Source organism: Arvicola amphibius, chromosome 3, assembly GCF_903992535.2.
Source record: "Arvicola amphibius chromosome 3, mArvAmp1.2, whole genome shotgun sequence".
NCBI classification, from domain to species: domain Eukaryota; kingdom Metazoa; phylum Chordata; class Mammalia; order Rodentia; family Cricetidae; genus Arvicola; species Arvicola amphibius.
The window spans coordinates 48,802,087-48,946,265 of NC_052049.1; the positions used below are offsets into that span (position 1 = coordinate 48,802,087).

General features: G+C 39.5%; 2 protein-coding genes across 3 annotated transcripts in view; both read left to right on the forward strand.

The window, feature by feature from the left end:
• Positions 1-7,893: 7,893 nt before the first annotated feature.
• Fcho2 (FCH and mu domain containing endocytic adaptor 2) lies at positions 7,894-104,014 on the forward strand. 2 transcript variants are annotated; one of them, XM_038321269.1, is made up of 26 exons: positions 7,894-8,048; positions 17,726-17,817; positions 24,217-24,291; positions 27,858-27,999; positions 28,085-28,237; positions 30,983-31,087; positions 44,720-44,818; positions 46,204-46,300; positions 54,437-54,481; positions 55,488-55,560; positions 56,205-56,229; positions 62,594-62,651; positions 62,922-63,097; positions 66,745-66,756; positions 67,137-67,161; positions 68,690-68,732; positions 70,217-70,308; positions 72,412-72,515; positions 77,204-77,333; positions 90,515-90,626; positions 94,090-94,245; positions 94,575-94,707; positions 96,915-97,114; positions 97,790-97,854; positions 101,239-101,403; positions 101,686-104,014. In XM_038321269.1, the coding sequence occupies exons 1-26, from the start codon at positions 8,016-8,018 to the stop codon at positions 101,706-101,708; spliced, it is 2,433 nt and encodes an 810-aa protein (XP_038177197.1). In that variant the 5' UTR covers positions 7,894-8,015; the 3' UTR covers positions 101,709-104,014. The 2 variants fall into 2 exon arrangements, with proteins under 2 accessions (XP_038177197.1, XP_038177196.1); XM_038321268.1 differs by having other exon boundaries at positions 7,898-8,048; positions 72,439-72,515.
• A 32,067-nt stretch (positions 104,015-136,081) lies between these two features.
• Tmem171 (transmembrane protein 171) overlaps positions 136,082-144,179 on the forward strand; it is an 8,127-nt gene continuing 29 nt past the window's right edge. Inside the window, exons 1-4 of the mRNA XM_038324222.1 lie at positions 136,082-136,189; positions 138,246-138,965; positions 142,004-142,139; positions 144,010-144,179. The exon at positions 144,010-144,179 is cut by the window's right edge and continues 29 nt beyond it. Coding sequence (XP_038180150.1) covers positions 138,326-138,965; positions 142,004-142,139; positions 144,010-144,179 — 946 coding nt within the window. The 5' untranslated portion in view covers positions 136,082-136,189; positions 138,246-138,325. The remainder of the gene's footprint in view (positions 136,190-138,245; positions 138,966-142,003; positions 142,140-144,009) is intronic.

Sequence of the window (144,179 nt, forward strand, 5' to 3'; positions counted from 1 at the left end):
CCACTTTAGAGCCAACAGTAAGGAGACAAAAGCTTTTTAAACAGGATGTTGTAAACAAATGCTTTTAAATTTTTATGGGATCCTTTTTAGCATTCATAGCCACATCATATTACCTAGATTTAGGGATAATAAAATTCAGAAATTAAAGTCCTGGATACATGTTTAGTTTTCTCCCAATGCTCCCTTTTTCAGCCTGTTTTGGTGTTCAAGGTCTCACTTCCCTGAGTAATACTTCCCCACTAACACTTTGCTTATGACTCTTTGTGTGTTCCTGTTGGGGAAGTGGGGTGGGAGTAGAGCACAGGTCATCCTTGGGTGTCCTTCCTTGGGCTGCTCCGGTGTTGGGCTTATAAACACAGAGCATCATACACGGCTCTTTTTATGTGGGTTCTGGGGATCAAACTGTGGTTTATGTTTTGACAGCAAGCATTCACTGACTGAGCCGCCTTCCCAGCCCCTGCACCAGTCCTTCCTCACCCCCATTTACTTGTCATGAAATCTTAGGCAACTCTTAATTTCCTGCAGCATATTTCTCACTACAGGAAGCATATGAAGCGACACACCAATATGAATTCTTGCCTCTTCCAAGGAAGGAAATACATTTAAAGATGCCTCCAGAAAGGAGCACACATTTATAGATAGTATTCTAATGGTGTTTACTTCAAGAAAAATCATTAAAGACAAATACACTTAATTTTCATACTGAAGCTCAAGTTGCATGCCCAAATGTCTTTTTCTTTGGCGACTCACAGTGTAAGGGTTGTGAGTAGAAATGTGGGCTATAAGACCGAGGAAAATGGGTCTGTGGAGGTAAAGGCAAAGAAACTCCAGGAGAGCGAGGGAGAAAGAGAGCACGCATAGGTTCACGTGCCTGCATCTAAACCAATTTTCTTCCTAAACTCTTTGCTTCCTAATTCAAAAGGCCAGACAGAATTAAATAAAGGAAAACAGGACGTCTGTACCTCCACTTCTAAGGCTTGGGGGTCACTGAAGAAGCAGGGCTGGAAGTAATGTAAGAGCCTGAGGCTGGGGATGAGGGCTGGGAAATGCAGTCTTCTGGTCACAGAACAGTGAACCCTCAAGCAGCGGTGGTTGTCTGCAGTGGGACACGAGACCAGGCCTTCCAGCACTCGGGAGGCAGAGGCAGGTGAACCTCTGTGAGTTCAAGGCCAACCTGGTCTACAGAGTGAGTTCCAGGACAGCCAGGGCTACACAAAGACCCCACCCCACCCCGTCTAGAAAAAAAAACAAAAAACAAAGAAACAAACAAACAAGGTCCCACCCTTCCCACTGAAAGAATAGCAAAAAAGATTCTAGGGAAGGGGAAGTCATTGTTTTTGGCTGTGTATCCACTGAGGACTCTAGGGACAGCAGGGACCTCACAGAATTCATCTAGATTTAATGAAGGATGGTTTTAATATGCAGAATTAAGATAGAACAGAAAGCCGCCTTTCTCTGACTAATTATCAAGACCCTGAGATGCCAGGGGAGAGTTTCAAACCCATGATCCTGGCTAAACTCAGTGGATTAAAAAAAAAAAAAAAAGACTTGAATCTGAATCTGGAAAAGGAACTTTGGGGGGTGGTATAGGAGCAAGGAGATATTAGAAAGGATGGAGTTACAGTAATCATAATGTACTTTATGCGTGTATGGAGTTATCAAAGAATAAATTCAATAAAAATGTTTTACAAAGAAAAACAGAAAACAAAGAAAAAGATCTGGGTATGGGTAGTGCACACCTACAATCCTAGCACGTGGGAGGCTGAGACAGAGGACTGCAAATCTGAGCCCAGTTTGGGTTACACGGAAAGACCAAGGAAGAGCCTGGTGGTGGTGCACACCTTGATCCCAGCACCCAGGAGACAGAAGCAGGTGCATCTCAGTGAGTTTGAGGACAGCCTGGTCTACAGAGTGAGTTCCAGGACAGCTAAGGCTACACAGAGAAACCCTGTCTCAAACAAAACAAAACAAAACACCCCAGAGAGACAGGGAGAGCAAGGAAGGAGAAGAAGGAAGGGTGAGAAGGAGGGAGGGATAGAGGGAGGCAGGGAGGGCAGGCGGACCATATTTATAGCTTCTATCACAAGCCCTTGCGGAAGCAAGCTGGAGGAAGAAGGGTTTACAGAAAATCTGAGTGGGAGAAAGGAAAAGGAATGAAGCTAAAACAGTTCCCAGAAGCTGGCAGGAGAGAGAGAGAAAATGAGCGCACGGGCGAGCAAGCATCCATGTGCTTCCCGCTGGTTAATTAGGGTTGCTTGAATGAACAGGAGTTGGGGGCTGTTTTGGAGCAAGGGCAACCTACTAGTGGCTACACCACTGAGGAAAACAAATCTCCTTCCCTTAGCCACCACTCAGCCAACAGTTCCCCAGGAGAAGATGGAGACCCATGAGCCTTTCTCCCATCCATTATGGAATGTGGACAGGCTCCATCTCATGCCGGTAACTAGAGTGGCTGTGTGTTCATGACTGCATGATCCTGCTTGAACTCATTCTCTAGCGCTCCTCCCCATCCTCCGGATCTTCCTTCTTCTCACGCCCTGGTCCTTGATGCTTCCTGAGCTGTGCAGGGAGTGATATTTCTTGTAGGATTGAGCTTTCAACAGTCACTTGTTCTCAGCACTTTGACCAGTTAGGAATCTCTTCAATACCCATTGCTCACTACAAACCAGAGTTCTGGTCAAGGCCAAGAGAAGCTCTAGTCCACGGGAATAAATATAAAAGACAGTTGACACCTTGTTCATTTAACAAAACAATGGGAGGGTTCTCTCCCATTCCCACCCAGGCTTCACTCTCCCTAGCCAAGGGCTTTTGCCGAGGTTTGCAGTATCAAGAACGGACTTCTTCCTGTGGAGCAGGCCTCACAACCAGTCAAGCCTAGATTTCTGGATATTGAAGCACGCGGTACAGGCAGCTGCTCCAATTAGTGAGGGCGTCCGGGTAGAAGGCACCCCAGTGATGGGGCGCAAAGGAATAGTAAGCAGTATTTGAGGAAGGGTTCACAGAGATGCCTGCCTGGCTCCTTTATAACATTCCTCTTTTTGTATGAACTAATCCAGTCCCATGAGACCTGCATTAATCCCTTCCAAGGGTAGTGCCCCATGGCCTAATTATTTCCACGAGGCCCACTTCTTAAGGGTCAAGTGTCTTGACATCACCATACTGGAGACTGAGCCTTCAGACATGAACTCATGGGGCAGGAACTGTATCTAAGCCATAACAGCCAGACTCAGATCCCTGTCCAGGCTCCAGAGGATCTATAAGGACTTCTAAGTCTACTTCCCCATTCATCATAGTTGAGCCAGTGGTGCCTCTGGCTCGGGCTGTCCCAGCGTAAGTCCTAGCGCTCTTCACTCAGCCAGGGAGCTAGCCCTGGAAGTCACTCTGGCTTCCACTCTTTACGGATCCCCAGTCCTGTGCTAATGGAGGACAACCTTAGTGAATTGGGGACAGTTGCTTGTCACTCCTTTATGAAAGACAGTAAGAGGCGGAAAGACTGAGGAGTTTGCACACATGCACTGTTCCCAGCCTTGTGCCAAGCACAGCTCCACATACCTTAGTGCAGCCCTTCCACAGTCTCCACCACATCGGATGGTGACTTTCTCTTATTGTACAAATGCTGAACTATAAACTTCATTTATGTGGCTGCTGCCTACATAAATGAAGGAAAGGAAAGAGCCAGTGAAAGACACTAAAGAACATTAGGCCAAGTTACATTAAACAAAGAACAAGAATAGTTCTTTACCCTGTCTCGAAAAACCAAAAAAAAAAAAAAAAAAAAAGAATAGTTCTTTACTTTGGATATTGTCATTATATCAAACAAAAATTAAGTATTTAGCAATTATTAGTCAAAATGTTTTTTCATTTGTCTATCTTATTCTTATTTTTGTCCCTTTTGTGAATATTTTTGTGTATTTGTAAGTTTAATTTGCTTACCGTGCCATCTTCTGCCATTCTGACAGAATGATGACACTTGTGGACGTCTTTAGGTCTTTATCGCCTTTGTGACTCTCTGATTTCCCCCTTAGTTGTGAAAGTTCTGTTGGGTTCTCTGTGGTCACTAAGCGTGTAAACCCGAGTCTGTCGAGTGTTTACGCTTCTTCCACAGACAGCAAGGTGAGAGATCCCTTGGGGAGAATAATCTCATTCTAGAGAGAGGGAAGGTGCTGCATCCAATGGCTGCCAGTCTCAAGTGCCCCTGAGAAATGTGCCTGGCTGTATTTTCAGAACAGAGGCGGCTCTGCAGAGGGTTGCACAGAATTCTCTTCTGCCATTGGATCAGCTTGTTTCTACCTCTCAGCCCTCATGGTGCAGCCTGCCTGGCTACCATCTGCTAAATCTTTGTTTTTTCTGTTTTGCATAAAGCTTCTGCTTTCAATATGCTTGTTTTGAGTAGGAAAAGAGACATAGAGAGAGAATTCCAAATCTTGGAGATCTGTCTTTTTCTCCCCTGTAGCGGGCTTAGCTCTTTTCCTTCTTGTTATTATTGAGTATGATATTGAGAAGGATTCCTGCACCTGCCACAGGACACTGCCACGTGGGGGGAACAGCAGAGGACAGGTCCACATGAGCCTTTCCTGTACCACTCTTTGAGGAAAATTACAGAGAGAACAAATGGGGAAGTGTTGCTTTACTTTATGGCTACTCCTCTGAAATGAAACTAGTTTTCAACATGGTTATAAGGAAATAGACTTTGCAACTGAATGTTGACTAACGTTCATGGAGCTGTAAGACGGATGGGAAGGTCATATTCATACCAAGGAATGCAAAAGTGGACATGTTCTATTGCCTAATGGGTCAGGCCTCTGAACTTGGACATCAGCCATATTTTATAAACCCAAGTAGCTAGACTTATTTTATGTGAATCTTCCCATCTCTCATTTGCTACTCCTCATTAAGTTATGATTTAGCAGCCCAGGAATGCTTTGGGATATGTCTATGCTTGGGTAAGAATTTAATGGAGAACAACAGCCCCTTCCCAGAAACCAGCATGGCAGGTGCAATGAAAAATCTCAAGTGGAAGATAAAGCTGCTGAGGATACCTCAAAATGGGGGCTCAAAGCTCAAGCCCCTTCCCCAAAGGAGACCGCCTGATAAAGCATAGCTTGAATACTTTTTTCAATTTTAACTTAGTTTTACTAAAACTGGTACTTAATAAGGAGGATGATCAAGCCTGTAAGAATTTGTTTGGAAATATTTGCTTGGTGAAAAGTTCAACCAAGCAGAACTTCATATTTTTTATAAGCTATAGGATTAACATCAATTAAAGAGCAAGTGTAAAAGAATGGAGTTACTGCATAGCCAAGGACTCAGCCACCTTGACGTGTTTATGACAGGCTTAATGATCCATTTAGTCACCAAACATTAACTGAGTAACTGTCAGGTGACTGGGGTTAGGTGGCAGAAAGAGTTGCATATTGTTAGACATGTCGGCTTTTAATAATTTCAAAATCTATCTGGAATAGAAAAAGCTAAGTTTGTAGTTCAATAATACTTTAAGGCATACTACCTACTCAGGGCCTTAACTTTGCTCTGCTAGAGTATCTGTGCATCCCTGGGAACATCACTGAAAGGACAGAAGGTGACTGATGCCACCCACATTCTTCTTATATTATGCCATCTGCACTGAAATTCTGCCACCTTAATCATTGTTTATAAAGTTCTACAACTTAAATACCAGGTCATTACAAAACAATGACCCCTATGAACTTGAAACACACCGAGGAGCATTTGCCTTCACGGCAGACATCCTTAAGAACAAAATGGTGGCCGGTGGAGCAACTACAGCTATCAGAACACTCTGCTAAACAGTCTGTGTTGTAACCACAAATTAGAACCTTAAGAGAAGGCAAATCTGCACTTGACGCTACCGGGAAACAACACTTTTTGTTATGCAAGAACCCACTGCATTCAAGCTGAGAGGAAGGATTTGACAAGTTAACCTCAGCTCTGAAAGCCTTTCAGCTGCTCAGATCAGCCTGCACTCCCAAGCTGCCTGCTGCTGGTGTGGGCAGCCATCCCCACCTCTCAGGGCATTTGCAGTTTACCTTTGGAGGATAGAGGGGAGAAGACAGTTCTGTTGGGACCTGTGTAGTGTTGGTCACGGGAGGGGAAGATTTATGGTTAGGGTTCAGCGTTAAACATTAGATCACTATTAACAGTCACTGTGTAGGTTTCCTTTTGAAAGGACGTGTGGGTGTGGGTGACAGAGATACAGAAAGAGGAACACACACACACACATACACACACAGATGTATGGTCATTTAACACCTAGAATTCAGGAGCCCTTCTAGCATCTAAGGAATTGGATGTCACCCTCTTTTGTGGGGTACACTTTCTTACTCCTTTCAGCAGGACTTTCTTACATTTTCAGCATCAAAGATCATCCAACTAGACTGACGATTTACAGAACTGAAGCAAATATTTATTTTAAAGAAACAGAAGAGTTAACATACAACTTTTTTTTTTTTTCCAGAGATGGCTCAGTGGTTGGGAGCATGACTGCTCTTGCAGAGGGCTCAGATTCAATTCCAACACCCACACGGTGGCTCACAACTGTATCTTCAGTTCCAGAGGATTCCACACCCTCTCCTGGCCTCATTGGGCACCAGGCACTCACATGGAGTACAAGTACAACAGGCAGACAAAACACTCTTACACATCAATCGTTTAAAGTAGTATACCAAACCGGCATTTTGCCACCATCCAATCCCAGATATCAACTCATGGCCAATCTCGTTTCATCTGTACCCTAGCCTTTTGTGGCACTCCTACGAAAGACTGAGCAGATCACAGATGTCTTATCCTTACGTGAATATTTATGAAGGATTATAAACGTATAACCGTCATCTAGTTATCTTTTACATTTCATCCATATGAAAGACAATGCAAGGTTTTTACTTTCCAGGAGGAAAATAATTTCCCATGAAGAAAGTGTTATCTTGTTCATGTTTGAAAACAAGATCTTTGTTTTTTTTGTTTGTTTTTTGAGACAGGGTTTCTCTGTGTAAGTCATGGCTGTGCTGGGACTCACTTTGTAGACCAGGCTGGCCTCGAACTCAGAGGCCCACCTGCCTCTGCTTCCCAAGTGTTGGGATAAAAGGCATGCACCACCACGGCTCGTCTGAAAATACGATTTTAGGGAGGTGTGGTGTGCTTATTGTAGCTAAAACTACACTAAATTATTTGTGGAGCTTGATTTCAAACTTGTAGATTTTTGACCTGGCTTAATGAACTTGAGATCTCTATGCTTTTTTAAGCTTTTAGAAAGTAAGGCATGCAAAGGGATTTAGTTTCTCCATTAGGCCGAGGCATGTTAAAACTTGTGTCTTTTCCCTGAGTGTACAAGTCGGTAAGATTACCGTGGGTTTTGTGAGCGGCCTGGAAGGGCTGCCTTTCGGGTCACGCCTGCTCTCTGCAGGAGGTCGGGGCTGGCTGGCTCCCTAGTGACCCGCAGCAGGGCCTGAGTCTTGCAGGCGACACTGGGCGTTTCCTCCCTTTCCGGCCTTGGACAGTTTTGTTTTGGATCTTACTTCCCAGTCAAGGAAAGGCTCCCTGTTGACCAAAGGTTTCCCAGTCTCCTCGGGGTGGCCAGCGGCCAAGTTTCCTTACTCCCAGCCTGCCAAGCCCTGGGTCTGTTGGAGATCCTCGAAGGCCCAGCCGGACGCTGGACTCACGAGGAGGAGAGAGTGGGCGGGGCCTTATTAGCTCCGCCCCCCGGCCGGCCGAGCGCCCCGCTCCCGCCAGCCTGGGCGACTCAGCTCTGCCCGATTCCCTGCTAACGCTCGGACCCCGCCAGGCCGCGCGCACGCGCACTCGGGGCGCGGCGCCCAAGAGCCTGGCCCGCGGCGGCCGCTAGGTGGCGCATGCGCCTTGGAGGGGTGCGGGCGGTCTCTGGGAAGAAGGCGGCGGCGGCGGCGAGAGAGGCGGGGGCGCGGTGGAGGCCGGTCCGTGTTTACACAGCGGCGGGCGGGTGCGGACGCGGAACCCGGCGCGGCGGCGGCGGTGGCGGCGGCACGATGGTCATGGCGCATTTCGTGGAGAATTTCTGGGTGAGCGGAGGCTGTCGGGAACGCCGCGGGCTTCGGCTTCTTCCCGCGGCCTGCGTGCTCGGCGGGCGGCGGCTCTCGAGGCGTCCGAGCGAGAGTCCGCGGGGCCCGGGGCTGCCCGGCCGAGCTCCCCGCAGGGGCCGAGGCTCTCCGGCCATCGATTCCTCGGGGCTGGCAGCTGCGCTGGGCGCCGGGGCTGGCAGCGCGGCCCGGGAGTCGCGGCGAGGACTCCCAAGGGCCCGCGGCGCCGGGCGGGGGGGGGGGACAAAGCGCCGACGGGGCGTGCGCGGCGTCGGGCGCGGGGAGCCGGGCGCCCTGCGGGGGTCTGCTTCCCGCGACTCAGGCCCGGGACCCCGCGCAGACTCGGTGCGCGGCCGGGCGGGCTGGGCACTTCCTCCCGGGAGCGCGACTGGGCTCGTGGGGCTGCGCCCAGGACTTTGCCTCCAGGCCTGCTCACAAAGCCTATGCAAGTCGCCTTGCTCGGACCTTCCTCATTCTCCCCACACCCCTCTCGCCTGCCCCGCGGTGTGCTTGCGTGCAGTCGCTGTGTGCCGGTAATGGCAAGGTCGCTTCAGCCCTCCCGTACCGGAAAAGTAACGCGTTTCCTCAGGTAGCTTGGCCGAACTTGGGTTTTATGGCCCGACACTTGCAAATCCCGCGGTTTCATTTTGGTAAGGTGTGGAAGTGTCGAAAGGAGTCAGCTTCCAGTCACGCCAGCCACTGCTGCTTCAGAGCCTTAATTCTGTCTCAAGCACGGGCTTGCTCCATAATACAATCACTTCATAGTGACTTGTTTCGAAGGTTACTCCTCGTTTCCCACAAACATCTGGACGCCCGCCGTGGTGTTTTTAAAAGAGCGGTTTTTTTTTTTTTAACCAAGGTTCCCTTTCCATGTATACAGTGTATGCATGTACACTGCATACTGTGAAGAGTTCCTCATTGTTTTGTGCAGACATCACCACAGTCAGTTTTAGAACAATTTCATAACCTCAGGAAGAATCCTGTGCGGGTCAGCAGTCACTCCCAGTTTGCCCCTTGCCTCTGCCCCTGGGCAACTGATCTCTAAGCTTCTACAGATCTGGCTTTTCCGGACCCAGCATATAAATGGAACTCTTATGACAGGCTTGTTTAACTTACCATAATATTTTCCAAGGTAATTCACGAGATAGTAATGTTAACACTTAATTCCTTTTTATGGTCAAATAATATTCCAGTTCACGTTTTACGTACCCATTCATTGGTGACGCGTGTTTGGTGCCCATCCTAACTATTCTTTGTTTATTATGAGTAATACGGCTATGGACACTTTTATACGCGATAGTCAGAGCATGTGTTTTCTTTTGGGAATGGAATTTATAGGGTCATACGGTTAACTATATTTGCATTTGATTAGCCAAAGGGCCAAGAAGCAGAAACTAACTGTATTACTAGTTAGGTCAACTGCTAGCCTGTTCCTCAGAGAGGTAACAGCATTGTGTAAATGCTCTACAGCGTCTCTGGATATGCTCACCAACACTTGTTATCTCTTGTGGTATAGTATTATGATGGTGGACATGAAGTAGCATTTTGTGGTTTTGATTTGCATTTTTCTGTGGCTAATGATGTTGAACTTTTTTTCTTGTTCCTATTGCCCATTTTAAGTATTTTCCTTTGGGTAACTGTAGATCTATTGCCAGTTTTAAAATTGAATTATCTTTATTGACTTTTTGCTGTTATTGAATTCTTTTTTATATTCTGGATTACTCCCACTCCCTCTTTGTGCTCACTTTTTAAAGACAGCTTCCTGGTTTTCTGATCCTCCTGTCTCTGCCTACCAAACGCTGGAAATATAGGTGTGTGCCATTTCTGTCAGTCCTGGGTGCACATTTCTTTTTTGTTTTTTTGTTTTTTGTTTTTGAGATGGGGCCTATTTACATAGCTTTGGGTGTCCTAGAACTCACTATATAGAGCAGGTTGGTCTTGATTCAGATTGCCTGCCTCTGCTTTCCAGGCAACGAGATTAAAGGCATTTATTACCATTTCTGGCCCATTTCTCCTTCCTCCCTCCCTCTCTCCCTCTCTCCTTTTCTTTCTTAAGGATGCTTTATTTAATAAAAGCAACAGGTAAATAAAACAGACATCAAGAAAAAAAAGACAAGAAAATTTATGTTTAACAACTTAAAATAACCTACTTGCAGTTGCCTTTAACTGAACTCTTGCTGTGAAGAATACAGCTCATGTACAGGTATATATAAATAGGTACATTTTTCAAATATTCACTAAAAGCTGCCTTATGTGCTCATATACATTAAATTTGAAAGAGATTTGATTCCCCCGGTACTTCATTTTTGTTTGTTTTTTGAAGAAGTTGTCTAAAGAGAAGAATATGTGGTTCGTGAGTCATGTAATGAACCCGGTCTAGACTCTGGACACCCAGGCTCCTCCACTCCTCTTCAGACCTCAGATGAGTTTTTGATACTTTCTTGGAGAATTCTCTGAGTAGCATAGTAGCTTGTCAAAGTACTTGCCCAAGTAGTAAGTCTGCTTGTAGGCCATTCTGCCATTGAGCAGAGGAGAAAACCAGGAGCTCCTTGGCCGCCTAAGGCTGTTGCAACAATGCACAAGTAGACTCACAGATACATGGTTTGGAAATAGCTTTTCCATTCTAAGGGGAATGTCTTTTTATTTTATTAACAGCATCTTTTGTAGTCCAGTTTCTCACTTTGATGAAATCTTTGTGTCCGTTTCCCCACTTCTATGCCACTCTTAAGAGTGTGTAATCTAACTTACTCCTATTTTCTTATAAGATCATGGCTTAAGCTCTTTAATTCCTTCTGTGAGCCATTTGAACTTAATCCTGGATGTTCAAAGAAAGGGTATAGCTTCTTTCTTTGCAGGTATATGTTTATTTTGTTCTAGCATTTTTTTAAGAGTCTTCTTCCCTCCTTGTGCTTTAGTGACACTTTTTTCTGGTATCACTTGACCATGAGTGTATGGAGTTTATTCTTGGATTCTCAGTTTTATTCTATTGTCTACTTTATACCAGCTGCTACTATTCTGTTTCATACAGCTTTATATAATGAGTCAGGAAGCAGGAATTAAGCGAATCATACAAGTTTTTTCTTTTTTAAAAAAGATTTTGATCATTCTGGGGTCTTCCATTTCCATATGAATTTAGTGCATACACTTTAGACTTAAGTGGAAACTTACTAGAGGAGCAATAATATTTTGAATATCTTAAATCTATGTTTCAGTCTTTGCCTTCATTTCCACTATTAAGGAACAGATAGTAAAATAGATTAAAAATAGATTGAATTTATTTCCCGGTATTGAGTTGGGGCTGAAAGTTCTAAATTAGAGCATGAAAGGCTCCCAGAGGAGGCAAAAGGACCTAGGAGAGCCTAGGAATTAACTAAGCAGCCAGCTTATAAGGGTTTCAGTGTTCTGTGTTAAACATCTTGCAATTTTACATAGTTCAGGTCTATTTGTGAAATAATTCCTTAAAGTAGAGAATTTAATATTTATTCCCTCCAGTGTTCAGAGTGGTAAGAAAATAAAACTTGTTAAAGTTCAAAACATATTGTATGTGGTAAACACACACACACACACACACACACACACACACACAAAGTAAGCGAAGTAATGGAAAACTAAAGTTTAAGTTTCTAAGCAAACAGCCTATGAATGGTTTCTCCCTACCTTTGTAAAGACAGACCTTATTGTGGCGTTCTGCTAGAGGAAAGCTTGAGTCATTGAGACACCTTTCAGGTTCTTTTGAAAGCAGCACATCCTCCTCCCCTTTTCTTTATAATTTTTCCTAACTGAAACTGCTTAAATAAAAATTCCTTAATACTGTACTTTAAAGAAAAAAACATGCTCAAGACTTCCTACATAACAGATGTTTTGTTGCTGATAAGTCTGTTGCCATAAAGCGTAATGCTATTGATGATCAAGATGAAAATATTTTTCCTGTTAAAAATAATCCACACCATTACTCTTAATATGTAAAAACAAATGTTAGCTTTCTGACAGGTTACATAACTTTAAAAGGGTACTGTTCAGTATTTTATTGTCTCTTAGGCTGCATATTGCTCAGAGGAAGAGTTAAGTACTAGTTTATGATACTGAGATTATCTGTAAAAACACTGCACTGTAATAATTAAAATGGCTATTTTTGTATAAACCTAGATTATTCATCAGTAAAAACATTAAAGGAAATAACTCCACAGATAATAATTACTTAAAGGGGAAATAAGCACGGCAGACTTGTGCTTAGTATTTTACAGATGTCATTTTACACAGTAAACATAATCTGTATACCATGCCATGTATTCCTTAGTGTGTGCCACTTTACAGTGAACTGGTGCTTTGAGTTAGGAAACTTTCTGAAGAGGGTATCTCAGTCAATAGCAACAGTTAGCAAATAAGTGATGGTAGGTATTTTGATCCCGAAGCTGTTCCTTTTAATCTTACTGTTTAACCTGGGAAGTCTCATCTCATTTACTGCTTCATGGGCACCATCATACTTTAGTTTATGTTGGAGCATTTGGTTATCCAATCCGATCTATAGTTAATATGGATAAATATGGGAGGATTTAAAATGCTTTTAGAAAATCTGTATTAGTCTATCAATAGGACTTTGGAGTGTAAACCATTATTATCTTTTGGAGTGTAAACCATTATTTTCTTTTTGTCAAATTTAAATCTAGTATCTTAGGTGAGTGATTAGTACATTTTGGGTTTTTTAAATTCAGATTAAAATTTAAAAAATATGTATCTTTAGAAAAGTATTTGATATGACTGTGGAACCCAAACTAGAGGCTTGTCTTTTCATTACTTCAAAGTTATAAATATTGTAATTTGGTATTCTTGCTTAGAATATGATCCCATCAGATGATATACTAGAATTAAATATTTGTATACATATGTGGATGTGGATATTGAAATACGTAGGGATTTTTTTTTAAACTGGGGGCCTACCACTCAGCTTCCAAATAAATATATGGAGATTTATTCTTACTTATGGATGTCTGGTATTAGCTTGGCTTGTTTCTAGCCAGCTTTTTAACTTAAATTATCCTGATTCTTTTTTTTAAAGATTTATTTATTTATTTATTTATTTATTCTTTTTTTTTTTTTTTTTTTTTTTTGGTTTTTCGAGACAGGGTTTCTCTGTGGCTTTGGAGCCTGTCCTGGAACTAGCTCTTGTAGACCAGGCTGGTCTCGAACTCACAGAGATCCGCCTGCCTCTGCCTCCCGAGTGCTGGGATTAAAGGCGTGCGCCACCACCGCCCGGCCGAGATTTATTTATTATGTATACAATATTCTGCCTCCATGTATGCCCGCACGCCAGAAGAAGGCACCAGATCTCATTACAGATGGTTGTGAGCCACCATGTGGTTGCTGGGAATTGAATTCAGGACCTCTGGAAGAGCAGCCAGTGCTCTTAACCACTGGGCCATCTCTCCAGCCCCTCCTGATTCTTTTTAACTATGTTTGCCTCAGGCCTTTTTTACCTTTTTCTGTTTTACTTATCTTTCTTCTTGCTCTGTGGCTCCATGTGTAACTGGGTGGCTGGCCCCTGGCATCCTCCTATCCTTCTTTACTCCCTCCTTGCTCTCTCATTGAGATTTCTTCTGTTTATTTTCTCTGCCCACCAGCCCCATCTGTTTCCCTCTCCTGCTGTTGGCTGTTCATCTCTTTATTAGACCAATCAGATGTTTAAAGCAGGCAAAGTGACACAGCTTTATAAAGTTAAACAAATGCAACAAGAGAGAATTCAACATATCTTTGCATCATTAAACAGATATTCCACAAATTGATGATGATATGCCTGTGTATTTACTAAACTGTCATTTCTTACCAGGCCAGAACAGGAACTTTGTTTATTGAGACAGGGTTTCTTTTGTTTTTTTGAGACGGGTCTCTCTGTGGCCCTGGCTATGCTGGAACTCTTCTGTAGACCAAGCTGGCCCCAAGCTCAGGATCTGTCTGCCTCTACCTCCTAAGTACTGGGATTAAATGCATGTGCCACCATGCCCAGCTGTGCAGTAACTTTTTGGTAGCATGAAAAGAAAACCTGTGTGTTGTTAGACATCTCAACTTTGAAAAGTGTGCTTGCATATATATATGTATATCCTGTACATAGAGACCCATTTAAACTATTTACAATTTTGTTTAGTTTCTAACAAAGTGACAGTTCATGGCCAATAAATACTGTATTAATAGTTTTGTGGAATTAAAATGGTTGGTCTGAAATTCACTGGGCTGGCCTCGAACTTGCAGAGATGTATCTTTCTCTGCCTTCCCAGTGTGTACGTGTGCCACTATATCTAACACCACATTTTTTTTGCAAACTACAATAAAATTTGATATTTTTATTTTTTATTTCTAAATAATTTTTATTGTTTTTTATTGAGCTATACATTTTTTTTGTTCCTTTCCCTTCCTCCCCTTTCCCCTTGTAGCCTCTCCCACGTCACCCATGCTCCCAATTTATTCAGGAGAGCTTGTCTTTTTCACCTTCCTGTGTAGATCCATGTATGTCTCTCCTTGTTGTCTAGTTTCTCTGGGGTTATGAACTGTAGGCTGGTTTTTCTTTGCTTTATTTCTAAAAGCCACTTAAGAGTGAATGTATATTATATTTATCTTTCTGGGTCTGGGGTTATGTACATGTGCAGCCATTCTGACTTTTTGAATGGGTGTTGGAGATTCAAAGTTAGGCTGTGCAGAGCAAACACTCTTATTCTGGCCCACTTCAGGGACTTTTCATTTGGAACATAGATTCTGAATGTAACTCAGAAGCCTTTTATTTTATTTGCTTATTTTCTAAAAAATATTTTATTTATTTATTTATTTATTTATTTATTTATTTATTTATTTATTTATTATGTATACAACATTCCTTCCATGTATGCTTGCATGCCAGAAGAGGGCACCAGATCTCATTATAGATGGCTGTGAGCCACCATGTGGTTGCTGGGAATTGAACTCAGGACCTCTGGAAGAACAGTCAGTGCTCTTAACCTCTGAGCCATCTCTCCAGCCCCTTATTTGCTTATTTTTGAGACAGAGTTTCATTATAGAGCCCAGGTTTTCTTTGGCTTAGAGAGCCTTCTGCTCCAGCGTCTCCACTAGTAGGAATGCATGCCATCACCATCACATCTGGGTCAGTTTTTTGTTTTTGTGACAAGTAGATCAAATTCCAGGACTTTATACATATTAGGGAAAAACTCTAATACCATGAGCATTGTCTTGATTAATGTTTAGGTGCTGTGTTGTTTAGGGGCTTAGCTTACTAGATGGTCTTCAAGTTCTTGTTCCCTTTACAACATGAGAGGTTTTTGTTATTTTCCTTGTGAGTCTAGTAAATATTTATCATAATAATTTGTGTTTGTTAGGTAGTAGCCCTTTGCTTCCAACTCTGATTTCTCTTTCAAATTTGTGCACACAGACTCACAATTTGGAGTGGGGTACTAGGAATTGAACCAAGGATCTTATACCCTCCACTGAGCTTACATCTCCTGGCTACCTTTTAAATATTTATAATGCACATTGAGGACTGGGTAACCTGTCTTATGTACGAATAAGAACCTTGGGGCATGAGGTTCTCAGACTTGGGTTTTTGTGATTTTGTATTTCAGTAGTTTTGTTTCTGTTTATTTAAAGGTTTCTAACTCAGCTGTAAGCTGGTAGGTAGCTTTGTCAAGCACATGTAGTTTGTGTCAAGTGATGGAATCCCTTGGAAGATTTAGATCCTTTGCTTTTGTCTGTTGCTTCTAAATCTTGATGCTGATATGTTTTTGCTTTTTGCAGGCTACTAACAATGATTAGCTGAAATATTCTCATTTTGACTAGAAAGATTGTTTGAAAACAGCATAAGTTTAAAAACCCCCACAAAAATCTAAAATTAGTTAATAACATTCTTAAATATGAAAACCTGTTGAACCAGTGGAAATGTTGTATTCATAAACGGCAATGATGTTTTATTTTTCTTCATAGATAAAAATGGATATTCAAAATATAAAGATAGTATTTTGCGTAACATTTCATTTGTTGTATGTGTGGCAAAGTACTTGATGTTTATAAGCTAAGAGCTTATTAGAGATTACTTCAGCTTGATTTGAAGTTCCTGTTTCCTGTTTTTGGTGAGCTGTTGAAAATAGATTTCCGATCCTGTGATACTTGCTAATAGTATTACTTTTATATCCAACAAATATATTTAATTCTTCATTTAATTTTTATTCAAGGAAATTAACTTAAGCTATAAATGTGGGAATTGTTAGGCTTAGTTTATTGGTCTTTAATTTACATGTTAAATAGACATTTTTGGAATTTCCTTTGTGATAATTTAATAATGTAGAATTTACAGGGTTATATAGCATAAAGATTTTCAAGACTTAAATATTTGCGGAATTCTATTAACATTCTATCCTATGGAGATAAAGCCAATAGCCTATTTCTTATCTTTTCTTTAAGTTTTTATATATGGAAATAAAAATCTTGGGGTTGGAGCTATGACTCAGCAGATAAGAGCACTGATTGCTTCTTGAGACCTGGGTTCAATTCCCTGCACCTACATGGCAGCTCACAACCATCTGTCTGTAACTCCAGTTCCAGGGGATCTGATGCCCTCACACAGACATACATTCAAGCAAAACACCAATACATAAAAATAAGTCATTGATTTTTTTCAAGTTTATTGAAAAATTTGAATAGGAATTACAAAATATTTTGTAGCTACAAATATTCTTTATTCCGCTGGTCCCTCTGTACTGGTTTCTCTCCACCCACCAGGTCCCACTCACTAGCTCCTGCAGCCGCTTATACAATAACCACTCTGAGGCTTAATATTAATTACATCCTCTTTGGCCTATTAGCTCAAGATTCTTATTAGCTAACTCTAACATCTTAAATTAACCCATTTCTATTATTTTATATTTTACCACAAGGCCCGTGGCCTCTTACCTCACATCTTGCTTCTCTGGTGGCTGCTGGCAGCTGCCTTCTTTCTCCCTATACTCAGTTTTCCTGCCTGACTTTATTCTGCCCTGCCCTAAGCCAAAGCAGCTTCTTTATTAACCAATGGTAATAAAATATATTCACAGCATACAGATGGCAATCCTACATCAATATTTCATGATGTTCAGAGCTTATATCATTAGTTGTATGCGGTTTTGACTCAAAAGTCAGGAATTATTTTACTTAAAGAATTTTTTTTTGTTTGTTTTGGCAAGGTCTCACTGAAGCTGGCTAGCCTAGAACTTTATACATAGACCAGTCTGGCCTTGAACTTGCAGAGATCTTGCTTCGTCTACCTTCTAGTGCAGGGATTAAAGGTGGGCATCACTATGCTGAGCTAGGATTTAGTTACTTTAAAGCATAAACTTTTGAGTTAAATAACCCAGAATCTCTTGATAGATATAATGGAGTTTTGTAATGTATTTTACTATGGTGTATGTTTCTTACAGTTTCATACTTAATTTCATTGATTGTACACTTTTGCATATTTATAGAATGTGTGTATAGTAAATTATAAATGTTACCAAAGGTATATTGCTTTGCTAGTATGTAATCATTTAACAGTTGTTAGCTTAAGAAAAAATGGCTTACCAGAGCATAAGAGTTGTATAGTAATTAATGTAGCATTATTGTGCTTTCACATTTTTAATGTCTGGTTTTGTTTATCTCTTGAATTTCAGGGGGAGAAGAACAATGGCTTTGATGTTCTCTACCATAATATGAAACATGGACAGATATCAACTAAAGAACTAGCAGATTTTGTTAGAGAAAGGTATGTATTTTTATAAGTGGTTTAAGAACTTACCAATTTAAACTTTAGAGTATAGGTAATTGTCAAAATTTTAGTTGGATTTAAATAATCAAAGTTCACTTTTTTAAAAAACAATTCTATTTTAAAGGCGTGTTTTACAAACTTTTATCATTTCTACATTGAGGATTGCTAAAATGGCTCAAAGTGGCATTGTCGAATCCCTAGTTTGCAAATTACTGTTTTATAATATTTATACATTTTTGCATTAAATGTATTAGCAAAATAACATAATAAAACAAGAATTTCATGGATTGAAACATTGCCATTTCTTTAAGCAAATATGCTAAAAAATTTTGGAAAGATTCCTCTAAACACATTAAAATATTTACTGAAAAGTTTTGTGGCTTTATTTTTTAACATTTATTTATTTATTTATCTATTTATTTATTTATTATGTATACAATATTCTGTCTGTGTGTATGACTGCAGGCCAGAAGAGGGCACCAGACCTCATTACAGATGGTTGTGAGCCACCATGTGGTTGCTGGGAACTGAACTCAGGACCTTTGGAAGAGCAGGCAATGCTCTTAACCTCTGAGCCATCTCTCCAGCCCCCAGTTTTGTGGTTTTTAAATGCTATAAATTTAATTTATAAAATGTGATTTTCATTACACCTTTAGGATATAATCTACTTAAAAATTATTAGACATTAATATAATTTGATAGTGACAAAGCTACTTTTGTACTTGGGCTTTCTGCCCCACTTCTACTTTTACTTAATTCATTCATTCATTCATTTATTTAAAACAGATTCTCACTATCTATGTCTGGCTAGCCCAGAACTCACTGTGTAGACCAGGTTGGCTTGGAACTCTGTTTTGCTTGTCCTTGCTGCCTGAATGCTGGAATTTAAGACCTTTGAAAGTTAAGACCCTGTGTGCCCCTCCTCTCCCCCAGCAAAGTCAGGTTGGCCTTGAATTCCCTTGGTAGTTAAAGATGACTTTGGTCCTCCTGCTTCAGCCATCCCAGTACTCAACTGCAGGTATATGCCACCACATCTGCTTGTTTATGCTGCTTCTTAGCACTGTTTTGTGACTAGTTCTATTTCGTTGTTTTTTGTTTTTGTTTTTGTTATTTGTTTAGTTTTTTGTATGAACACTTTTAAACTCTTTAGATCATATAGGAACTTTTGGCCTTAAATATTATGTTCATTTATTCTTTACAACCTAGCTATCTCATGTCTCTTTATTAAAGCATTTGGCACTGAGTAAGGATTCATTATCTTGATTCTGTTTATTTGTATTTTTGCCTGAATGCCAGCAGTTGCTTCTAACTAGTTTATCTGCATTGACTCTTTTTCTTTTTGATTTTTCAAGACAGGGTTTCTCTATAGCTTTGGAGCCTGGAACTAGCTCTTGTAGACCAACCAGGCTGTCCCCGAACTCACAGAGATCCGCCTGCCTCTGCCTCCAGAGTGCTGAGATCAAAGGTGTGCCGCCACCATCTGGCTTGATTCTTTTTCTTTAAACCATTCCCTGTTGTTATAGCTAGAGGATTTTGTTTGTTTGTTTGTTTGTATTTATTTATTTTTGAACTACAGACCAGCTTGTTGATTTCTTAAACCATTTCATGGGTTTAAACCTGAGTTGTTTTAGCTCACACTAGGTTCCTTCTTAATTTCCATCCCGAGATAACAGTCTTGAATAGGTTTCCTCCACTCTAGGCATTTCATTTGCCTGTTCCTCTCTGCATTATTTTTCTGAGTTTTACAGTGTACCCACTTATCCTGCCTTTCTTGGTCTCTGTGACTAGGGTAAAACACACCTATTGTAATCTCTTATGGTGTTTATAACATCTTTTAGTTACTCATTTGTATTTGTTTCTGTGGCTTTGTTTTACTTATGAAACAGTGTCCTATTGAACCTCAGCACTTAGCACTTTGTTATTGTCTGATATAAGTGCTATTTATTGTCTCTCTTTACTGAATAAAGCCCACAATGCAGGGTGCTTGGTTTGTCCTGTCATCTTTCTGAATGTTTTGTTTTTTTCCATTCTATCATCTGCATTTATTTTCCAGTAGAGCTATGATTTGTCAATCTCAGTATTATTTTGCTTCTTTTTTTCTTCAATTTGTTGTCTGCTTTGGCTTTTGTAAAAATCTGTTTTCTTTTATTAGTTTAGAAGTAATGCCTGCTTTATATTTTTCATTAGTTATTATCCTAAGTATTACAACATAAATTCCCTGCCCTATTAATATATGATGGCAGTTGTTACTTTTAGTGCTTTCTTGGTGTTATCTGAGGTTTCTGTTCTGCCCAGTGCCTAATCGTTAAGTCCCAAAGAAATCACACAGAGGTCTACATTAGTTATAAACTGATTGGCCCATTAGCTCAGGCTTCTTATTAACTCTTATAACTTATATTAGCCCATTATTCTTCTCTATGCTAGCCATGTGGCTCAGTATCTTATTCAGGTGAAGCAGTCACATCTTGCTTCTTCTGTGGCAGGCTCACAACAGCATCCTTTTCCCAGAATTCTCCTGTTCTCCTTGATCTGCCTCTACTTCCTGTCTGGTTGTCCTGCCTATACTTCCTGCCTAGCTACTGGCCAACCAGCGTTTATTTAAAATATAATTGACAGTATACAGACCATGGTCCCACACCACCCTGGAAATGTGCAGACCTCAGAACATCACATTCTCCTGAGTTTTTGGAGGTCAGAAGACAACTTACAGGACTGCTCTATCCTTTCATGTTCCGTGTGTCTGAGATCACACAAAGGTTGTTAGCGTTGGTGGCTATCTTATTGGCCCCTTTCTTTAAAATATTTTTTTCTTGAGTCATGGTTTTGGCCGTATAAGTTCTGACTGTCCTGGTCCTCACTATGTAGCTGAGGCTGGCCTTGAACCCATGGTATTCCTCTTCCTTTGGCCTCCTAATTGTAGGATTACAGATAAGTGCTACCACACCTGCCTGTTCTTTTACTTTTCAAAAACTTCTTTATGGAGATACACATTTCATATTATTTTTGCTGTGCTTTTTTTCTTACTATTTTTAAAATGGTTTAATGCTTTTGTTGCATGTACATCTGCATCACATACCTGTTGGTATCTGATGAGGCTCCAGAAAAAGGCATTGGATCCCCTGGGAGTGAAATTATAGTATGGTGGCTTTAAGCTGCTATACGGGTGCTGGAAATCAAACCTGGGTTCTGGAAGAGCAGCCAGAGCTCTTAACTATTAAGCCATCTCTCCAGTCCTTTATCTTTTCTATTTTTTTGTTTGTTTTGAGACAAGGTCTTACTATGTAGCTCTGGCTATTCTGGAACTCACAGTGTAGACCAGGTTGGCCTCTGCAACAGAGATCTGCCTGCCTCTGCCTCCCCAGTGCTTTACAAACCAACATCCTTTATTTGTTTGTTTGTTTGTTTGTTTATTTTCAAGGCAGGGTTTCTCTGTGTACCCCTGCCTGTCCTGGAACTCTCTGTAGACCAGACTGGCCTGGAATTCTCTCTGTACACCAGACTGGCCTCGAATACAGAGGTGCACCTGCCTCTTCTCTTGAGTGCTGGGTTTAAAGGTGTGTGCCACCACAACTGGTCCTAGATTCTTATAAAGCCAATATTAGATTAACAGATGTTGCATTTTCTTCATTAAGAATGAGGTCACTCATGTTTTCCTTAACTCTTTATAAGTTTTGTTCATGAAAAACCCTCTTTTACTTCTCAGTTTTTTAGCTGCTTTACTTAGGTATCCTATAGGAGAAAGCTGCACCTGATATACCTGATGGGCTTCTCAGGATACCCTTACTGTTTGCTTGTTAGTTCCTTGATGCTCTTTTTTCATAGGTATCCTCACCCCATGCGCTCCTCCCACCCACACCCCAAGCTACTTCCTAATTCCAAGCTTTTCTAATTTTCCTCGACAGACATTTTGGTGTCTAATTCATAGATATTTCAGTATTTTTCTTTCTTTTTTACATTTATCGTTTTTATGTGTATGGATTTTTTGCCTGTATGTACCATGGACTTGCAATGCCCATTAGGGCCAAAAGGGAGCAACAGATTCCCAGAACTGGAGTTAGAGATGGTTGTGAGCCGCTATGTAGGTATTGGGAATTGAACCCAGATCCTCTGGAAGAGCATCCAGTGCTCTTAAGTGTCGAACCATCTCTTCAGTCCTGTGTTTTTCTAGTTAAACTTAAACCATTTTACTAAAATAAGCAACAATAAAAACATACCTCGCCTTGTGGTTGATGGCACATGTCTTTAATCCTAGCACTCAGGAGGGAAGGCAGCTGGATCTCTGTGTTCCAGAGAGAGTTCCAGGACAACCAGGACTACACAGAGAAACCCTATCTCGAAAAACCAAACAAACAAAAGCTAGTATTTCTTTCTGTATTAACTTTTTAAAGACGATAAAAAGTTCTATTTATAGCATTATTTAAAAATACAGAATAATGACTTTTTTGTTATTGTCTGTTTGTATGAGGTTGTCTTGCTGTGTTTCCCAAGCTGACTTTAATTTGTGATCTGCCTCAGCATACTGACATACTGAATAGATAGGTGTGCTCATGGGTGGTGGATAAAGGAGAAAGGAGAACATCGCAGTAAGGGGGTATTTTTGTTAGTATTTTCTGGGCAGTTGGGGGTTTTGTTTTTGTTTTGTTTTTCGAGATAGGGTTTCTCTGTAGCTTTGGAGCCCATCCTGGAACTTGCTCTGTAAGCCAGCCTGGCTTTGAACTCACAGAGATCCACCTGCTGGGCAGTTGTGTTTGTGTGTGTGTGCGCGCACACCTAGGAAGAAATTGAAGATGAGTGTGGAAAGTTGAGGTGATGTAGATGTCTAAGTGTAGTTAGACTGGAAAAGCAGTGTGGAACCGTCAGACTAAACACAGCAGGGACAGTGTAGACTATTCTACTATTAAAGTAAGCACACGATTGAGAAGGGCAGGGGAATTATAGAAAAGGTAAAGGTGTAGCATTTAGAGGTTACGTGTATAGGACAGTTTGTGGGTTTTTTCCTCATACCTGCATTTATTTTATATGTAGTAATACTAATTTGTGTGTGTGTTTTAATTTTTGAATTTAACCACTTTGATTGGTTTCTTAGCCTAAAATCTTCACGCTGTTGGTAGCTAATACTTTTTAGTGTAAAATACTTAAATGTTTTAGATCTATTTTTAAAGTAAATTAAACTTTTTTTTTTTTGCTCAGACTTGATACAGGAGTAAATTAAACTCCTAAGGTTCAGGACCTCAGAAATGCCAGTGTTTCAGTTTTGTGTAAATGATTGTCATAAGGCTCATTATTAAATTGTTTTAATTGCATCTGTGTGTGCATGGTGTGTATATTTGTTGGGGTTGAGGTTAGAGGACATTGTTGGATTTAATTCTCTCCTTCTACCAAGTGGATTCCAGGGGTTAATTCAGGTTGTCACGCTTGGTGACTGATATATTTAGCCATTAGCCATCTCACCAGTCCAGGTTCATTATTTTAAATATGCATCACAGTCTTGAACAATAATAAAACTCTATTAAGTGTGTTAAGTACAGTGACTCTTCTTACAGCTCAGGCTGGGATTATTAAACTCGTGTCCTGGTCTTGAATTTGTGATTTTCCTGCTTCAGCTTCCTCAGTGTAGAGATTATATAGTAGGTATGTGTTACTATGCTTGGCCTTGCTGTTTTTATTGTTGTTGTATTTTATTATCTGTCATTGTTAATCTCTTAGTGTACCTAATTTATAGATTAAAATTTTATCATTGACGTATGTATCAGGGCAGATTATAAATCATAATTGCCATCGCTATGACAAAATACTTGAGAAAGACAGTGTAAGAAAAGATGTGTTTTGGCTCACTGTTTCAGAGCTGTTAGCCATGGTCAGCCATTTGTATTGCTTTGAGCCTGAGGCACAGACATTTATTTATCTCAGCAGTGAGAGACTCTAGTAGGGACTGCTTACCTTATGTTGGCCAGGAAGCACAGAGCTAGATTAAAAAAAAAAGAGGCTTAAGAGTGAGGTCTATCTTCCTAGGATACATAATTCCTCCAAGTAGACTCTACCACTTATTTTTTTACCACCTCCCAATATCACCAGATTATGAATCCACTACAAGCTAATTAATTCATTACTTAGGGCAGAGGGCTCATAACCTCATGCCCTCTCAGTGACTGGAATAACCAGCTGGAGACTGAACATTCAACATGGGTGCTGTTTTTGGGACACTACATATCCAAACCATAACCATAGAGCTTCACACTATCCATGATTTCAGACATCCACTGGGGCCCCCTGCTGCTCTTTACCATGTATTTTGAGGCATGCTCTCATTTTTTCATTTTAATCATATTTTTGTAACTTTACTATGTTTGGATTGCTAAACAGTAGGTATTATAATACTACAATTTGATTTAACAGAGCTACAATAGAAGAGGCATATTCCAGATCAATGACAAAGCTAGCGAAATCTGCAAGCAATTATTCTCAACTCGGGTGAGTTCATTTCTGACTGTTTTCAAATGTTTATCTATTATTACGTTTTTCTTTTTTTTTTCTTTTTTTTTTTTTTTTTTTTTTTTTTTTTTGGTTTTTCGAGACAGGGTTTCTCTGTGGCTTTGGAGCCTGTCCTGGAACTAGCTCTTGTAGACCAGGCTGGTCTCGAACTCACAGAGATCCACCTGCCTCTGCCTCCCGAGTGCTGGGATTAAATTCTTTTTTTTTTTTTTTTTTCTGAGACAAGGTTTCACTGTGTTGTGTAGCCCAGGTTGTCGTGGATCTCACTCTGTAGACCAGGCTGGCCTCAAACTCAGAGATCTGCCTTCTTCTGCTTCCCAAGTGCTAGGATTAAAGGCGTGCGTTACCACTGCCCAGCTGAAATTTCTTAAGTAAATCTGTAAAAAGTCATGTTCTTTCTTATTTGGAAATTAAATTAAATAAAGCGGGCATGTGTGTGTGTGCGTGCGTGCGTGTGTGTAAACAGATACACTCATGCATAAACAATAACATGTAGAAAAGAGAAAAGAAAGAATAAATAGAAGGAGAATGGTGAAAGGACCAGCTGCAAACACAAATTGTTAAAGAGGGTATAAAGCTAATAATTTTTCTGACTCTTAACTGTGTCATGGATTTTTTGGTTTTCATGGAAGATAAGTGCATAAAAACATTCAATAGTGAAAGTACGACCTTTAGTGTGAAGCTTTATGGCTTCCATTCCAGTGGCTGCTCTAACTGCATGGAAATTACACTGGGCTGTGTCTTTTCGGTCTGGTTAATTTTGTGAGTGATTTTTTTTTTCTTTAATTTGCAACTTTCTTATAATATAGTTTAAAGTAAAATTTAAAATATATTAACTTTTTTTTTAATTTGTGGAATTGGAGAGATGATTTGGTAGTTAAGAACTATTGGGCTAGACAGATGGCTCAGAGATTAAGAGCATTGCCTGCTCTTCCAAAGGTCCTGAGTTCAATTCCCAACCACATGGTGGCTCACAACCATCTGTAATGGGGTCTGGTGACCTCTTCTGGCCTGCAGGCATACACACAGACAGAGTATTGTATACATAATATATATATATATATATATATTATATATATAACTCTTGCTTCTCTTCTAGAGGACTCATGTTCAATTCTTAGCACCCACATTGGGGCTAACAATCATCTGTAACTCCAGTTCCGGGGGACTCAGTGCCTCTGGCCTCCTTGGGCACTAAACACTCACACAGTATGCGGATCTGCACATAGGTATGCCGACATACACATAGGCAAAGCACCCACACACATAAAATAGCAACAATTGTCTTGTGTAGACTGGTAGGAAGGTAGGGCAGAGGGTGCCTTTGTGGACTCAGTGCTCATCTTTCTATCTTTGCATGGGTTCTAAGAACTGACCCCAGGTATTGGGTTTGCATACCAAGTGCCTTTGCCTGATAAGCCATTTTCTTGGCCTTAAGAAACCTATTTTTAGAGAAATCTTGTATTGAATCCCCTTTTGGTGTAAAAAATGCATTGGTAGGGCTGGAGAGATGGCTCAGAGGTTAAGAGCATTGCCTGCTCTTCCAAAGGTCCTGAGTTCAATTCCCAGCAACCGCGTGGTGGCTCACAACCATCTGTAATGAGGTCTGGTGCCCTCTTCTGGCCTGCAGTCATACACAGAGACAGAATATTGTATACATAATAAACAAACAAACAAATAAAAGAATACATTGGTAACTGGGCAATGGTGGTGCACACCTTTAATCCCAGCACTCGGAAGGCAGAGGCAGGTGGATCAGAACAGTCCTAGTCTAAGGAGTTTAATTAACTTCTTTGAACTTCTTTATAATTGCGTATCATGATTGTTGCAGCTAATTTTTCTACTGGTTAGGAATTATAGCAGTTGGCAGTAAGTCATTCTGTTCTCTGCCCTCTTGCCTTAGTGGCTGTTGTTGCTATTTGTTTTTTCTATTAGAAGCTTTATTTGTAGAGACTTTTAAAGCAAATACTTGAGCACAGAATTCTCTATCTTTAGAATATTCTACACTGGCCAGGTAGTTGTAGAGCACCCAGCATTCAGGAGCCAGAGTCAGGTGGGTCTCTGAGTTCGAGGCCAGCCTGGTCTTAAAGAGTGAGTTCCAGGACAGCCAGGACTGTTACATAGAGAAACTCTGTCTCGAAAAACAAAAACAAAATTTTAAAAAGGGGGCTAGGGAGATGGCTCAGCAGCTAAGAGCATTGGCTACTCTTCCAAAGGTCCTGAGTTCAATTCTCAGCAATCACATGGTGGTTCACAGCCATCTGTAATAAGATTGGTGCCCTCTTCTGGCCTACAGGCATACATGCAGGCAGAACACTATATACTTAATAAATAAATCTTTAAAGAAACAAAGAATATTCTACACAGACTAGACTGTTTTAAACTAACCATAGAAATTTTATTATTATCCAAGGGATGGTAAGTTTAGAAGTCCTTGAATGTATTTGAGCCTGCTGAATATTTTAAGTCTTTACTATTGAGAAGAAGTGGGAGGAAAATATGTTACACATTTCATACACTGTGTTAGAAAGGTGATAGTAAGGTGTTTAAGGACACAGGTACAATTACAAAGCTCAGATAAAGGTTTCAGATTGCTGCTGTTAAATAATTTGTGTGAACTTATAGAAGGCACAAATAAATCACATGTAAAAATTGATTTTTGTTTATTTAAATTTAGACGAGAAGGTTTTATTGTTGTTACCTTTATAATTGTTGTGTTGGGAATCAAACCCAGGATCTCTTACATGTGAGGCAAGCACTCAGTGGAGCTATGTCTCCAACCCCAGAGAAACTTTATTATTATTCTTTTTTATTTATTTTATTTCATGTGCATTCGTGTTTTTCCTGTGTCTAGTCTGTGTGAGGGTTTTGGAACCCCTAGAACTGGAGTTACAGGCAGTCTTGAGCTGCCATTTGGGTACTGGGAATTAAACCCGTGTCTTGGAAAAGCAGCCAGTGCTCTTAACCACTGAGCCATCTCTCCAGCCCTGAGAAACTTTATTTTTGATGAAGCATCTTTAATGGGATACTCACAGTTTGAAAGTTTGATAAGTTAATTTTTAACACTAGTTGATCATAGAAAGGCTTATGATGTGCCTGAATACAATTAAATGGCAGGAACTATGAAGACTTGTGACATAAGATTAACCAAGTTTAATTGGTCCCTATGGTTCAAAGATATTTTAAATTATTAACCAAGGACAGACATACACAATCTATGGGTCATTTCATTATTTTAATTTCATCTTTTACTTTTTCTGAATATAGCATTATTGATTCCATTTGGTTTAATTTAGAACCTTAAACTTTACTTTTTATTACGGTATGTGATGATATGTATGCATGTGACTGGACACATCTGGGCCATGGCACACATAAGCAGCAGATTAGAAGACAGCTTTGGAAGTCAGTTCTCTCTGTGGTGGGCTCTGGGGATTGAACATGGGTCTTCGGGTTTAATGACAAGCATGTTTTTCCTTATTGAGTCATCTCACTGGCTCCTTTTTATCTTAATGCATTATCGCCATACTGTGCTTTTCCCTTAGAACATTTGCACCAGTGTGGGATGTGTTCAAAACATCTACAGAGAAATTAGCAAATTGTCATTTGGATCTTGTTAGAAAATTACAGGAATTAATAAAGGAAGTTCAGAAATATGGAGAGGAGCAAGTAAAGTCTCATAAAAAGGTAACTTTTTTCTTGTTAAAGAATTGAGTGGTTATATGGTAAGTGCTTTATAACTCATTTTATTGAACCACTTCTTATCAAACAGACTAAAGAAGAAGTTGCAGGGACTCTGGAAGCAGTCCAAGCCATTCAAAATATAACTCAGGCCCTCCAGAAATCTAAGGAAAATTACAATGCCAAATGTGTAGAACAGGAACGTCTAAAAAAGGAAGGAGCTACACAGAGAGAAATAGAAAAGGTAATTATATAAAAATACCTCTATACTTCCAAATTCCTTTCTTCTTTGTATATGTAATGTGTGTGTGGTGTATGTAGAGCAGATGCATACACTTGTGGAGGACAGAGGTTACTCTATCCTCCTCTGTGGTTCTCCCTTATCTTTTGAGGTAGGTCCTCTTACTGAACCTGGAAATAACTGAGCTAGACTGACTAGGAGGCCATTGAGTCCCTACTCCAAGAGTTTCTACTTTCTTCAGTACCAGGCTTACAGAAGTATACCACCATGCCTGGCTTTTATATAGATGCTGGGGACCTGAACGCAAGTCTTTATGCTTCCATGGCGTGAACTTTACTGACCCCCCCCCCACCTCCCAGATACTTACATAGTAAATTAATTGGTGAAATAATTTAGTGTATTAGAAACACATAGCAAATTAAAGATAAGCTTTAAGTGTATGTTGTTGCTGACCAGCCAAATTTATGTTACATTGCAGTGGACTATAACTTTTTCCCTATTCTATTTAAACTGAAAGTAGGTCTTTTTTTCTTTTGTTTTTGTTGAGAAAAAAAAAAAACAAAACACAGACTTGGCTAATCTGGAACAGGCTGGCCTCAAAGTCAGAGACACCTGCCTCTGCCTCCTGCATGCACCACCACACCCAGTCTTTCCCTTCCTCCTAAAACAGTTCAGCCATTCGTTTCTTTGACATGTATCTCATTTAAAACTACTTTTGGAATCTTAGTAAAATATTTAATATATCTAGTTAGAAAAACAAATGTATACTTTCATATAGAAGTTAGTTGAGAAAAAAATAAAAGCATTAATGGGATTTGGAGTAATAAGTCCTTTAAAGTTTATATAATGAGTAAAAATTGGGAGGCAAGAAAAAGATGAGGTACAATTAAATTTGTAGTTTGAAACTTTCTGTTTCGAACACAGCAATTATAAATAAACTATGAACAGAAAAGCCAAGAATGAATTCAAAGGAAGAGGATTGTTTTTGGGGGTCAGCAGCCAAGATGACATGAAAAGATTGTAATCAAAATTTGTTGGGCTCAAGTTCCTAAGGTAGGTGGAATTTGACTCTTACATGACAAAGGAGAGCAGAAGTTCCCATTTCTGATAAGCCATAAAGAACTTGGCTCACAGCTGAAAGCCGTGTAAGTGAAACAGCCATCTAAGTCCACAGACTCTGGGAGATTGGGGTCTTGGAGATGTAAACTATAGGTGCATAATCCTGATCTTGAGTCAGTTTATAGAACCTGTCCCTAATATTCTAAAAGGAGAGTAGTTAAAACTGTATTTTAAAAACACGTTAGATTAGATCTTGGAGAGTTGGCAGTGGATAATCTGAAAACTTAGTGGTTGAGCATGTGAATAATAAAGTAATGTGTGAAGGTGTGAAGTGAGTGTACTTCACATCTCATGCGAAGGAAAAACCCAGAAACCTCCCATTTGGAATGAGCAAACAGGTAAGATTCTAGAACACATTTAAGAGATCTAATATTGAGACAGGGTGCTAATGCATTTAATAACTGGAATAAGAAATCTCATTGGATGAAATTTAAATTAAAAAGCATCACAACAAAAATGTGTTAGGTTCTGCAAAGAAATAAGTGAATATGAATCATACTAGAGAGGATTAAGAAATTAATGAAGGCTTCATGAAACAAGATTTACTCAATAAAACCCAGCTAATTTTAAAATATGAAAATGAAAAAATAAATACTAAAAACATTATTTTTAAAGCAACAGAGCTAAAGAAGTTAATAGTTTAAAAAAAATTTGGAAGATAGGTTACTTTGAATATTTACTCTTTATCCAAAATACTTGGAGCAGGAACTTTGTCATTTTTTGGATCTTTTTCAGATTTTTAATTATTATCAATAGTATTTATTATTATTTTTATTTATTTATTTATTTTTTTTTGGTTTTTCGAGACAAGGTTTCCCTGTAGTTTCTAGAGCCTGTCCTGGAACTAGCTCTTGTAGATCAGGCTGGCCTCGAACTCAGAGATCCACCTGCCTCTGCCTCCCAAGTACTGGGATTAAAGGCGTGCGCCACCACTGCCCGGCTCTAGTATTTATTATTTTTTGAGACTGTTTCACTATGTATTCCTGGATGACCTAGAACTCACTATGTAGACCAGGCTGGCTTTGAATTTAAGAGATCCACTTGCCTGTGCCTCACAATACTGGGTTTAATGACTTACGCCAGCATGCCTAACTGGATTTGTAGTAGTTGAATATGTATAATAGGATAGTAGTAGGACCCAGGTGTTTATACAAGGTACATTGCTTTGTTTGGACTAGAGAGATGGACTGACTGCTCTTCCAGAGGTCCTGAGTTCAGTACCCAACAACTACTTGGTTGCTCACAAGCATCTGTAATGAGATCTGGCGCCCTCTTCTGGCCTGCAGGCATACATGCAGACAGAACACTGTATACATAATAAATAAATCTTTAATAAATAAAGAAATAGCTTTGTTTATATTTTATATTTATATACTTTTGAGGAGTGGGCTGGAAAGATGACTCAGCAGTTAAGAGCACTGGGTGGTCTTGCAGATGACCCAGGTCTGATTCCCATCACTCATATGGTGGCTCACAACCATTGTAACTCTGATTCTGGAGATCTGATGTCTTCTTCTGCCCTCTGAGGGCACTAGAAATGCACATCATTCACAGACATACATGAAGACAAACACTTGTACATATAAAATTAAAATAAATACATTCTTAAATGCTTTTGTTTTGTTACAGGCAACTGTTAAATCTAAGAAAGCTACAGATACTTATAAACTCTATGTGGAAAAGTATGCATTAACAAAAGCTGATTTTGAACAGAAGATGACAGAAACAGCTCAGGTTGGTATTTTCAAGGCTTTAAGTTGAAGACAGAATGATTATATTTATACGGAATAAATAATAGAATGTTTTTGTTTATTTTTTTAGTATTAGAAAAATTTAAATGAACCGTTTCAGTGCTGTAATAATTTATATTGTCTTCTTGTTTTGGAGATAAAGAGCTAACATGCCAGAGTGTTAATGCTTCTCATACACCTGAGGAAAAGGGCTGGATATACCTTGGCTCGTGGTTTACCTGTAGTCCGTCATGATAGAGAAGAAAGAATATAATGTTATGTTCTTACATCTTAGAGGATCAGGAAACAAAGTTTGGTCTAGAACTAGAGCTAGATTAGACTCCTCAGGTCATGGCCCTGTCTTCTACATCGACCAGCTAGGCACATTTGTCCAAAGGATCCCATGCTCCCTCAGAACAGTTCAACAGCTGGGGAACAAGTGTCCTGTGATGGACATTTCATATACAGACTGTAACAGTGGAGGAAGGTAGGCAATGGCAATGTTTGTGTTCTTTTAACTTGGATAAATTATATGTAATTTGGTGTTCTTTCAGTCCTAGTTGAAGGCTTGTTTTAAGATAGGTGCATTTTATGAATCCTACCTTATAACATTTTTGCTCCCACTCTTGTTTTATGTTTTTAGCACCTAGTACCATTTAATATGTCAGGAATTTAATTTCATCTAGTAGATAGTGAGGACTCTCCAGTTCGCAGTGGCGGTTTACCATGTCATGCTGCATATCCTTCTTGGGGTGCTGCAGCTCTGGACCTGAGGCTAATGAGGAGACTGGAATGTTTTAGTCGTCATTTTTGAGGGGCCACACCACTGGTGCCTTCACTCCTATTTGTTGTGTCTTTTCCCATGAAATGTAAATTATATGAGGATAAGGATTGGATGCTTTGTGTATTCTTACTTTCTCAGCAGTTTGGTGGGCATATATTAGATACGAAAAAAGTCTTGCTAAATCTGAAACTTTGATTGCTAGTTTTTTTTTGTCTCCTCTCAAGAAAATGAATGACTTAACATTTCACAACCCAGAAGGTGTAGGTACTCACTTTCATGTTTACCTATTATGTCAACGGTACTGTGCTAGATGCAGGGTGCATTCATGTGACAGTACAGAGGATGGAGGTGGCCATGGACCACATGCTTATAAAATAGCACATTTTTATAAATGTTACACAGGGAAGGACTAGGCTTTCAGGGGATAAAATAATAGGAGTGACTTAATTTAAAACAGGAGGTCAAGAGACTTCTTTTGGAGAAGTTACATTCAAAATAGACTTGGGGCTGGCAAGATGGCTCAGCAAGGAAAGGCAGTTGCTGCCAAGCCTAACATCCATAGTTCAATCTGTAGTGATGTGGCGAGCAGGCCTGCTCTTCGTCCCGCCCGGCTCCTGTATGGCTAGCTTAGGCGCCAATTGTAGTAAAAGGAGTGGTGGGCTGCGTTCCCGCCCCGATCCCGGCTAGCTTACCCCCGAAATAACAACACACAAATTGTATTCATTTAAACACTGCCTGGTCCATTAGCTCTAGCCTCTTATTGGCTAATTCTCACATCTTGATTAACCCATTTCCATTAAATCTGTGTAGCACCACGAGGCTGTGGCTTACCAGGAAGATTTTAACTTATGTCCATCTTGGGCTGGAGCTTCATGGCGTCTGCCTGAACTCTGCTTTCTTTCTCCCACAATCCTGTTCTGTCTTCCCTGCCTTCCTATGTTCTGAACTATCATATCAGGTCAAGCAGTTTTCTTTATTAATTAACCAATGAAAGCAACAGTAGATAGAAGATCCTCCTACATCATCAATCCCTGAAGTCCATTTGGTAGAAGGAGAGAATCTGTTCCTGCAAGTAGTCCTTTGACCTCTACATGAGTCATGGCACCCCTGCCTCTATTTATTAAATAAACAAACAAACAAACAAATAAATAAATGTAAAACATAAAAATAAGGAAAAATGAGACTTGAAAAATGAGTAGAACAGCAGGGTAGAAGTGTCCTAGGTTTGGGGGCCCAAAGGATAAAATAGATGCTATATTCTAGAAAGAAAATAAAACTGAGAAAAATCAAAAGTATAGAAATAGTTAAATGAGGTTAAAAAGATAGGTGGAGGCTGGACTACACCAGTGATTAATCTTCTCCTGTGAGCAGCTGGCAGCCTGGTAGTTGCATATGTTTGCTTGTAACATGATTGGGTCTGTATTTTAAAAGTTAGTTCTGGCAGTTTTATGAAGAATGAATTTTTCCAGCTGCAAAGCTGGAAAAGTTTCGAAGTCAGCATCCTTCAGGTGAGAAAAGCGAGGGCCTGGTGCATTTTAGATGAGAGTTGCAAATGCTGTGGAAGTCGCAGGGGTTAGGGAGGGAGAGAAATTCTTAGAGATTTTCACTGTCAAGTGCATTGGTAAAGAAGAATGGGAGAAACTTAATGAAGCTCTTTGTTGACCCGTGGAGATGTTCAGATGTTCAGTTAGTATGTTGATTTTGATATACCAGGTGTGTAGTGGGGAGCAGTGGGCCAGCTTCCCGCCACCCGGCTCCCGGCCACCTGGCTAGCTTATGCCCCGAAATAACAACACACAAATTGTATTCTTTTAAATACTGCCTGACCCATTAATTTCAGCCTCTTACTCACATCTTGCTTTAACCCATATCTAATAATCTGTGTAACACCACGAATGGTGTCTTACCAGGAAAGATTCAGCATGTCTGACCTGGCGGCTGGCTTCATCGCATCTGTCTCTCTGAGGAGAGGCACAGCAGTCTGCCCCAGAGAGCAGAGGCATGGCAATTTATTAACTTCCTTTCCCAGCATTCTGTTCTGTCTACTCCGCCCACCTAAGGGCTGGCCAATTAAATGGGCCAGGCAGTTTCTTTATTAGCCAATGAGAGTCCTCCATCACAGGTGCTGTTACAGTGCCAGATGTAATTTGTTGTCATAGCCACAATTTTGAATCCTCAAAGTTCTCTAAACTCAGAATTGTTTTTATTGTAGCTCTTTGACAGCAATACGTGACCTGAATCTGTGGGAAGTTGTTTATAATTTTGATTATTTTAGACTGAATGTATATGCTTACCAGTGTGATTGATAAGCACCAAATTGTGCTGATAGTACTTTTATAGTACCACTTCTCTATTTTAAAAATGAAAAAAATGAATTCTAAACATACCTGGCCCTAAAGATTTTGGGTAAGAAACTATAAGCCGAGCCTTTTTAAGATGGTATGAGTTCACAAAGCCATGATGACTTCATGTTTGATTTACATGGGTCACTGAGAACTTGCATGAAGAGAAGCTCAGACCCAAGTAAATGCCAGAGTAAAAGAAAACCGGGTCGTGCTGTGTCAGTGCAGCCACAGGTAATGACTGCAGAATGGCTCTATCATTTGTGGTACATGGAAAAGATGATGCTTCCACAAGAAGGCTTTAGTTGTATTCAGTGAGATTCTCTAAAAATAGTCAAATTTCTGTTGCAAAGAAGACTGCCACAGACTGCAGCAAATGGTGTTTGACATCTAAATCATTAAGAATGTGCATTTATCCTCGTGGCAGTGGTGGCACACGTTTTTAATCCCAGCAATTGGGAGGCAGAGGCAGGCAGATCTCTGAGTTTGAGGCCAGCCTGGTCTACAGAGCCAGTTCCAGAACAGCCAGGACAGAGAAACCTATCTTGAAAAAACAATAAAAAATGAACATGTTACTTGATTTGTTAATTTTACTTTTCTGCTGATTAAAATACTTGAAGTTAATCATTTAATTTAGAATATGAATTATAATTTGCTGTTCAGTAATTTTCTTTATTGATGTTACTTAACATTTTAAATTAAATATGGGAGTTTTGCCTGAAGAGGGCATCAGACCCCTGGGACTATAGTTACCAAGTTACCAATAGTTGTAAGCATTTATGTGGGTGCTGAGAATTGAACATGGGTCCTCTGGAATAGCAGCTAGTGCTCTTAACTGCTGAGACATCTCTTGACCTCCTAAATTTTTTAAAAAAAATTATGTTTGTGCAGGGCAGGGAACAGCTCTGGAGTGGAATCTCTCCTGCCACTTTGTGTGATCTAGGATCCAACTCAAACCTATAATTTTATAAATACACACAAACAAGTTGTTTTATTTGTTTGTGTATTTGTTTTTTAGATTCTGTGTGGACCAAGCTGGTCTCCAGCTTGCGTTCTTGCCTTAGTATCTTGAATACTGGAATTACTTGTAGGAGCCACCATGTCTGGTCTTGACTGCATTTTTCCCCCTGAGATGGAGTCTTACTATGTAGCCCTGACTCTGTTGAAACTCACTGTATAGACCAGGCTGGTATTGAGCTCACAGAACTCCACCTGCCTCTGCTTCCCAAGTGCTAGGATTAATAGTGTATGTCAGCACATCCAGCTTTGCAAATATTTTTTTTAAGATTTATTCATTTATTATGTATATAGTATTCTTAGTATTCTGCACATATGCCTGCAGGCCAGAAGAGGGCACCAGATCTCGTTACAGATGGTTGTGAGCCATCATGTGGTTGCTGGGAATTGAACTCAGGATCTTTGGAAGAGCAAGCAGCGCTCTTAACCACTGAGCCATCTCTCCAGCCCTGCAAATATTTTTAATAGTATTATTTTGAAAGTATTTTTCTGGGCTGGAGAGATGGCTCAGAGGTTCAGAGTACTGGCTGTTCTTCTAGAGGTCCTGAGTTCAATTCTCAGCATCCACATGGTGACTCAAAACCATCTGTAAAGAGATTTGTTGACCTCTTCTGACCTGCAGGGATACATGCAGGCAGAACACTGTATGCATAAATGTATTTTTTTTTTTTAAGTAGGGAAGTTGTGGCACACACCTTTAAGCCCAGTACTTGGGAGGCAGATGCAGACAGATCTCTTGTGAATTCAAGACTGGCCTGGTTTACAGATTGAGTTCCAGGACAGCTAGGGACTACGCAGAGAAAGCTGTGTCTCAGAAAACTGGGGGTGGGGAGGGGGCATTTTCCAGCATCATAGTTCCATTTCCTTATCTTTTTCTTCGTTCTCATTGCATTTTCTTCAAAATAGCATTTTAATTATTTACTCTGACATTTGCAAATGAATATTAATTTACTTGAACAGATGTGAACCACACTACTTGTGAAGAGAGAGATAAGTTTGTCCTGATTTAAATAATCCTTGCTAGTGTGTATATTTTCTCTTAATGGTTTTCTTTGTCTTTCTTTCTGATAGCTCATGTAATGTGCACTTGTATGTAGGCACACACAACGGCCTAGTATTTTTTTTAAGATTTAGTTTTTAAAATTATGTAATGTGTCCCCACAGAGACCAGAAGTGAACATTGGATCCCCTGAAACTGGAGTTAGAGACAGTTATAAGCCATTGGGTTCTTTGCGGGAGCAGTACATGGTTTTAATTGCTGAGCCGTCTGTCCATTTCCTGTTATGTTTTCAAACAGGATTTCCATTGGTAGCCCAAACTGGCCTCAAACTCATGACCTTTTTGCTTTACCCTTCTGGCTCTAATAGTAGCTGTAAGCTGCTATATACCAATGAAACTGATTCCTGCTATTTTTTTCTTTCCCTTTTTTCCTAAAGAAACCTCTATTTTTATTTGTGTGTGTGTGTGTGTGTGTGTGTGTGTGTTCATATGTACCTACACTTGGTGAGTGTGCCATGAGTGTAGGTGTCTGGAAGAAGCCAGAAGAGGGTTTTAGATCCCCTAAATCTGGAGTTACAGGTGGTTGTGAGCTGTATGGTTTGTGCTTACTCAAAGTGTGTGTGATTTAAGTTTTCTCATTTGGATAGAGAGTAAGAATGGCTGAAATTGTAACCTCTGCGAGAGTAGAATGGTAGCTGTCAGCGGCCTGGAGATGGGGAAGAGAAGTTCAGTGAGTACTAAGTTAGAGTTAGATGGGGCAAGAAATCGTATGTTCAAAGTCTCTAACATAAAGAATTGATAAATGTTTGAGGAGATAATGCTCTTCCTGATGTAAACATTATGAAATATATGTGGATCAAAATATTACATAGTACCCCACTAATATGTATAGCCTCTATGTTTTTATATGTCAGTTTAAAATGTAACTTCGCTTTACGTTCTTGCCTCTTTTCTTAAAAATTAGAAACATAATATGAAAATTTTGTTTACTCAGATGCAATGATATTGCTCTCTGTGGAAATAGATTCTGAACAAGATGTTGCTTTTGGGTATCTTTGGTGGCTGACGAGATTATGATTTTTAAATGTAATAGTGAATGTGAGCATTATAAGGGGGGAAAGTTCAAGAAGGGTCATTCGTTGGGTTGGGGAGATGGCTTAGTGATAAAGTGCTTGACACCCAGGAGTGATGACTGGCTCTCAGAGCCCCAGACCCCACATAGTTGCCACACTCAGTCAGTGTGTTTATGTAGTCCAATGCTCCTATGCAGTTTGGGTGGAGACAACCTTGGAAACTCATGGGACCCCTGGCCTGTATATGCTAGCTGGGTAGTAAGAGACTGTTTCAAGTCAAAGGCGAGGACTGACACCTTAGGTCGTCCTCTGACTGCATACCCTCTGCAGCATGCATGTGCTGGCACCCAACACATTAATATGCACACAGGTATGCAACCACCTTTAACTTCAGCTTCAGTGCATCTAAAACCCGCTTCTGGCTTCCTCCAGATACTTACACACATGCACATTCATCAAGTGTACATACATGCATACTTACATACATACACACACACAAAAAAATTTTAAGCACTTTTTTTTAAGTTTAAGAAAAATGTTTTCATTTATCCTTAAACACATAAGACAATATTCATATCCTACTGTTGAATTACCCTGAATAAGTAGTAGTTACTAGTTTAGAGTAATAATGTTAGTTAGCAGTGTGCTTTTTTTTTTCCCTGCAGCATGAATAATAGAAACCCAGAGACAGATACTGGGGTTCAACATGAAGATCAGAAAAGCAAAACAGCCAACCATTAGAGAGACCTTTTACTTCTACCAAATCTGTAGACCGAAGGGGAGAGAGCCTGTCTCCACAAATCCTCAGGCTCCACACTCCTGAGTTGCTGTCTCTTCCCCTTTATATTCCTGTCTCTGCCCAGCCATATTGCTCCTGTTTCCACCTCACTAGTGCTGGAACTAAAAGTGTATGACTCCCAAACACAGAGATTAAAGATGTGAACCACCACCACTTGGATCTGTTTCTGGATCGATTTTGTGTATCCCAGGGTATCCTTGAACTCATAGAAATCCATCTGACTCTGTCTTTTGAGTCATGGGATTAAAGGTGTGTGCTGCCACTTCCTGGCCTGTATGGCTGATTAGTATGGCTGCTTTGCCCTCTAATCTTCAGGCAAGCTTTATTTATCAAAACACAAATAATATACCATGATATTTCTTTTTTTTTTTTATCTAAAATGAAGGGTATAACAAATAGAACAACTACATACAATAAGTACAATAACTATATACAATATATACAGGCAATAAATACATCAACAATGCCTAGTCCATTTGAATTTGACAAATTCAAAGAAAATACTCCATTATCTATCCTATCTTGCTGAGTTCAAAGTGTTATACCTAATTCACTTTCTATTATAACTTGCTTTCTGTGTCCGGTAAACAAGGAAAACTATAACTATCTAGTCTTCAACTCCCTCAAGACCCAAGAAGGAAATATTAACGAAGTATGCAGGAAGTTCAAGCAAGCAACTTCCAAAACAAGTGAGAAATGACAAAAACAGCTGGCTACCTGGACTGTCACCCAAAGTTTGTCTGCAAAGTTGGGCGTCTACCTTCAGCCTACAGGCCTAACATATCCGACAGACTTTTCTGTAAAGCAGGGTATTCTAAAGAGCTGTCCATCTTACCTTGATGATGTTTTACAGTCACTCTCTTTTGTGTCCTGCATGTCCGATTAGGACAGCATGCTGTCAGCAGTCGAGGCAAGGGCATTTTCTTGCCCAGTGGCTTAGTTTTTGCCACAAAGTAATCTCCATGTGGATGGAGTTTCTTCAAGTCCATTATCTTCTCTGAAGTAGATTGGTGCTTCCAGGAGCAGGCATGTCTCATTGTCATAAAAAAAAGAACCTATGTTATTAAAACATCTTAAATCCCTTGCTGTAGATCTGAAGTATTTTATGATGGCATGTCTATCTAAAATATCTTTATTTGACCTTGAAAGCATACCTAATGTGACTACAAGTTTTATTTTAATAGGTGATTAATAATAATTTCCTTATTATCCTAAACAGTTGGTAATAATAACTTTCAAGAACTAGTAATTTGGGAAAGTTTATGTCATGTTCTTAAATTTACTTCCTCCTGTCTGGGTGTGACGACCTCTTTAGGGAATCCTGAAAAGAAAAATTTGGGTTAATTGTCAAGTCCTGGAAGAGATAGCTATATCATTTGTTGACCAGTCTCTGCATAATGGGAAAGTGCAGGGCTTGTCTCAAGTCCTGGTAGTCTGTGAGGCTGGATCATCTCAGCTAGCCACCTCAAAATTGTTCTGAGCAGTTTCTGGTTGAAAGCCAATCTTTAGGTGGTGTTTTTCAGCTTAGTGGTGTTATAGTCCTGGATAAATTGTCACTGTGGGGCCCTATCCTCTTTTCGGAGACTTCAAAGGTCACTGTAAGGTGTGCTCATGGTTCACTGCAGAAAACTGATAGAGACTCAAACCCAAAAGCATGTACAGGAAGGCAGATGAAACCTTTTTCTAAAATTAGTACTCTATATGACCATTAATATGACAAAAGTTTAGAATATATTAAACTTGTAAATTTTACAATTTAAGAAAAACTGCTAAAGAGACAATATAAAACCAATGGATTATGAGATTAGTGGCAATAAAATAGTCCTTAATTGTTTTTATTCTGTCATATCAGGTGGCTTTAGTGACATGAGACAAATTTTGGATTTTAATTTAATAAGCACGTGTGGGTTTATAGACGAAAAGAGCCATACCCCAACTCCAAAACCAGCTTTAATTTTTAATTAGACTGTCTACAAAAAGACCATTTGCATTATACGTCTGTAGAGAATAGCAGAAACAAACATTTGGGGATATTTATGGAATTTTATCCTGTTGGAAATGTGATATACCATTAGGCCAGTTTTTTATTGGGACAGTTTTTTCTGGATGATTTGTCCTTTTTCTTCAGCTATATCATTTGTCCAGTGGTCTTCAGATTCCTTAGCTGGATTCTTTTATTCTCATGAAAAGACAGAAAAAGAATCCTTCCCCAGCCCTAATTTTGGGGAGATTCTCTTTTGGCAAGTTATATCTGATCAAATGTAAAGTATTTGTTGGTTTTATAGGTTAGTTTAGATTAAATGCCATACTGTTCGGTGAACTATCATCTCTTCTAATTGAGAGGTGTCTCTTGTTTAAATCAAATCTTTATCTTTTTATGGTAGTCATAACTTTTCTTCTGTTGAAACAAAAGCAAAACCTTTTCCCCAACATAACACATGTCCTGGTTTCCATTCTGAGGTTAGTACAACTTTAAAGTATATTGACAGATTTAATTTTGTAGTTTTTTCAGCTATCCAATGTCTATCCATAGCTGTTGTATCTTTCTCATTAGCATTAAAAAAATTCAAGTTAACAAAGCATTATGCAGTCTGTTTCTGCGGGGTCTTTGTTATCCTGTTCTTTTTGCTTAGCATATCCTTTCAAGTTCAGTGTGATTTTTCTATAACTGCCTGGCCTGTAGAATTGTGTGGTATACCTGTAATATAATATTTATATATTTATTATAAGTAAAAAGCTGTTTCATTTTCTTAGAGACATAATGCTGGACCACTGTCCGTCTTTATTTGTACAGGTATACCCACAATGACCATAACTTCCAGGAAATGTGTAATTACTGAATCAGCTTTTTCCAAACTCAAAGCAGTTGCCCATTGAAAACCTGCATAAATATCAATGGTGGTGTACATATTTTAGTTTTCCAAATGCTACAAAATGGAACACACCCATCTGCCAGATTTCATTCCTTTGAGTACCCTGAAGGAAGTGGTGTTTAGTTGTGTAGAGAACAAGTAGAACATTTCCTTATAATTTTCTTGGCTTGTTGCCACTTAATGAAAAAATAATTTTTAAGCTTTTGCTGTTGACAGTTTTTTTTTTTTTTAAAAAAAAATCAAATTCTGAGGCCTTCAGCACGTTTTTGATCAATAATTGATCAATTTCTGTATTACCTTGTGCTAGAGGACCTGGCAGACCTGTATGGGATCAGATGCGTGTTATGTATATGGGATGATTCCTATTCCTGATTGTATCTTGTAATTGAATAAATAATAAAATTAATTCTGTATCATTTGGCATAAATTCAGCCGTTTCAATATACAAACCAACTCTGTATACTGTGAATCAGTAATTATGTTGAGAGGTTCTTTAAAATCTCTTAGTACTATGAGAATAGCATATAATTCTGACTCTTGGACAGAATAATAAGGACTTTGAACCACTTAAATTTTCTGATTTGTAACCTTCCTTTCCATATTTATTTGCATCAGTATGGAAAATAGGGCTCCAATGCTAGGAAGGATCCAGTTAGTTCTCTGTATAAGTTGAATTCTCTTGCTTTTGGGATAGTTGTTGTTAATCTCTCCCAACAAATTACTATAAGCTCTTTGCCAGGGTTCACTTTCTTCCCATAATTTATCAATTTCATCGTTATTAAAAGGTGCTATAATTTCTGCTGTGTCTATTCCTGCTAATTGATGAAGTTTCAATTTTCATTTTAGAATTAACTCAGAGACCTTTTCCACATAAGTTTTTAATTTTTTTACTCGGTTTATGTGGTTAAAAGAGCCGTTCTAAGATAATATATTCTTTCTGTATTAAAATTCCTGTAAGAGAATGTTTGGAGGGTAATATGACCAGAATGTAGTTAAGATTTGGATCTACATAATCAATCCATATGTGTCTTCTGTAATTTCTCTTTAATCAAAATCTATTCTCTCATCTTCATCTGATAATTTCCTGGGACTATTTAAGTCCTTGTTTCCATAAGGCTTTTCAGTTCATCAGGTTTTATCCCAGTAGTGCACCATAGATGGGAAAGGTCTACTAGTAATCTTTGGAAGTCATTAAGAGTCTGCAGTCAGTCCCTTCTAATTTGCGCCTTTTGTGGTCTAATTGTCTGTAAACCTATTTTATAGGCTAAATAATTAATAGAGTCTCCTTTGTATTTTTTGAGATAAACTTGTAATCCCCAACAAGGCAAAATTTTCTTTACTTCTTCAAACATTCTTTCTAAAGCAGCTACATTTGAATCAGATAGTAAAATGCCATCCATGAATGGTAAACTACAGATTCAGGAAATTGCTTAAGTATTATTCCCAGTTGCTAACTTACAAAATATTGGTACAGGGGTGGGGCTATTTAACCTTCCATGTGGAGAACCTATTGATATCTCTTAGCAGGCTGAGAATTATTATAAGTAGGCACTGGGAAGGCAAATTTTTCTCTTTTTCTTGTAAAGATATAGTGAAGAAACAATCTTTTAAATCAGTAGCTATAAGTGACCATCCTTTAGGCAGTAGAGAAGGCAGAGGAATGACAGACTGTAGAGAGCCCATTGGCTGAATCACATTATTAACAGCTCTTAGATTTGTTACCGTTCTCCCTTTTCCAGATTTCTTTTTAACAGCAAATACCGGAGAATTCTAAGGGCTAGTTGATTCTTCAGTATGCTGAGCATCTAGTTGCTCCTGTACCAGCTGTTCTAAAGCCTGTATTTTCTCTCTTGTTAAAGGCCATTGTGCAACCCATGCAGGTTTGTGTGTCAATCATTTTAAAGGTAGGGCTGTTGGTGTCTTTGGAAGATCAGCAGCTGTGCTACCTTGTTCTTTATAATAGTTTTATTTTTCCCAGAAACATATGCTAATTTATGGTTTGTGTCTAAATTTAAGGGAATGTTAATCTGAGTATTCATTGCTGTAACAAATCATGTTCCCACAAATTCATTGCTGTGTTAGCCACATATTGTTTTGATACATTTTACTGTCGTCCTGACCCTATTCATTTGATTGATCTCATGCTCTGCTTTACCTGAAATATAGTTCCAGTTCCTAAAAACACTTTAATCTATTCTATCCAGTCTTTAGGGCTAATTCTCTTACAGACTGACCATGAGTTTAACATTTGCTTCACAAAAGGTGAATGCATTCCATATGAGACTTGCTTCTTTGAGTCTCCTTAACTCTAACTTTGGCTCAGGAGTCCATTCAGCTCTTACTCTGTCATTAGGCAATCCCTGTAAGGTTACTGGATATATTAACGTTGGTTGTTTGAAAACCTTAGACTGTTTTCTCTCTATTCTTATAATGCAACACAGAAATTGGTTTTCTGTTAAATTCCTCTGTTTGTATTTGAATGTCTCTGTGATCTGTTTTATTAAGTTTTTCTTAGGCCTGCCTCTTTGTACTCAGATTAACCAACTTTTTTAGTGATAACAGCATAAATGATGAAACTGATAATGTTTACAGTTGACATTACTTAAGTCCCATCTAAGTTATCCTCTCATTTAATGTTCCATTTTCAAACTGCCTAGCATATTATCATACAGAGACCCAAATCTCTTCATTGTAATGGTTTTTCACATTCTTTTCTATCCTAAAAAAAAAAATCTTTCCATGTCAGAATTGTATTTGAATTATTTGTGAATTTATGCTTCAAGATACTTCTAAGTAGGGGCCAGGAGAAACGGTTCAGTGGTTAAGAGCACTGGCTGCTTCCGAGGTCCTGGATTGAAGTCTTAGCACCCATCCCCATGGCAGCTCACAGCTATCTGTAACTTCTGTTCCGGGGTCTGACATCCTGTTCTGGCCTCTTCAGGCACAGCAGGCATGTGGTGCACAGATAAACATGCAGGCAAAACACTCATACACATAAAACTTTATTGTGGTTCGTTCAAAATATACCTTATTTGGTAAAGCTCTTAAAAGGGAATGAAGACACACTTTCCTTAGAAAATGGTGGGGTAAGCCAAGTGACACAGGTTCCATTATTTTGCTAATTCTAGAGTTTTTGATCATGAGTTTTGCAATGCAGGAGCTAGCAGTGTTATTCTCTGGGAAAAGATGTTATCATAACTGGGAAAGTTTCCTTCCCTGCAGCATTCCCATCTTCCTACCCCAGACAACACCCTCAGCTGGTCAAGTGCATTCCTCCCTCTGTAGAAAACTGCTGAGACAGTCCCTCAGGCTTCCCCAAGGTTCTCTGACCACAGACTCTGCTAACTTTTCAAAAGTTAGGCATGTTAGGAATCTTAGACCAGATTGTAAGCTTAAGAATCAAATGGTAAAGCTTTGCTCTGCTAGCATCAGGTTTTAGTTTTGGAAATCTCTCTGGCTTTTATAATGCTCTTATCTTCTGGCTCTCCTAATTTTTTAAAATCCTGATTTTAGAGTTTAACTTCTAGTAGCTTCAGACTCTGAAAAAATTTATACTTGCCCAAAAGAATGGGATAACAAAAAGTTAAATTATTAGGTTTTTGTCTAGAAGCATTTTAAACATAGTGCTAAGTTATTTAATTTAGTTGTCTATGTTAAAATAGTTTCTAAAACTTCTTATAATTCTAAAGTATATATTTGTTTGTATATATGTATTTTTTATAATCAAAACTTCTATATTTTAAATCCAGAAATTTCAAGATATTGAAGAAACTCATCTCATTCACATAAAGGAAATTATAGGATCCTTGTCAAATGCTATAAAGGAAATTCATTTACAAATAGGCCAGGTAAAGTTTTTGCTTTAAGTCTTTTATTAAGTTGTTTATCAAGTCTTTTATCATATTATTTGGAAATCATACATATGATAATTATTTCAGATGAATATGTATTTATATGTATTTTATTGATCACCAAGTATGATAACTTTTTATGATTGTTGTTGTTATTATTTGCTTTTTGAGACGGGGTTTCTTTGTGTAACCTCGGCTATCCATGAGCTCACTCTGTGGACCAGCCTGGCCTTGAACTCATAGATACCCTTCTGCTTCTGCAACCCAAGTTCAGGGATTAAAGGCATACACCACCAGTATTTTAAAAATTTATTTTTTTTAAAGTTTACTTCTGATGTTTTTTAAATTATGTGTGGGTATGTACATATGACAGAAGGTGCTTGAAGGTCAGAATTGCCATCTTGCCCTGGAAGTGGAGCTACTGGTGTCTGTGAGCCTCTTCAGTGGGTGGTGGCGATTGAATTTGGGTCCTCTGGACAAACAGCCACTAAACCATCTCTCCAGCCCCAATTTAAATTGTTTTATAGTAACTAAGTTGTAGAATTATATAGTTACTATATAACTATACTTATCAGTATTACTGTGAAATTAACCATATACTTATATATATTAAACTGGTTATTTTAAATAGTTACATACTTCTAAGAATTAACTATATAGTACTCTTCATACAAATTGGATGTTACCAACTTCTGATTATTTTTCTTTTCAAGTTTTACTATTTTAAGTTTAAAGCAGCAATTTCAGTAATTAGAAAATATACATGTGAAAGTTTTCAGTGATAACCTGGGGTGTATTGAAGTAAGGAGAGAAAGGAAAAGTCTTCCTTTGCTACTTAAAATGCAAATATTAGGTAGGCAGTGGTGACCCACACCTTTAATCCCAGCACTTGGGAAGCAGAGGCAGGCAGATCTCTGCGAGTTTAAGGCCAGCCTGGTCTACAAAGAAAGTTCCAGGGTAGTTGAGACTTACAGAGAAACCCTGTCTTGAAAAATCATAAAAAGGAAGAAAAAAAAAGAATTCTGTCTCTAAAATAATCAAAGTAGCAATAATAAATTGCCTGTAAAGTAATATCTTAGTGGAGAAGGTAGGCAGATGGTCTCTAGAAATCTGCCAACATAGGAAACAACACAGGAGATTTAAAAAAAAAATCTGGTGTAATTTTTGTTTTGTTTTTGGAGACAGGGTTTCTTTTTGTAATTCTGAAACTCTCTCTGTAGACTAGGCTGTCCTCGAACTCACAGGGATCGTCCTGCCTTTGCCACCTAAGTGCTGGGATTAAAGGCGTGTGCCTGGCTTTGTGTAACTTTTTAAATTGCTTTGTAAAGTAAGAATGTTAGTTAAAAAGAAATATAAAGTAAAAAACTTTATTTTTTTAATAGGTTCATGAAGAATTTATAAATAATATGGCTAATACTACAATTGAAAGTTTGATACAAAAATTTGCTGAGTCAAAGGGCACAGGGAAAGAAAGACCTGGTAAGATGAAACAAGTACTTCCCTTATTATTGTTATTTTTTAAATTGTGACTTTATATCACATATCCTGAACAACATTTTTAAACTGTAAAATGGAGTGAATCATAAAAAATGAGTCATGTATGTTTGTTTATTGTATATTTATGAGTGTTTTGCCTACATGTCTGTATGTGTACTAGTCTCATGCCTGGGGCTGGAAGAGGCTAGAAGAGGGTGTCACATTCTCTGAAATTGGAGTTATGAATGACTAAGCTACCATGTGAGTGCTGGGAATTGAAGGTAGGTTCTCTGCAAGAGCAGCAAGTGTTCTAAACCACTTAGCCATTTCTCCAGCCCCTAAACTAAGGCTTTTGTTACAGCCTGTAGTAGTTAATAATTTACTTAAAATGGTCATTTAACTTTTACAAAATGAAACTATTTGTGGCTTGTTTGCATTTCTGAAAGGAAATTTAGCTATAGATACAGAAGACCTATTTAATGAAGGAAGATGAGGAAATACTGACCCTTCAGCACTGAGACTAATATAGGACCTTTCTTAAAATTTAATGGCTTTCTTTTTTCATGCACATAATTTCTAGGGAGTGTTTTTTATTGAGTGCCAACTGTACAAAGCATTAAGAATACACAAGTGAATGAATGTAGGAGTCTTGCTTTCTAGAACTCAGCACGTAGACCATGCTAACCTTAAACTTAGAGAGCTCCTCCTACTTTTGCCTCTTGAGTGCTGGGATTAAAGGCAGTGTGCTACCATGCCTGGCCTCCACATTCTACTTCTTTCACAAGGTGTATTTTATGTTTTATGTTCTAATTTTTTTTTTTTTTTTTTTTAAAGACAGGGGTTCTCTGTAATATAACTGTAACTGTCCTGGAACTCTATGTAGACCAGGTTGATCTTGAACTCACAGTGATCCACTGCCTCTGCCTCTCAAGTGCTAGACTAAAGGTATGTGCAGCTATGCCTGGTCCCATATTCTACTTTTATTTATTTTTTTTTTAATTATAAACTGGTTGACCTATTAGCTCAGGCTTCTTATTAATTCTTTTTTTCTTTTCTTTTTTTGTTTTTTTGAGACAGGGTTTCTCTGTGGCTTTGGAGCCTGTCCTGGAACTAGCTCTTGTAGACCAGGCTGGCCTCGAACTCACAGAGATCCGCCTGCCTCTGCCTCCCAAGTTTTTTTTTTTAACTAATTATTATATCTTACAGTAACCCATAATTCTTGTCTGTGTTAGCCACGTGGCTTGGAACCTTTTATCAGCGAGGCAGTCTCATTTTGCTTCCTCTTTGTCTGGATGACGACTGCAAGCTAACCTTTCCTCTTTCTGGAATCCCATATTCTACTTTTAATGAGCCTGTTATGACACTGAGTGTAGTAAGTAGCCATTGTCACTTTTTATTCATACCTAATACTTCCTTCCAGCTTCTTGACTTTGTTCCTTACTATAGTGTATAAGAAATATATTTTATTCCACAGGTAAAAATAATTCAGTCAACTTAATTAAACTGTGGTATGGAATTTAGAAAAATAGATAAGCAATTAAAAGAAAAGTTTAAGAGTCAGTTTTCTTCAGTATATCACAAAAGCAAGACTTGAAACCTGGGGCATCTTAAAGTTTCTTTTCTTCCCAAATCTCATTAATTTTTAAATGTTAGTAATTGAATTATATTGGTATTTCTCCCTCAGACTTTTTTTTTTCTATCTGGCTGATTAATTTGCAGTTTTTTTGCACTGATATAATAGATATTTCTTACTAGGTCCCTTTAAAACATTATAGCCACATATGTGTTTGACTATGCAATTAAGAACTTAAAATTATGGTGCTTACCAATCTTTGAATTTTTATTATAGACAGAATATAAGTTAAAGTCTGTACTTGAGGGGCTGGAGAGATGACTCAGTGGTTAAGAGCACTGGCTGCCCTTTCAGAGTACCCAAGTTTAATTCTCAGCACCCACGTGACGGCTCACAACTATCTGTAACTCTCATTACCGGGTATCCGACACCCTCATACAGCATATATACAGTCAGAACACAAGTGCCCATTAAGTAAATAAACAGCTAAATAAATAAGTTTTTTTTTTTTTTATCTGTACTTGAATTTGAAGCCCTTGGAGATGTGTGATTCAGTGCTCTCACTTTGGCCAGCTTGGTCTGCTTGCAAGTTCCTCCACAGACCTTTCTTTGTCTTGGACACTTTAGTTGTGTTATAGCCTACTCTAGAGAGTAGTGCGTTCCACATCTTTCCATTTATTTAAGAAGTAAATGCACTCTTAAAAAGCCAGGTCACATATTGACTCCTTTCATCAAAAATGTCCCTGAACTTCATACTTCTCCTTTGTGTACTTGTGGAAACATCCCCTTCTCTGTTCATTTTTTATTTCTGTGTTTATAAATGGTGTGCTGAATAGTTTTATTATTTACTTACAAGTAGTTTATAAATAAAATGATGAATAAGATTAGACTGAAGTGGATGAATTTACTTTCAGAAAAATCTTCATTATGTGGACACAAATCATTATACTTAATACTTAGTGAACACTAGATTCTGTGTACTGAACTGTTAGTCACTTTGCAGACACACTTTGGTTTCTGAAGTAGGTACTATATTTCAGTTTTATAATTGAAGTGAGAAGCTAAAGATAAGGGGCTGGAGAGATGGCTCAGAGGTTTAGAGCATTGATTATTCTTCCAGAGATCCTGAGTTCAATTCCCAGCAACCACATGGTGGTTCACAACTGTCTGTAAAGAAATCTGGTGTCCTCTTCTGGCCTGCAGGCACAGATACAGTACAGAACACTGTAAACAAAATAAATAAATCTTTAAAAAAAAAAAAGCTAAAGATAACCCTAAGTTAGTATATGTTAAACTTGGGATATTAATTCCATGATATCCCCCCACACATACACATATACCCATACAGTTTTCTGTTCTTTCTTTCTGCCTGCCTGCCTGCCTGCCTGCCTGCCTGCCTGCCTGCCTGCCTGCCTGTCTGTCTGTCTGTCTAGCTCTCTCTATCTATCTAATCTATCTATTCTATCTATCTATCTTCTATATAATAGCCATGACTGTCCTGAACTCACTTTGTATACCAACCAAGCTGGCCTCAAACTCACAGAGATCCACCTGCCTCAGCCTCCCTCGTGCTGGAATTAAAGGTGTGTGCTACTGCCTAGCTTCAGTTCCAGGATTCTTGATCCCAACGTCAATTGGAGAAAATGGGGACAGACCAAGTTAAAGACAGAATGAAGATGATGTGATGTCTAAGTAAAGAAGAGATTTTATCTTTATTCTGGTCATGTCAAGCTATAGTTTTCCAAATGTTATCATTGTTGGAAATTGGGCAAGATGTTCCAGAGACCTTTTGTTACTTTTTATAACGTGTGTATCTACAATCATCTAAAAATACTCTGAAAAATTAATTGAAGCCAGTATACTTGAATTGAAATCTGAACCTTAATTTATTAAGCAATACTTTCTTTTAAGTCACAGGTGATCCAGAGTATTATGTAAAAAACCAAAGAATCCAAAGAATGAGCTTCAAGTGTCTTCTTCAAATATAAAATCAGAGAATAATTGGAACATTAAAATGTTATGCTGATCTGTCTCAGCCTCTGGAGTGGAGCCTCTAGGAGCCTCCACCATTCTTAGCTTTGATTGGCATTTTTGATAGCTTTTTTTTGTGTGTGTGTGGGGGGTTGAGATAGTGTTTCACTGTATATAGACAGTCTACTGGTGATACTATGCTGGCCCTGATGTAATGTTTTTTTTTTAACTCTTCTTGGACTTCTTTGCTGCTTGTTTGTATATGTGCCAGTGTCATTTCCAAAAACTCAGTCAAGGGCTGACATGTGTGTGGCATGTGTATTATGCTTTTAAGATAGGAGAAAAAAATTAAGGAAATTTTTTTTGTAATTTTTTTCTTTATCTGTCCTTTTTTATTTTTATTTTTATTTTTTTATTTTTTTGCGGGTGGGGATGGTGGTTGAGGCAGGGTTTCACTGTGTAGCCCTGACTGTCCTAGAACTCACTCTGTAGACCATGCTGGCCTTCCGAGTGCCAGGATTAAAGGTACCTGGTAATGTTTTTATGTACCTAAGGCAGATTTTACAGCCAGCCAAGCTGCCGGCCTGCTTTCCTAGTTTCTCTCCCTCCCTTCTCCCCTCAGTTCTCTTGCCTCAGCTTCCTAAGTGCTGTTATTTCATGCCTGCTTCACCAGTAAAGCTTAGTGTCATATTGAAGTATTTGTTTAGTATGTGGTGGCCCATACATTTAAGCTCAGCACTTGGGAGGCAGATGCAGGTGAATTTCTGAGTTCAAGGCCAGCCTGGTCTACAGAGTGAGTTCCAGGATAGCCAGGGTTATGTAGAGAAACCCTGTCTTGAAAAACCAGACAACTAGAAAAGCTCCCAGTGGTCATAGCTAGAATGACTTGAGCAAATATTAAGTAATGAATAGATTGCATTGTAACTCAAAGAAGAAAATCAGTTTATTGGAGTTCATACAGGTATTGAAAATGTTTGGATAAATAATTTAAAACTTTTTTGAAAATAAAGATGTATAAATCTTGTAATTTTACATTCATTTATTGTGTATGTATGTACAACTTGAGGGAGTTGATTTTCTGCTTCTGTCTTGTGATCCTGGGAATTTAACTCAGATTGTCAGGCTTGGCAGCAAGCCCTTTACCTGCCTAGCCATTTCACTCACTAGCCATTATTATTTCTAATTTTTATTTTATTCTATTTTGAGACAAGGTTTAGTTATATAGCCCTGACTAGCCTGGTGTTTTCCTTGCTGAGCAGGCTGGACTCCCATTTAGAGATCTGCATGCCTCTGCATCTAGAGTCTTGGGGTTAGAGGGCTTTGCCACCTCAGCTCTATTAATTTTACTTTCAGTTAACTTTTGAGATAGGCTTTTACTGTATACAGCCCAGGCTGGCCTCAAATTACAGATAATTCTTCCTCAGCTTTCTTAAGTGGTTAAGACTACAAGTATGTGCCACTATACCTAAAAATAATGGTGTTTTGTTTTGTCTGTTCTCTTTTTGAGGCACTATGTAGCTTTGGCTGGGCTGGGATTCCATTATGTAGACCTGGCTGGCCTCAAACTCAAGAGATCTGCCTGTCTCTGCCTCTAAATGCTGGGGTTAAAGGCATGTGCCTCCATGCCTGGTCCAAAATACATAATTTTAACAGCCAAAACAACAATAACAAAAAATTTAAATATTTGGGTACTTCAAAGAAAATAGGTGAATGCCAAAAAATAAATAAGTAAAAGTCACAGAACTTTGTTAATTATGAAGGATGCTCAAATTAAGATTATAATATTTTTTTTTAATTACAAATGTGGGGGGCTGGAGATATGGATGGCTTGGCGGTTAAGAATACTGACTGCTTTTCCAGAGGTCCTGAGTTCAGTTCCCAGCAACCACATTGTAACTCACAACCACCTGTAATGAGATATGGTGCCCTTTTCTGGCCTGCAGGTGTACATGCAGGCAGAACACTGTGTACATAATAAATAAATAATATCTTAAAAATAGAGAGCTCCATTTAAGAAAAAAAATTACAAATGTGTCACCTTAGAAATTTTGTTTTTACTGCTCTAGTTTGGTGACTATTTTTTAATTCATTTTATTTTAGTTAATGTTCCTCATTTAGCTTTCATTGACTATTGAGAAACTGTAGCATTAAATTATATGCATTCAGATGTACTGGAATTGGAATAATAGGGATTGTGAGTCACCATGAGGGTGGTAGGCTTCTCTCCAGCCCCTTAAGGCAGTTTATAATGTGACAGTTGTAAATTTGCTGTTGATGACTTGAGATTTAGGATTAATTTCAGGATAGTGTGAATTGTTAGTTACATACTTTATATTCAGCCACATTTAACAAAATATTTTGGTGGTTCAAAATTAATGAGTTTGTTTTTCCTTTTGTAATATTTCTTAAAGATTCTGATCCAGATTGGTTTGGGTGAATTCATTGGATTGATAGATTTTCTCTTTGTAATTTATAGGCCAAAAAAGCTGATTATTTGATGGGCATACTTTAGTTCCTTACCTTTATTGATCTTTCTGTCTGTTTTCATCTCATCGTAATGTTAGCAGATCTCTAAACGATTCTAAGGACAAGCCCTAAGTCCTTTTATTAAGTGATTGCCCAGTTTCCAGGTCTGTAGTGTGCGTTTATATAATCTTCTTAATTTCTTTGACCTTTTAAGGCTATTTTGAGTATAAGTGATAAAACTTTTCTTAGTCACATATTATAGAATATTTATGTAGAAATGAAGATGTTAATAGTTAATTGGTTAGGACCTTATCAGCTCTTTTTGTGAACTATTTTAATTATTTTGGGAATAAGCATTGGTAATCTGATTTGAAGAAAAACAAGAACTAAAGAAAAAGAAACTTTAGATTTGTGATAAGGGGGAGGGAACATTGAGTCTGTTTTTAGAGAAATATTTTGTATTAAGTCATTAACAAGAACTCTGGTCATCAATTAGCACATAGTTAAGTGTAACATCTCAGAAGAACAAGGAAGGAAACCTATCATTGTCTCTTTAAGTCACTCCCTATTTATAAATTTCTTAATAATGAAGGTTGTATCGGTTGCCACTCATACATTATTTCATAAAATACACTGGACTTTTATAATCTTAAATATTACAAATGACTGCTAACATAGGGAGAGAGATAATTTTTAGTGTGACATTTAACTGAAGTATTTTAGAAAGAGAATAAGTCAGGCCATTTATTGCTTTTACTATCACTTAAATCGTTTGTTACTTCATATATGAAACATTTCTTAATCTATGACATGTAAAGCTAGTCCTGCAGCTCTGTTATTTTAGGGCTATTTTAATTAATTACTTTCTGTCTGAGTTTGCTTTATCATTTCTTATTCTGCAACATATCCATCCTTGTTAGTAGCACTAAATTAATTTTTCTATCATACCACCTTGCCAGGTTATGTGTATGAATGTCCTTTTCACATTAAAAATATTTCCATTAGGTGAGATATGGTGGTGCACACCTTTAATCCCATCATTTGATAGGCAGAAGCCAGGCTGGTCTATATAGTGAGTTTCAGCTCAGCCAGAGCTACATAGTTAAGACCCTGTCTCAAACAAACAAGTCTTTCCATTGCCTGTAAACTGCACTTAAAATCTTGGCCTTCTAATACAATTAGAGATTGGGATTTTTGGTCCTAGGGTGACCACCTTAATGAGGGTGTAATTATTTATGTAACTGAAGACAGTGTTTTCTAAGCATAATTCTAGAAATTGATAGAATAAAGAATGGGACAGATAAGGTGCCAATCTTGTCTTCTAGTACTATGTTCTGTGTTTTTCTCCTTTCCCATGAACATAGCCAAGGATTCAGTGCCTGCCTCTTACTACTTATTTTCTCCAGTAACGATGCTGCAAGGTCCTTGAAAGCAGAAACTACGTGTGTTCTGTGGTATAACTTAGAGTTTCTAGTAAAGTACTGTATTAGTAGTTTCAGTTTTTAATTTACAATCATTTATTGGGGGGAGGGCATGCACCTCATGGTGTACTTGTGGAGGTAAGAGAAAAACTTATAGAAGTCAGTTCTCCTTCCCCGTCTCTCTCTCTCTCTCTCTCTCCCTCCCTCCGTCCCTCTCTCCCTCCCTCCGTCCCTCCCTCCCCCCTCCCTCCCCCCCCTCCCTCCCCCCCCCCCCCTCCCTCCCTCCCTCCCTCCCTCCCTCCCTCCCTCCCTCCCTCCCTCCCTCCCTCCCTCCCTCTCTCTCTCTCTCTCTCTCTCTCTCTCTCTCTCTCCCTCGTATCTTGTCAGGCTGGTGAGATGACTTAGCAGCTAGAAGCACTTGCAGCTCAAGCCTGACAACCTGAATAGAAAGCTTATGCAGTGGTGTGCATTAGTATTTATTCTCTCAAGCCAACCTGGAGTACAAAGTACAGAAGATATATGGAGGCCCTTCCGCAGCAAAATGGAAAGAACAAACCCTTGACTTCCACATGTGTACTTGCACTCACATATCAGAAAGACACATATAGTCCATAAATAAAAAATTAGGCATTTCCAATTAAATTATCAAAGTTAAAATAGTTTATTTAGTAATTATTTTTTAAAGCAAGTTTTTCTTTTTCTACCTAGGCCTTATTGAATTTGAAGAGTGTGACCCTGCTAGTGCAGTTGAAGGTAAGTTGACTGCTTGTAATATACTAACTATATGGGAACTAGTATCTGCTGCTTGTTAAGCAGATAGAAAGGGACTGCTTTTTATTGATGTTATAGCACAGTGCTAAAACAGATATTTAATGGTCTCAGATACTGAACCCAGGATCTAGCTTGTACTCTACTAGTGAGCCACCCATGTAACCTAACATAATACTTTTAAAAATACATGCAATGAATTACTTACTTTTTTTACCCCTGTATAACAGCTTTGCTGGCCTGGAACTCACTCTGTAGACCAGGCTGGTTTCAAACTCAGAGATCCACCTGCCTCTGCCTCCCAAGTGCTGGGATTAAAGTGTGTACCAATTTTTTTTTTTGAGTTTTACCTGAAGTTACTGAGGGAATATTTACCAGAAGAAGAGAATTTCTTTTTTCTTTTTTTTTTTTTTTTTTTAAGATTTATTTATTACATACAACATTCCTTCCATGTATGCTTGCATGCCAGAAGAGGGCACCAGATCTCATTATAGATGGCTGTGAGCCACCATGTGGTTGCTGGGAATTGAACTCAGGACCTCTGGAAGAGCAGTCAGTGCTCTTAACCTCTGAGCCATCTCTCCAGCCCCCAGAAGAGAATTTCTTTAAGTGAATATTCTATAATCCTTTAATGAACCATACTGCATTACATAAAAGTTGAAACAGACTCTAAATATAAGTTGAAGGCTTTATTAATTGATGCTTTTATGTCATTTGTTTGCTCATTGATTCATCCACCTATTCATTCATTTATTAGGATTTTGGGGATAAAAGAGTTTTGCCATGTATCCTAGGCTACCAACAAACTTAAAACCCTCCTGCTCCAGCTTCCAGAGGGCTAGGATTAAAGGTGTACACCACCACTCCTGAAGATGCTTTTATTTCTTTCATCCAAAGTTTGCTTGTCATGAAAAATTTGTCTGAGTTTTTGTGCTTTATATCCTTATCAAGAACAATTACATTTCTATTACAATGTGTATTTATGTTAAAGGCATAAAACCAAGGAAAAGAAAGACTTTTGCTTTGCCTGGAATAATTAAGAAGGAAAAGGATGCAGAGTCTGTGTAAGTATTTTAAATATTGCCCAAATCCTTTTCATTGTTTCTGAGTGACTACGAATTGCTTTGATTTTTGAAAAGAAAAGGTCCTTTTGAAAGTATTCAAAATGTATGTCTAAACTGGAAGAAGAAAAAAACCCTTTTAAATGACTAGATTTACCAATTTCTCTGGTTTTAGTTCATGATAACTTTTTCTCATTTACTATGTTAAAATTTGAAGACAAAAGCTGATGTGCCCAGGACCCTCATGTAGAAAAACGGAAGCCAGTTCTGCAGGTTATCCTATGTTCTCTCACCTTCAACAAAGTTTTAAAAATATCTATTGCTAGACAGCCCTGTAGAACAGACAGCTTTGTTATCACACTGAGTATGTTCCTAGAAAAGAAGTACACCTACAAGCATTTTAGATTATGTGTGAGCTGTTCATGTTTAACAGCTATTTTTTGAGATGAGAATGTCCACTTTTGAATTTTAAAATAAATTGATACTATTTTAATCTTCATGACTTCGTTTCTCAAAATATTTTTGTAAAATTCAAACAAAAGCTATATTTAACTATTAAAATACCCTAAATATGATCTAATTAGCAGATAGTTTTAATAATTGAATCTTGCAATACTTCATTTTTTTTTGTCTTTTTATTAAAACAGGGAATGTCCTGATGCAGATTCACTTGTAAGTAATTTTAATTTTATTATAGACAATTTAAAGTATTTTCATTAGAAAAAACATATTTGACTTTTTTATCAATCTTCAAAGAAAAATACCCCATAATAATTTGCTGCCCAAATAATTATAAAGGTATATTTCAGTTTTATATTATAGTATACCTTTCTGCTAAACTGAAAACACTTCTCACTGTGAGAAATGGATTTTAAAATTTGTGTGGCACCATGTCATCCCTCACAAATGAGAAACCTTTATTAACTTAGGTTTTGTATTTGTTTTTTTTTTTTAAGGTAGTCTCTTTTTTCTTTCTTTCTTTCTTCTTCTTCTTCTTCTTCTTCTGCTTCTGCTGCTGCTGCTGCTGCTGCTGCTGCTGCTTCTGCTGCTTCTTCTTTTTCTGCTTCTTCTGCTGCTGCTTCTGCTTCTTCTTCTTCTTCTTCTGCTTCTACTTCTGCTTTTTTTCCTCCCAGACAAGGTTTCTCTGTGTAGCTCTGGCTGTCCTGGGACTAACTCTCTGTAGACTAGGCTGGTCTCGAACTCACAGAGATCCGCCTGCCTCTGCCTCCCGAGTGCTGGGATTAAAGGCGTGCGCCACCACCTCCCGGCTACCACTGCCCATCTTAAAAGATAGTTTTACCTGTTATGTATCTGGTTTAAGACATCATTTTAGAAACTAGCAACAACAATTATGGTCACTTTTTTATTGTATGTGTGTGTGTAATATTTGTTTCTATTTCTTGGTTATATGTGCTTTTTATAACTAATTAAAGTAGTTAACAAGTTAAGCTCCCAGTGGGCTTAATGCACGAGTAGATTTGTGAAATGCTGTAGGAAATGTGTAATAGATGTAGTTATTATTAGACAATGATTGTGTTGATTAGTGCAGGAGTTTGAGTATTCTGTGTGTTTTGGTTTCTTTATATGCTTCAAAACACTTTAATCTTGATGTAGTGTAACAAAGAAATGAAAGTATTTTGATAAGAGTCTCTAATGTAGATAAACTAGTATTTTCTATTTCAGCTTTTAAGTAAGAAAGCTGTGGTTTATTAATAGCCTTATTTGAAAATTGATGTTGGAGATACAATATAGCTTAGTGGTTCAGAGCATGTACTGCTCTCGCAAAAAACCTGCATTTGGTTCCTAGCTCCGAATTCAGATAACTTCACAACTGTCTGAAACTCCAGTTCTAGGGTATCCTGTGCCCTCAGGCCTCCTTTTATCTGCACACACATGGTACACATAAACTCATGCAGGCACACTGACATACACAAATAAAACAAACAAATATTTTAGAAATGTATGTTAAAATTAAAGAGTGAAAAATGACCAGAGAAGCTTAACCAATTAATGAAGTTAGCAGGTGTGTTTGATATTTACTATAGCTTTAATCATGTATTTATTTTGAAGTTACTTATACTGTTTGATGGTTACAAATTTTAATTAGACCTTTTGCTATCTTAAACATCATATTGAGTGAGGTAATCCAGACCCAAAAAGACAATTATCATATGTACTCACTCATAAGTAGTTTTTAAACATAAAGCTAAGAAAACCAGCCTACAAATCACAATCCCAGAAAACCTAGACAACAATGAGGACCCTAAGAGAGACATATATGGATCTAATCTACATGGGAAGTAGAAAAAGACAAGATCTCCTGAGTAAATTGGGAGCATGGGGACCATGGGAGCAGATAGAAGGGGAGGAGAGAGGAAGGGAGGAGAGCAGAGAAAAATGTAGAGCTCAATAAGTTTTATACACACACACACACACACACACACACACATATTCTCTTAACTTTTTAATTGTTTCAGCTAGGTGACACAAAGATCATTATCCAATTTTATAGTATAATTATTAATTTTTAAGAAAAGTCTAAAGAGAATATGATGTTCTAATACCATGGAAGAAGAGATTGGTAAATTTGATTGTAGAAATAAAAAATTTGTTAAGTTAGAAGAAAGTACCATAAAGGGTTTTGTATCACCATATTGACAGTGCATATTAAAGGATACTAACAACAAAGGAACTTCAATTTTTTTTTGTATAAATCAGTTTGCTAACTAAGCAATTGTTTCTCAGGACAAGTATATAGGTAGAAGCAAAGCAGTTTTCTTTAAGTAGTGAATACCATAATGAATATTATTTAGAGATGATGCAAAATTAAACAGGCAATTTTCATAATATCGTTAGAAATGTTTATATACACGTCATTGTATATGTATTTTATTTATATATATATATGTATATATGTGTATTAGATATAAATTGTGGCAGTCTGTTTTTTGGATAATTTGGCAGTATCTCTCCAAATAAGAATTATATGTTATTTTTAAGCTAATAGCTTTCTGCTCAGTATTTACTATTACGACTGTATTTATATAAAATCTGTAAATATCTACAGTATATGCACATCCTCTTGATTGAAGTACATATGCATTATAGAAACTGAAGAGGGGGTAGATATGTTTTTATTTTTCAGAGTTTATGTTAAGAAAACAGTAGCAAAATACTCAACAAGAACTGGTTAAGTAAATTTTTATATAGGCAGAGTTTAAAAAGAATTAGGTTGATCTATATATCTTTTCATATGGAAAGAATTTATTAAAACTAAGTGTGATATCAAATCTAAGTGATATCAAAAATAAAACCTGTCAAAAAGCAACTGTAGTTGGTTATTTGGACAGAATAACTACCTGATTACAGGCAGGAAAGGATACTTATCATTTTTTTGCTTCATTTGTTTATGGCCAGTTGTTGTTATTTACATATGAGCTCTTCATGGCCTTATCTTCTAGTTATTTTAGGTCTCTGTACATAGCTCTAGCTGTTCTGAAATTTACTTTGTAGATCAGACTGGCCTCAAACTCACAGAGATAAACCTGTCTTTGCCTTCCAAGTGCTGGGATTAAAGGCGTGTGCCTGGCTCTTCTATTTATTTTTTAAAAACATCAATAAGCTGTTTTGTAGGTAAAATATTGTTCATTTCCTGTTTCTTTTTACAATACAGGAGTATAGATTACTTTCTTGGGGCCATGGTCCCCAAGCAGAGATTATGAAACTTTGCGTTGACTCTTAAGCTCCCCCATAGTATATTTACCTTGTTTGATTGGTTGGTTGGTTGAATTCACAGTTTTGCCTCATATTCCCTAGTGTAAGGTTACAGATATGTGCAATGTTTTTTTTGTTTTGTTTTGTTTTGTTTTGTTCCCCCTCCGCTCAGACAGTGTTTCTCTTTATAACTCTGGCTGTCCTGGAACTCTCCGGAGATCAGGCTGGCCTTGAACTCAGAGATCTGACTTCATGGATGCTGGAATCAAAGGTGTGGGCTTTCACACCTGGCCACACTGCTCTTTTAGAAACCATTACTACCACAACTATATTTTAAAGTGTTCTGTTCTTCCATATTGTTATTGACAAAATACTTCATTCCAGTAGTGAGAGCCTAAGTATAGAAACCATGGGTTGAATGAAGATATGTCATGTTATCTGTATGTTTTTATTAGCATTAACATTCTGAGTATTTCCAGCATTTGTAAAACTTAAGTAACTAACTCAGTTTTGTTGTTGTCTTTTAAGTGTGTGTGTATTTGTCTGGGTTTGCCTTATGTATGTAGATACTTTAGCAGCAGTCAGAACAGGGTCTCTGATGCCCTGCTGGAGTTGCAGAAGGTAGTGACCCACTGGACACTAAACTTGGGTTCTCTGGAAGAGCAGGAGATGCTCTTAGCCACTGACCCATTTCTCCAACACAATGCCTTTTTTAAAAAAAGAACCTATCCAATACAGTTCTATAAAAGGGATTACATTAAGTAACCTTTGCAGATTGGTTTTTCACTTTACCTAGTTCTCAGAGGGTTCGCCCAGGTTGTAGGCATAATAAATTCATTTCTTTTTGTTGCTTAGTAATACCACAATTTCTTTATATGTTATTTTGTTTTGTTTTTTGTTTTGTTTTGTACTGTTAGAAATAAGCTTTCTAGCCAGGCAGTGGTGGCACATGCCTTTAATCCCACCATTTGGGAGGCAGAGCAGGCAGATCTCTGGGTTCGAGGTCTGCCTGGTCTACAAAGTGATCTCCACTGCTACACAGAGAAACCCTGTCTCAGAAAAGAAAAAAAAGAAGAAAGAAAAAAGAAATAAACTTCCTGTGAACAATGTGAACAGGTTTTTATATAGACGACTATTATTGGTTGATAATTTTATTTCTGAAATCCAATATTAAGATAGCCACTTTAGCCGGGCGGTGGTGGCGCACGCCTTTAATCCCAGCACTCGGGAGGCAGAGGCAGGCGGATCTCTGAGTTCGAGGCCAGCCTGGTCTACAAGAGCTAGTTCCAGGACAGGCTCTAGAAACTACAGGGAAACCCTGTCTCGAAAAACCAAAAAAAAAAAAAAGATAGCCACTTTAGCCTTTCTTATTTTTGTTTGTATGTTGTATTATTTTTCTATCCTTTTCTTTCAATCTATTCAAATTTGCATTGACCTTATAAACATTGGATCATTGAATCAAGTATATTTCATTTGTTCTGCCAGTCTCTTTAATTAATTATAGTAGTAAATATTTTTCATTTATTAGTTAAAACTATTTCATTAAAATTTTTGAAATATATTGTTTTTAGTTGGTAAAATAATCATACATATTTTAAGATATCATTTGATAATTTTAGTATGTATATATAGAGTCTAAGAGCAGATCAGAATCATTGGCTTAGGCCAGTGAATTATTTCTCAAATATTATTTCTTTAGCTTCTACACATTAAATCAAAATATGAAATATTTGTCTTTCTATGTCTGATAAATCATTTAGCATAATTTCCTTCGACTTGTTCCCTGTAGCTGCACATGATAAGATTTATTGTTTTTAAGTCTGTTGCTGAATGCTATTCCACCGTGTCTGTGTATTGTATTTTATTTACCCATCCTTCTGCTGATGGGTACCATGCTTAATTCCATGTCTGTCTATTGAAAATAGCACTGCAGTAAACCTAGGAGTACAAATGTCTTTTTAATTTTTTTTTTGAAATTGAAATTGGATGAATCATTTAGAGCTTTTTAATGCTTGCCCTGAGTTACTCTTCACTACCTTCAGATAGTTTTATATGTTTTCACCACACTTTATAGTTACTCTCTGCAGGTAGATCCAGAAGCCACCTTTTAGAAAATAACTTTTTAGCCTATGTGTAGTTTTATTATTGTCTTCTAATGCTTTATTGCAATTTGAGTTTTTTGGGATGTCTAGTCTGTCTTCATGAGCAATGCTGTCTCTGTCTCCTGCTCTCCCTCTGTTTAAGTTTCTAGTTATTTGCTGAAGAGACTAAGTGGTTTGTAGTTTCCTATAGCCTGGATTTTGCTGCCTGTATCACCATAGTGAATTGTTTCACTTCTCTGTGCTATATAAATTGCCACTTAGTTCTGTAGTCTTGATCAGACTTAGAGTCAATGGGTTTTGTTTTATCTCCCCTGGATGCACATGGTGATTTTTTTAATTTTTTAATACTGATTCAATATATTAGGTTGTTCATTGGCTAGCCAAGACTTTAATCTGCTCTAAAGAAGCACTGTGTCTTGTATTTTTATATAGCTTCTTATGGTATTGAGAGACTATTTAGCCTGACCATAGGTTTTTAAATGTCAGTTATTCCTTATTTTAACAGAAATGTCAATCTTGAGTATTCTGAATGAGCTTTCACCTTGACTCTTTCTCTTTTTTTAAACATTCATTTTAAAAATTAATTTTGTGTGTGGGGGGTGCATATATATCTATCTATATGGAATTTATGCATGTATATGCCCTCAGATGTGAGACTGGGGTGTCAGATCCTCTTGAGCTGGAGTTAGTGGAAGTTGTAAACTGCCTGATGTGGATGTTGGGAACCAGATTGAGGTCCTCTAGCCAAACAGTATTTGCTCTTAACCATTGAATCATGTCTTGTACCCCACCTTGGCAGTTTCTTGCTCTGAAATTATGAATTGTGACTCCTATTGCATGTTGCAGGTTTTTCTTCAGATTTTTGAGGCATGGATTATGATTTGAAGCTAATTAATAACTGAAGAGTTGTATTTCTTGGTATTTGATTAAATGATTTAGTTTTCTTTCTTTCTTTCTTCTTCTTTTTTTTTTTTTTTTTTTTGGTGGTGGTGTTGTTTTTGAAGAAGCTCTGTCCTGGAACTTACTCTGTAGACCATGCTGGCCTGGAACTCAGAGATTTGTCCCCCTCTGCTTCCTAAGACCAGGATTAATAGGATTAAAGGTGTGCACACCACACCTGGGCTCTCAAGCAATATCTTAGACTATAATTGTTTGTTAATCTTTAGTGTCTGAATATTGGCATTGTCATTATATTAACTCTTTACAATTTTTTTTCCTAGAATATTCCTGATGTAGATGAAGAAGGTTATAGTATTAAACCAGAAACAAATCAGAATGATATCCTTTTATGATCTGGGTGTTGTTAGTGGATTTGTTGATAGAATAGCTATAGAATTAGTGTACTACTTAAAGCCTTTTCTGTTCTAATTTACTGAAAGATGACTGTTCTTCATTTTATATGCTTTATTACTTAAAGCTAGTAGTTTTATTCTTGTCTCTGTATGTTATTCTTGTAAGGCTCTCTTCTTTTTTGTACATATGTGGAAAACCAGCTATCTATCCATGATAAGTTAGTAGGTTAAACTAAATTCTTTAATTCATACCCACATACCAAAGAGAACCACTTCTACTCATCCAGTGATTCTGACTCTGAAGATGAAGAACCAAAGAGGTACCGGATAGAGATCAAGCCTGTGCACCCAAATAACCTGCACCACACCATGGCTTCTTTGGATGAACTAAAAGTCTCCATAGGGAATATAACACTTTCTCCAGCAGTGTCTGTAAGTATCTGAACACAAGCTACTTTGTCCTATACATCAAAGCCTCGTTTATCTTTCCTCATCTACCTATAGCCGGTTACTTTTCTAAAAATATTTTTTTATTTCTGTGTACTTGTGTATGTGTATGATGTATGTAGAGGGGACTGTGTACATGAGCCACAGGGTGTATGTGGTAGTCGGGACAACTTTGTTGAGTCAGTTCTTTCACTTTATCTTATCATGGATTCTGGGGATCAGACTCAGGTTGTCATGCTATGTGTGTGACAGGTACTTTTTTTTTTTTTAACCTGCTGAGATACCACACCATCCATGGTTAATTTTAAGAATAGTAAATAAGTTAAAAAAAAAAAAAAAGAGCCGGGCGGTGGTGGCGCACGCCTTTAATCCCAGCACTCAGGAGGCAGAGGCAGGCGGATCTCTGTGAGTTCGAGACCAGCCTGGTCTACAAGGGCTAGCTCCAGGACAGGCTCTAAAGCTGCAGAGAAACCCTGTCTCGAAAAAACAAAAAAACAAAAAAAAAAGGAAAAACCAAAACATTGAGCAACAGTACATTGGTTGGGGAATTATTTTTTGATTTTTATTTTTCAAATAATCATTGTCTGTATCTATCTATCTATCTGTCTATTTATCTTTCTTTCGATCGATCTATCAGTTTTTTTAGATAGGGTTTCTTTGTGTAGCCCTGGCTGTCCTTGAACTCTGTATAGATCATGCTGGCCTTGAACTCACAGAGATCCCTCTGCCTCTGCCTCCTGATTGCTGGGATTAAAGGTGTGTAATACTACTATCTGCCTATTTTGTGCTTTTTTTAAATTTTGTGTATGTAAATTTTATTTTGTTGTCCGTGTGGTATGTGTGTCTGGTTTCCCTCCCACCCTATACCCCTAGAGCCAAGGACTAAACCCAGGGCTTTGTGCTTGCTAGGCAAGTGCTGTACCACTGAATTCCCAATAATTGCCCCCCCCCTTTATTTTTTTATTTCCCAAAGCTGTTAGGTGTGTGGCTATTTGCTTGCATATATGTCTGTGTACTATGTATATGAAGTGTGCAAAGAAGGCAGAAGGGGAGTTAGATGCCCTGGAACTGGAGTTACAGACAGTTGTGAGCTGTCATGTGCATGCTAAGAACTCAATCTGGATCTTCTAGAAAAGTACCAGTGCTTGCAGCTGTTGAGCCTTCTCACCAGCTCAGTTTATAATTTTTATATAGACAAATGAGGTCACTGATTGGGCTTAGTTGTACTCGTGAAAACATTTTTAAGAAAGTGAAAATGTATTAGCTGGAGACATGATTCAGTGCTTACGGAGCACTGGCTGCTCTTCAGAGGACCCAGGTTCAGTCCCAGTACCCACTTGACAGCTCATAAGTGTCAGTAATGTAGTTCCAGGGCATCTAGCACTCTCACACAGACACACATGCAGACAAAACACCAATACACATAAAAAGTTTTTTTTGTGTGTGTGTGTTTGAAAATGAAGAACTTTTTGTTATTTGTTACATCTATAAATACTGCTGTGTGTCTCTGGTAAAAGATTGTGAAAAGTTAATTGTTTTCCTCATCTAATTTCAAAGGTTTTGCTCTTGTGTTTTCAACTTTAATGTAAAAAGATGTCATGAAAATCAGCTTAAATAATTGACCCCCTTCCCCTCATTGCTGGAGATCGAATCCAAGCCCTGACTTATGCTGTGCAAATACTTTACCACTGAGTGACATTCCTGGCTCTTCTTTGCATTTTTATTTTCTTGTCTTTCACCGGAAGATTTGCGTTTGAGGAAGAAATAAAGTAATGATGTAGCCATTGCGATGTCTCAGCTGTTAAGAACACCTGCTGTGTGAGCTCAAGTCCAGGAGTGAACTGACTTTCCAAAGTTGTCTTCTGGTTTCCACCCACACGTGTGCCTGCATCCATACACACGTGCATCCTACACACACAGTAGTGATGAAATTTAAAAAAAAACTAAAGTCATAAATACACTGATAATATATATTATGAATTCAGAAGTATTACCAAAGGGAAAATCATGTTTTAGAATGAGATGTGTGTGTGTATGCATATTGCCATTGTTTAAAAGTTGGTTTTCTTTGAAATTTTTTTTAAAGATTTATTTAGTATGTACACAGTGATCAGCCTCCATGTATGCTTGCAGGCCAGAAGAGGGCGCCAGATCTCATTACAGATGGTTGTGAACCACCATGTAGGTTGCTGGGAATTGAACTCAGGACCTCTGGAAGAGTAGTCAGTGCTCTTAACCTCTGGGCCATCTCTCCAGACCCCCAAAAGTTGGTTTTCTTAATAATGAAGTTCTTGCCATTTTATGATATCTAATTTGTATGCGTGTTTTAATTTATTTTTTTATATTTTAATTTATTTTTGAGACAGACTGACCTGGTATATGACATGTAGACCATGCTGGCCTTGAATTCACAGAGATCTGCCTGTGTCTTCCTCCTGAATGCTACGATTAAAAGGCATATGCCACCACCCCTGACCTTAAGTATATGCTCTGTATAATATATAGTAGTCTATATATACATATGTTTTGAAGGTGAAAGTTTTTCTCTTACACATGTACTCATATTCTTGCGTATCAAATCATGGGTAGAACATCTGCCAGGCAAACACTATGCCCTTAGTTTGATACCCAGTAACACAGGAAGGGGAGGGAAGGAGGAAATAATTTTTGATGAAGGAAAATGGTTCTATAATTTAATTCTCAAGGGCATGCCTCAAAGATTTTAATAGTGGGATTTTAGTCTGTTACTACTATTTTAACATTGACTGTTATGTAGTTATAAAGAGACTTATATATGTGAAGTAGAGAATCGTGAGCGATTGACAGTTTTTAATTGTATAACAGCACAACTAATTAATATAGTGATATATTATTTGTGTTTTAATAAATAAAGCTCGCCTGAAATTCCATGGGCAAAGCTCTATACAGACCAGGAAGTGGTGGTACATACCTTTTAATTTCAGGACTCAGGAGACAGAGGCAGGATCAAAGCCCCCCTGGGCTACACAAGATTGATTCTGTCTAAAAGAGAAATAGAGTTTACACAGAGGTGATCCCAGCAGATGGGATCACACACCTTTAACCCCAGCACTGGGAAGGTGGAGACAGGAGTGATATGGTTGGGCAGTGAGAGAAATATAAGGGAGAAGAGACAGCAACTTAGTGGACTGTGGAGTGTAAGGATTCGTGGAGACAGGATCTCGCCCCTTCGGTCTGAAGACTTGGTAGAGGTAAAAGGTCTCTCTGGTGGTTGGCTGCTTTGCTTTTCTGATGTTCATGTTGAACCCCAATATCTGTCTACAAATTAACAATACAGGTGAGCCAAAGCTTAGAGGGATGGATATGTATTAAAATGTTACAGATCTCTTTAACCAGTTGAGGTCTTTTATAATGAATATGTATTACTTCATACTCAGAGAAAAATTTTAGTAGTCAATGTTGTATTTGGGAAGATTATCTTTGCATTTGTTTTGTTGCCCATTTGGTTAACTTGCATAATTTCTCCTAACCATGTGTTTTAAGATGTATTTATTTTAAGTGGTATTTAGAAGGAAGAGATAAATTATTAAGTGCGAAGAGAATTGAATTCTATACTGAACACTGTCTTTCTCTTTCTTTCCATGCACTGCTAGAGGCACAGTCCAGTAAGTGTCAGATTTTATATTTCACCGATTAACTTTTAAAGAATTAGTGTAATTGAACATTTGATTTTAAAAATTTTGTTAAATTTGGATTACTAGTAAATTTTGTGGTATTTTGCATTAGATACTGTCTTAACATTTTAAGCACATTTATTAAGTACATGTATACTATATTCTAAATTCAATTACTATACTATTGAAATCATGCTTATATTTAGAGGTACAATTACAACTACAGAGTTTTCATAAATGCAATTTACTGTTAAGTAGTTATAATAAAGACAACATAAAACTAGGTTCTTATTAGCAACATTTTGGCAAATATTTTGTTACAAGTTAAATTATTTGTTTAGTAATACTTAGTTTTTGCATTTCTGTTTTAGGTGCAGATGAATCGGAATTCATCTAGTAAGTTTGACATAGGGATTGGTTATTTTATGTCTGTAAGAACACAGGCAGCTTGTTAGTCTCAGTCTTGTGTAATATTCTTTTCATTTTACCAGTCTAACTGGTTGGCTAGAAGGGTATTTTATACAGGCAGAAAAATTACCTGTAGTATTTCTGGTTGTATTAAGAGACATTTCTTAACCTTTCATGCAGCTTATAGAATTTCTTAGAATATCAATAAAGCCAGATACTAACTTCTGATTAAGAATATGAAAATGGACTGGGGATATGGCTCAGTTGTTAACATAACCTAATATGAACACAACCCTTGGGTTCAAACCTCAGTACTTTGGCAGAGGGGATTATGAAAATGTTTTATAAAATAGTAATCTTGAACTTTACTTATTTCAAAGTCATATTACAATTGTAGTTTCTATTTTATATCTTCAAAATAGCAAGTTTATAACCAAAAATTTTAGGATGGCAACAATATTTTTGCAGAATTATGTGCTATAAATCAGACTTAATAGGAAGCTTTTGTAATTTTGTAAACAGAATGCTAAATAAGAATCGGTCTTGATTAAAAGTTTAGCAAAATTGATAACACCGATTAAATTAATGATAAATACCAAAATTAAGGATTTTACCCTTAAAACGAAATATTTGATGATAGAGGTTGTAGAGAAAACTAGGCTAAGTGGAGTTGCTGTCAGGTGGAAGGTAATGCAGCAAACACATTGAGACAGAAGAGCAAACATCCAGAATAAGCTAAGTGAAAACTAGTGCAAATAGCATAGCGTACAGAGTGCTAACTCCTCTGTAATGTGCTGCAGGCAGGACCCACTTTGAGTCACTGCGGTCATTCTTGTTGCTTAGCGATATAGAACATTTAAAGTGTGGGAAAGTTTGTATTCACTGACATGATCTTTCATTCCATGCTGTTCTTGTCAGTTGCTTATGAAATAAGACATGGCACAAATACAAAATGCAGCAGAAAAGAGTAGGACCTCCTTCAGTAGCTCACCATTACTGATGATTATATAATAGTCACTAGTAGTATTCTGAGAACTTGAAAACTGATTACAGAATTCATGAATTAAAATTCTTAAGTAGAATGCACACAAGTACTTAAATGTTTCTTCTAATTATTCTTATCACTAATTTATTTTTTTCAAGGTAAGATCTCTCTATGTAATCCTAGAACTCACTGTGTGGACCAGGCTGCCCTTGAACTCACAGAGATCCACCTACCTCTGCCTCCTGAGTGCTGAGACTATATACAGACCTGAACCATCATGCCCAGCTCTTAAACTTTTTAAAGTTAACAGTCTATGTTTTGTTCTAAAAGTTAATGAAAGAAATCAAGAATCAACAGAAATTCAGTGTGTTTATTTTTTTCCCCCACAATCATTTGTATTTAATTTTCCTGTTATAAAATTTATAAGTTGTTCTTAGTACTGGAATATATAAGTATATAGAGGATCTTTTAATTAAAATATTTTTCTTTTAGGATTATTAGTTTTTCATAATATTTTAATTTTTTAATTAGATGAAGAGTTAACAAAATCAAAACCATCTTCTCTACCCAATGAGTAAGTTTGCTGTTTATTTCTTTTAATAGACTTTATTATTTCAAACAATTTTAGGTTAAGATCAAAACTGGGTGAAAGGTACAGAGATTGCCCTTATAGATTCCTACCCTTACATATGCCAAGCCTTCTCCTCAAGTCCCTTACCAGATTAGTGCATTTGTTACATCTTGACACTTGTCATCCAAAATACATAGTCTAGAGGGGACACTTTTAATCTTGTGCATTCTGTGGGTGTGGGTAACTCTTCTGTCCCTCTTCTGGCCATTCTTAAGGACTGATATTGTAGTATCATAATCAGTATTTATATTGCATGGAAATCTCATGCTTTGCTTAATCACTCCTTTTAAAACCACATTTATATTTTTTTGTATTTTCCTTGTCCTCTTTTTCTAGAGTTAAACAGTTAAGTTTTAGTTGTGTTGTTTTCTGAACTGTAAAATTCATGTTGGGGCTTTAAGATATTTAATAATTTCTTTTCACATGAAACGTCTTTTTATGATGGTTTTTCTTAACTCCATTTGACTTTGGGAGCCTTACTACCGCTTCTTAATGGATGCTGATATCTTAGGTTTATACACATTTGTTTTCAGGTTTTTTTAAATGAAAGTTTTCTCATTTCTGTGTTTCATTTTTCCCTTCACTTTGGATTGTGACTTATAAAATGGACCATATGTCATGAGCTTCAAGATGAAGTACCTCAATTAAGATGGAAAGGCTAGAAGCCAGTCATCTTTGTTGCTCTTAAAAAAGAAGGGAAATAAAGAAAATTGTTAAGCCAGTGTTCCATGAGTCCCTTTTCACTTCTCTACCACCAAAAGTACTTTCTTTGAGTTAATGTTTTAACATGAGTAAAAGTTTAGCTGAATGAAGTTAATAGTTAAAGATTATTCGTTACCTGTGAGGTACAAAATAAATATAGTGGTGCTGTTACGGTTTTAGAGATAAGTTGTTTAAAGCTTAGTCTTTGGATGTCACTTAACGTAGTTATAACAGGTTTTATTGTACAAGGTAGAACACATTTGCATTGCTGCATGTTGAAATACTAAATATGTGATTTTTAGGTCATGGTAATAATTTTAGCAGAGTAGACTTACATTCTACTCAAAAAATTTCATACATATTGCACTTGGTTTGAATTTTATTCTAGACTACGCTAGAACTCAGACTGTTAGAAACTATTGGGTAGCTCATTTAGACTGCTGCCTGTCTTCACTTGTAAATCTGAAATCACTGTATTTTGTATTCATTTGAGTCTAGCAAGGTATGATCAAAGGAGACCAATCTTTATGACTTTCCTTGCTAACAATACAGTTAATATTGTAGATTCTGCTTATGCCCTTGGCTAAGTCTGCTGACTAGATTTCTCCATGTGCCCATCTATTTAATCACAGTTATTGAACTGGTAGAATTCTGTGGAATAGAAATAAATGATTTAATGCTAATTAAATAATTTGCTAACCCGTTTTTTTAACATGGTGTGCTAGGAAAGGAGCCAGTGATTTCCTTGCTTGGGACCCCTTGTTTGCATCACCTCTTGACTCAACTTCTTCAGCTTCGCTAGCTTCATCATCGTCAGGTAAAGGAAACAAAACAAAAATGACAAAATGTATATGAGAAAGATATCTTATTTTTGGGAATATAGTAGCTGCATTTTTCCCTTGATTGATTCCATTTTTTATTGTGTTTAATCATATAAAGTTCTCTTTTTAAGTTTGTCTTCCAATAATAATGAGTTCTATCACTACCACCACCAGTAAAAGAACACTAAAACACTTAAGGATTATATAATAATTATAATCACCTCCTTCAGCAGCTTCTACAAGCACTATCTAAGGGATGCAGATATAGTATTCATTTTTAAATACTTGTGTAAATAAGTATTGTTATTAGTTTTCCTTATAAAATAATTCTGATTATTGGAAAGAATTGATTTCACACTTTTACTGGGCTAGACTTAAATCCATTTAGAATGACACTTGGACAGGCCTTCTGATCAGTAATTCCTGTATCAGTGCCTATGCTGTGTTAAACTCATCCACAGCTTGAAATACCAAGTTCAGTTCAGTGCTGGTTTCACTTACATGACCATATCTTTACAATAGCCACTAATAGCACAGGGAAGTGCTGTAATTATTCAGGTTGGCACACGTTTCTTTTGAGTATGGGTAGCATGAAAAAACAGTTATCATTTAAAGGAGGCAGCAGTATCTTCCAGCTTTTGGCTGCCTTTCTGGAGCATGCACACATACTTTCATGTGACGTGCTTTCTAATGGTAATTCCTTATTGCGAGTTTATTTTCCATCCTCTGCTGCCCTTTTCCCTCCTACTGCTTCCTGTCATGCCTCCACTCCTTATTGATGACCAAGGAGTTTTAGCTTTGTATTTTATTTTCTCATGTGTTTACATAGGCTGGTTTATGTTTTTTTAATTTTGCGCATCTGTGAATGTGGAGAACTTGGCAAATATAGTTTTCCTACCCGCAGTTCTTTTCAATGTTTGACTTATAGCACATATTTTTGAGTGGACCAGAGGTTTTGAAAATCATCCTATTTGGAGATAATTTAAGGGCCAGTGATATGACTCAGCAGGTGGTATTGTGGCCAAGCCTAATGACCTGAGTTTGATCCCCAGAGCCCATATGGTAGAAAAGAACTGATTTCTGTAGTTGTCCTCTGACCTTCATGCACATGCTCACATATGCACAAAAATAAATTAGTGATTTTATAATGATAATTCAAATATCTGCCTCTGTAATTCATCCCTACCTTGATTTTATACACACACACACACACACACACACTCTTATATGTTTGATTGTTTATACTTGAATTTCATTTAATATGATAAAAGTTTGTAAATTAGGGATACTGATTTTTTTAAAGTTATAAAAATATTGCAAATGGCATTGAAACAGTGATCACTATTCATATAGAATTCAAGAAGAATTAAGATATTATGAACATTTTAAAAATGAGTTGTACTGGTTTGGTGCTATTTTTAAAAAATTAAAAACATTTGTAATGGCCGGGCGGTGGTGGCGCATGCCTTTAATCCTAGCACTCAGGAGGCAGAGGCAGGCGGATCTCTGTGAGTTCGAGACCAGCCTGGTCTACAAGAGCTAGTTCCAGGACAGGCTCCAAAGCCACAGAGAAACCCTGTCTCGAAAAACCAAAAAAAAAAATTTGTAATGCTTTTCATTATTTGAAGAATATTACAATGTGGTTCTATTTAAGTCAGATTGCAAAGTTTAATTAAGGTTAAGTGTGCTTTGACATTCACATTATTTTGAAGGCAGAGCTGGAAAGCCTTGCATTCATATTAGTTAGTCTCTGTGAATTAGATGTGTTGTAGTAAATGACCTTTGAATTTGAATTGGTTTTTTAATCAAATTAAACCAGATTTAATTTTTATATGTATAAAATAATTGAAACAAGAACAAAATTTCTTTGTGTGTCAGTTTTATTGGAAAGTTTAATGATTGTTTTCAGTAATATTGTGAATATTAGCAGTAACTGATAAAAGGATACCTGATGGGTAGATTTTTCACTGTTCAGCAGATCCCCTTAATTATAGTAACACAATTGAAGAATGGTCTTTGGATTCTAATAGCTCTTTTGTCTTTATCCAGGATTGCTACATACTAATGATTTTCTTCAAGTTCTCTTTTCTCTCCCTCAGCCAGACCCACAACTCCTCTTTCTATAGGCACCATTGTTCCACCTCCAAGGCCTGCTTCCAGACCAAAGCTTACTTCAGGCAAACTGAGTGGGATTAATGAAATAGTATGTATTCACGTTTTTTAAATTATATAACTATTTTGGGTTTGTTTGTTTTTGAGACAGGGTCTCAGTGTATGGACCTGATGCCCTGGTGCTCACCATGTAGGTGGGCTGCCCTCAAACTCACAAAGATTCACCTGCCTCTGCTACCACACCAGTCCCTAAAAATGGTATAATTGTTTTGACTTAAGATAGATATTTTTCTCTATGCCCCTGCTTAGTTAAATGCTTTTTTCTAAAGTCTTTAAAGACTAGGAAGTTTCTACACTCATACTTCTCTCTCTTTCATACAGTCTGAAAATCACACTAGAAAAGCAACACACTGCCCAAGAGGACAGAGATTGCTTTTTAGAAAGTTGGCATATTACACAAGGCGGTGTCCATTGTCTCAAAATAGGCAAGTTTGTGTAATTCTGCCTGTGTTTAATATATAAGAAAGAAAATGTGGTATGTATTAGACCTTATTGTTAGGAGATTTTCAAGGGGCATCTGCCTATTCTAGCTTTATTTTATACATAGGAGACAAGTCCAAAGCAGTTAGCTGACATAAAAGTACAAAATAATAGGAAGCACTGGCTTTCAGAAGTCATCAGTCATGGCAGAAACATCTGTGGTCTCACTCGGGTGAGGCCTTTGTGCCTCTGTGTCATCTCTTCTGTTTCATCTTTCACACTCCTTGCTGCTTAGTCACCGTAGTTACATTTCTGAAAGCCAAGCTTATTTTCTTCCTTCTTGGGTATTTTAGCTAAATGTAGAGATACCTTATAAAGTTGTCTCAGTAGCCTGCATCACATCCCAGCTACCCTTTTCCTATCTTTCCAGCCACTCAAAACTTTCGGCTATTCTCCAAACACTATATGCTGTGTTTTTCCTTTTGTGTTCTTCTAAGGCGATAGGATTGAATTTTGGGCCTCATCATGACATGTGTACCCTCACGCTACCATTGAGCTGGTTGATGCTGTTTGATACATCCATGTTTTCTTACTCTACTCCTTTGTTTGAAGTGACAGTTTTCTCTGAGGCAAAAATGGCCTTTTTCTTTAAGACCTAGCTATCCATCAGCTTCCTGGTGGTTATTCTTCCAGCAGATTGTATTGTTCTCTGCTTGCTGCCATACACTTGGCTTGTAGTTCTGTTAGTGACTGTGCGTATCACACTGTGTAGACTTAGTATCTGTTCCCTCTTCTGGATTATGTATTAGCCTTTCATGTTCACATTGAATAAAGCCTAGTACATAGATTGGAAATGTACTTTGAATGGAGGGCCACTTTAAAATGGCAGCCTCTTTCATTTCTTGTCCCTGTGAACTGACTTACTGAAAATGAGAGAAGACTAGATGTAAGCTCCCAAGGAGATAACTATAATTTAAATAATATAAGAATCACTAAGTTTGTTTGTCTGTCTGTCTATCTATTCATTCATTCATTCATTCATTCATTCATTCATTCATTTATGTTTTTCTGAGACAGGGATTCTCTGTGTAGCACTGGCTGTCCTGGAACTCACTCTGTAGACTAGGTTGGCCATGAACTCACGGAGATCCACCTGCCTCCAACTCCCAAGTGCTGGGGTTAAAGTGCTTGACTAGAATCACTAAGTCTTAACTTTATTTTTTATTATAAAACTTGGTTTGTTTGCTTTTTTTTAACCTCTAAACATGTTGGAAAATTTAGAAAACACAGAAAAATTTGGATCCCATGTATTACCAAAGATAACTGAGTTAACAGTTTAATATATATTCTTTCATTGTTTTCTTAATGCATAAATATTTGACCAAAGATGGTAGGTTAACAGTTAGTATAAGGACAGGCATATTAGCTGTTCAGTGTTAGACAAGCTTTAGTAAGATTCCCAGGGAAGCTGAAAATAAAAATTGATTTTGTAAGATTTAAGTGATTTCAACATATATAAAACTGTAAGGATGTTATATACAGGTGATTGATTGCTCAAAAAGCTATGAAGCATATATATATATATATGAAGCATATATATATATATATATATATATAAATAACGTATTTTTATTGTTTTTACTTTAAAGTATTTTGGAATTGTATTTATTGTGAATTCTTTATAGTCTTCAAGCTTTTTTAAAAGTAGTAGAATCCTGTGTCAAGTAATTAAAATCATTAAAAGTGAATTCATAGTTGAATATGTCTATCAACTTTCTTCCTTGAGATCCTTCTAGAAACTACTTCAGGGACTTCAGGAAGCAACATGTCAAGTAGCTATATCATTGTTTAAGTCTACATTGTAGAATTAAAGTCCTAAAGATTTTAGAAATTTGATAATTCTAAGTTTTTTTTAATATAGTAACTTAGTATAGCTATGCTTTGTAGACATTTCAGTATTTCCTTATTAAGTGATTTTTACAATGAAATTCTTGAACTAAATGGTATACACATTTATTTTAGACCAGTGGTTCTTGGCCTTCCTAATGCTGCAACTCTTTAATGCAGTTCCTCATGTTGTGGTGACTCCCCAGCCATAAAATTATTTTCGTTCTACTTCATAAATGAAATTTTGCTACTGTTATGAATCTTAATATAAATATATGATATGCAGGATAATCTGATATGCGACCTCTGTGAAAGGGTCATTCAGTCCCCAAAGGCATCTCTACTTTAGACTTTTGAGGATTGTTGTCTCATTGACCACTATAGAATGGCGCCCTCTCTGTCGATCCCAAGGAAACCCTCGTTGTCTTACAGTAGTTACCTCAGATGGTGTCTCAGAACAGCAGCACTAGTACAGCCTGGGAGCTCAGTAGAAATGGTCTGGGGCTGTACCCAGACAAATCAGGAATTCAGGGAGTGGCCAGTCAGTTTGAGTATAGAGAAGTCTTCCATTAGCGTATAGTTTTAGAGGAATTCCACCCAAGAGGAATATGTACATCAACATACAAACTTTTAAATTTTCTTGTAATAAAAGCACAGAAATCCATCTTATCTTTTACTTAGTATTGCAAAACATTTTTAATATACATAATAAATGATTTTGAGATTTTTGCATTTTTTAATATGTACATTATCTTCAAAGTTCACCTTTATACTTACAGCACACCTCAGTTTGCACTAGCTGAATGCCAAATTCTGTTGGCGACTGTGTTGGATAGCTGGATAGCAAGAGAAAATCACTTAGAATAAAACCACTTTTCCTTTTCCAATAAGAATTGTAAAATGCACTGTAAAAACCATCTTGCCTCTGGAGACATTTCCCCAAAGTAGTTGAACTGAAGATGTTTCCAAGTTTATAACTTTGGGCAGTATCTGTACCTCTTTTCTGTATAAATACACAGTTGCCTGCTGTGTTTTTCCAACCTATTAACTGTAATGATTGATGAGTCATTAGAAAGCTGTTCTCAGCCAGGGCTACACAGAGAAAGCCTGTCTTGAAAAACCAAAAAAAGAAAAGGAAAAAAAAGAAAAAGCAAGCTGTACCCAAGGAAAAAAGATGCTTAAAAATAATTACTAGTGGGGGGGTGTTACAGATTGTAAAGTACTTCATATCGTTAAGTCTTATTTTTATGCCTGTAAGTTTTTGTTAATATAATGAAGATTTGATTAATTTAGTATGTAAATACTCACATGGTTTTATGTTTGTTTTTGATGTCTTGTAGGTGAGAATAGTGTCTTTTTGTTTTTGTTGCCTCTATAAGCAGGGAATAACTATTTTTAACTAAGCTAGGTATGTTTTTAAAAACTGTAGGAAGTATTACTAGTGTATTATTGGAACAATTAATTTGGAAAGAAAAAGTCCACTTACCAATGTAAAAGATAAAAGAATTGGAGATATATTTTCCCTGTTTGATTTTTATGTTACTTTCTAGTTGACCTCTTTTAAACAAGTAAACAACAAAATTAAGATTTTTCTCAAACCTTTGTTTGCTGTAGCTTTCTTAATAAGGAGGTATTGTAAAAATTACAAAAGAAAATGTTAACAGATTTGTAAATACAGAAAGTAAGGGACAAGCAACACTTACAGAGGAAACTATTGCAACAAATAATATTAAGCGTTAGTGAAAGTTCAAATAATAATACCTTTCAAAAACATTCATAAAAATGAAAATATAGTGGCTGGAGAGATGACTCAGTAGTTAAGAATGTTTGCAGCTCTTGTAGAGGCATAAGAATTGGGTTCCTAGCACCTACTTCGAGCAGCTTACAACCATCTGTAACTCCAGCCCAGAGGATCAATACCCTTATCTGGCTCCTGCATACCAATTTCCTATAAACATAGTAAATAGTAAAACTTAGAAAACAAACAAACATGAAAATATGCCTTTCTGAGTTTGTATTAACTAGAACATTTACAATTTGTGTTTCCTTATTCTGTGACTATTGATGACAGGCTACAGAGAACTAATCTGATATTTATAGAAATTATCGTGTACATAATCTTTGGAAGGCTGTTCGATAGTAGATATGAAGGACTTTCATTTCAGTTCTGAGTACCTTAGTATGTCTAATTTTTGAAATACAGAGGATATTTTATGTCCAAAACCTTGAAAGCATTGTTTTAAAATAGCCTTATCAGGTTTCAGTATATAATTGGAAGTGATTTGACATAATATCTAATACATGGGTAAAAGAAATTCATGGTAAAGTTATTTGATTTGTTATGACTTAAAACATTTCTCTGACAAGAAAATCTTGCTTTAGCATTTTGATAAATAACTGTTTGTTTTTAAGCCCAGGCCATTCAGCCCACCTGTAACTTCCAACACCAGCCCACCCCCTACCGCTCCCTTAGCCCGGGCGGAGAGTTCTTCTTCTATCTCTTCATCTGCATCACTGAGTGCTGCCAATACTCCAACAGTAGGTAAGTGGCTGTTGCTGGTTATGAAAGTCAGCATACAAAGGGTACATTTACACACACACTCACACTCACACACACTTTTTTCCCCTCTTCTCCTCTAGTGGGAAGTAAAGAATTTAAAATTGGAAATTTTGTTTTTCTGGACGTATACTTGTAAAACTGACCACATTTTCTCTTCTATTTTAGTCCTTATTTTCTGAGTAGGAGTATTTTAAGTATAGCTGAAACTATTGTGAATTGGTCAGTTTGTAGACTGTTGGTCAGTATACATTGTTGAGGGAATATTGTACAATGGCAGTCAATTCTACTTCGAACTGACATTTTCATTCTTTAAAAACGTTTGTGTTCTGGGGGCAGGAGAGGTGGGTCACTGCTTAGAGTGCCTGTTTCTCTAGTAGAGAAATGAGGCTTCCATCTCCATGCCAGTGCGCGGCTGCCTGTGACTCCATTGCTGGAGGATCCTGACAGAGTCAGATCAACTTACCAATGTTGTACATATACATATACTTACAAGTACACGCACTGAATAAAATAATTAAATCATTTTTTTAAAAAGAAAGTTTGTGTTTGAAAATAATTTCTTGAAACTTTTTATTCAGTGAAAGTGTTGGGTGCTTATGGTGAATTGTTTATTTCTAAAGGAATATATTACAAATATTAAAAGTAATTATTAGACTGAAATTATTTATATAACTTAAACCTTCGTAAATAAAAGCAATGTTTTACTGCAACTATAATTTGCTCAAGAATTTTTTTTTTTTTTTTTGGTTTTTTTCGAGACAGGGTTTCCCTGTAGTTTCTAGAGCTTGTCCTGGAACTAGCTCTTGTAGACCAGGCTGGCCTCGAACTCAGAGATCCGCCTGCCTCTGCCTCCCGAGTGCTGAGATTAAAGGCGTGTGCCACCACCACCCGGCCTTGCTCAAGAATTTTTTAGCTTATTTCCTTGATCAGGATTTTTATATGTTCTCATCCCCCCCCCCTTTTTTAAAGAGTTTTGTATTATGTATACACTGTTCTGCCTACATGTTATGCCTGCGTGTCTGAAGAGGGCACCAGATCTCATTATGCATGGTTGTGAGCCGTCATGTGGTTTCTAGGAGTTGAACTCATGACCTCTGGCAGAGAAACCAGTGCTCTTAAACTCAGAGCCATCTCTCCAGTCTTCTCTCTCTCTTTAATTTTTTTAAAATTATTTTTCTAATTCATATCACTGTTAAGAACAAACATACTCCCAGCTGTTTCAGGTGCAACTGTTTCCATCACAGTTAAAGCTGGTCCTTTTGCTTCTGCTGGTATTGTTGATTCTACAACATCTATGCCATCTGGGTACTAAGAGAAATGTAGACATTTAAAGTCAGACACTCAGGAGTGGGACCAAGCTTTTACATGCTTTTCAGGTGATTGTGATACATGCTGTTTGTGAGTGATAACTATAATTAAGCTAATTTAAGTAAATCCATTTTAATTTGTCCTAGCTTACTTATAAGAAATGCATCTTGTCTGTTTGACGATTATAAAAATAGCATAAGTAGTGTAGGCTAGAAGAAAATGTAAATGGTTTGATTTCTAAATGTTCAAGTCTGCCACTACCATCTTACTTCACACTGCGTTTTACATAGCATTTTTATGTTTTTAATTTATGAATTGAGAATAATTAATAATTATTTTCTTTTAATGAACAACCTTATTTTTGTTTTTGTGGTTTTCTTAATTTTATTTCCACAAAATCTGTACTTCTAAGAATAGATTGGCCCTACTGGAAATTCATCGTGTAGCTTGAATAACCAAAATGAACTTTAGTTTTGTCGATGCCTATGGGGGTATCCAGCTCTTGACATCTACACGATACTGTGATCTATAAACGTTACAGATCTATAAATGCTGCATTTGCATTTGTCCTGGGATGCATGCAGTTCGTTTGATGTGCCTGTTTCAGAAGGTTTTCTTTTGTGATGGCAATGCTAAGTTGATTTTGATTGAGCTGGTATGTGTTTGTTTATTGGTTTAGTTCCTAATGTTGGCAGTAGGAGATCCAGTGGCAAGTGGCAGAGATGATGCAGGCAAAGCAGATGGATTCTGAGTTTTAACACCAGATGGTCTTCAGCTCACCTAAACAGTTCTTTCTTTGTTAGGATTATTAAGCTTTGTTTAGATTTGAGGTTGTTGTTTTGAAATTTCTTCTTTCTTGAAAATGTTTTCTTTCCCTGCAATGTTTTATCTTATTTAAATGTGATAGAAGACCATAATTTGATTGGGACACTCTCTGAAATTGAAAAGCACAGTGAGACATCACCAGGTACTGCATCAGAAGAAGTATTCATGTAACTAATGCTTCTAAAGCTGTCTGTGATGTTTCACTTATGTATGGTGTGTCAGCAGTCAAAAATAATCCTAATATTAACTATCTCAGTTTTGTGCTAATAATTATGTTCAGTCACTGTACGAGACCAGATCCCTAGTTAGAAAAATGTATACTGTTTTTACATTTTCTTCCATTCTGCCTAAGCATTAAAAAAATCAATAGATTGGAACTCTCAAGGTGTCAGAATAGAGTGATTAGAAAAGAAACAAAACATGTCAGCTTTAAAAATGTTATAAAATAGGCTGGAGACTTGGCTCAGTGGTTTAGAGCACTGGCTGCTCTTGCTTTCAATTCCCAGCACCCACTTGGTAACTGACAACTAAACAGGCATACACATGCAGGCAAAACACCCATACATATAAATTTAAAAAAATAAATCTTAAAAAAATTAAATTATAATACTTATACTATGAGAGCAAAGGCCACCCGAGTACTGTATCGAAAAAAAATTATGTATGAATGTCTTGTGTTGAAGAAAGGTACTCTGTATCCTGTTTATCCTAGATACTCAGACTCTTTGTTTTTAGAACTTAAAGCTATCTAAATATGTAGTAGTTAAACCAAAATTGGAAATGAAAATATTATTAAGACTATGAGTTGTTTTCACCTCTAAAATGTTTAAATAAAAATATAGAATGAGCTTATTATTTTAAACAAGTAAATATTTTCTTTATAAGTTTACCTTGGATGCTCAGACTCTGTATTTTCAGACCTTAAAGCTATTTAAATATGGAGCAGTTAAACCAAATTGAAAATGAAAATATACTTGTTAAGGGTACAAATTGTTTTCACTTTGAAAAAAATGCTTAGATAAAGATAAGCTTATTGTTGTAGACAGATAAATATTTCCTTTATAAGTTCATTATTTTGAAGTGTACATGCGCAATATGGTTTTGAAAAGAAAATTAGATAACACAAATGTGAATGTACCAAATGGTAAGGTGGTTTTGAGTCAATCTTCTAACTCTTTGCTTGCCAGTATTTCATAAGAAGCATGACAGTTTATGGGGAAATTAGTTCAAGAATTCTAATCATATGAACAAATTGGAAAACTGAAATGATTAACTGACTTGGTAATTTTATTTTTTTTTAGTTTAGTATTGTTGAACAAATACGGGGCTTTGTAGCTGTTTATCAATTGCTCTGTCATTGAGCACCCGCATTTTTATTTTATGTGCATTGGTGTTTTACCATGGGTGCCATCAGATCCTCTGGAACTGGAGTTGCACATAGTTGTGAGCTGCCATGTGGGTGCTAGGACTTGAACCCAGATCCTCTGGAAGAGCAGTCAGAGCTCTTAACCTCTAAGCCATCTCTCCAGCCCTGGGGATTACTTTTTACAACCTCCAATGATACAAAATAATCCATGGATGCTCAAGTTCCTTATATAAAATGACATTGTGTTTTTATGTAGCCTGTATACATCTTTCTGTCTACTTTAAAACATTTTTAGATTACTTACAATGTGTAATACAAGATAAACACTATATAGGTAGTTGTAATACTGTTCTGTTCAGGGATTGGAGACAAGAAAAAGGCGTTTCCTCACTTATACAAGCTGCTGAACCTACAAATGTAGAACCTCCAGCTTCAGGGGACCAGATGTGTAATCCTCCTTCATAAAAAAATTCATTGAACTAGGATATAAGTCACTGGTAGAACCCTTGCTTCTTATGCTTGAGTTCTTGAGTTTGATCCTCATTATTTCAAAACAAACAAATGACAAAAAAATCATAGTTAGAAGATTGCACATGTTGGTGAGGATTTGATGAAAATCATCGAGAACCTTTGTGCTGTGTTGGTTAGGACTGTAAAATTTATAGCTGCTGTGGAGAATGGCATAGCAGCTGGTCAGAAAATTGACAGTAAAATTAACTGTGATCTAGCAACTTGACTTCTAGACACATATTGAAAGAAATGGAAAGCAGGATCTCAAAAGAGTTGGTTTTATTCCCAATTGTAACAGTAACATTTACAGTAGTGTTACAGTAGCAAGAAGGTGAAAAATTAATATGTGCGTGTCATGGAAGATTGTTGAATCTTAGGAAGAGAATTCTGACATATTGCAACATAAGTAAGCATTCAATACATTGTGATATCAAGTATTATTTGATCCTACCTTATTGCACAAACTCTAATTGGTTTTAATAATAAAAGTGTGGAGACAGATGTTAGAGGGTGAAAGCTGAGAGATCAGAGAAGCAGTGCAACCAGCCTTTCAAGCGACTTTTTACATCTATAGATGTTCAGACCAAAAGGACGACCCTGTCCTTGGACTTGCATCCTCTGACCATATCTGAGCTCCTGTCTTCTCCTTCCTTATATTCCTTTCTCTGCCCAGCCATATCCTTTCTTGTCTCCAACTCCCTAGTGCTGGAATTAAAGGTGTGAGCCATCACCCCCAGGCCTGTATGCCTGACTAGAATGGCTAGCTCTGCACTCTGATCTTTAGGCAAGCATTTCCCCTTTTTGTCTAAAATAAAAGGGCTATAGCTAATATAAGAAAAACTATATGCAATAAGTACAATAACTATATGTAATATATGCAGGCAATAAATACATCAACAGTGTCTAGTCCATTTGCATCTGACAAATTCAGAGAAAATACTCCATTATCTATCCTATCTTGGTGAGTCCAAAGTGTTGTACCTAATTCTGTTTCTATCCTGACTTGCATTACCAACTTAAAATTACCTTTTTATATCTCTCGACCTTATATACTTTACATTTCTTTTGTGATTTTTTTTTTAAAAAAATTTCTTTGAAGATTTATTTATTATTTATGCGGTGATCTGTCTGCATGTATGCCTGCAGGCCAGAAGAGGGCACCAGATCTCATTATGGATGGTTGTGAGCCACCATGTGGTTGCTGGGAATTGACTTGGGACCTTTGGGAGAGCAGCCAGTGCTCTAAACCTCTGGGCTATCTCTCCAGACCGTGATTTTTTTTTTTAATCTGAGTTTGGTAAACAAGGAAAATCATAATTTTCTAGTCTTCAACTTCCTCAGAGACCTGAGAAGGAAATAATAAGTGAGAAAGCACGAAGTGCAAGCAAGCAACTTCCAGAAATGTTAGAAATGACAGAAACAGCTGGCTGCCTGGACAGTCACTCAAGATTCCTCTCCAACGTTGGCCTAAAGGCTTAGAATATGTAACAGACTTTTCTATGAAGCAGGATTTTTGGGTGATGGCCCTACCTTGTTTTGACAAGGTTTGTAGTCACTGTCCTTTGTGTCCTGCATGTCCGATTAGGACAGCATGCTGTCAGCAGTCGAGGCAAGGGCATTTTCTTGCCCAGTGGCTTAGTTTTTGCCACAAAGAAAGTAAGCTCTATGTGGAGTTTCTTTGATGCCCCTCATCTTCTCTGAAGTAGATTGGTGCTTCCAGGAGCAGGCATGTCTCATTATCATGAAAAAAGAACCTATGTTATTAAAACATCTTAAATCCCTTGCTGTAGATCTGAAGTACTTTAAGATGAAAACCTAGGTTGGCAACAATTGGAAAGTTTCATTGGAAAGAGTTGGACGTTATTTCCTATTTTTGATCCATAAACCGTCTCACTGATACTCTATGGAATTTATAATTTAACACTTGAGTTGAGGGTTTTGTTTTTTTCTTTTGTTACAACAGAAATATCTTTCTGTATGAAATATAGTTAATATGGTTCAGATACATGAGAATTAATGAAGGCAAGTAATCTTGTACTTTTTACATGGTTGCTGTTTGTGTGTATGTATATATACACACATTGTTTTAAATTTAATAATTAGGGCAGTGAGTAAAAAAGCCAAAAACACCACCACCAACAAATTAAAAAAACCTATGCTATTAGAACATCTTAAATGTCATATTCTATAGATCTCTGAAGTGTTTGAAGACAACATGTCTATTTAAAATATATCTCTTCGATCTTGTAACATACCTAATGTGACTACCAAGTTTGATTGTTATAGGTGATTACTAACTTATATTTCCTTATTATCCTAAATAGTTGGTAATAACAACTTTCAAGGACTAGAAATTTGTATTATATTGTTGAATGAGCTATATAGGCACAGTACTTTGAACAAGTTTAGAAAGGTATGTACAGTATGTTCTAACAAAATTAATCTCAAGTTTGTAGCATTATACAAAAGTCCAATCTAGTGTAAAATATTTAAAGATAGTAGTTGTTTTTTAAAGGTAGATTCAATAATCTACCTTTTTGTCTTATATCAGTATCTTCCCTTTTTTCTTTTCAGAGTAGATTTAATAATCTACCCTTTTATCCTATCATATCTATACCCCCTTCTTATCAAAACAAGAACTCTGAATCTAATCTCTGTTGTATAGCTTCTTTCCTGACCAACCCCCCTAAACAATGACAAATATCCATAACTCATTGAACAACCAAAAACCACCCACCCACCTCTTGGAAATGTGGGCATTGTCTTCTTAAATTTACTTTCTGCTGTCTTGGGGCAACGACATCTTTAGGGAACCCTGAAAAGAAAATTTTGGGTTAATTGTCAAGTCTTGGGAGACATAACTGTATGTAGTTGTCCAGTCTCTGCACAGTGGGAAAGTGCAGGGCTTGTCTCAAGTCCTGGCTAGAGTAGTTTGTGAGGCTGGATCATTTTAGCTAGCTGCCTTGAAATTGTTATGAGCAGTTTGTAGTCCAAAGCCGATCTTTAGGTGGTGTCATTCAGCTTAGTGGTGTTATCAGTGGAGGAATTGTCGTTGTGGGGCTGCAACCTCCCTTTGGAGACTTACTGTTAGGTGTACCCATGGTTCACTGCAGAAAACTGATAGAGATTCAAACCTGAAATCATGTACAGGAAGGTAGATAAAACCTCTTTTATATTAGTTAGTACTCTATATGTCCATTAATATCATGACAAAAACTTTAAAATACATGTATAGTAATCCTATAAATTTTGAGAAAATATTTATACATTTGTTTCTTTTTTAAAAAAAAATGCTTCATTTATTATGTATACAATGTTCTGCCCCTGCATGTATGCTTACAAGCCAGAAGAGAGCACTAGATCTCATTATAGATGGTTGTAAGCCACCGTGTGGTTGCTGGGAATTGAACTCAGGACCTCTGGGAGAGCAGCCAGTGCTCTTAACCTCTGAGGCACCTCTCCAGCCCCGAAAATATTTATACCTTAAGAAAAGCCTTAAGGAATCAAAATAAAGCCAAAGGATTATGAGATTAGAAGCAATAAAATAGTCCTTTAATTTTTGTTTTTCTTCTGTCCCATATTAGGTGTCTCTTCTGACAAAAGACAGAGATTCTGGATTTTACTTTAACAAGCATGCTTGAGTTTAGAAAAGAAGAGAACCACACTCCAACTTCAAAGCCAGCTTTAATTTTTTATTGAACTGGGATGACAAAAAGACCATTTGCATTATATGTCTGTAGAAAACAGCAGAAACAAACATTTGGGAAGATTTATGAAATTTTATCCTGTTAGAAATGTAATATACCAATAGGCTGCTCTATCCTTTTTCATGGGCCAGTGTTTCTAGATGATTTGTCCTTTTTCTTCTTATGTCACGTTTGTTCAGTGGTCTTCGTACTTCTTTCTTTTCCTGAAAAGACAGAAACAAAACCCTTCCCTGACCCTAAATTTTTGGAGATTCCCTTTTGGCAAGTAAAAGCTGATCAAATAAAAAGCATTCTTTAGTTTTATAGGTTAGTTTAGATTAAACAGCCATGCTGCTTGATGAACTATCATCTCTTGTAATAAGAGGTCTCTCGTTCGTATAGAAGCTTTATCAATTTTGATAGTATCCATAGCCTTTCTTCTTCTGAGCAAATCCCTTCCCGAACATAACACATATCCTGTTTTCCACTCTGAGGTCAACACATTTTTTTTAAAGTATTTCAGCTGATTTAATTCTGAAGGTTTTTCTACTATCCAGTGTCTGTCTGCAGCTTTTATTCCTTTCTCATTAGCATTTAGAAAATTCAAAGTTAATAAAGTATTATGCAATTTGTTTCTGTGGGGTTTATTACCCCTTTCTGTTTATTTAGCATATCTTTTTTTTTTGTTGTTGTTGTTGTTTTTCTTTTTTGATATTTATTGAGTTCTACATTTTTCTCTACTCTCCTCCCTTCTTCTCCCTTACCCCATTCAGCCCTCCCCAATGCTCACAATTTACTCAGGAGATCTTGTCTTTTTCTACTTTTTATTTCCCATGTAGATTAGATCTGTGTAAGTCTCTCTTAGTGTCCTATTGTTGTCTAAGTTTTCTGGGATTGTGGTTTGTAGGCTTGGTTGTCTTTGCTTTATATTTAAAAACCACCTATGAGTGAGTACATGTGATAATTGTCTTTCTGTGTCTGGGTTACCTCACTCAAAATAATGTTTTCTAGCTCCATTCATTTGCCTGCAAAATTCAAGATGTCATTTTTTTTTTCTTCTGTGTAGTTCTCCATTGTGTAAATGTACCACATTTCCTTATCCATTCTTCAGTCAAGGGGCATTTAGGTTGTTTCCAGGTTCTGGCAGTTGTCTATTGAAAACCTGAATAGGTATCAATGGTGTGGTGTTCATATTTTAGTTTTCCAAATGCTACAAAATGGAACACACCCATCTGCCAGGTTTCATTCCTTTTGAGTACCCTTTGGTGTTGACCGAGGTTTCTGTCCCACCTGGTCCTCCAGTTGTTCAGTTCCAAAGAAATACAGTTTAATTATAAATTGATTGACCTATTAGCTCAGGCTTCTTACTAACTCTTATAACTTCTATTAGCCCGTAATACTTGTCAGTGTTAGCCACGTGGCTTGGTACCTGTTTCGGCGTGGCAGTCACATCTTGCTTCCTCTGCATCTGGGTGACAACTACAGACTGAAACTTTCCTCTTCCCATAATTCTCATTGCCACACCTCTACTTCCTGCCTGACTACTGGCCAACCAGCATCTTATTAAAAATAATACAAGTGACAGGATAAAAGACCATTGTCCCACAGTACTTTGGGTTACTTCCTGTAGGTAGTGGTGTTTGTATAAAGAACAAGTAGGATATTTCCTTATAATTTCCTTGGCTTGTTGCCATGTGATGGAAAAGTCCTTTTTTTTTTTAAAACCTTTGCTATTGACACACCTTTTTTTCCCCTTCAAATTCTGATGCTTCCAGCATATATCCAATTAATAGTTGATCAGTTTCTTCATTATATTATATTCAAGGACCTGGCAGACCCATATGGGATTGGATGTGTGTTATGTATATGGGGTGATTCCTATTCTTGATTATTTCTTGTAATTGAAGAAATAGTAATGTCAGTTCTGTATCATTTGGTATAAATTCAGTGATTTCGATATGTATTACTTCTTTGAGATAGAGTCAGGCTCATGGAAACAGAAAATACAGTGGTGGTTGCCAGAGGCTAGGTAAAGTGAGGGTATAGGTATGTAGGGTAATTGTAATGGGTATAGAGTTTCAGTTTTCAGTTATGGGAACACATGGTAGAAATAGTTGTACAGTATTTCTTGTTTTCTTTCTTTGTACTTTTAACTGTGCACCTAAAAATTGGCAAGAACAGTGAGACCCTGCCTTAAAAAATAAAAGATAAGAAAATGGAAGTAGAAGTAAGACCATAAATTTTGTCATATGTTTTGCCACAGCTTAAAAAAAAAAAAGAAGCAAAAAGGAGTTTTCATCTTTGCCTAAAAATGTGATGACCTTAAATTCTGATGACCTTCTGCTTAGAATGTTAGAAAGAGTTGATGGATTCAAACTTAGGTTTTATAGACATTGCCTGTTTATAAACATGTATTTATAGTTGGAATCAGTGAATTCATACCTGGCATTTTTTTCTTAACATTTTCTCGCTTACATGATCAAACTCATGCCTGTTGATTAATCCCTTATCTTTTACCTAATCATTTTAATAAAGATTTAAACCTCTGTCAGATACTCCTTTTCATTCGGGATCATTTGATACTTAGAGTAATCATAAGATTGTTTCTTTTGAATTTTGACAGTGGTATGTTCTAAATTTTTTTATTTTTTATTATTATTATTTTGGGGGCGATTTCAAGATAGGCTTTCTCTGTGTAACAGTCTTTACTGTCCTGGAACTATCTCTTGTAGACCAGGCTGTCCTCAAATTTACAGAATTCCGCCAGCATCTGCCTCCCAGGTGCTTGGGTTAAAGGTGTACATCACCACTGTCCAGCTATAAATTAATTTTTAAGTTAACTTAAAAATTTCCTTGTGCCAATTTTGTATATTTTGTCCCCCTCCAGTGCTGTTCTCCCTGCCTCTCTCTTACACAGTCCTTTATTTCTTTTCTGGTAGCTCCCTTTCTGTTATCATCTTCTTTATCCCCTTCTATCCCTTAAGCTCTCTTTGTTTCCATTTTAGTTTCATGACCTACAAACAAACATGCATGCATTCACACACACACACACATTTAAATATAGATGTCATATATGAAAGAGAACATGTATTTGTTTTTGAGTCTTGCTTATTTTTTAACATAGTTCCCTTTTTACCCATATTCTGTAAATGTCACTTAACATTTCTTTATGACTGTTTAAAATCCCACTGTTCATACTACCACATTTTCTTTTTCTCCTCTCCTCTTGATGGGCACCCAGGCTGTTTACAGTTTCTAGCTGTTGTAAACAGGAGAGTGAATGTAGAAGGATTATGTGCTCTGATCATGAAAGCACTCTCCTCTTCGTATCCCACCCATCTATTCCAGACCATACCTGTCTGTTCTGCAGAACTAGGCCTTGTTATTTAAAAAGCCATCTCTTTATTTTTCAGCCTCTTTAGCAGAGTGCTTGTCACCTGTTACTTGAAAATCCTTGATTCAAATGCTCTGAAATCTGAAGATTTTCAACAGAGATTCAGATTCCAGAGCCTTTTAGATAGCAAAAGTTTTAAGATTATGGATGGTCAACTGGCAGAGCTTACATAAATATTCCCAAATTGGAAAAAGCTAAAAATGGAAACTTTTCTGGTCCCAGGAATTTCAGATATAATTTATTTAACCTGTAGTGACTGTTGTTATTTTGTGAATGAATTTTGAATTACTGAATTCTGATTTTCACATAGAATTACTTACTGTTCATTTTGGAGAATTTACTTTTCCTGAAGGAAAATCATTAGTTTTGGTCTCCATGTAATTTTCAGCACTAAAGTTCTTTTCATAACTATAAAGAACCTTCTAAATCAAAATTCCTTCCAAGTCTAGAGCAACAGATCTTCCTGGTCTCTTAAGGTTATGAAATATCTGTTGTCATTGTTTATAAGATTAGGTTTGGTCACAAGGCGTCAGGCACTGTGGTTAAATGAGTGCCTAACTTAGGGAAGCCATTGCAGTGGTGGTAAAGCCAATGCTGAAGAGCACATCTGTGCAGAAAAGCAAGGCAGTGTGCTGTCTCAGTGGGGAGGTAGTTTGTGTCGATTAAAGACATATGAGATGTGCCCTGCCACTCTTGAGTTCAATGCTCTGCTCCCAGACTGGTGACAGTGTGTTGGAGGATTGCGCATGTTAATGTAAAGTGTCTAGGACCTTCATAAATAAGAAAGTCATGGCCTTTGAAGGTTATGTCTGCTCCCCTATACCTTTCTCTTTCCTTGCTTCCTGTCATCCTCCAGCGTATGCTTTTGTCACCATGATACTCTGCAGAAGCATATGAGGACAACCACTAGGAACTAAGTCCTGTGACTTAGCCGTGAGCCAGTATAAATAACTGTTCTTTTTGAGTTGTGCCAGGTGTTTGGCCCCAGTGATAATAAACTAGTTAAAGGTAGCTTAACATCTCAGTTTAGTTTACAGATTTGTTCAGAATTTTATTATGCTTTTAAAATTCCCAAACTATATTTGCCTATTTATTTATTTACTTATTTTGATTTTTCAAGACAGGGTTTCTATGTGCAGCTTTGGAAACTGTCCTAGAACTTACTCTGTAGACTAGGCTGGCCTCTTTGAGTGCTGGGATTAAAAAGGCATGTGCTGTTAGCCTAAAATTCCAATATGATACGATTAAGAAGGTGTTTTGTCTGAATGAAAATTAAATCAATTTTTAAAATAATTATGTTAGTCAAACATTTATTCAGGCAAAGTAATATGGGATTGCAATACAAGATGAACACCTGCAATCTAGAAATTCAAAATCTGAAAATCCAGAACTTTGGTAATAATTCTCAAAGTTCGATTTTTGGAACGTTTTAGAATTGGGGCTTCTATGTTAGGGATAAAGGGGTGGATAAAGATGCAAATACTCTACATGAAATAGTTCAAAATCTGAACGATATCTAACCCCAACTGTTATATAACTAAGGTTATATTAGCATCAAAGAGGAATTTAGAGAATTATAGTAATAAGTAGTATATGAACTATTATTATTTGAGAAATGTAACAGACAAAATTTAAATATCATGCCTTGAAGTGACTAGCCTGTGACTAATAAACCTTAAAAAAATATTTATATCTGAAGGGTTATGGAGGCCACAGTAGTTATTTTAACTCTTTGTTTCAATGACTTTTAGTTTTTGACATTCCTTAACCATCCTGTATATCTCTTTCCATTTAAAAGTAAGTTTGTTCCAGACCTCTCTCTCTCTCTCTCTCTGTGTGTGTGTGTGTGTGTGTGTGTGTGTGTGTGTGTGTGTGTGTGAGATTCACATTATGTTCTAATTTGTTTTATGATGTCTTTCTTAACCTCTAGGTTTATACTTTGCAGCATCAATGAAATCAGTAATAAGGTCTTTTCTGACAACCTAACATCAGTCTGTCTTGGTATTTATGGTATGAATCTTAGTATTTGGTATATGTCTAGAATAATTTAACAAATTAATTATGTCTATTTTAGGTGTGTCACGGGGTCCCAGCCCAGTCAGTCTTGGAAACCAGGACACCTTACCTGTGGCAATCGCCCTTACAGAATCTGTCAATGCCTACTTTAAAGGAGCAGATCCTACCAAGTTAGTTTTAAATATATACGTATGCACTTGTGTTTGGGGGTGGGCACTGTTCTAAAGAGATGTAGACGAGGTGTTTTGGGTCCTTGTAGAATTGGTTTAGCATCTTGCTTTTGAGAAAAGTTCTACCTGCTTTAAGGTTTTATTTGTGTTTTATGTGTGTATATTCTCCGCATGCATGTACACAGGCCGTATGCATGCCTGTTACCCGCAAGGCTGGAGAGGGTGTTAGAGCTGGACCTGGAGTGGGTTTCCTGGTGTGGATGCTAAGAGCTGAAGTTGGGTCAACTCTGAGAGCAGCAAGCATTCTTACCCACCAAGCTACTTAAATAATGCTCAACGTATATTCATTCACTAAGTACTTACTATGTGTAAGACTCTTTTTGGTTATATTTAAAACAGGGTCCCTATGTATTCCTGGCTCACCTGGAACTTAACAGATAATCCACCTGCCTCTGCCTCCAAAGTGCTGGGATTAAAGGCATACACCATCATGTCCAGCAAGACTCTGAATAAATACTAAGGCTACTTCAGAAAACAGAGGTCTTCTGACCATGCATTATAGTAAAGAAAACATGAGAGGAGCAAATAATAGTTGTGTACTCATACGTGTTATTGAAAAGGGAGGTGTAAAAGGGTGGGAAATTACAGTAGGGGAAAAAGACTTTCGGAGGGTTTAAGCAGTTACTTGAAAAGTATGGTGGAGCAAGCCATTCACATATCTAGGAGAATAACACCCTGGGACAAGGGCACTGTGGTAGAATCCAGGGTGTATCTGGGGGAGCGGAGTGAAACATGTCTCTGAATAGGATAAAATAGGAGTGTGGTTGAGGATGCATCCAGAGAGGTACCAGACCAGATTGGGCACTGTAGGCCATGCTAAATTGGGAATTCATTTTTAATAAGGTAGGCCAAGTGGATCCCATGAGTTGAGAGGTGATGAGGTCATTTGTGTTTTTGTAGTATTTTGATTACTCTTTGGAGGGGGGGAGGGAGGGAGAGAAAGAGAGAGGGAGAAAAAGAGAGAGGGAGAGATTAGCTGAAGAAAGCCAGATAAGAGATGATGGTGAATAAGTATATTATTAGCAGGGAAAATGGTAAGTGTTGGTGATATTCTAAATATATTTGAAAGCAGTTACCAAGATTTCTTGAGAGAATAGAATGCCAAATTTGAGGTACTTGTTAAGTGTCATTGATGTACACGAGTTGGTAGCTGTGTACATGATCCTGGAGCTCACTGAGTAAGTGTACACTTGAGATAAAATATTTGGTGTTCTTGGTTTGTATGTAATATACGAAGTTGGGGTTTTAAGAAGTAGACAGAAGAAACGATCAGAGAACCAAGTCTTGATTCTGTGTTGAAAACATGAAGACCAGAATGACCAAGCATAGGAACTGGATGGAGATCAGAAGCAGCAAGGGAAGGACAGAACCAGTTGAGCAGTGTCTAGAAACTAAAAGTCGTTTCATGAAGGAAGGTATGAAGAATTCCTTATGCTGCCATTGGCATTGACAGTATAAAAGTCACCAGTGACCTTCGAGCATGTAATTGTAGTGACGTGGTAAAGATGTGAGGCTGCTGGAGTGCAGGAGCAGATTATTCACACTTGGGCAGCTGTTTGGAGAAAACAAATATCGGTAATTCTTTGGATGTTTTACTGAGGGGAAGCTGAGAGATGGAATAGTGGCGAGGACGAAGGAATTTTAGTTTTAATAGGTTGACTTAAAGGTGATAGAGCTGTGTGTGGTGACCCACACCTGTAATTTCACTTGGAAAGGGGAGGCAAGAGGATCAAGAGCTAAGGGTCATCCTCAGTTTCTTAGTGAGTTCAAGGCCATCTTCACCTTTGTGAGAGCCTGTCTCAATTTATTTTTCTTTCCTTTTTTCTTCCTCCCTCCCTCCCTCCCTCCCTCCCTCCCTCCCTCCCTCCCTGCCTCTCTCTCTCTCTCTCTCTCTCTCTCTCTCTCTCTCTCTCTCTCTCTCTCTCTCTCTCTCTCTCTCTCCCTCTCTCCACTAGGGACCAGGGAGATGACTTAACTTGATCAAGTGCCTGCACAAGCATGAGGACTGAGGATCTGAAATTCAGATCTTCAACATCCACATAAAAGCTGGGTGTGGAAGTTGGGGGGAGTAGTGCATCTGACAAGAATTAGGAGGAAGAGTAAAGGATGAATATGGTCAAATACATTGTATATGTCTATGAGGTTCTCAAAAGAGTAGTAAAAATACTACATTAAAGTGAAAGGCCACGTATGGCCGCATACATGAGCTCCAGATTTAGTGAGAAAGGCCTTGAAAAAAATCAGGTGGTGAGCAATCAAGGAAGAAATCTGATAACAACCTCTGGCCTCCACACACCAACCTGCCCATGCGAACAAGTCTTCCATTAAAACAGGAATGGTGCATGATAGATAGAGGTTTGGCAGATTATGAGTTCAGTAGTGAAAATAGAAAATTCTTTTCTGATTTTACTTCATTAAAAATAGCATAATCACCTAGGTGTAGGGTGAAAAATATGCTGTAAGAGAAGAAACAAGCTATGAGAAGACAGGAGCGAGTGACCAAACAAGATAGAATGGCCAGCCAGGGCATGCTCAGGTTTTTTCTCGTCACATTCAGCTATACGTTTGTGGGAGGGAAACTAGGTTTAGTCAAGTCTTCCTGTTCAGGTGATCAGTTAGCAAAAGCATAAAGGAGCATGTCTAATGAGGAGCCCGGAAAATTAAAGATAAGGGATATAAGGATATGAAGTTAGGAAGTGAGGTAGCATGGTGAGGAATTAGGTAGTGCTACTAGATGGAATGACTCAGAAAAGTGGGAGTCTGAGTCGATAAGTGCTCATTGTGCACCAGGGTGTTGAGGACCGCGGCTGGGGACAGCTAAAGGACAGGGCCCCTGGAAGAGACAGGTGAAGAACTAGGTGACCAAGGATATTAAAAGGACCATCTGGATGGATATTGAACTTAATAAAAATTATGCTAGAAATAGTGGTGCCGAGATAAGATTAGTGGTGAGTCAGGAACTCAGGATTTCAGGAAAAGAAAAGGGACCACTGGAGATGATCTGAAGCGGATAGAGTCTGAGCGACACAGTATGAATCAAGTTTCAGAGGAAGAAGCAATGAAAAGAAGAGCAGCCATTACCAGTCCCAGGGCTTCAGAGGTCTCAAGAGGAGAAAGGAGAAAGTAACTGTAACTGGTTACTGATGCTATTAATAGGGAAGTACTGTCTATACAGGTCTTCAAAGGATGGCTGCCACACACAAAGAACTGTGCTTATGTGTAATAGCAGGAATACGCCATTACAGTTTCTATGTTTAGTATGTAATTATAAGAAAGGATATAAATACATATCTGTATGAACAGATGCACAGCTGTATGTATATGCATACATACATATACTTTTTAAAACAAAGCATACTTTTGAGAAGACATTTAAGCACTTGTCCATGTCCTCCAATGTCAGGTGTATTGTGAAGATCACTGGAGATGTGACAATATCATTTCCAAGTGGAATTATTAAAGTTTTCACAAGCAACCCCTCTCCGGCTGTGCTGTGCTTTAGAGTGAAAAACATCAGCAGACTCGAGCAAATTCTTCCAAATTCACAGCTTGTGTTCAGGTTTGTGTTGTGCTTTGCTTTTAAAATTAAGATTGAAGTTTCTTTTTAAGAAATGTTTTATCTTTATGAAATAATGTTGATTGAAGACAATGTCAAAATTATTGCAGTTAAGCAGCTTTGTGCCTCCCTTTTGCTTTGTTTTGATGCTAGTGCTCGTTACTTTTCAGGGAACCTTTTCACTGTTCCGTTCTTCCTCTTCTAATCTTGGTTTTCCCTCATCCCACATTTGACTGGTTTCTAATAGTCTTTCCCAGGTCACCAACTAACTAAATAAAGGAAGGAAAAAGATACAACAAATGAAATAACAAAAATGTTTCTTATACATACAGTGATCCATCACAGTGTGATTCCAACACAAAAGATTTTTGGATGAACATGCAAGCTGTTACTGTCTACCTCAAGAAGCTATCAGAGCAAAATCCATCTGCTTCTTACTATAACGTAGATGTATTAAAGTATCAGGTGAGTGTCCTATCACTGTGAAAACCTTAAATTTACAGATAAACAAATGGAATTTGGCAGAACACTAGATGAGTAAATATGTAGCCAAATGAGGTCCATTCTAAGAATGCAAGATTATTTTGGAATTTGAAACTCTTTTAGTAAGTTTATGACTATTTCAGCCAAAATGATAGTGTTTACCATCTGTTTTTTACTCAACGGCTGAGTAAAAATACATGAAATTATATTTAACCAGAAAACTCTGATATAGCCATTCTTCATAAAGAAATGCCAAATCAGTCAGTTAAAGTTTGACATGGCAAACCTCACTGTTTATATTAATAGCACAGAATTTAAGTGTTTCTCTGGATTTGTTAGTACTGTTACATAAGAGAATAAAATAAGAAGTAATAGACAGGAAGTGGTGGCACATGCTTTTAATCTCAGCACTCAGGAGGCAGAGGCAGGTATATCTCTGAGTTCGAGGCCACTCTGGTCTACAGAGCAAGTTCCAGGACAGCTAAGGCTACACAGAAAAACTTTGCCTTGAAAAAAAATTTTTTTTAATATAAAACTCTTAAGTCTACATGTATTAAATACTCAATAATAAATGAAATCATAAAGTGACTAAAATAAATTATGTACAACGATGTATGTATACATAACATATACTTATTATATCATTTTACTGTTGAGTTATGAAAGCCATTTCTAAGTATGTTTAAAACCTGGAAGAGGGGCTGATGGGGTGGCTCTGTGATTAAAAGTGCTTTTTGTGCAATCCTCATAACCTGAATTTGATCCTGATGATTCAAGTTCAATTTTTAAATTCACATAAATGTGGAATGGGAGAACTGACTCCACAGCACAACTCTAACTTTCGTGTGTGTGTGTGTGTGTGTGTGTGCGCGCGCGCGCGCGTGCATGTGCACACACACATAATAGATTTAAAACCCAGGAGGTATGTCAGAGGAGGTAACTGACACGAAAACAGGTGAGTATGTACATAAAGTGCTGGAGTGCATTAGACGGACTAAAGGGATTACTCTAAGAACCTTTATGAGTACAAGGTGGATAACTCTTGGATGCAGTGGTTAAGGCAGTAATGGTTGCTCCATCCAGTATTGAAAGAGATGTGACCACTTACTTACTCCTGAGTGTAAATTAATAGAACCTTTTAGAAGGTAGTTGTAGTAAATTAATTGGTTTAATTCAAAGTTCTTTATGAAATAATTACTCAGAAGTTTCATGACAGGCAAAGAAAAGGTACAAAATACATTTACTGTAGTATTGTTTCCAGGGTACCTGAGCATACAGCAGCAGAGGAATACACTACTTCACCAGTATGTTATAAAAACCATGTTTCATGTTCCTAAGCTCGGGGAGGTTGTGTAACGTTGTTAACAGTGGGAGTAAAAACACCAAGGGGGTGGGCTTGGTTACAGTTCAGTAGTTAGAGCACTCAATCCTACACGTGTTAAGCCTGGAGCTTCATCCTCAGCAATGCTCATGCATGCACGCACATGCTGGAGATAAATTCTCTATTTAAAATTAATTTTTGAATTTTTAATAGTGTAATGATATTAAAGATAGCTTGTGTTTCTAAAAACGACATTTATAATCAGTGCTTGCTAATTCCTGGGACTAGGACAAGGAGATGATAAACATGATCAGTAAATAGTATTGTTAGAAAGGAATTGCTATAGACGAAAGGAAATGGCTTCAAGGAGCCCTTTGAAAAAGGAGCTGAAGAGTCAGGAATTGTGCCGTTCACTATGTTTAAACTGAATAAATGTTTGAAGTGTGTTTTAGGTTTTGGGGACCACATGGTGAACCTTCTTTTCTTACAGATGTATATCTAAATTCTTAAAATTCATTTATAACTAATGGGGACTCTTAGAGTTCTCCTTTGAAAGGTTTTAGACTTCATACAAATAAATTTTTAAAAATTACCTAATTGAATGCTAATTTCTGGACACAGTGCTTAATCTATAAAGTCAGATTTTCTGCAGTTGGATCCAAGGGAACTGCACCATGGCAGTTTGCAGGTAGGCTGTCCCAGGTCCACGTACAAGAGTGACCCTAGTGCTTTTTTCTACCTAGCAACAGCCGCTCTTCTTGCTGCTTAGTTGTGATTCTGCAGATTCTTAGGCACAGGTGTTTGTGTCATGAACATGCCTTGTTTATTCTTCAGGCAAAGACAGTTACTTGTTTGATTCTCTTTAAAGGTATCATCAAATGGCATTCAGTCCACGCCTCTAAATCTTGCGACATACTGGAAATGTAGTGCCAGCACCACTGATTTGAGAGTGGATTATAAGTACAACCCAGAAGCTATGGTCGCACCGAGTGTGCTTTCCAACATACAGGTGGTGGTACCAGTGGATGGAGGAGTCACAAATATGCAGTCCCTTCCCCCTGCAATATGGTAAACTGTTTGTGCATTCCAGTTGCATTTCTGTTTGTCTTCAGCTGCAGCAGTTCTAACCTCTTAACCTCTTAAGAGGTTAACAATAATTGGGTTAAGTGCTTGCCCTTGCACATCTGACGACCTTAGTTAAAAAGTTCCTGTGAACACATGTAAAGGAGCTCTTCTGACTCCTACATGTGCCAGTGGCAAGCACATTTCTATACATACGTAGAATTTAAAGAACAATAATTATTATTTAATAAGGTTAAATATTGCACTTAGCCTATCTACAGGAATATCTGCTTAGTGTTCAGTAGTACTAGTTTCTGCCATTGCTGACCACCTCTTGTACCCCTTCTACCTCTATTAGTACTATAGTACAGATTCTGACAGCTCTATAGTTATCATTAAATACAGTGTTTATTTTGACTAAGATACTGAGCCACATATACACAGGCTTCTTTCCTTTGACCACTGGAAATGAAGGGAATCTTATAATTTGATAAACTTTCATTTCTTGAGAAAACTACAGCATTACATTTATGTATATGATATATTTTCACTAGGTAATGCCATTTAAAGCCCACAATGTAGTTTTTATAATAAAAATACTTGAGGTATATTTATTGAGAGTCCATTTATGTATTAGATGTTATAAGAGACTGAATTTAAAGATACTTGTTCTTACTACAGGAATGCAGAACAAATGAAAGCCTTTTGGAAATTATCTGGGATTTCGGAGAAATCAGAGAGTGGAGGTAAGGGTGTGCTCCTTCTGATTCTCTGTATTGTGCTCTTCTGCTTTTCCTGGCCTTAGTTGTTTTCTATTATTGATATTACTGTTACTACCTTTATTAATTATGTGTGTGAGTGCACACAGGTATGGTCAGAGGACAGCTTTTATCAATCAGTTCTCTTCCTTCCACACTCTGGGTCCTGAGGATGAGACTCGGGTTTGAGGCATGGTGACAAGAGCCTTTACTTGCTAGCCATTTTGGTTATTTTTTGTTTGTTTGTTTTTAAAGCCATATACATTGAAAGTTTCCTTCTGAAATTTCATGGCTTCAGTTCTAGGACTGACCACTAGGTGGAAGTTAATCCCGTATGTAAGAATGTACAAACTGAGATTCAGAACACTTTTTACCCTTCCTTTAAATATGCTTTCTTTGAGGGAAAATTAACTGTTATAATTTTATAACTGCAGGATAAATGTTTTTTTTGTGTTTGCATAAGAGAAATACCTAGTGGTAGAATTTATTAAAAAATAGAACTATCCCTTGGTAGGTAACTCAGATAATTGCACATGATTGAGCTTATTCTGTTCATAGGGAGAACAGATGCTTTCTGTTAGAGCAGGTGCCCTGCTTTCCCTCCCCAGATGCATAGAGACCAGCTGTGTTGGCATGAAACTTGTCTGCTTAGTCTAGCTGAGAGAACCTTTCTGTTCCTTCCTGTCAGAGTAAGCCAGATATCTTCAGTTATGTGTGGCAGTTTTAAAGAGAGACAAGTTAATTGTCTCCTCCTACTGACTGACACCATATGGCTAGTTATCACTCCACTATCCCCTCTGATTTAGTGTCTGTAAAACTAGCTTAGGGTTTCCCAGTTAAGTCCTTAACATGAGATACCCATTGTCTCTCTTAGTTAAAAAGAACTTGTCTTTCTAGTTATCCTGCATTAATTTTTCTTATTGAGTGAATGCTTTAGCTCTTCCAATTTTGTTCAGCTTTTTGAACATTTTGCGCTTATCAGTGGTTTTTCTCCTCCTTTATTGCTATATATAAAGGACTATCAACAAATCTAGATTGTCTATTCTTGTATATCTGTAGTGCTGGAGCAGATTTGTACTAGAGAGCCACACCTGAGGTAAGGTGGCTGGCTTCAAGTTCTTTTTCATTGTTTTAGTACTCAGAGTTAGTATTTTTAGTTGGTAGCTAGCTTCACTGACGGTTTGTGAACCACACTGAAATTTCTAACTTAAAATTGGAAGTATATCAGACATCCTATGTCTTAGGCTTACAGCCAGCTAGCAAGGAAGAGAGAATATCTTGTTCCCTATTTAATAAAACATGTGATAATTGTAAATAGAAAAGGAATTTATTCTCTCAAAAACAAGATTCACATTTTGTATCACATAGTTAGTACTTTCCTTCTGTTATTCAGGTATGAAAATGTCTGCTCTATGTGAGGAAATGGGAGAATTTTATGAATGTGGTTTTCATGTGGTCATTCAAACCAGATTCAAATGCTGTAAAAGAGAAACATGTCTTCTATTCTAACTCAGTACCAGAAAAGGAACAGGCAGTAGTTGTAAAGCTTAAGGGTTGCAGGGTGACTGCTCCTTGTTGGTGCTGGTAGTGGAGCTTTCATAGAGCTGAGATGCTGAGCAAGAGTGGACAAGCTTTCAGAACTGTGTGGACAACAGTTAAGAATTAGGCAAAAGTTCTCCACTCTGGTGTGCATCCCCTGGCACGATAGCATAGGACAGACTAGCTACTACATCTTGTTCAATATTTCTCTGTAGTGTTAAACTTTGTATATACAGGGGATTAAAATGTCTCCTTGGAGCAAGGCTGTCTACTTCCCCTGACACAATGGTTTTCGCCTTTTCTTTAATAGTTAGTTCCTCATGCAGTGGTAACCCCCAACCATAAAATTATTTTTGTTGCTACTTCATAACTGTAGTTTTGCTATATGCTTTCTGATATGCAAGGTACTTGGTATGTGACCCTGTGAAAGGGTCATTAACCTCCAAATCTCGACTCACAGGTTGAGACCCCCTGCCCTAACCAGAAACTCAGGTTAAATTAGGTTAGAAATCCTCCTGGACTTCTCCTTTCTTTCCTTTTAGATACTGTGTTCCTTGCTTATGCTTTGGCTCTCCTACAGAACCCCTTTTCCCGTCACCTATAGCCCTAATAAACTTTTATTGTCTTGCCATTGGTCTCCTTACTTTGCATCTTGCCCCTCCCTTCTCTTCTGGGACACTAATCTGAGATGTTCTTGCCTGTCTTATCTTGGGTGTTTCCTTGTGGTTATGTCATAAACTTCTTATTGGGGCCTGGGCCTTGCTACTATTCTAGTTTCCTCTGCTGCTGTCCTCCCTTTGTGTCGTGTTCTCCAGATACTGTGGTGTGGATTTGATTCTCTTAAGCCTGCTCTCACAGGTCCTCTGTCTACATCCCAGTACCTGCCTAAAAGGCACACCACCATGCCCAGCAGTGTTAGAACTTTCAGCAGAAATGTATGTGTTCAGAGCATTTATCAGATCACTAGTTTCACTGATGCCCCCGTTCTGCTGCAGTCAGATGGGGACATGTGAATAAATGGTTACAGCTGAAAGAAAAGACTTACAAAATATCTATGGGGTGATGTGATGTTGTGCTAATAAAATCTGAAAAATAGGGTGATGCAGCTAGCCAGTTAGCTCAGTTGTTTAGAGTATGATGCTAAGACGAGTGGAAAATAGCGAGATTGACACCTCCTCCCAATGTAACAGCTGACTTTTCCTCTTCCCTTGTTGGACTGCATGATCTGATATTCAGCACTCACTTCTCTTTACTTTGTCTTGTTGCCCCCTGTCCCCCATCCCTTGTGTCATGCCCCTGTGTTCCCTGTGTGCTGCCCTCATTCCTTACCTCGTCTTTGTTAAGTCATTTTAACACATGCATATCATAGGCATCTATCTAATCAGTATACATTTCGGAACATTACTGTTAATTAAGAGAAAATAGTATTGGAATTACTTTGTAGAAGTTCAGGCTCACTGAATAGGGTTTAATTTGAAAACAGGATAATGGTTTGTTTGCTCTGCACATCTCATGAATTTACCATTGGCTGAGGTAGTTTTGGTTAGATCAGCAGTTTTCAGCCTATGGGCTGCAATGGCCCTTTCCCAGGGGTCAATTAATCCAATATCTTGCATACCAGATGTTTACGTTACAATTTGTAACAAGTAGCAAAATTACAGTTATGAAGTAGCAGTGAAAATAATTTTATATTTGGGCATCACCACAACATGAGAAGCTGTTTGAAGACTCAAATTAGGAGGGTTGAGAAGCACTGGCTTAGGTGCTCATTTTATTTTATTTGGTTTGCAATGTCGTTTACCTTTTATAAGGTTTTGATTCTTTTCTTTGCAGGTTCTGGATCTCTCAGAGCAAAATTTGATCTTTCAGAAGGACCTAGCAAGCCCACAACGCTTGCCGTGCAATTCCTTAGTGAGGGAAATACCCTCTCAGGAGTAGATATTGAGCTTGTTGGCACTGGCTATAGACTTTCTTTAGTAAAGAAGCGTTTTGCCACTGGTAAGTTGGGATATTTTGAATTTGGTAGTGTATGTGGGAAACACTTGTTCTCTAGCAGTTTATAATTTAAAAGCATGAATTTTTTTCTCTTGCCACAACTGCAAGATAAAGACAGTCTTGGTAGAGTTACCATGATCGGCATAGTGGACTATGTAATGTGGTTCTAATGCAGTGTAAACAGCAGGTGGGAACTAGAGTTCTGTGTCTGTAACCACAGAGAGCAATGTGGTCATTTACCGTGTTTGCAACTGTAACAGCAAAGGTCTGCTTGGTGTTTTTCAGGACGATACTTGGCGGATTGTTGATCCACCTAGAAAGCGGTTTTCTCAAGGGACAGTGCAAACCTGCTACTGCATCACCTGTTCTTTCCGAACACTGTCTTTACTTGTATGATGTCCTGCAAGCTTCGTCTTTGAAAGCTGACTACAAACCTTAAATTGCACTTTTAAAGTGAGTCATTGAAAGAAATAGCACTGAAATGACCTTGTACACAGTAATGATCAAATGCAATATTCAGGAAGCACATGTGTTCAAATTGTTACTAAAATGAACTTTATTATCTTCAGTATCTGTATTTTTAAAAAGGTTAGAATGTAGTAACAAACCTAAAATTTCAGGAGAGCAAGCACAAAATTATTTAGCTTTCCATACATATTTAGACTCAAAGATAGCTTTGAAGTTCCATAAGTTTGATATTGAATGAATATAAACAGAGCGTGAATTTTAAGTTTTGAATGTTAACTCAGAGCTCAATCTAATTGAGTTATGTGCCATAAGGTAATCAGACCAGAGTCCAAGTTGTATGCTTAAAAAACCCTATAATCTGATTCTCATAAGCATATTAATAAAGTGTAAATGGTGTTTTATATAATTTTTTTAAATTCTCAAGTGCAATGTGTTTTAAAATAAGCTTGCAAAGGACAGCAGAAAAACTTACTTCTGCAGTTGATTAACTTTATAGAAGTTGTGATTGTTGATGAATTAATGCTGTAGATTTAATTTATTTTTATATGGATTACATAATGTGTGCCTTTTAAAACAATAACAAAACCAGAAATGTGCCTCTAGTCTGTGCTAATTCATGTGCCTCACTTTTTTCTCACGCTGGATCTTGTATTCAGAATCACACAGTGGTCAAGCATATTTAAAAGATACTTGCAATTTTTAAAATAATTTTATTTTAAAATTGTATTTGGAACGAAAATTTAAAATAACCAAAAGATAATTTATACTTAAAAATCCTGGCTCATGTCCTTAATGATACACTGCGGCCACTAGAAAAACTCCTAATGGAGTATGTTTACTGGGAGTAAAATTGTCTTCGGATATTCAGCATTGACCTCATAAATAAGTGAAGTGAACAAGTGCTGAAACTGTGGTGATAAATTGGTAACTGGTATTTTAACTCTTAATTTAGCATTTCCCTTGACTGTATTTATCAAAGAAAATTTACACAGTTACTATTGTGTTGTGAATATGAGTTTTCTAGCATTCTATGAATAATTTTTCAGAAGATTGATGTTGGCAATGAGAGAAATACTGTCACTTGTGTTCACTTTAATGATTAGAAAATTGCCAAATTCCATATGGTAAGATTATCTGAAGTAAAGGATTGAGTTAAGTGTTTCTTAATGTGAACTGCTCATACTGAGTAGTTACTTTATAGCAATTCTGGTTGACAAAAGAAATAAAATGTTTTAGACAAAGGTTCATAAGTTACAAGTGGAAATTTATGATAAATACCAATGTCATTTTTCATAAAAGTGATAGTTTGTGTTATGTTTGATAATTTATATAAACCACTAATTATTTTGTTAAGCTTTACAAAAGATAAAACCCCTATTACTAGACACTAAAATATCATCTTGCTATACTAAACACAGCAGAGAATCTATTCTTCCACAGTATGTAATACAAAATGAGTATTTTTATATATTCATTGTTTTCCAGTTCTAAATTTAGGTTTGACTTAAGCAAACATAAGGCAATTTATCGGACGTTAGTCTTTACTAATTAGCAAAATTAGAATTTCTAACTCAAGTTCTTTAAAATGCCAGTTACAATTATCCTTACTAAAATATTGACTAAATTTGCTTTTATTGGACAGCTAATGCTTTACTATTTAAATTCTGACACTGCTAAATTCACAATGTCTGTTTTTAATCAAGTATTACCTTATGTTAAAATGAGTGGAATGGCTAACCTTGTGCACTTTCTTATCCCCATAGCCTTCATACCTGGTGTTGACATGCAAGTTTGTATTGGGTACAGGTTACAGTTTTAAAGCCATATGAGTTTATAGTGATTTTCTTTTTTCACCTAAAAGTTCACTAATGTTGTTTTTCAGACGCCCAGTAGATTTCAGTGAGAGACTATCTAGCAAGCTGGTTCTTGCTGTGTACAGTGACGACTTTGTAGCTGCTTCTTTAACCAGGAATTTGTAAACAAATTCTTAACAAGTTTGGCTTTTAAGGAGTGTTATTTACTACTTTGGGTTGTAATTTGAACACATCTATCTTCCAAAATTTTGTAAATATTTTTGATTTTTTTTCATAAAATGTAAATTTTACATGAAAGTTGTATCCCTAATAAACATGTAATATATACTTTAGCAGTTGACTTTATGTGTCTTTGTATCCCTATTAATAGATATGTTATAGATAGGACAGTCAAGCTGAGGAAGGAATGAGCAATTGACTTTAAACTTTATTAGAATGATTTTTCCTTTTTTGGTAGTAGGGATTGTCCCCAGGGCCTAGTGGGTGCTAGGCACTCTAACGCTGAGCTGGAGTCCCAGAAGGTTTTGAACTTTAGATCACCATTTTTGCTAGCATACAGATTGAACTACTAAACTTTTATTGGTCATAGAAAACTTGGTTTAGTATATATCTCTAATTATTAAAAGTGTTTAATAAGGACTTATTTTTAGCATATTTATAAATATTTAAATTGATTATGAATTTTAGTAAAGACTTTTCTTCTTGGCCAGTTTTGTAGGAACAGTTGTATATAATTTAAAATCATGATGAGGCCTGAGAGGTGGCTCATCTAGGAAAGGTGCTTGTCATCAAATCTGATGACCTGAGTTCAATTCCCAGACCCACACAACGAAAGGAGGGAACTGACTCCCTCATGTCCTCCTCTGACCTCCGCACACGCACAGTAAGATAGCAAGTAAGTAAATGTAATTTTAAAAAATCATGTCAGAAGTTAGAACATCAAGTCTGAAAAACAAAACCAAAAGCCAAACCAGTGAATTTAGAAAGGAACAAAAGAATAAAATGAGAAAAGAAAAAAATATATATTAAGTGGTGACAATTTTGTCAACGGTGTCATAAAATCAAGTAGTATAATTATTTAGGTTTGGTTGGGAAGCCTGTAGCAGTCACAGCACACATCCCGTGGGTGGTCTCTCCACATCTACTCCCAGCTCTACTGGACAAGTCTGAGAGTTGTGGTGCCCTGCAGTCTGAGGTAGAACCCATCCCAAAGTCCTAAGTAAAGGAAATATCTTTGCTTATACAGTAATTGAGGAACTCGGGGGCCCTTCCATTTCATAATTCTGCCAAAAGTATTTTGGCCACCAGATGGGAAAAGAGCAAAGTCTTCATTAGGTTTTTATGGGTCAGGCCAAATGTGGAATCATCTGTTCCACCCATTGCCCATGAGGTAGGCTTTGGTCTTACAGCTGCAGTTGGCTGCAGGAAGAGAGAAGAAATGAAGTATCCCTGTGTGCTCACGAGACAAATACCAAACTAGCTTCAGATAACAGCCTCTGCTACTTACCATGTCCCTTGTCCATTTTATTAATTTTCCTGACCCTTCCCCAAACATGCATTTGATAACAATCTTTGGCTTTCCATAAATTCTTGCTTTGTATTGATGAATATCCTCATTCTTATATATCTTAGTTTTTCTATACTCTTTTAAAACGACATTTGTGTGTGTGTACTACATTGTGTGTGTGGCAGTCAGGAGACAACTTGGAGTCCTCATCTCTTTATTATGGTTGATTAACTTGCATCGTCAGGCTTGACAGCAAAGCCCCTTTTCTAGCCTGGCCATCTCACCAACCCCTCCTGTCATCCTTCTAGTGAGTATTCCTACGTGATCATTTTTGATAACTCAGAAACGATTGTTTATCTCTGGTATTCAGTTTTATCTTTTGGAATAAAGGCTGACAAGATGGGTCAGGAGGTTAAAGCCTGATGATCATGCCTCAGTTCCCAGACCTCCCAGTGGAGGAGAGAACCAACTTCCACAAGTTGTCCTGACTTTCATCTGCTCACGTCCCCCCTCCCCCCCCCTCTCTCACGCATACGTTGAAAAATGTTTTAAACAAGGTAAGAAAAGTTTGAACTAGGCATATAGTTTGCTCATTTCCTGTGGTCTGTAAGTTATCTGATGTTGGCTCAGTAGAAAACTTTCAGCCTTTTCCCCGTGGCTGCAGTGGTGGCCACAGCTCCAGGAGGAGTATACTTACACCACAGGTAGACAAGAGGCAGTTCTCTTATGTCTGGGTTTTATGTTGGGAGAATAAAAGCTTTTCTAGAAGTTCCTGGCACCTCTTTGCTTTTGTCCAGTTGGTCAGATTATGTATGAGGCAAAGAAGGCAAGAAACCTTTATATAAGATGGTTAAGAGAGAAGTCATAACAATGAAAAGGAACTCATTGACAGCCAGAGATGTATTACACAGGTAGTAATCCTAACCAGTCAGATCTTTGCTCTCACCCAGTCAACTTTTTTTTTTTTTTCTTTTTTTTTTTGGTTTTTTGAGACAGGGTTTCTCTGCAGCTTTAGAGCCTGTCCTGGAGCTAGCTCTTGTAGACCAGGCTGGTCTCGAACTCACAGAGATCCTCCTGCCTCTGCCTCCCGAGTGCTGGGATTAAAGGCGTGCGCCACCACCGCCCGGCCAACTTTTTTCTTTTGAGAAAGGATCTCGGTATATAGCTCTGGGTGGCCTGGAACTTTATATGTGGACCAAGATGGCCTCAAACTCATATAGAGAATGCTGGAATTAATGGTGTAAGCAACCACACCTGGCTCCAGTCAACATTTTAATCTGTTAACAATGTGATGTTACAGATGAGCAATATCAACTTGAAAGTAAATAGCTACTGTTTTATCTTTAGAATAATAAATTCCTATGACCATTCTACATGGTAATTTTGATGTGATATACCCCTCTGTATGTTGTATGTTTTATTACTGTTGACTGGTAAAGAAGCTACTTTGGGCCTGAGCCATCCGCCAAACAATTATAATTAATATTAAGCCTCTAAATGATTATTTCATAAACTGCTGCAGGGATCGGCAGGCAGGAGAGAAATCAGTCCAATGGGATTGGACGAGACAGAGGGAAACTTCCAGCTACATAATTTGAATCCAGTACCTTTCCCCCCCTCAATATGTGTATCATTTAGTAATCACTGAATATTTTTCCTAGGAAAAAATGATGAACAAAAAATTCACACAAAAGATACTTATTGCAATATTGTTTCTACTATGACAAAATTGGGAGGGTTGGAAAAAAAAAAAAAAAAAACCCGATGATTTCCATGTAGTGAAATGCTTTGTAGCTACTAAAAATACTTCATAAGCTGAGTCAGCTGATGCGTGCCTTTCATTCCAGAACTCAGTGGATAAAGGCAAGTGGATCTTTGTGAGTTAACCTTGTTGTATAGCAAGCCCCAGACCAGTCAAGGCTACAGGGTAAGACCTTGCCTCAAAAAAGAAAAAAAAAACCTGAAGATAGTTATTATTTTTATCACTGTTCTGTTGCTGTGAAGAGACACTATAATCATAAAATCACTATATCATAAAAGAAAGCATATAATTGAGACTGGCTTACTGTTTGAGAAGTTTAGTCCATTATTGTCATGGCCACACACTGGCAAACATTGTGCTATATAAGTATCTTGAGAGTTCTACATCTGAATCCAAAGGTAGCAAAAAGAAAACGTCACTGCAGTACCCTGGCTTGGGCTTTTGAAACCTCGAAGCCCACCCTCGTAGACACACTCCTCCAGCAAGGCCACACTAATCCTTTCCAAGTAGTGCCGTTCCCGCTGACTCAGCATTCAAATATATGAGCCCGTGGAGGCCATTCTTATCTGAACCATGACATTCTATTCTCTTGCCCCCATAGACTTATAGCCATGTCATAATGTAAAAAGCATTGATTTCCATTTCTAGTGTCCCCACAATCTTTTATAGTCTCAACACTGTTTAAAAGTCTAAGTTCAGAGTCTTTTCTGAGACTCATGGCAATCTCTTAACTGTAACCCTCAGTAAAATCAAAATAAAAAAGATCACATATTTCCAACACACAATGGCACAGAATATACATTACCATTTCAAAAGAGAAGAAAGAGCATAGTGCATAGTGGGGAAGTACTGGACCAGAGCAAGACCAAAAACCTGCAGAGAAAACTACGTTCTGCATTTCCGTGTTCAATGTCAAGTCTTCAGATCTCCAATTCCTTTTGAGCTTTGTTGACTGCATAACTTTCTGATGGGCTGGTTCCACACCTGGTACCCTCTGGCATCTCCAGTATTTTGGGGTCTCCAACTCAATCCAGACTTCACCTTCACAGATTTACACAGTCACCTCTCTGGGCCTCCATGCAGGGGCATCCCTGATACTCTCCTGGCCTCAGCAGCTTTTCTTAGCCAAGAAGGCAGATTCCACAACCCCTTTCTTGTATCCTTGACTATAAAGCCAGAATCACAAGGCCAACACTGCCAAGTTCTGCTTGCTGGGACTGGAACTTGGTCCCCTCTTTCAAATGCATCTACATCAGCTTTCTGTGTTTGATAGTTTCTTTCACTGCTTATACTTCTCCTTAATTCCTTTTCACAAGTTGAAGACAACTGGGTTGGGTCTTGCCCTGAGGTCACCATTTCCTTTATTCCTTTAGTGTCAGGTTTTCTGTACACCTTTTATCTCCTTGAACACTGACTGGGCTTAGTGCCATTACACTTCCTGGTGCTTCCTTTCTCTTCAAACTATATTCTTTGTATTTTTCCTTGCTCAACTTGTTCATTTTCATTGTAGATTTGCATAAGAATGACCACTAGTCATCATATGGTAGAGTCAATACTAGGCTGTCTTGAAATCCCTACCAGTGCCATTAATCCAAAAGTTGTCAGTTAAGCGTTAGGCAGACTTTTAGGACAAGGGCAAAACACACCACTTTCTTTGCTAAAATATCATCAGAATGGTCTCTAGACTACTTTTCAACCTCTGAAACTTTTTGAGCTGGGTTCCCACAGTTCAAATTACCCTCAGCATTGTCTTCCCTGCTTTAACTATTAGGGCACATTAAGCCCCACGTAAAGTGTTCAACTGCTTTCCTAATTCAATGTCTACATTCTGCCAACAAGCAGCATGGTCAGGCCTGTCATAGCAACACCTCATGTGGTAGTTTGAATGTAATTGGACCCCATGAGCTTCCAGGGAGTGACACTATTGGGAGGTATGGCCTGGTTGAAGGAAGTGTGTCACTGTGGGTCAGGCTTTGAGGTCTCTTTTGCTTAAGCTTCACTCAGTATCACAGACCATTTCTTGTTGCCTGCCTCCAAGATGTAGGACTCCAAGCTACTTCTCCAGCACAATGTTCCCCATCATGATGATAAGGGACTGAACCTCTGAAACTGTAAGCAAGCCACCCAATTAAACATGTTCCTTATGAGTTGCCAGGTCATGGTGTCTCTTCACAACAGTAAAAACCCTAAGTAACATACCTTCCTTCTGGTACCAACTTCTGTTTTGGTCAGTGTTCTGTTGGTGTGAAGAGATATGACTGTGAAAACTATAACAGAAAGCATTAAATTGGAGCTTGTTTACAGTTTCAGAAGTTTAGTGTGGCTGGGAGCATGATGGCACGCTGACAGACATGGTGCTGGAGAAGTACCTGAGTTCTACATCTAGATCCACAGACAGCAGGAAGAAGAGAGAGCTACTGGGCTTGAAACCTCAAAGCCCACTCACAGTGACAGATCTCCTCCAACAGGGCCACACCTAATCTTTCCCAAGTACTGTCACGCCCTGATTACCAAGCATTCAAATATAAGCACCTACAGGGACCATTCTTACTCAAGCCTCCACAGTTACTGAAACGCTGCCACGATATTATCAAATAGTGATAAAGCGCCATTTTAAATGGTATTGTTTTTGAGACAGCTGGCCTGGAACGCACTAAGTAGCCTGTGCTACCCCTTGGACCTGTAATCCTAGCTCTGCCGACCAAGGGTTGGGATTACAAGTACCCACCACCACCACACTTGCCTCTTGAATTTTTCTAAGAGTATACATTGAGAGCAGATTCTTCATGGAAGCCTCACCAAGCTGTTACAACATGTAGATGGCAGAATTTTTATTTTCTATAAATGTTTGCTGTTGTCCACATTTTATGTCTTTTTCATAAAAGCACATTTACATTTTTTTCAATACACGGTTTCTTTGTGTAGTTTTGGAGCCTGTCCTGGAACTTAGAGATCTGCCTGCCTCTATCTCCCAGGGGCTGGGATTAAAGGCATTTGCCACCACCACCACCAAATCCCGTTTACAGTATCTTTAGAAAATACTTTAGAAATACAGTGTAGGTTGAACTTCTTACTGACGTGAGCTGCACAAAAATCTTCATAAAGCTTTCCTCCTGTAATTACCTGTTTGCCTTGGTCCTACCAGGAGAGTGGCACTTCTTGGTGATGGCCTATTAAAATATAGTTAATCTCTTCCCTGCTCCCATATCCACCCTTCCTTTATCCCAACCATCCCATTCCCCGAGCTCTCCCCATCCTCCCCTTCACACTTTTCTCTCCCCATCTCCCCTTACCCCCATCCCACCCCACCCCCAAGTTCCCAATTTTTGCCTGGCAATCTTGTCTACTTCCAATATCCAGGAGGATAACTATATGTTTTTCTTTGGGTTCACTTATTTAGCTTCTCTAGGATCACAAATTATAGGCTCAATGTCCTTTATTTATGGCTAGAAACCAATTATGAGTGAGTACATCCCATGTTCATCTTTTTGGGTCTGGGTTACCTCGGGATAGTGTTTTCTATTTCCATCAATTTGCATGCAAAATTCAAGATGTCATTGTTTTTTACCGCTGAGTAGTACTCTAATGTGTATATGTTCCACACTTTCTTCATCCATTCTTCCACTGAAGGGCATCTAGGTTGTTTCCAGGTTCTGGCTATTACAAATAATGCTAAAAAAAAAATATAGTTAATCTCTAAGCTAAGGCCACAGTTTAAGTGAATCACAGAGACTTAAGGGCAGGAACCTGAAGCAAAGATGGTTTGTTTCCACCTTAGGTTGGTGGCATGCTCCCTTAGAAAACTTAAGTTTCAGTTTTCACCAAGTATGAAAAGCTGTAGGGCATGCATAGTGGCACACACCTTTAATCTCAGCACTTGGGATGCAGAGAAAGGCAGATCTCTTGAGTTCGAGGCCAGCCTGGTCTACATATAGAGTTCCAGGACAGCAAGGGCTACACAGTTGTCAGGAGCTATGCAGCCTAGTCTCAGGCCAACATATGGCTACCTGTCCAGCGGTTTCCTCGGGACAAGGCCCCCGCGGAAATGGGCTCTCACTGGTAAGTAGTCCATGGGGCAGTAGAAATTTGCAAAGGTCGTTCAGTTTGCAGATTCTTTCCTCGTATTATATTGTCGATTCTTGGGGCACTTTTTACTTTTCCTTTGTCAGTCACACATGCAACAGCTGCGATCTCCCCTGCAAATTTGCGCTTTCTCAAATATTTTCCCCTACGATTCAGCAGGGGGCTAATGCTTCTCAAATCTCTCATCTGGAATTACTCGTTACAACTCCTAATCCTGGGAACTTTTCTGACTCAATAGAGACAATTAGGTACATATGAGAAAACAACACTTGAAACGTTAACCATGTCTCACAGTTAAGGAAAGGAGAGTAAGATATGCATATACAGAATAGGAAAAAGTCTCAGGTGTGTGCATAGTGCCAACCGTTGAGAGTAAGTTCCCTGGACACCATGTATAAAGTCAATGATAGAACTTAGTGTGATCCAATGGGGAAAATGCAACATAAACTATGGGATGGAATCGCTATTGTTACTATCCACATGCGCTTATATTGGTGGGAGAAGTATGTATAGCGAGATGGGGAAAGAGTGCCTTATCAAGTCCTCCTTTCACAGATCAAGACATGGGACGCTCTGGAGAAAAGGGAACTATATAAAAGCATATCTTGCATCCTCTAAGTAAATTGAGACCCTGGGGACCATGGGAGAGAATTGAAGGGGTGGGGAGAGAGAGGAAGGAGAGCAGGGGAAAATGTATGGTTCAATAAAATCAATAAAAAAGCATATCTTGCAGACAAGAAAGAATTGTTGGGGTGAATGGAGTGGTGGCTCAGTTGTTAAGAGCACTGACTGCTCTTCCAGAGAATCCAGGTTCACTTCCCAGCCCTGACATGGCAGCTCACAACTGTCAGTAACTCCAGGATCCAACACCCTCACACAGACATACATATAGGCAAAACACCAATAAAATAAAAATAAATAAATTTAAAAGAATAATGGTTTGGGTTTGAACATTGTTTTCCTTAAACCCTTGTTCATGTCTATTACGATTGCTACTTTTTAACTCTTAACTGCAAGTAGCTGCCCCTGACATAAGAGCTTCAAGCAGGATGTGTCTGCCTCCATGTTTAGTTAAGGCTGCAAAAATGCTGAACTCTGTCTAGAATAAGATTACATAGGGGGTGAGAAAGTGTATTTGGGAAAGCATAAAGGGGAACAGGGGACATTTTAGCTTTTTATAATGATTACGATGTATTTCTTGAAATACGTATTTTTTTTTTTAAAGTAGAAAATAGGAACCAGTAATAAAGCTGTTTATGTGAGCCTGGCTGAAGAAACAGCGTTAAAGTATAAAGATGGCTCAAGATATTCAGGGCCACTCGAGTGCAGTCCACTTGGTCAGAATTTTTCCTTGCACTGGTGCCCCTTCCTTTGTCTCAGGACCTGAACCCGAGCCGAGGCTGGACCCCGGCACATAGTAAGACCTTGTCATGAGAAACAAGCAAACGAAAACAAAAAGGAAGAAAACAGCAAACTTCGTCTCCATGTCAGTTTGCACGCACACCCTCACAGGCACATTTCCACAGCCGCGTGGCCGGAGCACCCAGATGGCAGTTACCGCTTGAGGTGAGGTGGCCTTTCAGCTTCTTGCTAGTTTAAACTAGTCATCAAAATCCTGTCTCCCTATTAGTGTAGCTGCTGGCTTTGCTTTCCTTATGGTCCGCATTGATGGCACACACCGTACTTAGTGAAAGACAGGAGACACATCATCCCAGCAAGAGATCCTGAGGACAGAAGTGGGCAAGCAGTTAGATACTCGCATATTCACCAGACTTCTTCCTAGTCCTTTTCTCTTGTTTGTGTATAGATTATATATATTTTCTCTTAGAGCGTGTGCGTATGTGTGTGTGTGCATGTGCCTGCACACATGTGTATGAGTGAACATGCCTCAGAGGAAAACGTAAGATTCCCCTAGATCCAGAGTTCAGAGTTACACGTAATTGTAAGCTACTTGACGTGGGTGCTGAACAAGAGCAGTAAAAGTACCCCCTGAGCCACCACTCTGGTCTCTTTGTGTGTTTTTGAGGTTGCATCTCATTGGGTAGTTTTTACTGGCTTTGGGTTTACTGGGTAGCTCAGGCTGGTTCTGACCTTACTATGTAATCTAGCCTGGCCTCAAATACACTGTGTAGTCCAGGCTGGCATTGAACTCAGGATTCAGCTGCCTTAATCTCCCAAACAAGTAGCAAACAAGTACCGCTACACTGGACTGTCTTACAGCCCACATTTTCAAATAAGAGGAGCTGCAAGTTATATACTGGAAACCCAGTTTCTGCAAGAGGGCATTTCCATTGATTGGCATGTATGAACAGATTTTTCTTTCTCCTGAAAGAAAAGGCATTGCATGAAATACGCAAACCATACTATTGCAAATAACCCCTGGAAACAGGTCTTTTATTGGTAGGCAAACTATATGAGGAAGAGAAAGACAACCCTATGTGCTTCCTGAAGTCTTTGGGCAAGAAATACAGAAATTTGAAAATTTGAATATTTTCAAGTTCAGTAATTAGCCAGAAGTAATGTAACCTGTCAAACATTCCAAGGCATGCAGATTTTATATGGCTTAAATAAATTTTTGAGATATTATCTATTTTTATATAACAGTCCTAGAAGTAACAACCTCTGACTTTTCATGTGAATAACTGCAAACTGTATCACTTGGAATATCTTTGAGCAGGCAAGGAAAAATGCCTAGATATTATCAAAGACTCTGAAGTCAGTTTCCCAGAAGAAACCAGGAGGGGACTAGTCCCACACATACACTGCTGCCTCAGAAGCACCAATTGGTGCCCATGAATATTTTATTTTTGGGGGTGTGATGCTGGAGAGGATTGGACCCAGGGCTTCAAGTGTCTAGTCGTTTCACTGTTGACATAGATGGCTGACTCCCCCTGGAGATTTTAACTGGAAATACTTAGTGTAGGTGTGTTCTGCCTTCACGGCATTTTTCAATCCACCACTTGCAAGAAATGCCACTTCCTTGTCCTATAACCAAGGTGACCTGAAGTCTCCAAAACTTTGCTCTGTCTTTTGAAGGTCTAGAAATGTAACCTTGTCGACCCAATACAGCATAGTTCTCTCTCAGTCATGTGCTTTAGGCACAGAGCCTGTCATTACTGGGTATGGTGAAGGGCATCTTTTCAATGTGAGATAATTTCTTGGCAGTGGCCATTTAGTGGAACGTGGCAGTCCTTACCCCTGTGGCAGATGGTAAGATTAAGGAAATGGTCACCTCTAATGACAGCCTACTTGTGCTGTTCCCAATTTAATTAAAAACACCCTAGCTTGCCCTCTGTGTTCATTGCTACAGGCAAACTTAGTTCTAAGGTGCCAAACAAACTGTACAGACAAACTTGTGTGATGATTCTAGAGAAGTAATTTTAGAGAGAATGCTAGGAAACAGTCTTGAATCTTAACAGAAGCATGGCGATGCTCTAAAGTTCACCTACTGACTCTCTAGACCTTGGTGAGGGAACCCATCTCACACACATACACTTTCTCCTAAAGTACATATGTGTTTTATATATGTTTAGGATTTGTGTTTTAAATGGGTGCTTTTTTCTGGTATCAGTTCTTAACTATTGAGTGAGAACTAAGTCTGATAATGAAGACTTTAAGAATTAGGAATACCTTTTGAAATTATAAGAGAATGATGAACATAAAACTCATATTATGACACCACGGTTTGTAATAGGAAGTCAAGTTTGCTAATGATCTGTGAAATCGCATAATTATTTCCAAGAAGCTTACTCCCATTCTTTGGTCTCATAAACTGCACTATTGACCGGGCAGAAATATCAGAAGCATAATTGATTATTTTCTGTCTACATCAGTGATCTAGAAGTGTTTAATAAACACGTACCCAGCCTGCAAGCAGAGCATGTTCTAGCTGAAGACATTATATTTTCTAACTGGTCAAGTGTCCTAGCTAAGTCAGGGGAAGCTAGTCAGGGATACTAGATATGCTGGAAACACAGAAAAGCTTGTGTGTGCACCACCAGTATCTGGAAAAATCTCTGGCCTCCGTGAGAACAGCGAGTACTCTGAACTACTGAGTCATCTTTTCAGACCCTTATATGTATTTTTAAATAACAGTTTAACAGTTTTTGCAATTATAGGTTACGTTGGATTCTGTGAGTTGGTATAACATGTGTTGGGGGTGGTGATGGTGTTGGTCACTCACCACTTCGTTCTGAATGTTAGCATCATCCTCCCACAGCTCTCTTTGCTGCTAGATGCCCCTTTGATCTTCAGCTTGTTCTATAAGCTTCCTCCATGGAAACTTCTAAAGGCTATCTTGCCTTGCAACACCAAGAAAGCCCTACAACTTGGCATTGTCGGATGTCCAAAGTGTCCTCTTTGACTCTTCTAAGCACCATTTTTATGTACTCTTTGATTTCCAATAGTTGTGTGTGTTGTTGTTGTTGTTGTTGTTGCTGTTGCTGTTTTCAGACAGGGTTTCTCTGTGTGGCTGTCCTGGAATTCACTCTGTAGACCCCAGGCAGACTGGCCTGAAACCCTGAGAGCTACCTCCCTCTGCCTCCCTTAGTGCTGGGGTTAAAGGCATGCATCACGACTGCCTGGCTCAATCTCCAATTCTTTAGTCCAACAGAGTCATCATTAATGCCACTGTACTCTTTAATGCCCTGGGTTCAGCCCATCATGCTCTCTTACCCCACCTAGAATATTTGCCTCTGTGCCTTCATCACTGGCATTCAAAATCCTACATAAAAAGATTCTGTGTGTGCAAGCCTGCAAATCCATGTGCCCGTATGTGGAAGCCAGAGGTTAATGTTGGGTGTCTTCCCCAATTGCTCTTATCCTTATTTTTGAGACAGTATCTCACCCTGAACCCAGAGATTACCAGTTGGGTTAGACTGGTTGGGTAACAATCAAGCCCCAGAGATCCTGCAGTCTCCACCTCTCAGTACTGGGATGAGAACTTGGGTCCTAATGCTTGTGTGGCAGACACTTTACCAACTGAACCATTTTGACCTTGAAAGATTTTTTTTTTAATGGAATAAAAAGAATCCTGTAATCTTCGGAATTATTTATTTATTTATTATATATACAACATTCTGCCTCCATGTATGCCCACATGCCAGAAGAAGGTACCAGATCTCATTACAGATGGTTGTCAGCCATCATGTGGTTGCTGGGAATTGAACTCAGGACCTCTGGAAGAGCAGCCGGTGCTCTTAACCTTTGAGCCATCTCTCCAGCCCAATCTTCGGAATTTTGTGGTGACTGTACTGTATCTTAGTTAGAGTTTCTATTATGTGAGGAGATACCATGGCCATGACAACTTTATAAAGGGCATAAATGATGATCCAGGGAGCTCCAGAGAAGAACGGGAGGGTGGAAGCCCTGAATGAGCAGCTAGAGATAAGTAGAATAAAATGATCATTCATAGTAAGAGCTAATTATGTAAATTCATTTCTAGACTTAGCTTTTGGAATTTTCATGACCTGTGCCCCATTTGGATCCTGGTACACCTGGCCTGTCTTCTTCATATTGATCAGGGTCACCAGGTCTGGTTGGCTGACCTGGGAGGGTAACTTCTACTTTGCCTGTTGCTCGGAATCAGGGTGTCACCTGGTTCTGTTCCCATTGGTTTCAATTTCTCATCTCATTAATAGAAGTTCAATTATCTTCCTTCCAGAAAATATTCTTTGAGCACCTAGATGGCATGTCAGGCACTTTGTTATGTGCAAGGGGACATACAATTAGCAGATCTGAAAGGGGACATTACGATTAACAAATGCAATATGTCTCTGCCTCGTGGAGCACACTGATTTTCACACTAAAAGAAAAAAAAAAGGGGTTTATATGGGGCTTCTTAGGGGTAGCGTTTTCCCAGGGAGAAGACTTTCTGCTCAGGGATTGGTTAGTTTAGTTGGTCAGGTGCAGAGATGGCTCTGGTTTCAGGGTCAAACTGCGCTTCTTTCACTGGTCCTTTTTAGCCTTTTGGCTCTAATCTTAGAGCTAGGCATATTTCTTTCACTGGCTCTGATTCTAGGGCCAAAGTGTGATTCTTAGGCACTGGTTTCAGAGTCAGGGTGTGTTTCTTTGGTTCTGGGTTCAGGGATAAAGTATTTCTTTCACTGGCTCAGGTTTCAGATCCCAGGTGTTTTTCTTTCCCTGGCTCTAGGTTCACAGTCAGAGAGCTCAGGGATTGGTTCACTTCCTCCTCAGGAATTAGTTGGTTTTCCTGTTCAGGGAATGGTTGGTTTCAGTTGGTCAGAGGCAGAGATGGCTCTGGTTTCAGGGTCAAACTGTGTGTCTTTCACTGGTCCTTTTTGGTACTAGCTATTGACTGAGAGTCCGCATCTACCTTATCAAAGGAGAACTTTTCAGTAAAAGTTCACTTTTGTGTTTATTGATTACCAACATGTGTCATCAATGTCTGATCAACTATGCTACTCATAATTTGTACTGACCATGTAATGCAAGGGTATTTTAATACTTTGGACCCAACATTTACAAAGAAGTTTAAAATGGCTATAAAGAAAGATATATAGAATACAGGCATGATTTGATTTACTTTGCAAAACAAAATGTATTTCAAAGAAATATGACAAAATAATAACAAACTTACAAAAATAATGCATCAGAAAAAAGTCTGTGTCAAATACATAGATATAAAAATTTACCATGCTTTAGTTCAGATTATTTTAAATAATATGAATGATTAAAAAGAGATCATGGTTGTCATAAAATAATAATATAATTTAACTGTGTCCATGTCAGGTGACTTTCAGTAGCAACCAAAAATATCTTGCAGTAAATAAAATCTACCTAGTGCCCACAATCTCACTGATGGGTGTGAACAACACCTCAAACAGATCAAGTCCTATTAAACATAGGCCCTTATTAAATATTAACCAACAATTACAAAGTAGTTTATACAGCAGCTTGCCGACAACTGCCTAGAGGCAGCTAGCTGAACATCCCGTGCTTTGGTCCAGCTCCTGGGTCCCCCTTCTGCTCCACACCTGGAGACGCTCTGACTACAGTGGCGTGCCTTCTCACCAACTCTTCCTTTCCAGTCAGTCAGCTGGAAAATGAAGGTCACCCCTTCATGCCGGAGCAGGTAGCATTTCTAAAGCCAGTGCGCATGTCTTGATCTCCCTGATTGCCCTGGGGAAGCCCACTGCTAGCAGCCACATGCCATTTACTGTTAACAACCCAGTTTTCACCAATAAAAATGATATTAGCAAAGTCTCAGGTGTTCCGTCAGCCAGCTGAGTCTCAGGCTGGCAGAATGCCTTTGATGCTGCCTCTGGGCTGTGTCAGCTAACTTCCTCATGTCACTTCAGGTCCCATGTCACCTGGGTGGCAAAATATCACAGGCCTCAGAATTTTTTAAAGTAGATTCTGAGCATTTTTAACACTATCAAATCACTAAGGAGTGCTTATCCAGCTGGCCATCTTTAAAAGCAGGAGCACTGGATGATAGAACGCCAGTACTTACAACACCACGACACATTACAAAATAGGGCACATGCAACGTGCCATAGTCTAAATGCTTTTGTTTGAACTTATGACAGAAATCTGTCAACTCTGACATGAACAAAAACGTATGTACTTTTTAAAAATAGGTTTAGAGGTCATCCAAAAAACTGGCTACCTGTTCAGCAGGATTGTCTTAGGGTTAGAGGTGGGGAACGTCTCTCCTTGGTGCATTAACATCCAGAGCTGCTGTCCTTCCAAGCAGCCAAGCTCCTGTGATGAGTCTTGCACTTTCTCTAGCTGAGAGGAGACTCTCCAGAACACAGATCTGCTCCTTGGTGACCTGGTGGTTAGACTAAAGCTGGGAACTGATAACTAAATAGTGGATTTTTTTTTCCAAAACGTTGTTTTAATCTTAGTAGTCATCCAACTTGCCCACCTAACCCACCCAGGCAGAGGCAGCCACTCTCCTGGACTCCTCCTTACCAATAAATCTCATTCTTAAAAGAGTCTTGAATGAAGATCTTCATTTGCCTGTACAGAATAGAAAAACCTTGCTAAGACATTCCCTTAGGGGCACTGAGCAGAAAAACCTGGCTGAGACGTTCCCTTAGGGGAACTAAGCAAGGCCTAGGAGAAAAAGCAACTTTTCACTGGAACTGGAAGAGATTGCTACATTTCCGCTGGTGCTTCCTTTTTAGCAGAGTGTAGCAGAAGTAACATCTTGGGCGGCAGAAGAAGCTGATGGCTCTGCTAGGACATTCCCTTAGGGGAACAGAGCAAAGCTGAGCTGTACTGGCTCTCTCTAGGAGAGGAGCAGGGCTGTTATAGCCTGCGGGACGATCATCCCTCACTGCACCCCAGCATCAGGCAGCCTGGCTTTCCTACCAGTCAGGACACCTTTCCCTCCGGGGCTGAGCTGTCCCCTTGCAGCTCTAGCTCTAGCCTGGTTTCTGGATAACTCAGGATATCTTTGCAGCTCCAGATCTGTAACACATTCGCTTATGCTTTGGGTATAATGGCTAGTGAACGCTTCCCGTCCACATAGACAAACACAATTGAAACTTTTATTACAGTGGGATTCTTGTTTTTGTTTTTCAAGACAGCGTTTCTCTATGTAACAATCTTGGTTATATTTGGAACTCTCTTTGTACACCAGACTGGCCTCAAACTCACCGAGATCTGCCTGCCTCTGCCTCCGAGGGGCTGGAATTAAAGGAGTCATGCCCAGCACCGTGAGAATATTTTATTCTTTGGATTTTTCCACAATATTTTTTCTTTTTTTGCCAAAAAAATCATGATTTTTTTTTATATACAAAAAACGGTTTGTTCTGACACATCAACTGACCACCCCCTATCTATTTACAATGCAGGCTGATATTTAGAAAGCCATTGGCTCTCGGGTTTGGGCACCACACAACTCATACATAGCACTTACAAGTCCTGCTCTGAGACTCCCAGGCCTTTACTTCTGGTGATGTGAACCAAGTGGAGTAGGGGGGGATGAGGGCTTTGAGTCCATCCAGGCCCAAAGGTGGAGCCAGTTTAGGAAAGAGTTCTCTAAGGAGAGAAGGGTATGACAGACCCTTCAGAACCACCTGTGTCATGGACCCTGGGGGAGTCCTCAGTCCCATGGGTTCTTAAGGACTGCTGATTTATTTAGCTCTGTGATGAATCTGGCAAATAATTTGCAGCTTGGTGGTAGAGGGGTAGGGAGAATGAATTAGAGCCACATGTAAAGGAATTCCACCAAGGGTGGAGAAGGCAGTAAATCACCTGTAGGTGATTGGAACCACCCAAGGAGCCCTCCTTAGATTCTTCCCTGAATTGTTGTCCACGGTAACTGGATACAAACTCAGAAAGGGGAGGATTGTTGCCCCAGAGTCAACAGTCTCAACACTTTCCATTACAAAGAATTTTGTTATGGTTTTGGCAAAAGGCATAATATAAAATGTACTATCCTGTTTTTTAGTTCATAGTTCAGTGTATGAAACATGTTCATAGTGCTGTGCAGCTGGCACCACTACCTATATCTATAATTCACAGTCTTCATTATACTATATACATATACTATACCCATCATACACTGTACCCATTAAGTGAAAATTTCCTATTGTCTTTGGTCCTGGTAACCACTATGCTATGCTCTGAGTTTGATTATTCAAAGTGCCTCATTTAGGTAGACCCATACACTAGTTTTTTTTTTGGGGGGGGGGGGTTCAGCCTCAACGGGGTTCACACATTCCAGGGTAGGAGCATGAGGATTAGAAAAATTAAGCAAAAGAAACAGAAAAAAACCCACAAACACAAGATAGCATCAGGAAATAAAATCAGTGAATGCTGAAATCTGAATACGCCTGCATTTATTTTCCATATCCTCATATACCCCAATCCAAAAAAAGGGGGGAAGAAGGCAAAAGACTGCTTTAACATGACACAAATGACAAGCAGAAAAATGACTTGCTTCAATACTTGAAATATCAAGCAACTATATCCTTTATTTAGTTAAGTATTCTGTTGTTTAGGCAGGACATGTAATGACCACACCTTAGACCAAGCATTCTGTAGGCAGCCACTCTCTGGGTTAAACCTTCTGTCTTATCCTTGAAGGAGCAGGAATAGGCTTGAATTCTCTGACCTTTGGTTAAGGTGGAGCAGATCCACCTCTACAGGTCATCTTAATATCCAAAACACCAGGTAACCACACCCTAGGTCAGGATCTCTTGTTTGTAGCCACTCCTTAAGTCCGACTTCTTGTCAATAACTTTGAAAGAGCAAGAGCAGGCTTAAGCTCTCTGACCTTCAGTCAGGGTGGAGCAGACCCACTTCTGTGCACCCCCACATATACCTCCCTTTTTAATTTATTTAGCAAAGCCTGTACTTTTGCTACAGGACAGACAACTGTGCCTGGCTTAGGTGGCCTTCTTCCACTTTCTAGACTTACCAATCATTGGTGCATATATGCTATCATGTACATCCTGTCTTAGGTTGCCTGGAGTAAAAAAGATCTTATCCATTATTGACTTACAGCCTCTGTAAATACAGATTTAAGGGGGAATGCATCTCTAAGTGCTGCGCATCTCTGAGTCAACTTTCTGTCAAGAGAATTCACCAACAACTAGATAATCATATGCAGGTAGATAATGCTTTGCTATATTCATGCTCCTATGGCCACAATCTCTCCTAATAAAGAAGTGGAGGGAACAAGATGGTATGGTCTTTTTAAATTGGTCCAGGATGTCTTTAACAGTTTTTAGCTGTATCAAAATCCAAATTTGTCCTTTTGGTTTTGGCTTTGTTGTTGCTATTGTTGTTTCAAGACCTGGATTCTCTGTAGCTTTGGAACTAAATACAAATCTTTGAAAATCTTTTGGTGCCAAAGGGATGGTATACAAACAATCCTTTAAACTAAAATAATCTTATAGGTGTCTTCTGGTATAGCTGTAGGAGAAGGCAACCCAAACTTTGTAAAGTCCCCATCAGTAGCATGGTCTCATTAACTTCTCTTAAATATTGTATTAATCTTCATTTTCCTCGTTTCTTTTAATCACAAAAATAAGAGAATTCCAGGGGGAATTGGATGGCATTAATGTGTTTACTATCCAACTGTTCCTGCACTAACTGCTGGGCAGCTTGTAATTTTTCTTCTGTTAGAGGCCACTGATTTACCCATACAGGCTTGTCACTTTTCCAAATAATTGGGTCTGCATGGAATGCAGGATTTTTAGTTTAATTTTAGAAAATTAAGCCTGCCCTGGGAGGCCTTTTGCTAGATATGACAGGATCAATCCTTCCCTCATTCTCCTTGCCCAGCCCTTGATTGTGTAACAACTCTTGCTGGAATGTTTGATTAACAATAACTGTGTTGGGGGATTATAAATATATCCCCATTCAGGTCATAATGTCTCAGCCCCACAAATTTACAGGTAAATGAGGAACAATGTATGGCTGAAAAGTTCCTTCATGACCCTCTTCTTCTCTCCAGTAAAGCTCATTGCTACTTTGTTCAGAATTTTGAGTTTGACTAATCCCTTGTAACTGGGTAATAGTTTCTGTTTTAGGCCACCTTGAAGGCCATTGACTGGCAGTTGTAACAGAAATATCCCCACCAGTCTCTAGAAGGCCAGAAAAGCCTTTTCCATTTATAAACAAAGTTGAATTCTGATGGATGTGGACCTATGGCTTGTAGCCAGAAGGTATCAAATTAACCAAATCCAGCTTCTCCTCTCTTACCTCCTTTACTTTGATTTCTAATTTGCACCTTAAAAAGTAAAATTAATTGTGCAAGCCTCTGGCTTGTCTTTACCACAGAATTCCATTGGGTTAGTGAGTCATAACCTTGATTTCTCCTTCAAAATCATTGTCAGTGACTCCAGGAGGAACAAGGATCCTTTGCACAGTGGTGCTACTTCTACCTGAATAATGCTATGGTGCGTTCCAGCAAAGGCCCATGAACCCCAGTGGGGGAGAGCTTGCATCCTGATTCTATCCTATGTCTTTGTGTTTTTTCTGTATCTCTGTTTCTCCTCCTTAATTTTTCTAATCCTCACAATTCTACCCTGGAACATGCAAATCCTGTCGAGGCTGGACCCTGACAGATGGCAACCAGCGTGTGGCTACAACACTATTTCTCCTTTTGTCGAGGCTGGACCCTGACAGATGGCACCCAGCATGTGGCTAAAACATTAGTTCTCCTTTTGTCGAGGCTGGACCCTGACAGATGGCACCCAGCGTGTGGCTACACTAGCTCTCCTTTTGCGACTGGCTTGTTTTTTACTTTGCATTACATCCTCAGAGTTCATCCATGCTGTGGCACGTGTCCAAGTTCCTTTCCTTTTAAAGGTTGAATACCATTCCCTTGTATGTGTGAAAAGTGTCTACCAAAACAGAAGTGCTATGTCAGACCCTAATGAAATGGAGCCATGAAGAAAGAACCTTCATGAGTATGCCCCTTCACAAGAGCTGCCACGAAAGGTTTTCCTAAGGGAGCAGAACCCTGGGCCTCCCGGGCCTGGTGTGGGCTAATGGCTGCCACAGCTGGTTGTGGTAGAGAAATACTGTCCCCCAGAGAGGAGAGTAAAGCTTGCTCTGCAGTCCTACGTTTATCCCTCTGAGGGGAAGAACAAATCCTCTGAAAATCTGAATAGAAAGGAAAGAGAAAAGAAATGCACATTCCAGCATCCTTCACTGGGAAAACTCTGTTACCCCAGCCCACCCAGCTTTCGGAGATTGGCAGCAGATAATCACGGAAGGGGCTTGGAGCATTTGTATCCTTAGGAATACTGTTGAGGGGTGGGGTGTTGTGATTTGCTGTAAAGCACTCTGCATGCATCAAAGGAAAAAGGTAAGCAATAACCCTGCTACTGATACCTTAATCTACAGTAGAGACCTGCCTGAATGGCATGCTGGTGCAATAGAGGCACAAGCATTGTGTGAGTAACCAACCTCTCTAATTAAATTGAATTTTTTGACTGTTAAAGAGCTACATAATGAGAGACATTTCATTGTATAGACTGCTAAGTTAAACTAACATAAACGTATCTTGTCTTCAAAATTTGGGTCTAAGGATATGTTGCTTTGGAAAAGAGGTTCTGCTTTTGTTTCCATGGAGAATGAGATCCTGCGGAATCCTTCCAGACTAATGTGGTTTGATGGACCAAGACCCTCAAAAGGTCGCCATGAACACCTCCAAAAATTACTTTGCCCAACAAAAAGCAGGAAGCAGTTTGGAGAGAACTATGCCCAAATTCCCACATATTGGTTATAAATGTTTCTTTACATTTAAAGGGGGATATGATATAGAGATCGATACTTTGCATTGGTATGGATCTTAGTTTATTGATACAAATATTGGGACAATTTTGTTATATGTATATTTCTGTTCTTGATTAAGGAATTGTGTTTGGGCAGCTCATTTGAAAATGTAATGCATAATTAATAAATATAGGTTAATAGATAATAAAGTCAAGCTTATAGTCATGTTAGGTTTTCTAGATATATAGAGCTATATTTCAATTAGATAGGTATTCTTCAAATCTTTCAGAGACCTTCAGAATATGGCATTTAAAATGTGTTAAGAAGTTAGGACTTTTCATGACAATGAGACACATCTGCTCCTGACAGCACCAATCTACTTCAAGAGGATGATGGGCATCGAAGAGGCTCCTTATGGAGTTTACTAGCCATTTGGGCAAGAAACTGCTCTTGCCTGGATTGCTTGATGTTATGCTGTGTGAGCTGGACATGCGGGACCCACACAGTGATGACTGCTGAAATTGCCTGAAGGTGAGACAGTCCTTTGGGGTTCCTGCTTCATGAAAGAATCTTCCAGACATTCTGCAGGATACAGAAGAAAGTGACTGACAAACTGCCAATATAGGTGGAACTGTCTTTGAAATTTTCTGCTCCATGGAAAAGCCTGCTGGATACTATGGGCCTGTAGGCTGAAGATGGGTGCCTGCATCATTACAGAAGAACTTTGGGTGACTGTCCAGGCAGCAAGATGTCTCTGTCAATTCTAGAGTTTTGGAAGTTGCTTACAATGCACTTTCTGTTTACTTAGGTAATATTATGTCCTTCTGGAGTCTTTTATGGAGGTGAAGAATAGATAGTTATAATTATAGTTTTTCTTAGTTATAATAAAAGGTAAAGTACAAATGTTGTAGCTGTAATTCTTGCTTAATACCTGTCTTGTTATATTTAATTTTACTGTTAAAGTTAAAATCTTCCATTTTATTTAAACAGAAAAGGGGAAATGGTGTGGGAAGGCCTTCTCTCTATGTGTTGTTTTTATTGGTTAATGAATAAATCTGTTTTGGCCAGTGGCTTAGCAGAAAAGAGCTAGGTGGGGAAAGCTAAACTCAATGCTAGAAGACACCATGTTGCCACTTCTAGAGACAGATGTACCAGAACTTTGTCAGCAGGCCACGAGCTCGTGGTAAATATAAACTAATAGAAATGGGTTAGATTAAGATGTAAGAGCTTGCCAATAAGAAGCTAATAATAGGCCAAGCAGTGATTTAAATAATATAATTTTTGTGTGATTATTTTGGGAGTCTGGGTGGCCGGGAAACAAACAAGCAGCCTCCTACAACACAACTGGACTGACTGTCTCCCTGAGTGAAGCTTGAGAAAAAGACCTCAATGCCTGTCCCATAGTGACACACTTCTTCCAATAAGGCCACACCTCCTAATAGTGCCACTACCCTTGGGAGCCATTTTCTTTCAAACCATCACAGTCCAACAAGAAAGCTTGATATACTTCTACAGTAGTAGGTTTACATATGGCTCCTTAAATGGCTTTTCATGCTAGTTGTCCACCCCCATATTCCTCCCTTTACGCCCCTTTGCTCTGGGACAATGATCTTGTATTGTTTTAATAAAACGCTGATTGACCAGTAGCCAGGCAGGAAGTATAGGTGGGGCAACCAGGCAGGAAGTAGAGGCATGGCGACAAGAACAGGAGAATTCTGGGAAGAGGAAAGACAAGGTCTGCAGTCATCACACTGGGAGCCAGACACAGAGGAAACAAGATGAGAACACCTCACTGATAAAAGGTAGCAAGCCCTGTGGCTAACACAGACAAGAATTATGGGCTACTTTAAGATGCAAGAGTTAATAAGAAGCCTGAACTAATAGGCCAACCAGCTTATAATTAATGTAGAACTCTGTGTGTTTCTTTGGGGCTGAACGGCTGTGGGATTGGGCAGGACAGAAACCTCTGGCAACACCCCTTTCCCATCTCTCCCTATTTAATCCCCCCAATCCAGTCTCCCCACCACATCTATTTATAAATATATAGTCTATTTCCCCTACCTTGGGAGATCCTCCCCCCACCTCCACCCCCAGTCTTTTGCTTGATATCTATCTGTTGTGGTTCTATATGTTGTGGACTATAGTTGGCATATTGAAGGTTTAAAAGCTAACATGTACATATAAGAGAAAATATACAATATTTGTCTTTTGGGTTAGGTTACTTCACTCAGGATGATTTTCTCTTCCTATCTCCATTTGTCTGTAGATTTCATTATTTAATCTTTAACAATATTTTAATGTTGTTCTACTGGGTAAGTGTACCACATTTTCATTATCTATCCATCAATTGGACTCAGATATTTTTATGTGTATGGATATTTTGTCTGCATGTGTGTCTGTGTACCCTGTGTGTGCCTCATGCCTTTGGAGGCTAGAGAGGGCAGCAGATTCCCTGGAACTGGAGTTAGAAACTCCAGTTATGAGTGGCTATGTGAGTACTGGAGCCCAGCCCGGGTCCTCTGGAAGAGCAGCCAGTACTTTAAATCATGGAACCATCTTTTCTGACTCTCGGTGTTTTTTTTTTTTCTTTGTTTTTATCTAAAGGTAAAATTTAAAGTTGGGTAATTAAAGGTGTGGTGTTGGTACACATCTTTAATCCCAGCACTCAGGAGGCAGAGGCCGATGGAGTTCCATGAGTTAGAGGACAGCCTGGTCAACACAGTGAGTTCTGGGCTAACTGGGGCTACACTGTGAGACCATGTCTCCAATAAGTAAGTAAGCAAATAAATAAATAATAAATAAACAAAATTTGCATGCAACTTCATTTCTTGCAAAAGAGAAATTTACATGCCTAATTATTTTTATGTTCATTCCCTCACTACAGACAAAGTACAAATACACAAAACATCCTGGCTCTCCAATAAGCACAGAATTGAACAAGAGGAGCAGGATGCTACAAAGCATTGTGAACACAGAACAAAGCATGTGTTAGAGAACAGGGACTGGGAAGATGGCTTAGTGGGTAAAGTACTTGCAGCGATGGTTGTGAGCCGGCTGATGTGGGTGCTGGGAACTGAACTTGGGTCCCCTGGAAGAGCAGCAAGTGTTCTTAACACTATGGCGTCTTTCCAGCGCTGTCGTCTTCCTGTTTAAAGCCTCTGAGGAGTAAGCAGACCACAGCTCGGGGGTCAAATCCGTCCTGCTGTGGAACCAAGGACAACTATGCACTTAAGGAAAAGAAAATTCTGGAATATGAAGCTTACATGAAATTCCAACTGAGGAGCACATGCCTCAAGCTGTGTGCCCACAGCCCGGCCTCTTTGTTGATACACCGACCATCTAGGGCTGTTTGCCAGGGAGGGCAGCAAAGTGGAATAGCTGTTGTGGAGGCCAAATTGTCAGAGGCCCAAGAGTCGGCAGCATTTACTATCGGCCCCCTCCACAAAAAGCTCTCTAACCTGTATTAAGTCTTGTGGATAGACAGAGGCAGCTCCCACTAAGGCCACTTGCAAGAAATAGCGAAAGCTTTGGAGGAAGCCCTCATGGCAGGAGTTGGAAGTAGAGACTGTTGTCATGTGCTAACATCTGTCCAGTCACCATACTGGAAAAACCAGCATTACCAGAGCAGGAGGTTAAGGCCTGAAGTCACCAACGGGGGCTGCAGCCATTATGCCTGAGGAGCCAAGCAGGTGATAACAAACCAGGGAGCAACCTGGGATCAGGCCAGTGGCACGGCAGACACGGCAGGCTTGGCTAAGGTTCACCTACTTGCTGCCTGAGTGAGTTAGGTCACCTGGGCACAGAGAAAGGCTTGGGGGGCCTTGCAACCTTCTGTGGAAAGTGAACCCAGGAGCACCGTGGGGTTGCATAGCCAGACACCGCCGAGGCTCTTCCTCGGCTGACTCATACAGATATCAGCTGATTTTTGAGTTGCAGTATTTAAAGATTTTATTTATTATGGATACAGTGTTCTATCTGCATGCAGAAGAAAGCATCAGATCTCACTATAGATGGTTGTAAGCAACCATGTAGTTGCTGGGAATTGAACTCAGGACCTCTGGAAAAACAGGCAGTTCTTTTAACCTCTGAGTCATCTTTCCCTGAGCCATCTCTCTTGCCTGAGTTACATTTTTTTTCCTAATATAACTCAGCTACTGAGGCAGAGACTTGGGTGTTAGGGTTTGGATCTTAAATACCCTCCAAGACCACGTACTAAAATTTGGTGGCCACCCTGTGACACTATTAGGAAGCAGTACAACTGTTAGGTGTGGCCTAGAGGAAGGGAGTGAGGTCCTGGGGATGTGCCCTTCAAAGCAATGCTAAGCCAGTGGCCCCTTCTCCTTCTGTTTGCTTCACTTCCTGGCTGTTATCAGGTGAGCAACTTTGGTCCATACTGAACTTCGCACAGGGGTGTTCAGCTTTGCCTCAGGCTCGGGCCAAAGTGTTAGGGCCAAGTGATTAGGGATGAACTGTGGAGCCCGAACCTCTCTCTGCTCTCTTGTTTATTTCAGAAATTTTGTCACGGATTCAGGAAGCTAACCCACACAGCAGGCAATGACTGTCCTACCAGATGGGAACCAGAAGACCAAAAATTAGGGTATCAGACTGTCCTGGATTGGTAAGCACAGAGCCGACACTACTCACGAGGAAAGAGTTTGAATTGGTGGGCCACAGAACTAGATGAATGGAAGAAAAGAGAAGCAATGGTCTAGAGGATGTGAATGAAGGGCAGCAGCAGCAGGGACGGCTGGATGTGCCGGTCTGAGGCTAATGCTGTGGCAGGGATGGTTGCATGCGTGAGGCGCGAAGCTGATGCAGCAGCAGGGATGGCTGGATGTGAAAGCTTCTTTTTAGCAGGGGAAGCTGTCCCAGCACCGCTGGCCCTAGCTGAGCAGGGGGATGGTGGTAACCAAAGCACAGGGAGAAGGAAGGTGACAAGGCTCAGATTCCAGGTGGGTCTTCATGTAAAGGCTAAAGAGTAGCAGGCTGAAGGTGAGATTTGGAGTGCCGGAAACCAATCAGATGCTAAACAGCATCCAGACAGGCGTTCCAGAACACCAATGATGATGATGACAGAAAGGGCTGGGAGGTGACCCCATGGGGTGGGGATGAGGGGGGCCTCTGAATGAGATAATAAATAACCACAGCTCTGACAAAGGGCCTTGAATGGTCTGTAAATACACAGGATCACAGGTGCCCTCATTTAGATTAGCCGGTCAAAGGAGGCCTCCCTGGGAAAGAACACCCCGCTGGAATTGTAAAGGATGAATGGGAGTTTGTTAGTTTGTCCTCAGCTGACTGGAAACTGGCTGATAGTCAGAGCGGCTTCCAGCTGGAGGCAGAGGGTCCTGGACAGAGCATGAGCCTGCTACGGGCCATGAATCTCATGAATCTGTGCGGTGTGTATTGCCTTTCTGCGTCACCGGGACAGGAAGCTGCGGCTGCACCCACCTCTAGGGTACTGAGCACACACAAAGCACTCACACCTCTGCAAGGTACCAGCGTTGGCTACTGCGGGGAGGGTGAGCTGTTATGAGGATTCAGCTAATCGTTTCTCCTGGACTTGCCCCAGCACACAGGATGGCAGCTTTGTCTTTCTCTGTGTGATCTTGCTTCCCTCAGCAAGCCTCTGAGTGAGGTTAAAAAAACAGCTCCTATGAGCCGTTTTCTTTTTCTTCTGTCTGAAACAATATAGTTTCCAGCCCTAGCTCTACCTGCAGGCTATGGCTTCCACAAAAAGCCTTTTGTTGAAATGTGGGGCACTGGGGGGGAGGGGGGCTGGCTTGCTGCCAAGCTTCCTTTTTATTTATCAAACCCTCCCAGCTCTCAGGTGTTAGACTCTTAGTACTTGAAAGATTTTTTTTTTTTGGTCAGAAGTTGCTGTGGGAGAAGGTGAGGCTTTCCAGTGTGTCACCGAAGTGTGTCACTGAGATGATTAGCCACACCTGGAAAGAGCCTTAACCTTCCAGACCCCTGGCCCGTGTTATGCAGCACTTTGGAACAGCCAGGGGTGTCCCACCCAGGTCTGTCTGAGTCAGGTCATGTTCAGAGTTATCTCTAAGTGCGTCACACAAGCCTCCTTGTCTGACCCTAAAATATCCTAAATATCTACATAGATAGCATCCAAAGGATTCTACCCGCCCAGTGCATTGTCCATGGTCTCTCTAAAGGAAGCAGGAACTAGAATAAGGCTTCCTTTCTCCCTCTTTTCTTTTCTTTCTTTCTTTCTTTCTTTCTTTCTTTCTTTCTTTCTTTCTTTCTTGCTTGCTTGCTTGCTTGCTTGCTTGCTTGCTTTCTTTCCTTCCTTCCTTCCTTCCTTCCCTCTCTCCCTCCCTCCTTCTTCCCTCCTTCTTCCCTTCCTTCCTTCCTTCTTTCCTTCCTTCCTTCCTTCCTTCCTTCCTTCCTTCCTTCCTTCCTTCCTTCCTTCATCTGTTTCCTTGTTATACTTCACTGGGCTATAATTTTAGAGCATGGTAAACTGATTGGACTCTTCTTCAGAGTCAATGGTGGCCACCAGGGAGTGGAGGGGCTGGGCAGAGAATTTGGAGATGGGTCTACAACCCGCAAGGAAGGACCTGGGAGAAGTAGGGCAGGTAGAAGTAGGCTGTAAGGTCACATGGCCCTCTGGGGAACCTGGCACCTTTCACAAGTGCTATAAATGGAGATAACACAAAGGCAGACACACAGGACAGATAACACGCTGATGGTGCAGACAGGCTGGTCTCTGCAACTATCCAAGGCACAGCTCTAGACCCCAGAAGGAACTGGAAGGGATGCTGTAGGCACTGTCTCAAACGCCAGCAACTGGGCCCTGAGAACCACCACGATCTCATTTTGGCCTCTGTGAGCATCGTCATCTCTCCTGAGAAACCACAGGGGTTAGAAAGAGAAACATCTGCTGAAGTCCTGCCACGCACTTGGCCTTTCTGCCTCGTCTTCCTGATCCCATGAGATGGATGAAGATTGAGAGGCACAGAGGTCATGCTACTTGCCCAAGGCAACACAATTAGTAAAGTAGCAAAGGGAATAGCAAAATTCAGGCTACCCAATTCCCTTTTTATATGCTGAGAAGAAACCATCCATTTTTGGGGGTCCAGGAGAGGATTGAACGAACAACATAACATATCAGGAAACCACTTTTCCTTCAGACTTTTCAACAAATTGGTTTCTTCTAACCCTCAGAGCAGAAGCTGTGGCCGCTGTGTGTGCTGGGGTGGAGGAAACCTCCCCTGAATAAGTACAGAAATGTTGTCCTCAGTGAGGCCACAAGGGCTCCAGGTGAACTCTTCCTTCCTGAAACGCATGCATGCATTCCACACTCCTGGTGAGGCAACCAGGCACTCAAGCAGGGCTTGTCTCAGCCATGCAAAATCTGCAGCACCATCCAGGCTGCAAAAGACTGCCAAGGGTCACCGTCGTGTAAGGGTAAGTGGAGGTACTCAGCGTGAACCTTAAATTCTAACATGCCCATCAGTCAACTCCTACCCATGTTTTGGACTCCTGGGATGAGAAGAAATAAGAAAACAAAGCAAAAAAAAAAAAAAAAAAAAGCCAACAAAAAAAACCGACCTCAGGAATACTGGCAGCATCGGCTGTGAAGCTGGGTGGCCGGATCCAGCGAGGCAGTTTCAGAGGAGTATCTGGGAGTCTTGGGAATAGTATTGAAACCCGGCTCCCAGTACCCAGGCTGGGTGGTTCACAACCACCTGGAACTGGTGGATGTAACACCTCAGGTCACTATGGGTACTGCACTCACATGTATGTACACACAACCCTACACACACACACACACACACACACACACACACACACACTAAAAAAATTCTTTAAAAAAAAATCTCTAACTATGGCTCAATTTAGAGTACTTGCCTAGGAAAATAAGACTCTGAGATTGTTATCCAGCATTACAAAATAAATCAAATAAATTAAATAAAAATGAATCAGCAGCCCTAGCTTCTTTGAAGGCTAAGGCGGGAGGATTACTTGTGCCTGTAACCTAAAAGCTCCAGATCTGCCACTGGGAGTCCATGCCAAAAAATAAAATCAGATCCTACACTGAGCCCAAAAGACAGCCCAGGTATCTCCCCACCGGCACTGAGACTCCTCACCGTGCTCTTCAAGGCCCCATGGAAGCCCTTGGGCTTTCTCCTTCCTCTCAGTTCTGGCGTTCCTGAGCCGGCCGTGTCATTTGTGTCCCTCGTTGTCTTCTGCTGTCTTTACCCCTTTGCTCACCTGCCTCAACCACCCTGGCTCCTGCTCTTTTCCAAACACGCCCATCTCAGAGTTTTGCAGCTTGTTTTTTTTTTTTTGTCTGTTTTTTCAAATTAAGTTAAAGAAATGTTCATGGGTATGGATATTTTGCCTGCGTGTATGCTGGCACCAGGTGCATGCCTGGGGCTGGCAGAGGCCAGAAGAGGGCACCAGAGCCTTTGGAACAAGTGAAAGACAATTGTGAGCTGCCCTACAGGTCCTAGGAACTGAACCGGGGACCTCTGCAAGAACAGCAAGTGCTCTTGATGGCCAAACCATCTCTCTGCCCCCTGCTGTTTTTTAAGGTTTATTTTTATTTTATTTATGTGTATGTGTCTGTATGTGTATCTGCCATGAGGGTGCTGGTGCCTGAAGAGGCCAGAAGAGGGTGTCCAGCCCCCTGAGACTGGAGTAGTTCTGAGCTGCCCAATGTGAGTGCTGGAGACTGACCTCCACTTTGGGTCCTTAGGAAGATCAGCCAGTACAAAGCCATTTTTCTTCAGCCCCTACACCGCTGTGATCTCTGCCTAAAGAATTCTTTTCTTCTCTTCCCAGATATTTATAAAACTTGTTCACAGATCTTTTGTTGTACAGCCAAATTCTCCCTCCCTTGATTTAGTGGCTCAATCAGAGGACTGGAATGAGGTGGAAGTAGAGACGTGGAATCTTAGAGGCTACTGCATATTCTGCATATTGCCTTCCTCTGGTGCTTTCTGGCATGACTCCCACAAGGAAACTCAAGTGCCCCACTGTGAGGACATTTTTGCAGTTCGGCTAAAGGTCTGGCTCTTGGCCACAGAGACGTGATTCACCCTGAAGATGCTGCTCCTGCCCCAGCCAGCCACAGCTACACATATCTGCCTTTCTGGCCCACACTGTGGCTGCAGCCTTGGGAGAGACCCCCAAACCGGAACCATCCAGCTAAGCCACTCCCAGAAACCGACCTCCTTTGTGACCTCCAGGAACTGTGGGAGACAGTAAATCTATTGTTTTCCATTTCTTTGTTTGGGGGCTGTTTGTTGTACAATAATAGACAGTGCGGCTTCCTAATTCCCAAGGAGTCTGTGCCACTGCGCTGCCGCCACCGGTGAGACACCTCCACTACTCGCCCCATTAAGAACAACCCTTCTCCACTTGCTATTCTCCTTAGCTTTGTCTCCCCACTGGATTCTATAAGCCAGTGTTTGCTGGTGAATAACTGGTGTTCACCGCTGCTCTAATTCTCCTGTATTCAGGGATTAGATGGATCTGAGGCACATCCAAGTTTTGTTTTGTACTGTTTTGTTCTCCGAGATCAAGTCTCATTGTGTAGACCAGGTTAGCCTGGAACTTGTTATGTAGCCCAGGCTATCCTTGAACTCCTGTGCTTCAACCTCCCAAGGGCTAGGATTATAGGCCTTTGCTACTGTGCCTTGCTTCGTTCAGTTTTAAAATCTCGTTTTGATGCTGTTTTTCTTAGAGGTCCATCTGATGTAGCTTTTCTCACTGCCTCGGGCTGGGGAGGAGCACCAGCTTAGGATCAGGCAGCCCCCCTCCCAAGACCAGGCGTGATCTAGAGACAAGCAGCTTGAGGTCATACTTGACAGACCCATCAGTTTTCACGGCTTTGGTTCAGTCGAGCAGGCTCCAAAAGACACAAATGGTGGCTGTCCCAAGGGAGAGCTAATCTGATTGTCCTTGGTGCTGGGACATTCAAGGCTGTCATGGGTGGCGAGCCCGAAGTCATGTGGCACCAGAGGGGCAGCTGTATCAACAGGCCCTTTGCAAGCTCATACAGGACTCAGCCAGAGACCGAAGGGAAGAAGGAGTAGGCAACGGGCCGGCAGGGAAGGCTTTGCTCGGGGAAGAGCTGTTAGCCGGCCTGGGGTGGGGGGCCCTAGTCCTGTGTGACGGTCTGCCTGAGTTCTTAGAGAGCCCAGTGCTCGCCACTATTGTGCAATGCCCACTGGCAGTTCTCTGCCCCTTAACTGTACATACTTTGGTGCCCTTCCAGAGGATGATTGGTTTATCGTGACCCTTTGACCAAGATAGCCCCCACCCAAGACATGGATGACTGCAATGCCCTTGGGACAGTTCCTTTATTGATCTGTACAGGTCCCTCCCTGGCATCACAAGACCAAGTAATAAAAGCATTCTCCAAGTTCACAGCATGTGTGTTCTCTGGGCGACAGGTGAGAACTTTGAACTTTGGGCACGTCTGGGTGCTCGCCCCGTGCAGGCAGATGCAGTGGTCAGTTCAGCTCTAGGCTTCAGTTCCTTCACTGAGTCAAATGATCTGCTAGATCCCCGTGCACTTAGGGCCCCGACCTTCCCAGGAATTGGAGACACACAGTAGGGAACCACGGGCTGCAGGTATAAGGCAGGAACTCTGCAGAGCCAACTGGGTACTGAGTACTGGTATTAGCCCCTGTGTGAGACTGCTTTGATAAGAGACTCAGTGCTCAGAGCACCCTGGCTGTGAGAAAGCTCACATCTGGTCCATGAGACAAGGGCCCCGCCTCCCCTACCGTGCCTGTGAGCCTCCTCATGAACCCCCATTTCACTTTTCCTTTTCCACCAGTCCCAAAGCCCAGGTAACTCTCCAACCCTCTCAGACTCCTTCCCCCCCCCCCCCCCACCGCTGTGATTCCTTTCCTCACCTCTTCTTACCAAGCCGAATTTATCATAGGAAAACTAGCAAGAATGGAAGGGCTTCCAAGGAGACAGGAAGTTAGTGAGAAAAAGCATGGCTGGGAAAGTCCCCAGAGCTCTGGGTGCCTCTGTGCTTGGGTCCAGAGCACACTTGACTCACTTCTCACAGTGGCCTGACCTCTGGTGTGGAAATTAGCACAGTTGGATACTTGTCAACTGTCACGGGGCAGGTTACAAATAGCACGGGGATTAGCAACCTCATCAGAAACTCCCGTTCAAGGTCAGGGAAAGTTAACAGTTTAATCCCTGGAGCACCAGGAAGGGTGTTTTATGGCTGTATGCACATACATATATGGCCGGGACAGGATGGGGTGACACACTTGATGGGGGATCCACTTCAGTCTAGGAGCAAGTCTCTCAGGTTGAACGCTGGAGTACTAGATCCCCTGTCTCGCTCTCTAGCGGCCCAGGTGTTCCCAAACCCTGCCCGTCTAGAAAGCTCCCTGCGGGGCTCTAGCTCTGGTGACTTCCAGAGCAGTAGAAAGATCTCAGAGCAGTAGAAAGGCCATCTCTGCCTTCTGAGTGGCAGTGGACGGCGGGGACCTGGCTCAGCCGCGGACTGGTGTCCTTGGCTTTCTCTGTTGCTCTGTCCTGGTCTCAGCTCTTCCGCAGCCCCGGGAGCTCCGCATCTAGGCTGCAAAGAAACTGGTTCCCCTCCCAGCTGCCCGCCACGTAGCCCCGGCTGCCAGGGGGACAATCTCAACTCTCTGGTACCCCCAGCTCGGTGGAGCGTGCCAGTCGGCTTCTCCACCCCACCCCCGTCCCGCCAAGCCTTACCGCCCCTAGTTCTGCGCTCGGGCGCTTCGCGCCCAGGCCCCAGGAGGGCAGCACCCGGCGACGGCCAGCTCCCACCGGTCAGCCCTGCCCTGCCCCGCCCGGCCGCCGTGCCCGCGGACCAGGCACCGCCCGGCCCTGTGCACACGGAGGCGGCCCGTCTTCCGCGCCCGGACGCGTAGAGGGTGTGCGTGGAAGCCAGGCGTGCGGCGGAGAGTCCCAGGATCAGCTCAGGTAAGCGGCACCCCGGGAACTGCTGCAACTCCCCGCAGACACTTGCCTTTCCTGGCCTGGCTTTGCCAACTCTCCCGAGCTTTGGAAGCAGAGAGATGCTGTTGATTTGGGACTGACTGACTTTTGGAAACACTAAAGGAGTGTTTATGAGAGGATTTGGCTTTGTAAGGTTGACTCTGGAAAAGTTTAAGGTAGAAAAGGTTCAGTTTCTTGAGTAATTTTCCATCTATGTGAATGTCCCTGGAGAAAACGTGTTTTAAATTAGAGCGATGCTGTAAGTCCTCCGTCTCAACAGCATCTTTATGGAATGTGACTTTTCCAAGTTTGAGAAGAAAGCTTACTTCAACCGTTTCCTTTTTCCCCCCTCCACTTCCTTCTGGTTCTATCGCACTTTCCCTGGGAAAATTACTTCCCATGATGGCTTTTAACTGATTACTTTCTATGCCCAAACTCACCTTCTTACACGCGGTTTTGGTTTGACAAAAAGGCCTCAGCCATGAACTCCTTCCTGTGATCTTGAATGTGAATGGCAAAGTACGTTTTAAAGTTTTTTAAAAAAGTTTTTTTACCTGCCTGTATGTCCGTATGTGGATACCCTGGAACTGGAGTTACAGACAGTTTTGAACGGTCATGTGGGTGCTGGGAATTGAACTCTGGTCCTCTGGAAGAGCAGCTCAGTGCTCTTAACCACTGAGCCATCTCCCCAGAGTGATGTTTTAATGTTTTTTTCTATTTGGATGTGTCCTTCCTGACTTTGGACCGTGTTCATGAGTGGTAGAGTAAGGGCCTTACTCCTATTTGCCCAAGTGAAACAAGATCACTTGTTCAGAGACCAATGCAGTGTGAATCAGTGCACCGTTTAACCACAGCTTAGCTAAGTTGACATATAATATGATTTTGTTTTATTCTGAGACAGGGTCTCTCTATTCCATAGCTCTCTGGCTATCCTGGGACTCACTATGTAGACTAGGCTGACCTCAGACCCAGAGATCCTCCTACTGCCTCCCAAGTGCTGGGATTAAAGGCCTGTGCTACCTGCCCAGCTAGCATGAGTATAAAATACTCTTGAAGTACTGGCCTTTTGTGATTCTGTGAAGGGTGGTTTCCCCCGTGTTCCTGCTTTTCCAGGAAGCTTTGTGAGCCTTTAGCGCTTCCTAAGTAAGTGCTTTTCAAGGAGTCTAAGCCTCTGTGGCAGTAGGTGGTGCTGTGGCGGAGGGTGAGCGTTAGCTGGTCCCCCTACCAGAAGGCTCTGTCTACCTCCACAGTGCGACTGGACTTTACCTGTTGTGCCCGATTCTCTCAGGTCAAGCCAGGGTCCAGAAGCTGAACTGCCAGTGGGGCTGGGGTGTCTGTACATCCCCGGAGCTTGCATTTTGACAGAACTAACTTAAAAGTCCACAAACCCACTGCCCTTCTGAACTACCTCTCCGTTCTGTTGAAAGTGCTGGCACTGGGTTGTGTGCCCGCACAGCCTTAGCACAAAGTGAGAAGTGGAAAGCCGCAGGCTGGAGTCTTGAGTGGGAAGTGGCAAGTTAGTAACTAGACAAAAAATTACCGCAGTTCTCAGAGCAGTTCTGACATGATACCCGGCAGCTGTATATCAGATATTCTCCCATGGCTCTTCCCTTATCTGCTACTAATTATTATTATTATTATTATTATTATTATTATTATTATTAGCCTGGAGACATGAGTTTGTAAGATTCAGAACAGGAAAAGCCACACCCAATCATTTTATTTATTTTTTAAAAAAAGATTTCCTTATCTCAGAAGCATGGTAGTTGAATTTCCTCTTTTTTGATATATTCATGAAATTACACATTTGGGAGTCCTCAAATGCCAGTTCTCCTGACTCATAGGCCAAGTCATTGTTCTACAGCAGACCAATTGCATGACATTCCACCTCCTAACAGGTCACCCTCCTGTGATTTCTGCAATGGCCAGCAAGAGATCAGAGCTGGTTGTAGATACCTGTACCCGCTGTAAGTTTGCATTTGTTATTGTTCTCAGTAGATACCTGTATCCGCTGTAATTTTGCGTTTCTTATTGTTTGCAGAGCCTAAAACTGCGGGAGAGAAGGAAACGTATTTCCCCTTCACGTCGGAGAACAGCGAGGGAGCCTTTTCTTTTCTGGCCATGTCTTCCGTAGGAACGACTGAGCCAGACAGGGACCAGAGGGACACACATGTCAGCAAGCTCATTTTCTTCCTCTTCATCCTCGGGGCCGTCCTGTTGTGTGTGGGAGTCCTGCTCTCCATCTTCGGCTACCAGGCATGCCAATATGATAGGCCCCTCTCACACTGCAGCATGGTGCTAAAGATTGCTGGGCCGTCGTGTGCCGTGGTGGGGCTTGGGATTGTGATTCTGGCCCGCTCCCGGGCACGCCTGCATCTGCGGGAGGAGCAGCGGCGAGGCCACCAGGACCCTGACCAATCCTTCGTCTGTGGGGAGAGCCGCCAGTTCGCCCAGTGCCTCATCTTTGGGTTCCTATTCTTGACCAGTGGCATGCTCATCAGCGTGCTGGGTATTTGGGTGCCTGGATGTGGCTCAGAATTGAAGCAGGAGTCAATGAATGAGACAGACATTGGAGAAGCAGAGCCTCAGATCTGCAGCTTCCTGTCGCTGCAGATCATGGGGCCCTTGATTGTGCTTGTGGGGCTGTGTTTCTTTGTGGTGGCCCATGTTAAGAAGAAAAATAACTTGAGTTCCAGCCGAGATACCTCTGATATGGAAGGGGGACACACCCACAGTATGGAGCCCGTCCATATCACTGTAGGTGAGTCTCGGTCGTTTGTGCACGGGTTCAAGTCACAGTGGGTGTGGCTTCAAGGCTTCACCAGGCTTCCCTAGATCTGGTCCAGATTCCTTTTCTCAACTCCTCTCTTTTTCATATATGTGCACATACCTGAGCACACAGGTAACCCACCACCAAGCACACACACACACACACACACACACACACACTACCATCCTTGTGGGAATTCTCCTATCCCCAGCAACACTATTAACACAGTGGCTCTCAAGCTCCCCTCCCCCAAGCTGTGACTCTTCACAGCAGTTCCTCGTGCTGTGGTGAGCCCAACCGTACAACTATTTCTTTGCTACTTCATAACAGTAATTTTACTAGTTATGAGTCAAAATAATGTAAACATCTGTGTTTTCCAATGGTCTTAGGCGACCCTTGTGAAAGGGTCATTGGACCCCGAGGGAGTTGCAGCCCACAGGAGTGGAAGAGCAGACAGATCTGTAGACTGTACTGTCCTAAGCTAACCGCTCTGCTTCATCCGTTTGTGTATATCCATGCTCACAGCGACAACACAAACATTATAAGAGCTCGCACTCCTGCACATGACCCCTGCCAAAGAACTTCTTGTCTGAGATTCAGTCCTGCTTAAAGTGATCCATGAAGGCACATTTACCATCATCTGCACCTGAAAAACAGGTTGTCAGATGTCTGCCCTGAGGGCTTCCTTTACAGAACAGTATATAGTTAAAGTGAGCATTAATTCCAGTTCCTAGACCTCCTAAGAGCTTCTTTTTTGTTGTTGTTGTTTTTTGGGTTTTTTTTAGTCTATCTATTGAGACATGGTCTCAAATTCACAGAGATCCGCCTGCCTCTGCCTTCCTAGTGCTGGGATTAAAGGCATGTGCTACTACTCCCAGCTAAGGTTTGTTATATTATTATCATTACTACCATTATTAGTATGTGTGTGTAGGGATCTATCCACGTGAGTGGAGGTGCCTGAGGAGGCCAGAAGAGGGTGTTTAATCCCCCGGAACCGGAGTTACAAGCAGTTGCAAGCTGCCTGATGCTGGAGCTGAGCAATGAATTTGGAGACCCTGAAGGAGCAGTGCAGGCTCTTAACTACCGAGCCATCTCCGCAGCCCAACCACCGATGTCCTCCAAAAACCAGCTGAATCCAAAGAGAACCTTTCCAGTTTGTCAGAGTGGCAAACAGATCAGAGTTCATCCACCATCTCCTCGTAGGAGAGCAGGACTTTCATTTTCTGGGAAATGACTGAGGCTACAGGGACAAGGGTCAGGGAGAGCAGAGATTGCCAGTTGGAAGTGTTTCTTCCTCTGGCAAATAAGTGCCCTTAGCTGGTGACAGAGATAAAGGTGCCATCGCAAGGTGTCACAGGCAGAAGGTTTTGTTCCGTGTGAGGTGGCGCCTTAACACTGGACACAAGTGGCCACATCCTGTCCTTTTCGTTCTCCAAGACAGATGCTGTTCGGCTCCAGCCGACAGCTGTGGCAGCTGAGGCCAGGGAATTCTGAGTTTGCTTAGGGCTATGGGCACTGGCAAGTCTCCTCCCTACAAGGAAGTGGCGTTCTCTTTCCTACATCCTCCTGGCCCTGTCACCTGGCGGTGCCAGCCTATCAGAGTCCGTCCTTCCCCAGTTCTCTGGTAGCAGAGTTACTACCTGTCTAGAACATTCTGGGCAACGGCCGTGGTGACATGCCCTGGAAACCTACAAGATTGGTATTGGAAGACAAATTAGAGCTTGTTTCTGGTCCCTCATTCCTCTTCCATAGAACAAAAGCAAACTTTGTAAAATTTGATTACACTCATGCAGCTCAGGAGGAGGTGGGGCGCCGCATGGCCTATCGTCACGTGAGCAGAGTGCTGTATTTGAGCAACTCCACACGTTATCTAGCAGCTGGATTTTGATGAATTAAGATTATCACTAGAAAGCAATGGGAGACATCCCCGGGAAGTTGAGGGAGCATGCTATTAACTCTCTGCATTAGCTCAGGCATGCTTAATGAGTCTGACTCCATATTGCCCCTGGAGAACTCAAAGCTCGGAACTAACGGCCAACTTAAAAAAAATGTGGTAACCCATCTGTACCCTGAAACTTAGTATTTCAGGACCAGGCATAGTCACACATGTTTTTAATCCCAGCACTCAAGAGGCAGAGGTAGATGGATCTCTGTGAGTTTGAGGCTAGCCTGGTCTACATATAAAACTCTAGGCCAGCCAGGGCTGCATAGTGAGATCTTGTCTCAAAAAACAAAACAAAAAAAAACCCAAAAAACCAAAAAAACAAAACAAAAAGAAAACCCCAACCAAAAATAACCAGAACAACAAAAAAACCTTCCTGGCTTAGCTCTTTTTAATTTTCACTTGCTTTTGTGTTCTGTGAGTGTGTGTGTGCCTTCATATGTGCACGCATGTGTGCCCAGAGCTAGATGGTGATGCTGGGCGTCTTCCTCAGTCACACTGCATCGGGGATTCCAACTGCCACCAAATGGTTGCTAATTTGGCTAGGATGGCTAACCAATGAACCCCAAGGACCCTTGTGTTTCTACCTCCCCAGAGCTGGGGTTATTGGCACACGCCACTCTGCCTAGGGTCTTACATGGGTGTGGAGATTTGAACTCATGTCTTCCTTCTTGTGAGTCCAGAACTGTACTGACTAAGCCATCTCCCAGCCCTATTTTAACTGTTTTAAATATACAGTATATACAGTTTACTTATATATACTATATACAATGTAATGTTATATACATACATATCTGCATTTATATAATATACAGTAATACAATGTAATGTTATTAAATATACTCAAGATTATTTAATAATATACTATAATAATACTAGCATCACCATCAGCTTCCAGAATCTTCCCTTCCCTTCACCTGTTAGACAGCAGTTGAACCCCTTCCCTCCCAACCACAACCTATTCTAGTCCACCTGCACTATCCAGGCCTACCCCAGAGTACACAGAGAGGTTTTGACCTTTTATGGTGTGTGTATTGGAGCAAGACAGAAGTCATTAATTTTTTTTTTTTCTGATGTGTTTCCCCAGGTGACTCGGTGATAATATTTCCGCCCCCTCCACCGCCTTACTTTCCTGAGTCTTCGCCAGGCACTCGACCTCCTGGGCCTAACAGCTTGCACCACAATGAAAACCCACCTTCCTATTCCAGTCTTTTTAACTATGGGTAAGGCTTCCCTTTCTTCATCCGTGGGCATGTGTCGCCGGTCCAGGTCTCGGCCTGAGTTCAAGCCTGTCTAGCTCTGGTGACATTAAAGTGCAGTGTCTGATGTTATGTCAAGAGTTCCTGCCTTGATTCTCACACTCAGCCAGGAAACCTTGGGTAGCTTGTAGACTTAGTGATGAAGGGTTGCTAGGAAACCTCTGAGCATCTTTATTGGTCCTATTGGACACACCTGTCACACTGAGAGCTGCAAGGGGGCTGGAGGCCTGTGTTCTATTAACTTGGTTGCTTCAGATGGCAGAAAGGTTCGAGGCTCCAGGGGACATGTTCAGAAGGAACATGTTCAGTATTCTAATGGAGGAAGCCTTGACCTGGCCTAGCTGGGCCTCTCTATCCATGTTCTGTTGCCCCTGGGTCTTGGAGCTTGGAAGAACAATTGAGAGATAGATGGCCCACGCCCCACTCCACACCAAGAGCAGGAAGGAGATTCTCATGGGATAGTCCTGAGGCAGCAAGAACCCAAGAGAGACTGAGAGCGTAAGAGAAAGGCTGGTCTCAAGAAAGCAGGGAGACACTGACCTCCAGACGAGTGAGTGACAGGGACAGTGAAGGAGGTCACACAGGCTAAGGAGAGGATGGGGCTTGCTGCTGGTGGAGGGAGCATGAGAACAGACATCGAATGGAGACTTCCAGGGCTGGGTGTACCGAGAGAGGCGACACTGATAGGGAACACAACACCTAAGACACGATAGAAGATGTCCAGGTTTGAGTTCCGGGCAGTGCCAGACAGGGACCAGGGTGTAAGTGCAGCCTTTGCTTCAATGGAGAAAGACCAGGAAATTGGAGAAAGACATCTAGCAATGAATGCTGTAATTTTTCCTCCAAAGATTAACTTTTCCAAACCTAAAACCACGCCTAGAGGTTTCAGACAAGTCTCTGTTGAGGCTGCAATATTGATTTCAGTACCTCCGGCTCTGGTTTGGCTGGCATTATCTTCCGAGTTTCACGGTCACTCTAGGTGGAAGGTAGTGCTACCATCAGAATATTATAGATGGATCACGGAGACGCATGAGGGTGGATCTGAGATCACCCACTAGGAAAGCAGCTGAGTGGGGATGCAATTCTATCCCTTGCTGTTGGAGACTCTCCAGGGACTAGCGTCCCTCCCTGCCTCGAGCTTTTGGTTTGGTTTTTAATTTTCCATTTGCACATGTTCATGGACCTTGTATGGCCCTCAGAAGACAATGACAGTGTGTGCCAGTAGCACTCCAGCTGTCTCTGGCTGATGTCGGAACCTTTCTGCTCAGAGCCTTTTCACTGACAAGAGCCCGACAGCAGGAGCCGCGCTGTCTTAAGTTCCAGCCAATTCTAAGACAAACAAGGGATAAGGGACTGGCAAGGTGGCTCGTTGGGTCAAAGCATTTGCTGCCAAGCCAACGACCTGAGTTCAGTCCTGGGGACCCACGTGGTGGAAGGGGAGAACCAACTCTTGAAAGTTGTCTTCTGACCTCCACACGTGCACTGTGGCCCTGTGCCACACACTCGCACACGGAGACACAGACACACAGCTCATGCCTTTTTAAAAAGAAGAAATTAAGGAGTAAGGAAAGCAGATCTATAAAATACAATAGACAAGCATGATGGCACATGCCTTTAGTTCCAGCACTCGGGAAGCAAAGGCAGGCAGATCTGTGAGTTCAAGGCCAGCCAGGACCACGTCGTGAGACCCCGTCTCATCAACAACAGCAGCGTAGAATATAGGAGAAACAACTCCTAGCCTGGTCCAAGGCTCCTGGAAGCATGAAAAGTCTCGTGCTTAAGGGCTGTCCCTGTTTTCATCGTGCCCCCTCATAATCTTGCTCTTTCTTTCTAGGAGGTCCCCAACTCCTGAGATCCAGGGCACAGTCTCTGAGAGAGAACGGGAACTCATATACACCATATCTGGACCGGGGTCACCCTCTGAGACCTCACACCCTGAACATCTTCCGCTGGATCTGCCCCCTAGATATGAAGAGAAAGAAACTGCCTTGGCCACACCCCCGG

Coding starts and splice junctions, on each gene's coding strand:
- Fcho2 (XM_038321269.1), top strand. CDS start 8,016: ATGGTCATGGCGCATTTCGTGGAGAATTTCTGG. Junction 46,301..54,436: donor CACAGGGAAAGAAAGACCTG/GTAAGATGAAAC, acceptor TTTTCTACCTAG/GCCTTATTGAATTTGAAGAG. Junction 62,652..62,921: donor ACCAGAAACAAATCAGAATG/ATATCCTTTTAT, acceptor ATTCATACCCAC/ATACCAAAGAGAACCACTTC.